A 121,896-nucleotide genomic window follows, 5' to 3' on the forward strand; every position below is an offset into this window, starting at 1 on the left:
GTATGTTTTCAAGTAGATAAAATTGGTCCCAGAGTTGTTTTTATATTGTTTTAGAACGAGTGGCAAGTATTTGTGGAACATATCAGAGAATATATATGTACGTATATATTCTCATTGCCCATGTTTTATTAGGTCTTTAGTTTTTAACTTTCCATGCAAATATCTAATTAACTAGTCCCATGTCAGCAGCTCAGTACACTTAAGCATATAGACATGGTCAAGACAACCAGCTGAAGTTCAAACCGAGCATCAGAATTGATTAAATAATTCTCGAGAATGTTTTCAGTATCTTGTTGAAACTGTACCATGACGAATTGTTGCAGTTCTGAAGGCAAAACGGGGTCAAACCCTGAACAAGCAAGGTATACATATGCAATAAAGTTGTGTGTGTGTGTGTGTGTGTGTGTGTGTGTGTGTGTGTGTGTGTGTGTAGTAACATGGTGGATGCTCATGTGATAAATGAAACCCTGAAGTCATCGTATGTACAAATAATCACTGTAAGCACAATAGGTAAATTTTATCTAAAAGATACAGTAGACTGTGGTTTTAGTCACCTCTAGACTTTCTATGAATTTCACCAAGACCATAATCTGCCTTTCTTCTGAGTGTTCTGAGTAGTTAACCAAACTAGAAAAAAGTTTGCTCATGCTCAAGCTGCAACGATCAGATACGGCACTGCATAAGTACTCGTATAAAAACATTTCCCCTTTATGTTAAATATGACAAAAGTGTCAAAAGATGTGTCAAAATTCACATCAGCAACTCTGTAGATATAACACCTAACTAAGTTAAACTAAATGCTACAACAAGTGTGAAAAAAACTAAACTAGTTTTTTTCTTCTTTTTTTTTCACACTTTTTTCACACTAAGTGAAAGGACAAATCTGAGGAAACAGTTTATTAGGACTGAGGTATGTAAATCACAGTGAATCAAATTTTTGATATTTTGATATCTGTACTAAATATTCTAAATCTTACATCTGGCAAATACCACCAATACAATATGTAGTAAATCATGAAACTACCACTGAAACTAATAAAAAATAGACTTAAGATTAAACTATTTTTAAACAATAAAAACCAAACTGAAAAAAAATAAAAACTGCACTGATTTTAACTTTATTATACTGATTTGCTTTTATTATAATTTTCAGAATCTGATAAATGGATGCATGTGAGTTGATGTACATCAATGTGATGTGAGTTGAATCTGTAGGTCAGGGATTTCTGGTTTGTGTTTGTAGTTCCTGTATATTGACCAATTACAGTCTTTGTTTGATCCTAGTAAGGGTAAGGATGTACTTAGCTTTTCACAGCTCTGCATAGAGTCCTGTGAAAAACACCCTTACTGCTTCAATGAGAACTGAGAGCATTAGTAACAAAAAAATCAAATGCACTTGCTTAATTGAGCATCGGCATCAGTAAGTGTGAGCACCTGTAGATGAAGTTTTGGGAATTTGTTGGTCTGGAGAACTCAAGTGTGTGTTGACGCAATTTCTCAAGGTCATACTACGCAATGCTCAAAAAACTGCAAAACAAAAATCAAGAGCTATAACCTAGACTCTTCAGGCCTCAGTTACCATGTTAAATTTAAAATGTTCTTGAACAAGTGTGGCTTGTTGGGGGGAGTTGCTAAGAGAATGCCTCGTCTCTCTAAAAAGATGATGACAGCATGGCTTAGGTTTGCAAAGTTGCAAATGAGCTATTCACAAGACCTCTGGAACAATGTCCTTTGGACAGACATGACCAAAGTGAAGATGTTCTCAACGCCACGCTTGGAGAAAACCACACACAGCATATCGGCGCAAACACCTCGTACCAAATGTCACACTCAGTTCCACGTGACCTGGACACCTTGCAATCAGAGTAAAGCACAAACTCCTCTGTATACTAAAGTATGCTGGAGTCAAATGTGAGGCTAACTGTCCAACAGCTAACGTTTTGCTGAAATCGGGTCATGCAACAGGACAATGATCTTAAGCAACAACAGGATGACTGAAAAAGGAAAGGCTCAAGCTGTTCCAATGGTCAGCTAAAGTCTGAAACTCAACCACATCGAAATGCTGTGGAAACCTCAATGAACTCAAGTAACATCACCAAAGAGGAGTGGACTAACACTCCTTCACAATGGTGTGACTGATAAAGTCATATAAAAAACAATTACTTTATGTTATAGCTGACACTGAATTGGGGGTGTACTTAGTTTATCACAGGTCTGCACAGGGTCGTGTGAAAACTGGATGCTTGAGGTTTTGACTGAAGATGATCAGACATCATCTGACGACAGTGTAGCTTTCGCTTCAAAGTTAATAGGTATGGGGTCATAACTTCATTAAATTAAAATTCAGATTCCATGATGACCCCAAGCAGAAACTCTTTAGGATCACCAAAGCTACTGCAGTTCATCCCATCCAGCGGTTCTTCAGAAATGTCTCTTTAGCTGCGTTTTTGATACTTATGATGTAATTATGCTCTCAAAAAATGTTTCTGTTGCAAAAACCACTTATACAAAAGTTCAATACGACCTCCCACAGTCACTGATAGCATTTAGCCTTCAGGTTTTTGCTTTTACGTCTGTCCAAGTCATTCATTTTCATCATTTCATAGTCATTTTCTATGCTGCTTACAGCATCTGTCTTTTTACATTTACACAGTTAAATCAATATCTCTAATCTCTCAAACCTGTTGTCATAGGAAACTGGCAGCAGGTGGATGCTGCTGCTGCTGCCTCTGCTGCTGATGATGTCAGTGACGCGGTGAGATTTTTTTTTTTCTATTTCGTTTTGAATGCTCAGCAGGACGATAAGCTAATGTGGCAACCATTTTCTCTCTTTTGTGAGATCTTGAACTGGATTATAATAACTGTCTTCCTTTCATAAATGTCACACCATGGAAAACATGACAGCGTGTGGCTTCGTGTATCTGTTGTGAGATAATGTCAAACTTTGATCTCAAACACAGTGAAGTGGTTAGGCCCTTCTTTTTTTTTTTGACACTCAGCATGGAAAATGTGACTGATCGAGGTGCGGTATTCACTGGCCCAGATGAAAGACCCAAACCACTTCCTGTCTTCAGCAAGGTGCAGACTCAGAGACACATTTAGCGCTAAACAGGAAGATCTCAACCTTATGTAACCTTGGAAGACACTTCTCACACATGCATTCATTTAGCAAAGACATGAGAGAGAAGTGTTTAAATTACAAATTAGCCCATTTACTAATTGCTGTTTTTTAGTCTTTAACATGCAAAACACTGGCCTCTCCCTCTAGTATTTCATCCCATCTGGCTATTAACTTTATTCCTCTTTTAATGCTGAGCATTTAATAAATGGAAAAATTTTGCTGCTGATGGTTTCTAACAGGGAATGGCACAGATGGGCTTACTGCAGACTCAACAGCTTGAAAAGCAACATGTCCAGCAATGGCAAGCAGGGACACTGCCAAAGATTCAACAGCCTGTCAACCTATATGCTTCTTCACTTTGTGCATATTTATCAGCTTCTCTTCCATTAGTCTGCAACGCAAACAACACGCAGCCTCAAACATATCTTACCTCTTTAAGCTTAATGGGCCAATTATGACTCTCACCGTCACTGGAAATCTTTTTCATCAGCTTCATTAGACAGTTTAATTGAATGAGCAAGATGTTAACCAAGCACCGACACCGGCTTTCCAAAATCACTCTCTGCTCATCGTTAAGGCTGTGTGACTATCATTGCACGAACTGTCTGAGCTTCGAGGGTCCAACAAAAACAGAAAAATGAAAAAAAGAAAGAAAGAAAAAGAAAACTGTCAGCCCAGGCTGTCGATGCATTATGGTGCCTCCCTCGGAAATACTGTCACGCCGTGACTGCCTTTGTTTACTTTTGGATTTTGCTGGATGGAAATTCAGTTTCCTGTCTAAACTTTTGTACAAACTGACAGTATGTGACAAACAGGAGTTTCACAATTCAGCGTGTATTTTAGTTTAGCAACATCACGCACTGAGAAAATCCTAAAATACTTGTGTGTGATAAGATCAGTGATACAACAGGGTAGCCAACACTGGTAAACACATTTTAGAGCTGAGGTGAACTGTTAGTCGTCACTGCGCCAGCATAAAATCAGATTTCACCCACCAGTTTAAAGCTGATAGGACGTCCGATGATGACACGACAGAAATTAACACATGAACTGAGTGACATTTAAAACGATTTGAGTGCCTGTTATTTAACTCGACAAATACATTCGGGTTTAATGTTTGAATGTTAAAAAAATATATCTTCTAGCTCAAATTCGTTCCAGCCTAAATGACTCCAGCTGCTTTAAGAAGTCAAACTTAAACCAGACACTTTGGCTTCATTCAGTCAAACTGAAACGTCAGGGTTTTTCTCATTTCACACTGTAATTGAGTTTTGACAGCCTCTTTCACTGTTTCACATCAACTACAGCTTCTTTGCCTCTTCTGTAAGATGTTTTGCTCCAACTGCAAATCAGTGCCAACAGTTTAACTAATGTCTTCTTTGAATTTATTGTTAGAAGCTCGTCTGGAGAGGTAATCTAAATGCAGGACACAGGAATCCTCACAAAAAAAAGAGTGAGTACATGACTGTGAAGCATGACTGACAAAGCTAGAGGCAAGCCTGGAGACACAGTGGGTAGATTGAAAGCAATCGAACAAAGGTGCAAATAACCAGGCACGGGTGAGGCAAGGACAAAAACAGGAAGTAAACCCTAAATAAGCAGAGAAAACTCAAGTAAAACAGGAAGTAACCAACTAAGTAATTAACACTAGCACTGTGCATGAAGCTAGAGAGAGGACGGGGGGTGGAGAAAAGTAGAGACACAAAGGGGCACAATAAACCCAGCAGAAAACAAGGACCATGATATTTATACACTTAGCTCGCTCATTTTTAAATACTTATACTACACTCATGAATCAAAATTTTCACTTATGAACTTAAACTTCTGAGAAAATAACTCAAAATGAAGGAAGTGTTTGCTTTTTTCTTTTTTTAAAGACTTGACCTTCAACCATAAAGATGGACACAAACTGGAAACCGACAATGTTCACGTTCAAAAGTAAAAGCCCTGCCACACTGCTGGAAACATTCTCCATTTCTAGTTTGTTTTCAAAGTTTCACTACTGCCTGGCAAATGCCACTCGAACAAACTGTAAAACGTTTTGGGGCTTTCTCCACCCATAAGTAAAGATCTGAGGTGATTATCTGAAAAATTAATCCTACTTACTCACATTACTGAGAAAATAACTTGAAGTAGTTGTTTGCACTTAACATGCTGGAGGATTGCAGCTATTGACTAAATATAAATACTGAGAAACTGGAAACAGGGGACATTTGCTTTCAAAATAAAGGTAGGTCAAAATTTCAGGTTATTGTATAAAATTTTGACTTACTAACTCAAACTTCTGAAAAAAAATGACTAAAAATTTAGAAAGATTACATTAAATTTCAGTTTACCTCTGAAAATCAGGAAAAAAAAATTCTTATTCAGTGGCAGAAACGAGCTTCCGCATATTTGAGAATGTTTGCAGACAAGTTTTTGTCTTCTGAAACCCTCTTTCAGCATTTGCGCCATTTCAAATATATCCACTGTGTGCTATTTTCATCAGAATGAGCAGCTTTTTTTGTTTTATTAAAATGTATTCAACTTTAATTAAAAAGAAACACTTAAATGAGATAATATCCCAGAGTGATGTGTTGGTTTAGTTAAAGATGACAGAAATTAAACACATTAAATCCCCAAAATAACCAAGCTCACTGTGTCAGTGTGTTTAAATTATAATTAGAAATACATTCATAACACATTTCATAAGTCATCTTGTGATGCCCACCTCTGAGGGGAGTTCCAGCTGAAGGCTGAGAACTACTGAATTAGCCGATGACTGCATGCAGTGAAAATAAAAAAAGAAATTTCTCCTGAAAGTGTTGCCTGAGTGAGGAGGGCCGTCACTGTGAAAGATTACCAGAAGAGGTATGGTTTACACTGAACAATAACAGCTCCATCACCAAACTCATAACAGCCCTATTTTCTCTGAGTTGGGCTAGTCTGCTCAGTATTATTCATTCAAGCTGGCATGTCCCTCCGCCTGAGGAAGGGTGACTCATCCTCACGGTCACTTAGCAACTACCAAATATTGTTTAGTTAACAATCAGAAAAATTTAAACATTCGCTCTCACTTGCTCGCATACACACTCATGCTTATAATCTGTATTTTCAAGGAGGGAACCTCACTGTCTCTGATACACTGTAGTTCTTTATGTGCAATATAAAGTATTGGTCATGCTTTCTCAATAATAGCAAATACTGTCATTCTGCCTGCAGTGGGATCCCAATTTAATTGTGACCTTAACCCAGGATGGAAGCATATCATACACATGGATGGATTTACACAGCTGGGGGTTTTGCATAATGTTCCCTGATATTTATACCCATCACCCTCAGTGAGCGTGTGTTTAATAAACGTCCGTGTCCTCTCAGAGGTTATAAACCAAACTTTTCAGCCTTGACCTTCAAGTGGAGAAACTTATCGGATGCACTCGCTGCCCTCGACCTCTGATACAAACAAAAGGATAAGACAATATAAATAACAATGACTCTCTGCGCCCGCTGCTCATCGTGTCTAAATAGCAACTGTTTCCAGGACAGGGGAGGTCACCTGCTGCATGGCTCTGTGGGAGCCAGGCCCTTTTAGCTCTTAAGAGGAGGTTGAGCTTTAGCCTCTCTTGGCAGCTGCCCCCCCCCCCCCCCCCCCCCCCCCCCCCCCCCAGTCTGGACAATTACTGCAACAAACAGAAAGTGATATTCTGTGAGTTTCTAGTATTAATTTCTGTGTCTCTCCAGGCTCACTTGTACATACAGCTCATGTTAACTGCCCATCTTGCCTATTTTATTCTACACAAGCTGTTGCAGCTGTCAGAAATGTAAAACGCTCCACTTCCTGTGTGACTGAGGGTGATTTTGCTGGGAAAAACTTGCCAGATACCAGGTGTATAGAATAGCGTATGTAAAACCTTTCTTGAGTAGGCTAATGAATATTAAATGTTATTCAGTGAGGAGTAAACAAGCGCTGAACTTTGTTTTTGTATTTTCCTCAGGACATTGTTAATTCTCTTGGATGTTTGAGCTTCACTATGCAGAATGATGCACTGACAGTTAAAGTGAGGAAGCTTTCATAAACATGCCACGGATTGTTTTTTATTCACCAATTACGTTCATACAGAGCGCAGCGAAATGATGTCACCACTGATTTTGTGCTGTTTAAGGTAGTTAGCAGGTAGCCAAAAACAAATGGAAGTTTGTGTTTTAAATTAATTTTAGATTTAAATCAAAACTGTAATATATACAGTTGTGATCAGAAGTTAGATCCACTCATCGTGGGCATGTCATGGTAGTTTGGGGCTTTTATGATGTTCTTTTTGCAGTGTGGAATTGTTGTTCAGCATATTTAATCGCTTTAAAAAGGAGAACTGGGTGCACAAGTGTGAATTTATTTTGGATTTTCTCTAATGCCCACAGGGTCAAAGACATACATACAGGATCAAATATATGATATTTGGTTAAATGTCCCTTAGATAGTTGCACCTCAACCAGATGCTTTTAGTAGCTATCGACAAGCATTTAAATTGAATTGAATTGTTGCCAAAGACCTGGCTTTTAAGCTTAGCCCACAAATTTTCATGTAGGGTTGAGGTCAACCATTTTGGAAGTTTAATGGCCCATTTGGGATGGCTGTAGCTCAGAAGGTCATCTACTAATTGGAAGGTTGGTGATTCGATTCCTGGCTGTTCCAGTCTGCATGACAGTGTATCCTTGGGCAAACCCAAGTTGCTCTCTGATGCATCACTATCAGATAGAAAGCACTTAGCTAGAAAAAAGCATAGAAAAAAGTGGTGGTGTGAGTAGATAAATGAAACATGTTGGCTTGAGTGGTAAAGCGCTATATAAGAACCAATCCCTTACCATTTTTAAAGAACTGCAGATTCCAGGATCATCAATTTAATCAAGTGTACACATTAGTGGCGGTGTATTGTTAATTGTATGGTTATTTCTGACCTTGTGTGGATTAGAGGAAATCCAAAATAAATTCAGACCTCTGCACCCAATTGTTTTTTAAAGCCATGAACTTCAACAGCAAACAAAAAATCGGATCTACTGAGAAATATATATCATGGCATGAAACTTGACATGACACATCATCTTGTGTCTGAAGAGGTTTCGTTATGAGTGTGACTCTATGTGTTGTTTTCAGGTTAAGGAGAGAATTTTAAATCAATCAGATGCCTTCTAGTATTCTTGGTAAGATAAGAATCAAATCATCTAAAAGGCCTAAAATTTAAAAACAGCACAGTTCTTTATGTGTTAGAAGTATGACACTGAAAAACTATTATGAAGGCAGAAAGCTTCTCAGAGCTTACCTAAAATTTGAGTTTAAGGCAAACACCTATGGGCAAATGCAAAACAATCCTAGTTCAGAGAAAAATTACACAAGTGTGAAGTAAAAACCCGTAGAATAGATACTCGTGTATTCATGAATTCTGGATTTTCAATGAATTTGGGGGATCCTCTAACCAGGTAAATGACTTTCTTGTGAGACTAAGACTTTTAAAAAAATAAAAGAGGATTAAACTTTGCGTTTTCAGTCATAATGTGACCGTCAGACTCTTGGTAAATACAAGAAAGGTTACATACACTGTATCCCAAAGCGGTCCTGTAGGAAAGAATTGGGATGCGTTATCCTTCAGCCAGGTAGGAAAATTTATTTGCATGTGATGAAGTTTCCTCTTTTATCAAGACGGTGTAAATTAGGTCATGACACTGACATCATCACAAATGCTTTGCATACACTGAACCAGTACAGCAAGTAGTTCCAGTAGTAAAGATTCTGGTGTCAGGTATCTTCTGTTATGAAAACATGCAGTGACCTGGGCGTTACTGACTTTTAAAGAGTGAAAGATGGGGAAAAACTCACGCACTGGCTAAGTTGCTGAAAATAATGCATGTAATTTGTTAATTTGAGACAGCTATTGTCTTTATTTTTGTGTTAGCCTTGTTAGCCAAAGACCCTTTTAAAGAAATTATTCTGGGTTCCCTGACCACATCTGATCAATGGATGACTTTTACCTTTGAGCATGATATCTCCATTAAAAGCTATCTTTAAAGATGGGTTTCCCCATATGACCCCATGACCATGTAAGCATGGTGTAAGCATCATATGATGGCTACTGAGTAATCTCAGTCCACTGATAAAGAAGCTGTCTGTGCCTGGTTATTGAACTTTGAGCCTTGGTGACTCTTTCTTGTTTTAGCTCCTTTACCACAGAGGAGGTGCTTTCAGTGACACATTTGTCTGCCTGTCTCGATATCAATAAGATTACAAAGAACCTGTGTAACAGAATTTCATGAAACTTGGTGGAGAGGTAAAAACTGAACCAAGGATGAATCTTGTAAATTTTGTTGCAGATAAATGTTTTTCGAATTATGAGACACAGCATTGGCCTTCTTGGTATACACTCTCTGAGCTGGTTGTCTAAAGTGACCATTCCTCGTCATTTCCAATTAAGCATTACAATAATATGTGACTCAAGTTTTTTTTTTTGACAAGGCCATTTCTGTATGTTCTTCCCAAGAATGCTCTCTGCCATGGTCGCACTCCCATCTTAAAAAAAACAAGCTTGGTTAATCCAGCTTATCTTGGTCCTTGACACTTTAGACATTCTTCATCCCAAGAATTTAAATTCCTGGTTAAATAATGTTGAAAATAATTAGGCTAGCGCTCACCTGTTGCTATGTAGTCTGTTTGAAATATACAGACTAGGAGCTTTCTTAGGCACACCTTGGTATTATTGGGTTAGACCTTCTTTTTGCTTTAAAACTATCTTAATTCATCACATCATAGATTCAAGAATTAGGTACTGGAAACATTTCTCAGAGATTTTGGTCCATATCGACACCAACAACCCCAACAGCCGCAGTCAAGTCACTTAAACCGCCTTTCTTCCCAATTCTGATGCTCGGTTTGAATTTCAACAGGTCATATTGACCATTTTTACATGTTTCAATGAATTGAGTTGCTGCCATGTGATTGGCTGATTACTGATTTGATTTTACCATTTTTCTGTCTATCAGCATATGTAGGATTAGTCAAAAACTAAGCCAAACTTCATATAACTTGGTAGCAAAGAGGAACATCGTTAAAGGAGAGTATTGTGAAATGGTGTATTTGTCTTGGTATGAATACCCTTCTAGTCCACCGCATGTGGGATTTAAGGCAATGAACTCAAACATTTACCGTAACTTATTTACTGTTCCCTTTGTGAAATATCAAATTGTAATAATGACTTTATTTCTGCAACCTGCAGCCTCCTTCGGTAAGCACTTTTAAAAGATCATGTATTTGATTTTTTTAAAAATATCCTCCTGGGAGCACATCAGAAGCCGCTGCTATCTTTGTTCTTGTGTTTTCTCTGCCTTTATCCGAGTCTCCTTGGGAAACTAATGATGTCCTTTCTTGCTCTCCCTTTGTTCACAGTCTGACAAAGTGGAAGCCTACAATGCAGGAAAGCTGATGAGTATGCAAATGACTGGAGACAGAGAGACAAAGGGAGAGAAATGAAAGCAGAGAGGCAGTAGTGGAGAGTGATATGTGTCATTTGGTGATGTCATGCATCCAAGCGTCCAGGGTGACAGCGGCGGTGGTAACAGCCTGAGTCAGAGGATGACATCAACGCTACAAGCTGTCAGACAGGTTGTGAAAGGGCTTAGTCTCACGCTCCCATTGTCCCTTGGTTAATGCTGTTATTCAGGCTGCCACCGGCCTTACCATTTGTTAATCTGACCTAACACACACTTAAACACAGGACAAAGACACACAAACAGCAAATTTAAAGGCCAGCGTAGAGAAAGGCTAGCGGTGAAATGTCAGCCTATAACACACCATCAGAGCTTTTTGAATACAAAAGAAGGAGCACACAGTTTTGAGTGAGGTCAGGCAATGAAAATTTACTAGCAGACAGATTCAGTGGAGTTTACAAAGCTTGAATTGATTGCCTTACCGTGAACAAACATAAAGGCAGAATTTTACTTTTACTTTTTTTTACTATTGAACACAGTGAAAGACCACAACTAACATTAAATTGGCAATTTTAAAGCATGTCTTATTTATATCTCTGTGTCACAGAGCTCCAAAGACACATGAATCAGAAACACTATTAGACTGGGTTAGTTCTTCCTTCATTATCACGCACATAGGCAGTTTATCTGCAGCCTACATGTGGTACACTCTCTTTGTGTTCTGAGAATGTATTTAACTAGAACACGGAGTATTTACTCCCATTTGAGGAGAACTTGTGAGTTCTGCGAACAGCTTTTTAAATTAATTTTCAGGAGGAACAAATGGACTGTGGGGCTGCGCGCCACAATCATGATGTGTTAACAGATGGACAAACCTGTTGTTTGTTTTGCTCTTGTTCTGCTATTCTTGGAATTTGCTGACAAGAAACATACAAAACAACACCAAGATATCCATTAAGACAAAAGGACATGGGTAAGAATAAAAAAAAAAGATCTGACATACTAAACGTTTTATTGAAGATGCAAAATAAGAAATATCTTTCCTCACTCTGTACTTAGACTTCGGCTTTGTGTTGTAATGATATTTTTAAAGCGATCATATTATGCTAAATATTTTCAGTCCAACATCTACTCTTATAAAAGTGGATGCTCATACCGAATAGTTTTTAAATAATTGGGTCAGTGTATGTACAAGCAATCCCTGTGAGACAAAAGTTCTGGCTACAGTTTACTGCTGTAAACACTCAGATTCAGACAGGTTTGTTACACTTCAGTAAGAGAGGCTATCTTTAACATGACCATCACAGGTACAATGCACAGTAGGCCACCATTTGATGTTCATCAAAAAATAAAACCAAGAAACAAATGTAAACCTCATGATGGCACAAGATGAAAAGGAGCTTGTTCTAGTAATATTTGAGAAAAAAAATACTACTGGAAGTGGTATTAGAGTGTTCAAATTAATGTGTGTGTAGAAAATCTCTTTGCAAGTCATTAAGCTGGGAAGAAATAAACGTAAACATCATGATGGTACAAGTCAAATTCTATCTCTTGGTTGTAAAATAAATAAAAAAGCCAATAGCTGGTCATTTTCACCCCTGCAGTCGTGTTAAATATTGTGAAAATGGGCATCCGTCTTGTCCTGCTGATCATGTCACTGCAACCACAATCTGCACAGCAATGACCGTGGGTGGAGACATGCTATTGAGACACCGCTTCCTTCCTGTCCCTTGTTAAGTAAGCTAAAAGAGCACATAATCTATAAATTGAAAGTAGCTCATTGGTATTGACAGATAACCAGTCAGCAATCGTTTTTATCTAGAAAATGACTCATACACAGCAAACACCCACCACAGACAGTCAAAAATGTGGTGGGTGAGTTACATTTTAGGATTATGGTTGTTCCTAATTTGCTAGTCTTTTAAACAACAGAGAGAAAAAATTAGACTAGTCTAAAAGAGAGAAAACCTGAAGAAAATTGCCAAAACATATATTTTGTTCATAGTTTAGGACAAATATAAAACCATATATCACATTTATTGTTAATCAAACCATGTTTTAGATGTTGCTGAAATGCGTAGCAGTTTGCACCATGCATGAAATTGCAAACACCCACAGTGCCAGATCAGTTTAGGTAACCTTAGCAGTGGGAGTCGCAGTTGCCTTGGTTTCTTGGTTATATTCCAGTTTATTGTGATAAAACTGACATACAACTGTTCTTTTGTTTACATTTTTTTAAAGAGCGAGAGAGACATCAAAGTACTGCAGAACATCGCAATAGAGAAAAGGCCCTTTGATATAGATATATATTTTGTTCTAGAGCTTGCATCGCGCAATAACAGCTTCCCACTGCACCAAGTAAGATGTAGTAAGCACACCAGCCATATTTATTTCATAGACTACAGCTTGTTCATGTAAATATGTCTTTTTCACACATTAAGGTTATTTGTGGAGTTCCACAGGGTTCTGTCCTGGGACCAATTCTGTTTACATTCTACATGTTTCCTTCAGGCAGTATTATTAGAAACATGTAGAATAGATTTTCATTTCTATGCAGGTGATACCCAGCTTTATATATCCACAAAGTCAGATGACACACACCAATTGGCCAATTAGAAACATAGCGTCTAACCCGATATCTACTCTGGATGGGATTACCACTTCAACACTGTGAGAAATCTTTCATGGTGATTTATGACCGGGACATGTGCTTCAATATGCATTTTAGACAAATATGTAAGACCGCTTTCTCAAACTCTAAAATCAGAAAAATGCTGTGTCAGAACAATGCTGAAAAACTAGTATGGACTAGTATTCCTGGTGGTGGACTAGCAAAGGCAGCAACGTTTAAGTTTAATTGACTTGTTGCAGCCATCTGTACTCTGGATTTTTCAAGCTTCAATGTCAACACTTGGTTCATCTACATGTCTTTCTTTTTTTTTACTCGGAGCTAGAAGAGACTGTATTGAGGTACAGTCCGTATAACGGTGGAAGTTAACATTACAGACCAAATCTATAAACATGTTATAAACAATTTCAGTGTCAGAGTCTATAGCTTGGTTTTGAAGACAGTCACAAGAGGTCATTAGAGGAACTGCGTGAACTCCATTTTTCAGATCTGGAGTTTTCCTACTTTGTCCCCACTGACTTACTAAAAATAATGTCACCAGCATTTTAGTATTATACTGTTCAAGAGCAGGATATGATGACATGTTGTCCACACAAATTATATAATTTATGGTTCAAATGAGAAAGCCCTGAACAGCTTTAATGGATGTATTTCCACAGTTTTCATATATCTGCTTATAGTTGTTTTTTTTTGTTTTTTTTACTAATGCATTTAATAACTCATCACCCTTGACGCAATAAATATCTAAATGACAAATTTTAACTGATGTAACTGTTGCATAATCTGGAAAAAAATCAACCACATTATCTCCATTAACAGCCATCCAGATGTGTGTATGTGTGTGTGTGTGGGGGGGGGGGGGGGGGGGGGGGGGCAACGGAAGTGTTATTTCAAACAATGATGAGTAAAGGAGGAAATGCAAAGAGACAGACAGGCCACACGCTCTGTCTCCCACATTCACTCGAAACGCAGCAGGCTTTGTTGTATTTCCAACCACACAAAGACCATCTATGCAGTATGGGTACACTAACAAACAAGGCTTCTTTGGGTCAGGTTGAGCTTGTTGTTTGTTCATTGCTCATTGTACTTACACAGAATTATAGATGAGTGGGCAGAACATGAGTCAGTGGGCACATATACACCTACATGAGTCAGTGTGGCGTACGCAGCTGACAGGTTAGTTTCTGGAAAATTATCTCAAAGAACTATTCAGCCTACCTTGAGTTTGCACCTGTAGAGTTTTGGGGGAATGCACTGTGTGGGAAGCATGCCCCAGCTGCAAGCTGCAGGCTTGATAAGTTTGTGTTTGGCTGTGTTGGTGGATGATATCACCTTGATGACATCACCACTGAAGTAATATAAATATCTATTATGTTTTCTTTATACTTGAGAAAAAAAGAAACATAATGGGTGGTAAAAATCGAAGATTACATGTTTACTGAAATCCAGAGTCATTATCCTTTTCAGTTTAGCCACAACACTCATCAGAAGGACAAGAAAGGGGCATAAATTAAAAGATTGTCGTTTAAAGACTCACAAAAGATGGCCACATATGGAAAAGATCTTATTTGATCTTCCAGCTGCTTTACTCACAAATTCTTCCATTTGAGTCCTCTCAAATAAAAAATTTTGAAACTAAACCTTGAAACAGCAGTTAAAAGGTTCAAACAGTGTGCTACAAGTACATGGAGCGACCTAATGCAGGACTGAATTTATGTCTCTCAAGCAAGAAAGTATGATTTGGAGTATACTGGACGTTTCTAAAATTAAATGGGTCACAAATTCATTTGGTTACAATAACAGTAATACCATAAAAATCAAGAAAGGAAAACATGAAACAAAAAAAAAACATAGGCACAGGTTTTATAATGTGTTGACATTATAAAACCTGTGCCTATGTTCGCATGAACAATACCAGGATCTTAAAACTGTGGCTGCTAAATGAATATTATTCATTTTAATGTGTGTTTCTCCTACTGTGATGGGTTCATATGCTGCTGCCAGAATGCTGTATTATAAGGTAAGGTTTTGTCTCCTCATAATAAGTAATAGTATTTGGAGTATTCAGAGAAAACACAGTTACACAAAGTCATCTGTGGCTCTGGAAAGACCTTATAGGTTGTTACAGCATATGTGGGACTGCATTTTTAGGCACAGCACCAGCAGACCTGCTGTAGGCTGAAACTTAACTTACTCACAGCAAACACTCGATAGGGTTTGATCACAAACCCATCAGGTAGAACGCAACATCTCTTAACATATTTAGATATGGTGTGAAACCTACAATCTACAGGTAGAACAATCTGTATGATGTTATTTAAGTCTGGCACTTGATGTCATCCGTTGGAATGTATATCAACCAGAAAAACTGATTATTTAATCTAAACCAGGGGCCTCAATTATTATCAGCATTTTTGATATGGCCTGCCATAGCAAAGCAAAGTAAGAAAGGTTAATCCAAGGACCCACTCTGACACATTTCCTTAAGTTATGATGGTAGACTTTGAACTGGGAAAAACGAAGACGAAATTGGTGAATTTTTTCTAAAGACATCTTACGCTGTTTCTCATCAGCTTTGCCGATTGATGGTGCATTAAATTCAAAGGTTTTCAGACTATACTTTTATTCCTTAAAAAGAACGGGCATGATTGGGAGTTTATTTTTTTGTAGGTCATCGTGTAATAGTTTTTCTAGTTCATTCTACTTGAGATCAAATTGAGTTGTATATGGCCCATAAACTAAAACAGGTTTGACACACTGGTTTAGATTTATAGTAGATTCATAGTTGTGTGTGGTTTGTTAAAATATTCCCTTCTTTCTAGATGCAATAAAGATATATTGTCACAGCTGTCTTCCATGGCTTAATAATTGATGCCCGCCTGGAATTCAGTTGTGCTCTCTTTTTCACATTTCTGATCACTCAGGAGTTTTTTTTTTCCCCCACCCGCTTGTGCTCCAGTTGGCCAGCCTCTGCAGAGCTTGAAGGAAAGTCACAACATTTGGACTACCACTTATCACACTGAGGCACACAAGAAATTAAACCTTCATAGCCTCAGGTGAATGCTCTGCTGGTCAAGGCACTTTGCATTTTGGAGTCATTACATTGCTGTTCTGCTCAGATGGGAAAACAGCAGTTGTCCACATAACTCTATGCACACACAAAATTTCAGAAAGAAGCTCTGACGATTTATCCCATTTGAGCAATTGTTCGGTGAGATCAGACGTTAATATATGTATAGGAATAAGCTGTTTATTCCAAGGCCAAGATTTTATTCCCAGCTGGATAAGTAGAGCAATCTTAGAAGTCAAGAGGATCAGTTTGTGTTCACCAGCCTGATCTTTTCTCACAGTCTGTGCACAGCAGAGAAAGCTCTTGGTCTTGGCACATACACAGAGCTGAGCGCCTTCTCCCCAGAAATCAGCTCACAGTTTTTATTCTCCTAATACATTATTGAAAGCTATTTTTGCAGCTGCACTCAGAGAACAAAGGTATTGCAGTTGTCACTTTCAACTTCACAGACAGAACAGGGAGGATATTTTGGGAATCTTTTTTTTTTTTTTTTGCCTTTTTCCTCTCCACAAGTTCCACAAGACTTGCCTCCCCTCAAGCAATTTTTGCCTAAATATCTGAATGTATGGCGAGTGTGTCGAAACACTCTTGTTATCATGCTGTTCAAACGGGCCATCTTAAGTCTGGAATACACCGGCTATTCTGCTACAGAGCAGTTCGTCATGAGAGGATTTAAAGTCAGCACAGCACCGACTCTGTAGAAGAGTAGCATAGATTGCATAGACTGCATGGGTACAAATGCTGCTAAGATAAAGATAAAAGTATTGTGCAACCAGTTGCTGGTGGTTGCTCATGTGAAATTGGTCACAAGAATCTATACACCACTACACAGCACTGATATCCTCATTGTGATTGCTTTGGCCACTAGCAGGATCCCACGGTCACCAGTAGTTTGCATGCATGAGGCCAACTTGTTTCCAAAAATGGCGGTAGTGAAGCGGTGGTGAAGCTTAAAAAAGTGCAACGCAAACCGGAAATGAAGATCGTTAGATGCAAAGTAAAAGTTCCCCCAGCTGTAGGGCACAGCTTTTCAACAGGTTAGAGAATACTCCTTTTTGCAAGTGACTGCAGGGTGCCAGCAAGTTGTAGACCAGTCTCTAGACCTGTGTGACCAAGGTCTTACCAAGGTGCATCCAAAGATCCTACAGGTGCATCACACAGACACCTGTTAATTAGTGCTAAGCATCACTAACCAAAATTGGAGCACAGACTTTGTGAATGGGGTGTCAGTACAATTAACCAAACAACAGGTCGTACAATCAAATTATCTGTGGCGAAGCCACACAAACACCTAGGACTGTATCCACCTCTTTCTGCAAGAGTCACTCAGCACTCACATCTAATAATCATAAATTGAAACATTAATATGGAAGATAGCTACAGAAAACAAAACTATGTTTTGTACCACCATTACAGATGGTCTCCAGGCCTTTACAAAAAGGTCACTGTGCCTCCTCAGCTGAATTCGTGTGACATTACTTATAGTTGTAACAGTAAGTCATTCAGTTTTTGCAGTAACGACCATGATCATATGAATTATTCAGTTAAGAATAGCTTTAGTGTATCAACAGCGACCGTGGTAGCATGACTGACTTTGGAATGGATGAGTGCAAGTCAGTCTTTGGGAAGTACCTATCATGTGTTACTTTGGAACTAAAAGGAGATCATTCATCAGCTTGTGATGCTAGCTTTAAAGCATGAGCTCACTTGAAAATTGCAAAACAAATGTAAATGTGTTGGGAGATATTCTGTGCTCACAGTCAGTGATCCAAACTGTCCGAGTATGTGATAGTTCATTAATCCTTTTCTGTACCCTGATGAAGTATTGCTCCTCTTTTGTATACTACGCAGTCTAAAACAGATATTTCTGTACTTTCATAGCTGTTCCCCCATTTCTCTATAAGTGTAATATGCATGTATGACTGTTACCAGATTTATCATGTGGTTTAAAATAGTTAAGTAGGTTGTTCATGCTCAAATTGCTCATGTACCCTATAGAGGTGGCTCAGTGTTTAGGTTTTAATTATAGACTATGGGACTGCCTCTTGCAGTATATTTAATGAGTTATTTTTACTGTAGATTTTAGTTTATATCTTCTGTTTTGTTACCTGTATGATCTGTCACCAAACCCTTCTACCAGATTATAAACATTTCTGGTGCAAAGTTGAGTATTTAACCATGGTGCTTTACAGGCCATTTGAGGATCTGCAATGCCCGAGGTCATTCTTTTACTTTCCATTTTCTCTTCCTTCGCTGTCACCCTTAAATAAAGGCGTAAAACGCACAAACATAATCTTTAAATCTTTTTATTCGTGAGCTGATTTGTATTCCCCTTTAATTTCTTAGTTTGAACCACGGCGTTTACTTCGTTTTATCTCCTTCCTGCTTGTAGCACGCGGCACTGGTGAACACATCAGTATGTTAAGTCCAAATTGCATGGCTGAATTATCGAGCTTTCTCCCTCCATCTCCCTCTTTTGCTCCACTTCCAAGCCCTTTCCATACTTGAAATGTTTTGCAGAGTTACTGAGATGTTACACTGTCACTGTGCAAGTCTGGATTTTAAGTTACAAATCCTCAGAGCCCTGAAGACCAACCAAGCGAGACTCTGAGTCACCCAATGCAGTGTGTGCGTATGTGCAATTGTGTGTGTAGCTTTTGTAGAGCAGGGAGTGAGGCTGCACGAGATGGGAAAACTCAATGTCAGCCACACACAACAAAGAACCATCCAAGGCCTTTAGATGTCAAGCACAAAATTAAAACATCTCTCTGAGCGCCGTTTGTGTGTATTTGTCCCAGAAGCAAATAGATTCATCCTGCAACCTGCGTGGATGATTAATTACACAAACAGTTATTATGCTTGTCAGTTCACAGTGGGGTTAGGCCAAAGACGTCAGTAAATTTCTCTCAGGGCTAAACGAGGTTTTAATGGGTCTGTTAGAGTCATCAGAAGAACCTATGGAGACAGGATTTTTTTAAATTTTATTTTACCTGATAGATTTTACAGTACCGTTTGTCGCAGCAGCCTTGGGGTGCACTCCCAGATGAACATATATCATTGCTTCATGTAGGCTGAGAACTAGTGGAGATGGTAGAACCGGTGGAGCTGCTCAGAGGCCAGTAGCTCTATACTTACTACCTCCACCTACCATTATTCTTCAAATGTGATTTCTTTTACATCAACGGCCGCTAAGCCAACGTGTAGTGGAATGATTGTGTTTACATCAGTGTTAACTTTGATAGCAAATTTTTGATTTAGTTGCAGTCATAGTCTTTTGACTAGAACATCATTTAGTTTTCTTTTAGTTTCAGTTGACTAAATATCATAAGATTATAGTAGACTAAATCTAAAGTTGATTCAGTTAAATAAAATATAGTGTTAAAGTTTGTTGTGATTTTACCAGTGTGAGTTGCTCCATATGATTTAGAAAGTGTTTCACTTTCCTTGATATCAAATGTGAAATGTGTCCATGTGTCTGCTCTTGCCTTCTTCCCAAGCACTGACATTTTGTTGTATTTTTCATGAGAAACAGGGAGCAAGCGTGTTAGCAGAACCCTCCCACCCAGATCAAACTGTGCGTGTCTAACCTTACCGCAGACAGATTGCTTCTAACTGGAGGACTTCCGAGCTTGTCCCGCCTTTCTACCTACCTAACCAACCTAATTGGTTCTGATTGGATCGTCTCTCCAGAATGTTTTCATTTAATTTTTATTAGTTGACGAAAGTGTCAGTACCTTTCATCATAGTTTTTGTACTCATGCATTCGTTTTTATTTAGTTATCATCTTGTTTTCACTGGAAAAAAAGAAAATGCAATTGATGAAAAATATGACAAAAATTATTAGTCAACGAAATTAACACTGGTTTACATGATGTTATTTGGCTTAAATAAAGCTGAAGTCTACATTAACACCAGTATTGGAAAATTAAAGTATCTTACCTATAAAAAACTTTGTTACTTTTCTATTGCTGCTTGTAAGTTCAAGTCCTCGTCCGCTTGCCTATGGTGTTCCACAAGGTTCTGTTCTTGGTCCTCTACTTTTTCTGCTGTTTATATCTGCTCCCTCTTCAGGACATTTTTGACATTTTTAAGAACTGCTATGCACTGCTATGCTGGGGACATTCAGTTTGAACATATTCCGTTTAGTTTTAAGATATTTCTAAGCAGCCACCCTATGATAGCTGGGATAGGCACCAGCTCCCCCACGACCCTGAGAATATGTGGAAGACAGTGGATGGATATTTCTGAGCTTCGGATCTTGCGATGGTGCTTGGACACTTTTAAAAGTTTGATGGATAACTATTTTTTACAACTTCAGAAAAAAATAGATATCCTTGTTTGTGCCTCTCACAGATTTGTGCCTAAGGTATTGGAAACTCCAGGTTCCCTTGCCACTTTTGCTATATCTTCTATCAGGAACCTACAGGTAACTTTTAACTCAGTTTTCACTTAGGATACTCACATTAAAACCTCTGGTTTGCTCTTATTTTTATCATTTAATGAATATTGCCATTGCCATGCTCTGATCTAGAAATTGTTTTTCATGCTTTTATTTCATCACATTGGGGTTACTGTAATTCATTGTTAACAAAGCTTCCTTGGAACCTCTGCAAGTTAGTCAGAGCACTGCTGAGAGGGTTCTAAGTACTCACATGTCACATTGTTGCTAATCCAGTTGCATTACTTCCCTATTAGTTATCATTTTTGAAATTCCCCACAAAAAATCATCATACATTACTTGATTAGGGAGCAATTCATACTATAAGCTTTTCTCTTTCACAAGCTAGGTGGAATTAATGTTTAAGTTGCATTTCGTACACAGCTGAGTGTCTGTACCATTTAGATGTCTGTTAGGCCTCCAATCAACAGAACATTGCTCAGTGGATGAAGGTGAATTGGTGATTGCTTGAAATTAGGCTAAATTCAAATCTATACAGAGCTAGAAACAAATACTGTTCAACAAAATTCTGAAGTAATTTTTTTTTAAAGCTACGACTGACCGAACGGATTTATACCAGAAAATGTCCAAATATCTAGTGATCAGCGGGCATAATTCTGTGATATTTCAGACTGTTTAACATTAATGTATCTACTGTTGCTTGAAGGATCATTCAAATTTCGTTGAAATGACTGGGAAAAGAAGTTGGAAAAGAACATGAACTCCCCTCCAGCGTTTCAAAGAATAATAATCAGTGTGTTTGTTTTCAGGCCTGATTACAAGTAAAGACAGAAATCAGCCACCTGGTACAACCACTTCACTGTATTAGAAATCTCAGTCTAGAGCTACTTGGCGCCTTGACCTCATCACCCTGCATATTCATCACACTGGATAATGAGGACTGCATTCTTGGAAATATGTGATGTTTTGCAAGAACTACAGATTTATGGGTATAGCATCTGAACATCGATATCAGCTTTATTTATGATGGTAAAAATGTTGCAAAATGTACAAGCTTCTAGAATAAAATGTGAGAATGTGTAAAAAAAAACAAACTTGTGTTTAAGTTACTGTAAAATAAGTAAATATCAGTAAATATGCCATTTACTGAAGGTGGTGGAAATGTTGTGGTTACATAAATTGTTTTTGGTAAATGTTAAAAAAAGAATAGGGCATGGAGAGTTTTACATTCAGTTATTATTATAATAAACATTGACTTTTTTTCCAGGGGGAAGAGGAATACATACTATAAGAAAATAAAATAAATTGCATTGGATCAGCCAAATTATTATTTTGTATATCAGTACTGGGCCAGTGCATCCTTATTAAGCACCTCAAAGCACCAGGTGTGGGATTTAAGTGGTTGATTTAGCCTTAAACAGGAATTTCCTCTTGGATACTTCATCCATAAAATAATCATCCACACTGTTTATATGCTGGTGTAACACATCACAATAAAATGACAATATTTTGATGATGGTTTTATCTGTACTGAGCTTCCTGTCTTGGCAAAGCACACAGAGACAGTGCAGGGAGCAAAGCTGCAGGTTTTAACAACAGTGTTTTGAACAGTCGGGACAACCTGCCTCAGACTCTCGCAGCTGCTTATGAATTGGTCATAAGGATGCTTTCTGTTTCTTACTCTAGATGATCCCTAAGTTGGGACTGCTCCAGCTGCTAAGATTTAAGGAGAAATTAAAGTCAGAAGAGACCAGGTGCATGAGAACAGATGAGAAAAATGATTTGTTGGGGAACAATTCAATCCCTGGACAAAAAAAAAGAAAACTGCCCTTTTAACCTTCAACCAAAGTCCCTACAGAGCATCTCCAAGGCAGAAAAATGACTGCTTCAGCTGTGAACATCTGCGTAGATTAAAAAAAATTTAAAAAACACTGGGGGGGAAAAAAGCTTTAAAGAGGTCACAAACAGGACAGAGACCAAATAAGTGACCATTTGCTGACTTGATTCTCCTTGCTACAGCCCGAGTTTTGAATTTTCGAACAACATGTCTTACGTATTCCCAGATCCGTTCTGCAGCTGCTCCTGTGGTTAGGCAAGTGCTTTGGGCTCTGGTTTATGTAATGACTGCAAAGCAACACACATATACAGTACGGCTGACTGAGCTGCTGCATGGCCAACACTGTGGCAAGCCGAAACAGAATCATTACAAACACTTTCACTTATTAAATTGGCATGCTGCTGAATGCAAGAGTTTATTTCATGGTTCAGTGCAAAGGAGTCAAGAGCAACGCCAGTATTTGAAGGCCAGAAACATGCCCTGATACTAGATTCATAGGAACAGAAGTATTTATCTTTATAGACAGAGAATAGAAAAAATGAAGCACTAGGAGTTTAAGTGGAGTCTTTTGATATGAAAAGGTTGACGTGGATGAATTCGTTGTATGGGTGTAAATATAAACACAAGTCAATTATAAGCAAACTCAAGGCACTTTTGCATTAAACGACTAAAAAACGGAAGCTTGTAGCAGCAACCACCTGCCAGCGAGTCTGTCTTCCTTAAACGTCCTCACAACACGCTGCTCAAAGGTTTGTGATGATGGGTCTTCTGACACGTCAACAAAGCTGTCAGAGAGAAACTCCTTCGAGCTCTGTGCAACATACATACACTACTAATGCTTATGAATTTAACACTCAAAGATTCGCTGAGGTCAGAATAAGAAAATGTTCATAGAAAACATAAATCGGACATGAACACTAACAGTCAGAGGTACACTTTTCAAAATTAGGTGATCATACCCTCCAGATACCCACTGCAAAAATGCAGAACGAGAGCTCCACACAGTGGAGAAAGTAAATCTAGGCACAATTTGCTCACGATTTTGGGAACGTCAGCCTGCTGGAGGACCTTTAGTTAACATTTAACAAAATTGAGCCTTAATATCTTCCTTTTCTTTTCTTTGTCTCAGCTTTGCCCTTCACCTGTGAGCCATTCACACTGTACTTCAGTGGCCGGTCTGTGAAAAGAAAATACACAAAATACAAGAAGACAGAGAGTAAATGTACAGCTTTTACTGTGAGCTTTTAGGGGCAATGGGAGACTTTTTGCAGTAAAACATGACAAAGTTGCTGCTGTTCTACATAAAACATAGGGGGGGGGGGGGGGGGCTAGCAGAGTGATAGTACACTGACTTTGTCCTATTGCAACATCTATAGCAGATTATTGTGACAGTGTTGGCATGCTTGACAATCTCATTTTGCACCAAAACATTTTGTCATTTTTTGTTACTATTATACTCAACATTTGCCAGTAATTATTCGCACAACTACCTGGCAATCCAAAACTCTAAACTATTTAAGTCACTATCGCAGTAAACTAACAAAAGCAGAAAATATTAACGTTTTAGAAAACTGAGCAAGATTGCTTTTTTCATTTTTCCTTTAAAAATTGCAATTAAATTATAAAAATGACTAATTAGTCATGAGATCCTTTCTATGTCAAGATATCATTTTCAGAATTAATTCCACTAAAATGAACAGAAACCAACCTGGGCAAAGGATTTTTGTCAGCGAAGCTTTCACTTCAAAAAGCTCGGGGTTCTCCTTTGAGTCTTTCGTGGCATGGAAGCTCGTGAAGTGCAGCGCAAGCCACCAGTCTTTTCTTTCAGCCATCTTTTCACAGACAATGTTCTCCCAGTCTACTCTGTTAACATTACATAACAGTAAGAAACAATAATAAAGTATGATCTGTTTCAAGCTGAATTAAAAATATAACTTAAAAAAACCACACATACTGATTTTGAAGCTTTTGGATCACTGCCTTTAAACGGATCCACACTTCCAGGTTGCTCCCCCAGCAATTGAAGGCCAGCATTTCCAGGACAACTCCCAAAGCTTTCGTGGTGTCACTTTGTTTCTCTTAAAGAGCAAAAATCATATATTTTTTTATTACATGAGAGAAAGCATGATTTAGAGACACGGCTCTAACCTTGGAGAAATCAAACAAAGGAATTAACATTACCTATTTAGTACTGTCAAAACAGAGAACAGCTAGCAGTAAATAACTTTTCTATACATTTACTTTGACAGATTTTAATTCTGCTTATCATCAATTTTGCAGCAAGACTGAACTTTATTTGGCCAATGGTAGACATTTAAATCCATATTTAATTCCCTTTTACCTGACTGAAGCAGGAGAGAGCTATACTCCAGCATCAACTCGTGGCTGGGGACCAATGCATGGAGGACCTACAGCAAAACAACCCTGTTAAACTTCACACTGAATAAGGTTTTAAATTGGCTGTTATTAGATTTAAAGCTATGTGGACAAAAATGAGAAGACACACTGTATCCAATTTAGTTTTAAAAGCGTACAATGTCCCCTCTTTCAACCTCCAAATACACAAACTATAAAATATTAATCATTAATACCATTTGAACACCTAGATTCTACTTTAAAATTTCATTTTTTGAGACATCTTTAAAGCACTGACTGAAACAGTAAATTGTTCAGTGAGTTTCATATGCAGCTTTACCTTCAACACTTTCATCAGTCTCTTCTCCGAAGCACCTTGGCACTTTAAATACTGGTAGAGGTAGACATGCGCATTGGGATTGGGTGGGAAATTGCTGTCATACGCATAGTCATTCAGGACTTGCAGAGCCTCCTTGTGACGCTCATAAAACTCGAGCATCTGCCAAAAAAATGAAACAACAGTCATGTGATCAGTACTAGTATTTTCCTTCCACTAAACAACAACAAACCTATAAACAGGGCAACATGTGACAAACAGAAAGAGGCTATGTCTTACTGCATTAATCTGATCTCTTTATAAACTGCTACTGATAAAAGCAGATGATAGAATTAGGTCGTGAAAAAACACCAACGTTTTATTAACGTTTAAGCAACATTACTAAAAAAAACAGCTGTAAACAAAATGCGCATTTCTATGCAACATTTCAAAGACTTTCAACTTTATACAAGGTGCCATTGATGTTGTGTTTGTTGTTTAATTACTCATCTGCAATTTTTCAGTTCTTTTTTCTCTTTCAGTGAGAGAAATCTAGTCTGTTATGACTTTGAACAAGTGAATTAAAGGCAAGTTCAGTGTATGAGGTTAAAATGCAAAGTAAAGTCACGTCAACAGCAAATGTTAGATCTGCCGTCCATTTGTATCTGAGAGCTCTGTAAAGTCCTTTCTTTTCTTTTTACAAAACTCTTTAATTTCTCCTGAACTCTTTAGCACTTTGCCCAGGCTGAGCCACCTGACAACCAAGTGGTAGTCTCAGTCACCACAGTCTACTGTTCCTCCAAATATGCAACAAACGGTCTCTGGTTCACTGCTCTTCCCTGAGTACGTTTTAACTATTTTAGTTACAACATGGTTAATTTTTAGCACTGAATTATAAAATACTTCCTGCTGTATAACACACTGGAAAAGTACCAATTCCACTCACAGGTGTAATTCAAACACTTTATCTTGTATCCACTTCAGAATACCAACATTTTTTCTCTCAGGTTTGGAGACCTATCCATTGTCTATCCAACCATGTGGTTACGTCAGTGAACAAATCTCTCCCTGGTTTCACTGAGTGCAGTGCTGCCAGCTCCTCCGTAATCTTAAACTCTTTTTTTATCCCATGTAAAGAGGAGTAACTGGCCTATGTCACTGATATCAAAGCTCTGGTCCAGAGCCAAGGAGAAAAAGTCAAAATTGTCTGCTTTGTTTTTCAACTGTAGCTCCAGATTTCCCCACAATGTCCTTGATCCGTCTTGTTATGGATGTTATGTTAGCATGTCAGAGTCCACCTAACGTCCACCAAAGAATGCCTTACAGCTTATTTTGTAAGAAAACGCAAAGCTGGTCAACCATTGATGCTAGTAGCATCCATAAACGCTCATATTTCACCGTGTGTTTAGTAAGTAAGTATGTCTGTGGAGGTTCTCAGTCATCCAGGTATTCGTAGTCTAAGGAGCTTGGGGAAAAAAGCGTCTGGACTTCTTTAAGTTGCTTGAAGACGTTTCACCTCTCATCCGAGAAGCTTCTTCAGTAAGTAAGAAAGTAAAAGTTTATATATATAGCACTTTTCACAGACAGATGTCACAAAGTGTTTCACAAGAGAGGTAACGAAAACAAATCATAAATACATCATAAAAACCCTGGTCTAATTAAAATAAAAAGGTCTTTAGCTGCTCTTTGAAGGTCTCCACCGAGTCCAGACACTATAAAAATAGAGGAAGTGCATTCCACAGTCTGGGTGGAGCTTGGAAATACCAGTCCCATAATGAGTGTCTCATAATGATGATCCAAACTTTAAAATTTAAACACAGCAATCTGCTTTTTTTAAATATATATACGTGAGCTGTTGTAGTTTGGAGCTGGTTTCGAATGTGTGGAATTTCTGGGGGGGGTTTCCCGATGCCTGTGTGAATTCAATTCAGGTAATCAAGCTTCCTCTCACATTAGGTTCATTGGTGTTTCTAAATTAGCCATAGATGTGAACGTTATTGTTTGTCTGTTTCTCTGTGTTAGGGTGGCGGTCTGTCCAGGGTGTAGCACACTCTTGTCCTATGACACCTGTGATAGGCTTCAGCGCCCCTGTGATCCTGAATTGGATAAGCAGGAAAAAAAATGAACGGATGAAGGGAAGGAAGGAATGAGTGTTTACCTCAACATATCTCAGTATAAAACAATCCCAGACGCCTGGATTTTTCAAAATCTCCTCAAGATTCACTGACGCTTGCCTGAAGTAGTTTTGCATGGTTTGATTGGAATCAGATTCATAATAATCTGAAAAAAAGAGCGCCAAACTTTAAAGATGTGAGCCCAGATAGACAGGTTTTCACACACAAACACATTTTTCCCCAACATAATGAATTTGAATTGCTCTGTCAAACATGCAGTTCCCATGTCTGACCTGTAGGTGGCAGTGTGACTTCACACGAGCCTAAAATACGCCCGTTACTGAGAAACCTAAATAATGCATGTTCTGGGCTGTTATGCTGCGTTGCCTTACCGCTGCTGGAGCGTGTCGACTTTTTGTCACACCAGATGATATAATCCAGCAGGCCCCTGTAGGCCTGGATCAGTTTAATATTCTGAATCTGAGCTGCTGTCTCTTTCCCGTGCCTCCAACTCTCAGCACTAGCAAGATGCCGCTTTGCATCTTCAATCTGGTGGTGGAGGAGGAGGTGGAAGGAATGTTCCAGAGAAATCTAGAAACACAAAATGACAACACCTCATAAGAAAAAAAATATGCAGATTCACATGAAAACTGCACTGCAGGCACTTTTATTAGTTGAAGTACCATAAGGTAATGTCTAAATCCCGAATGCTTCATTCGCTCATAGATGATGTTGTAATCTTCCATTGTTGAGTTGGGATGATGGTGAAAGATTTCAGTGACAGTTCTCCAAATAAACTGAAATTTCAAAGAGAGCATTAATGTCAAGGATGAAAATGAATGCAGTGTTCATTCAGTCTTCATTAATTCTACATCTTGTACTCCTGCACTTTAACTAAACAACTGTAAAACTATTAAGTTTAGGGCCTTTATGGAAGTAATTCCTCTTTTACAGCCTGGGAGGGAAACCAAATATTTCATTCATGCTGTGGTGTACAACTGTGTGCAATTATGTGGCTTATACGTCCATATGAATGGATATATGACCAAAGGAATTATAAAATCTACCTCCTTAGATGGCTGCGCTGTGAAAAGATTTCTGTCTTCTAAAATTTGGGGGTAGTACACCATATATTCTGCTGCCTCCTCCCATCTGTGGTGCAGCATGGCTTCTCTGATGCGCTCCCGACACATGCTGGTGGTCCGGCGAAACCCATTCTGTTGAGTCTGATCTGAAGATGAAAGGTATGAGTTCCAAACCTCAGACAACATTGGATTTGTGAGGCTGATAGAAAAATTTTTGATACCTTTTAAATTTGTTTTAATAAAGAAATAAAACATTTTTATTTCACATTAAAGTGAAGAAATGATTTCTTAATTACCTCTGACAAAACTTTTCTATAATGTAAAATCCAGGACTGTGCAGAAGCCAGCAAACAGTGTACCATACATTGATCAGTGAGCAATAAGTCTTGCATCTAATATGTCCTCTGCTGTCTAACAGAAAAATTTATTTATGGAAATTCTGTACAACCCACCTCCATAAATGGGTTTAACCAGAGGGAACTTTGATTTCTTCTCTCCTTTTGAAGAGTTGTCCTCTGAGGAATCAGAGTCATTCTCTAAGTCAATGTGAGGCTCCAGCTCTCTTTCTAAGTCATCCATAATCAGCACAGCAGTTAGACTCAGTCAGGATACTTTAACCGGCTCATCTGCAAGAAGAAAATTAGTAACAAATACATAAATGTATTTTTCTTCCTTTTTAAAAGGTACGTATTATTATATAAGACAAAGCAATCAAAAACAGGCACCATTAGTGTCACTGTTTCATGAAAACTTATTTAAAGATATGCACTGCACTAAAAATTGTCTATCAAAATGGTAAATGGTAAATGAACTGGTTCTTACATAGCACTACTACTCTATCTGAGCACTCAAAATGCTTTACACAACTTGCCTCATTCACACATTCACACAAGCACTTTTTCTATGGTCTTTCCCTGTAAGTGCTTTCTATCTAAACTTCACACGCATTCATACTCTGATGGATGCATCGGAGAGCAACTTGGGGTTAGTATTTTGCCCCCACAACACTAAACCAAACCATATTATGCAAAAATCTTAGATACTTTGGATTCTCATCCACATACAAGAAGGTATCTGATGGCTCCCAAATTTATTGTGCAGCATGATAATTACTCCAAACATGCAGTGCTTAATTAATTTATGTCATAAAAAATGAGAAAAAAATGTTAGAAATTATCAAAAACTTGTTTAAACTAAAAAGTACCTTTGTTATTTATTAGTCAAATAACAACAAAGTTGAGCTGAGCTATTTTCTTCTGGTTAGGAAGTAAACAAAAGTAGTAAATAACTGTAATTTGACATCTTAATCAGAAAATAAATATCATTTAGGGTGGCTGTGGCATAAACCCTAATAAATTTGTTGAGCACTGTATATTGCCAGAGTCATTTTTGAAAGAAAAAAAAAACAGTCAATCTGGGCTTGCATACAGACACAAGATCAAATCAGGCAGCTTGAATCCACTGTAGAAATGTTTGGAACAACCTACCCAGTAGCTTAAAAACGTTGGGTATGAGCACATAGAAGCATTACTGCTGTTTTAAAGACAAAAACACTCACTTTAAGACTTTACTTGTGTCTGTGTACTACACTTCCTGAGAAGGTAAATGACAAAATAAAAGTATTCAATACTTAGTAGAGGCTCAAATATTTACACAGTACTGCATTTAAACAGGTGTGCTTGCCAATAGTTCAATGATGTGTATTAGAGCAAGACCGCTCCAAAAACTTTCATAATATAATTGCTCACTTTATACTAGAGTTGGCAATGTGCAATTGATAAAACTTTGGACATCTACACATGGGATATACCAGTGTTATTACAGTCTTCGAGCTATTCTTTGCAGCTGTATTTGATGCTAACTCACTAGCTTTCTTCACAACGGCTTATTTAGAGGCCACCGACAAACTACAACTTTACTTTTTAAGATATCAAGAAATGAACATTTTTTCCACAAAAAAACAAAGAAACGGTCTGTTTTCTTCTGACTTACCCACCAGTTTTAAGTTTTCTCAGACTGTTCTGGAGAAAATTGTTTATCCGCCGTACCGATGTTAACAGCTACCTGCATCAGAGAGCTAACGTCCTATCCAACGAGCATTGCTGTTGTTACTCTTGAACATTAATATAATGCAACGGATTGCTATGCTGTTGATTACTGTGACTTCCACACGTTGTTTTTGACCGCCATGCTTTAGCAGCTAAGGAAGTACAGTAGGAAGCTACGCTGCCATTGGCTGCTGTACCCGGAAAGGGCGGGGAAAATACTTTTCTCCTTCCTCCTCTGAACTGAAGCGAAGAAAAATGACTCCTGTTTACAGATATTTCCGCTTTTGTGTTTCTATAAAAAAGGAAAAAAGAGGAAAAACAAGGATAAGAAACCCTAGACACAAATCAGCATTGTTTACCCTCTCCACTTTACTTTCTCTACGCGTTTATTTATATTCAACATGGGCAGTGTATAAAATACATTATTTTGTAACTTTTTACATAGCTCATGTTATTCACGTTTTTTTGTTTATTTGTTTGTTTGTTTTTTACCATTACTCCAAAAATATTTAGGTATGACATACTGAACTTTTTACTCCACACCATTTATTTTAAAGATTTAGTTCCTTATTATCTTTCACTCAGAAGGATAGCAGCAAGAGTAAAACGGCAGGTTTAGAATATGTTAGTGAGATCTGCTATGATGTATGGTTAGGAGATGTTGGTCCTGACAAAAAGACAGGAGGCAGAGCTGAAGGTTGCAGAGTTGAAGATGCTCATATTTCATTGGGAGACTCTAGACAAAGTTAAAGGGACAAGGTTGAGATGGTTTGGACTTGTGCAGAGGAGGGGCAGATATGCTGGACAAGTGATGTAGTGAGTGACAAGTGAATGTAGTGAGGGAGGACATGCAAAGGGTGACAGAGGACAGAGGAGGGACAGGATTAGATGGAGCCAGATGATCCGCTATGGCAACCCATAAGGGTAGGATTATAACTATATTATACGGGGTCTAAATTTTTCTTTTACCTCTTTTCAGAATAGTTACTTAGTAGAAAACAATTATCAGGAGTTTGTGTAGTGCCACTTTTCATCAGCACAGAGGCTCAGTGGTTAGTGCTACTGAAAACCTGGCAGGGCTCTTTTGTGTGGTGTTTACATCTTCTCCCTGTCCTTGCACAGGTTTGCTGTTAATCTCATTAATTACCATCATCGGTTAAATAAATGCTAGTGATAAAAATATAATAAGATGACATTTTTATGAGGGCAGAGGGATTCACATGAGCCTGAAAATCATGCCCAGTGTTCTCTCCACTTTTTTCATTTATTTCTTTTCAAATAATAGATTTCCAATGGGCGACACCGTCTTTGTTTTTGACCCTCTCTGTGCCAGCCTATTTAAAAGATCTTGGAAACATCCCTGCCATAGGCAAACAATGGAATCTATTAAGATAGTAAGATCGGGACAAGTTATCAACACACCAATATGAAGGAGCAACCCACAGCAGATATATTTGTATATATGTAGATATCTCTGGATATCTACAGAGATATCCAGCATACAGAAAGCAGTGATGTACATGATTTTCCCAGCCGGTAATAAAGTGTAAAGCACAACTGCAATGCAGGATCATCCTCATTAATCACAGCACAGATACTGCTCCTAAGCGCACATATGCAAAGTTAACTGAGGCACAGAATAGGCATCAGTTAACTTTATATGACGGTCATTTCGTGCTAAACGATAAATCAAAAGCATTTATGCATTAGTTATTCATATACCATTTTTGGTTATCTTTCCACTGTATCAGTTTGCAGAGAGTTTGCGCAGAAAACCGAATAGTCAAGTATGCATGATAAGGAAACCCTTTTTTTAAATTAGGAGGAAAATATGCACATGCACTATACTAAATGATAAGCCTCCTTTATGACTGCATCTGCTTCACTTTTTCTTTTTCTTTCTTGTTGTTGTTTTTTTCCCCCCACCACGGCCACATGAAGCAGACACATCCAACCATGCATCCTGTGAAAAGCGATCCTGAGCCTACACCCAGCCGGATCTGCTGTGCTGACGTGTCGGCTCCTGCTGCCCAGTGCTCATGCTCCAGCAGCAGCAGCGGAGTCAATCCAGTCAACAGAAACTGCCAGCATGGCAGCAAAACACGTTTACCGACAGGGCTTTTTATTACTTTTATTTAACTTTATGTCAGCCGCAGCCCTGGAGAGAAGGTTCTCCGACTTTAAGAGATGCGCCGATCAGGAGTGCAGCAGTAAGTCCGCTGGCTTTCCAACTATTATCTCAGGGGGGCTTCTCTGATGCGTCTTCGCACCATCCCGATACTACAGCCATAAACTGCCTTTATCTCTTGACCTGTTGCCGGTCGATATTTGCGACCTTGATCTCCTCTTGCAGTTGTAGTGATGCTGTTTACCTGTGTGATGCCCAGTGACAACAGGACAAGCTAACATTAACATTAATCATTTGGCTGGGTAGGATTACTGGTTTCGATGCAGCCCATGTTGGCTGGGTGCCTGTCAGCTTCGGCCTGCCTCGCTCCCGGATAGTGGAAGCTAATGTTAGCAGCTAATTAGCCACCGGCCGGCTCGCTCTGCTAATGTTCGGGGTAAAGGTGATAGGTGAAGTTAAAGCCACGGTGTTTATAGTATTCAGCCACATTTGCCTCACTCTCATCTGGATTTGTGGGATTGGGCTGCTTTGCCACAAATCAATATGCTTCTGTAACGCTTCTAGCTAGCAAAGTTTACATTTTTACCCTGCCTCCTGACTCTTAACCTTTACATTCAGTGCAAGACTTAAAAAATGACACGCAGCAGTTTTACTTACAATAGAGAATATTCATTTAACAATTGTTAACCACAACCACAAAGTCATCTATAGGTGATAAGAACGTATTTTTATTGTTGACTTATCATCAGGGGGAGCTAATTTTGACTCATAAAACAGTAAATATCACACACTGTAACTCATAAAACACAAGTCAGAGCTGAAACTCAGCCGCTCAGGAAGAAGTCTGAGTGAAATACAAAATTTAAGACAGTGGTTAGTAGCTAATACTTGAATCATTGTTAAAGCTTCACCTTTTCTGTTTTTTGTGCATCAGTTCTGGGCGTATTTTTCTAATGCATGTGTTGTTAAAGTGGCAACATACATTTCTGTTATTTAGCTTTACATCAGTTTAGTATGTTGTAGTTAAAATGTAGTTGTCCAGTGAGATGTGTGGAATAAATGCCTAACAACATAACAGGAGAAAATTGCCGACAGATAAGTACAAGAATTACTGACCCTGTATGCTATCATCCCTCTTGTTGACTGATATGCACATTCAGTCGTAAGTATTAGTTATTGTTTATGTTCAGATGTCTTTGTTTCTCTGACACAACAGGCTGTAGTAAATGACAACAAACCAAAATTACTGGTTTCAGCTAAGGGTCGAATGCTTAGTATAAACATCAGCTTTAGCCCGGTGTTTCACATCTGGTGCATCCAAGAACCCATCCATCCAGTTTCTTCTGCATATCCAATTCAGGGCCATATTTGGGGTGCAGTCCATTCCAGATGGAGGCCTGACAAACCATTCACACTTATGGCCAGTATAGAATCACCAAGTGATTCTATACTGTTGGCTCGTCAAGCAAAAGATTGCTGGTTTGATTCTAGCCTGAGACACAAATAAAACCTGGGGGTTTCTGTCATCAGGAAGTAGTTTCTAGAAAACTCACCGGACAATATGAAAGCACCACACAGCGGCCTTAGCCTGCAGTGGATTCAAACTCAGCTTCTTGGTGTGGGGTGACTTGAACTAAGCCCAAAACAAATAAAATCTTTGAATAAGTCATTCTTACCCTTTGTTTTTTGTTTGTTTTTTTTCAGTGCTGCTGTGTCGGGGGAAAGCTGTGAATGATTTCTCAGGACCTGATTGTCGGTTCTTGTCTTTCAAGAAATCTGAAACTGTCTATGTATACTACAAGCTGTCAGGAAGAAGGCCTGACATATGGGCCGGAAGTGTAAGTATACTATAGCACATATTTATTGAGCTCTGGATTTAATTTGTGTAGTTAAAATCCTGAACATGTTCTCTCGTCAATAGGTTGGAAGCCAGTTTGGCTATTTCCCAAAAGACCTTCTGGCAGTTAACCACATTTATACTGATAAAGAATATGAAGTTCCAGCTGAGGTATGGAAATATATAAGAAGATAATGCATGTGTGACTACCAAAGATAGTAAGATGTAATTTTTAATTTTTTTTTTTTTTTTATCTCTTCTCAGGAAACAGATTTTGTCTGTTTTGACACTGGATTTGACAAGTTTGATAATTATGATGTAGATTTGCTCCTTGGCTTGTCAGCAGAGGAGAATGATAGCGAAAACAACAAAACATCTTACCAAGTCCAAGCAGCAGAGGCAATAGAAACAGGAGAAGAAGTAGCTCAGAGTGAAAAACAAACTGAGCATCATGATAACTTTGAGAAGCTTCATAAAGCCCCTGATGATCAAAGTGCCTCTTCAGCCATTCTTGATCAGTCAACTGAACCACCTTTAAAAAACATAATGGAGTCCAATGCAGAAGTTGCACGTGATGCTACAGAAGCTGAAGAGGTTAAGGAAAAACATGTACCAGAGTCTGTCCCTGAAAACTTGTCAGAAAAGAGTGAAACCAAAGATACACCTGCAAAATCTGAAGTGGAGTCTGTGCCCAAAGATGATTTTGTTTCAGAAAGCGAGCCAGTCTCGTCTTCTGAAGGAGTTCAAATCCCTGAGTTGAAAACGATCATTGGTTCAACTTTTGATGCCATCGTCACCGATGAAGAAATCACCAAGAAAATTACCCCATATGAAGAAGAGGAGGAGAGTGTAGATGTGGAAAACCATCCAGAAAGTGGCACTGATGTTAAAGAAGAAACTCCACTGCTCTCTTTTTCAGAAGACTCCATCAACACTCAACCATCTGTGGAAATCTCTAAGTTAAAAACGACCCTTGGGACAACTTTCGATGCTGTGATCACAGATGAAGACACCACCAAGAAAGTTACCCCATATACAGAGGAGGACAGTGAAGATGTGGAAGATCATCCCGAAAATAATACTGATACTAAAGAGGAAACTCCACTGCTGTCTTTTTCAGGAGAATCCTCTAACACTCCAACAACTGACTCTCCTAAAAATCCTGAAAGTCTGCCATTGACACCTGAGGATAAACCAAAGACAGCAGAGGAGAAGAATATGTGGACATCACTCGGAGACGCTGTGTTTTCAGCTGTCACTGGAGTAGACATGACCACACAAGAAGTGAATTCAGAAGAAGAGGAAGATGATGATGAGCGAGTGCCAATCCCTAAGTTAAAAACTACCCTTGGGACAACTTTTGATGCTGTCGTAACAGATGAAGAAAGCACCAAGAAAGTTACCCCAAATCCAGAAGACGACAGTGAGGATGTGGAAGATCAGCCCAAAAATAATAGTGATACTAAAGAGGAAACTCCACTGCTGTCTTTTTCAGGAGAATCCTCTAACACTCCAACACCTGACTCTCCTAAAAATCCTGAAAGTCTGCCATTGACACCTGAGGATAAACCAAAGACAGCAGAGGAGAAGAATATGTGGACATCACTCGGAGACGCTGTGTTTTCAGCTGTCACTGGAGTAGACATGACAGCAAAAAAAGTGAAGGAAGAGGAAGATGAGGATGAGGAAGACGAGGAGGAAGAGGATGTAAAAACCCATGATGAATCACTCTCGGTAAAATCCCCAAAGGACCCAGAGAACATGGAGCCAGTTCTTCAAGATTCTTCGAATTCTACATCTGATAATTCTGATGTGATTGAAAGCACCAGTGACTCAGAGAAACTTTTGTCTGATAAGAATGAGAATGATATAGAAGTGACTGGACATAAGGAAGCTCTGGATGAAACCAAAAAATCAGCAGAGGATCAAATAGAGCATCTAACAGAGGAGATGATAATATCCATGGAGCCAATGCCACAAGATAATAATTTAGACAACCATGAGGCTGAAGTAACACATATAAAAACCACACATGAGGCCACTGAAGACAAAGACGAGCAGGAGGTGCCCAAGGATTCAGAGATCGCTGAAGACAAAGACGAGCAGGAGGAGCCCAAGGATTCAGAGATCACTGAAGACAAAGAAGAGCAGGAGGAGCCCAAGGATTCAGAGGCCACTGAAGACAAAGACGAGCAGGAGGAGCCCAAGGACTCAGAGATCACTGAAGACAAAGACGAGCAGGAGGAGCCCAAGGATTCAGAGATCGCTGAAGACAAAGTTGAGCAGGAGGTGCACAAGGATTCAGAGATCGCTGAAGACAAAGATGAGCAGGAGGTGCACAAGGATTCAGAGATCGCTGAAGACAAAGATGAGCAGGAGGTGCACAAAGATCCAGATGTCACTGAGGATAAGGCAGCAATACCAGACAGTATTACTGCTGTAGAGCAGGAATTAGACAGTGCAGTGGATGAAAAAGAAAACATGACCGAAAGTGAAAAACACCTCAACTTGTCCGCTAATGAGAGGTCCAGTGACTCAGACCTCAGAGATGATGATAATGTAGTAAATGACAGCCTGCCTAATCAGATACCTGATGATTCAATGACAGATTTAGGAAGTAATATCAGTCAAGCAGAATTACCTGTTGATGAGCCAGAGATTCAGGATGCACTACATACAAGGGAGATGATGGAAGAAGATGAGACTCCAGATGTGGAGGAGGAGAACGATGAAGAGAGAGAAGAATTACTTGAAGATGAAAACGCGCTTTTGTTCTCGCAGTCAGACAAAACCTTGCCTGAAACAAGTCCACCTACCGTGTCACCTCCAGAGCCAGAATACAGTGAAAGCGTAATGAGACTGACTCTGCTGAGGGATCATTTCACCGAGGAGAAGATGGAGCAGGTCCAAAAGCTTCTGGGTCTAAAAAATCTCTTCAAACTGGAGGCCATGTTCATGGATCTGGACACAGAGTTTCAGGCTACCCGTCAGTCACAGACGGGTACTACAGAGGACGTTGAAAATGCACTCGAAGGCATCTTGGAAGCCTCTGAGAACACTATCTTGGACGAGATTGAGAAGATGCTTGATAGCCGGGACACTAAACACGACTATGATCACCATATGGACACAAGTAATTTGGACGAAGAAACAGAAATACTGGAAGACTTTCAGGAGCTGGCTTTCAGCCTGCGGCAAAAATATTCAACAGCCAGTGACAGCACGCCTTTAGCACTAGAACTGTCATCAGACACTGAGAAAGGTGGGTTTGATCTGTATTATTTGAAGTATCTTGAGTACATAAAGGCTTACACGTCTCTGTGGTTGCTTTTTCTGCTTTAAACATTGACAGTTGTGCTATTAAATATGTTCATTGCATCAGTTTATAATCAAAGTGAATGCAGAATTTGATACTGTGACGAAGCAGATATCCAGCATCTTGTTTCCAGATAAATAGATAGTGTCGTCATCACGCTAAAAGGGAGTTCAGTTCACACCCAACAGTAATGGAGCCGTTGAGATAGAATTTCCTGCCTTTCATACCATCCTAACAACAATTAATTGTGGTCACAAAGGGAAAGAAAAACATGTTTTCTTCTCATTCTCTTTGACATCAGAAACTTTCCCTAGGTTTTTTCAGTGTAGCCAGCTTTGACTAGCAGGCTACAACTTTTTTAGGTGAAATTTTAGATAAGTTGACTATCAGTGAACACAGTGCCATAATACTCTGACATAAATTAAAAGGAAATGTTCATAATTTCATTACAGAAAATTAAAAAAAATACTTTTTAAAAGGTAAAAAAAATAGCAAAAAGGCCCAAGAGTTTAGTGAACTTACCTCAAATTGCTTATTTTATTCAAACTCCAATCCAGAAAAAACACTCTTAAAGCTATTTTACAACAATAACAGAGGAGAAAATATTCCAAACTTTCCATCTTTTCTCTCACTTTGTTTGCTGTTTTGTCTTCTGAACCAATGGTTTCATTTTCACTCAATATACCAATTTAGGTATAGCTTAAGCATTAAGCAGATGGTCACTGTAGTGGATTTTCTGGGGTTATCCCTATCTATTTGTTGATGTACTTCTATTTGAGGAGGTCTGAAAACACATTAGTCTAAGTCAATCTTTTAGGAGACTGATAACGTGACTGTCCAGTGATGGCGCTGGGTATTTTGGCTCTTCAGTGGGCCACAAGGACAGCTCAGCTGCATGCTGATAGTGAAGAGACATAATGTGTTTCCTTATCTTGAGAGTTGACATAGGAAAGGGTTTATGAAAATCCATAAGAGATTAGAATTTCAGAATAACTCTAACCCTTTCTTGTAATGTTAAAAATAACTATATTTCATATTACTAATGCATTTCTCTTGAATAATTCTTTTTTCACAAAGCCAAAACTGATTTTCATGATAACCATGTATTAATTTATTTATTTCAAGTGTCATTTCCCAGAGAATTTGTCTTTACTCTGCAGATGTCATGCAATCTAGAGGCTAGTTCTAGATTTAAAATGTTTAATCTTAAAGTTAAGCTTTAGTTAAGGGTTTTCCCCTATGTTTCCATCTCAGATGAACAGGAATTGAATGTTAAAGAAGATGTGCCACACATTGCTGAGGAAGAATTGGACAAAATACCGAAGGCCGAGAGCGATGACAACCTGACAATAACGGATCCTGAAGAAAAGCCAGCTGAGGTTGAAGAGGAACAGCTGGTTAGACCGGATGTTAGCGTGGAGGAAGATGGTGGACACTTTAATAAAAACGAAGACAATCCGCTGAGCTTCAGCACATCTGATGAGATGCAAAAGGTGCCTCAAGCCACCGTGGAAAATGCCTTCGACATGGGGCTTGGTGTTGAGGTTGAACACTCACCCTCAGGTTGGTAATGTCTTTAGAGCAATGGTGTAGTGGAAATAAATTGCAGGTTTCCACCAACAGTTATAATATGTAAGATTACATAGAGACTGTGTGGTGTAAATAGTAATACAGGTTCCACATTGAAATTGTGCCTTGAACTTTAGTGTGCCATGGTCACAAAAAGGAGCATAAATGTTTGATTCCTAATAAAATATCATTGCTTTTGTGAAATATTTAGAACATGTAAACGCATTCTGAGAATTTTGGACTTTGGCTACAATAAAATGTGATAATCTTGAGGTCACCAAATCAGTCACATTAAGCTTCCTCTGGTTTTATCATATTAAAGTTACTCTATATTAGTTGCATTTGGTTTTGCCTTTATGTTGATATTTAACTATATTCTGTAATAGAAGAGCTTTATATAATCCAGCAATAACAAACGGACTTACTAACTGTTAAATTTTGTTTGATAAGGGTCTATGGACTCCGTGGAACCAGTGTCCGAAGTGCACGAAGAAGAAGTGGGGTTATTCTCAACAGGGCTTGTTTACACGGGCTGCATCCTTGCAATGATCACGAATAAAACTGCAGAGTGGACCACTGTGGTAAGTGTACCATCATTGTATACACCACATCCTGTATACATTAGAGTCACCACTGATCTAATTCACTACTCTAATTTGTGAAATATTTCAGCAACATCCAAATGAATCTAAATCGGCAATCAGTCTCGATGATCTGACAATAAAAACGGCAAAATAATGTCAGATTTTTCTGATCTCTCTTTGTTATGTGCAGGGAAGAAGCACAAACATGCAGATTTTTAAGGAACAAGTTAAACTTGGAAATTAGTTCTCTATCATCTCCTCTGTCTGCGTACGCTGAATATCTGTTGCTGGTTTGAGTGGCGCACAGAAAAATGAATAAACAAATGTTCCCTCAAGGGCTTCTTTAAAGGAAGTAGGAAAGAAAAAACTTATTATATACTTTTTAACCCTATCCCAGGACATCCTAACATCACTCACAGTTCATAGGGACATACTAAAAATACTAGGAAATTCAAAATTGACTGTTATTGAACGATATTATAGGACTTCTTTACCTGTTTGACTTTGCAGAGTTTCTTATTTTCATATTGCAAATCAAGGCCAATTATGCTATCACATATATCGTTCCTTCTCTGTCTAGAGTAAACATTTTGGGACAGAGTAAACTTGGCACAAAAAGTAATGAAATTTGTGTTTTGGTTAATAATTTCTTTGTTGTAACAGTGTTCTTGGGACTGTTGGAGTGCTTTTTTATTTACCCTTAAATGCTGCAAATTTATAAGGAAAATCACATTTTGGGGGGAGCCGCAGAGTTATTGACTCTTTTTGGTGTGGTTTATTGGATTGGATGATTGAAGTCTGAAGAAACAATTTATTCATTTAACAAACAGAGGCCCCGTTATCATGTGGAAGAACAACAGCCATGACAGCTTGGCACCTCCAGCAAAACCCAAAACATTTGAACCACGCTTCAGAGCAGATTTTCAAAACATCTCGGCTTTGGAAGCTTGAGACAGTGTCGAAACGTCTGTTTCGAGCTACCCATCCCTACCAAAAGTTTCTATTTCATTTGAACTTAGAGTGGCTTAGAAATATTACTCGTAAATGAACAGTACACAGTCCAGAAAAGTGCTGGCCTCTCTGATATCGTTCCGTAACATATTTCATGTTGCTAGGGTAACCAGATCCGAGCAAACTAAATGTGATGAAAGGGGTTTGTTTGCAAAGACTCTGTGGGACACATTGCTAATGCTGAGAGGGATTTTGATCTGACTTAAAACATGAATACACAGATACTGTGCAGGTTAAGGGTTTGGCATTGATTAGGTCAATCACAAATAAACTTTGATTTACTGTAATTTAGTTAAACTCAATGTCTATAGAATAGAAGTTTGTTTTTATGGTCCTATGTGGCAGTCTTTGTGCAGTCTTGCATTTCCTGTTTGCATCACTGTAACTGTTAAAATTTCCACCTCTTATCTCTGTGGTAATAATTTGGGGTTTTAGTAGGGAGGCATTCAAAGAGCGAATGGTTCATAAGATCACTGGTTCAAGACTGGGAGGAGACACAAAGCCAGCCTCAGGGGTCACAAGCTAGTGGGAAGGGCATCCGGTGTAGTATCTGTAACAAATCAACATGTGGTTCCCTCCTGTGTGGCAACCTCTTGGGAAATAAGGGAACAGCTGAAAGCATGAAAGTACTTTCAGCAAGGAAGCATTCATAGTTCAGCCCATCAATTTTTAAACCAAATTGTTTCTTGTGAGACTAGTGTCATCAGGAGTGTGAGACTGTACAGCATTTTTATATCGAGACAGTGTCCCACATTTTAAATGACTCTAATTTACAAAAATTGACTTGTGTCAGAACAAAACAACTCAAAGAGAACTTGGATGCATCCCTGCTAAAACCCAAAGATGATTAGCAGACAGAAAAGCTGAAAAGACAGCAACTGCAATGACAGCTGTTGGAAGCATGTACAGAAAACTGTTCCATACGACCAATTATAAACTTTAGTTTCCATTTATGCTCATCACTAATAAAAAAACAAAACAAAAAAAAACAGGAGCCTCAGCTGGAGATGACAGAGTTAAAGATGCTCAGATTTTATTGGAAGTGACCAAGATGGTCAGCAGGATATCAGAAGGTTGGTGTGACAGAGGAGAATCCAAGGAATAGGGTGAAATGGAGGCAGATGATCCACTGTTTTGTTTATAAGTTGGAAGAATTACTTTCAAGTAAAACACAGTATAGTTACTGCATCATTTGTTTAAGTGAAAAGGTGTGGTAATAGGCTTTAGTACTTTATCCCACATTGTACTACACCAGCAAAATATTTGCCTCACATGTGTTTTGTTGGGCTGTGATTGCCCTATATGAGAATCACTGGCGAGGACTTTTGTAGAGCCAGCCAAAATGTAGGGCATTGTCGCAATATTTGGGGCAGACAAGGTCACAGACTTTTGTCTTGCTGCTCTGAAAATAGGAGGGGATGGATCGATCTAAATATTGATTATATAGATACCGGCGTTGGTACTGGTATCTGATCAATACTTGTGTGATAGGACTGATCCTTTAGTTTATCTCCTCTGAGTAAACTGGTTCTCATGTCACTCAATTTAACACTTACTTCAGTGTTAAATTTTACTGAAACTGAAAAAATGTATCCTGAACATGAAAATATTTAAGTAATTTAAGTATAGTATAAGAACCCTTTTTGGTTCACTATCAAGTCATTTTTATTTATTAAGCACATTTAAAATAACAGGGGTTGACATAAAGTGGATGCCAGGAGGGCACATTTAAATTCCAGCGCTTCAAAAAAAAAAAAAAAAAACATAGTAAAAAAAAAAACTCTCAAAGGTGCGCTTGTGATTTGTTAACAAATTAATGCAAAAATCACATAATTTAGTTGTCATAAAAACGTTTCAGATTAAGCATCAGATATTGATGATGCATTCACCTCATAAATCATTATATGCGGCTCTTAAAAGTACTGACACAGGGAAAGCTGAGTCTGTACATACTTTATATAATAGTATACTTTATACTGTATATAATTTTGAATAGATACCAAAAATTGCAATGTTGCATTCCACTACCCCACATTTTTCCGCATGAACAAACTCTTTTCCCCACATATAGTTTTTGGGGAGCTGGAGACTCGGGAGACTTGCATGACTTTAGAGACTTTTGTTGAGCCAGACAAAATGTGGGACAGAGGATTAAAGTGGGTACATCTCTGGTCGCCCTACATGTAAAAGACGTCGGTCTTACTGCTCTGAAATGGTGATGAATTATGTGAGAACTCAAATTTCCAGTTTTCCCTGAACGCCCCCTCCGGCCCTCCCCCTGCCTTGTTGACTGTCGCGGTACAGGCTGAAGTTCAACACAGCCGGTGCTGAGCTGGCTGCTGGGGCTAACGGCCTTATTGTGGCATGTACAGGCAGATAATGTGTTGTTGAGTTAGTAGAGCCTTTTTTGGTCGCTACAGTCGTTATCCATAATCAGAACCACCAGCTCTGCTAACGACCGTTGCTTCACGATAACGGCTGTGAATGGGATTTGACGGGTGATCTGTAATTACCGTTAGCAAGTCGTTGTTACCAACTCTTATCTCCACTATTTTACGTTGTCCATTTGTCTAACGACTGCTTATTTGTCTTTCGTACGCGGGAGACATTAACGCTCCTGGATACCGAGCGTCTGTTTAACGATACAGTTACTTTGTGGATAGCTAACGTGCTAGGCAGCTAGCTGATACCTGTCAAACTAGCATCTGGCTAGTTCCGTTCTTGTTTTTAAACACGAGAATGGAGAGGGAGACATTATCCCTGCCTGTCATGGAACCGGAGCACACATATGTGGTTTTTGTGAAGGAACTGCAACATGTAAGTATTCATTACAGTATTTAAAAAAAAAATAAAAAAAAAAGCCAGACTGACACCTATATGAATATTATTATTTACGCTGTCACGGCCTGTGGGGTTAACCATGACGTGTTAATTAGCAGGTGGCTGATGGATAATGACTAAAGTGTACCTAAGTGTACTCACCAAACTTGCCTTTAGCATTAGCAGCAGTCGACCGGGTCTTGTATATTTAATTGAAGACCTTTTACTGTCCTGTGCCCTTTTCATTGCTATCTAACTGTTCTTACAGCCCAGCCTTTGTTAAATGCGTATTGAACATTTAGAATTGAAAAGTAGTAAATTGGAGAGAGGCTTTTAATATTTGCCATCAGTATTAAGGCAGCTGTAATCCCTGTATTTTATTAGAGCCACGCAGTGAGAGCATGTATGTGTTTGCTACTGTTGTCTCATGGGGAGTTCAAAGGTTTCTTTGTGATTGGACTAATATGCTCGGTTTGGTATGACTGGGCATAAATGAAGCTAGTTTAACTATAAAGTGAAACCCACCTAGCTTGTGAAAGAGAAAAGCTTATAGTATGAATTGCTCCCTAATCAAGTAATGTATGAAATGCTACATCACTTCAAAATGTATGTATAGAACAATGTAGAAAAACATGTTATTTTTATGTTAATAAATAACCAACAGAATTATTTTGGTGACTAAACTGAAAGTGTAGACTAATCTTTTTGTGTTTTTATATCGATCCTGTGTCCTTTACCACATACACTCAGCTGCCACTTTATTAGATGAATACTTGGGGGCTTGGCAATGTTTTCCAGTTTTCTGTTGTCCAATCCTGCTGAGCCCATGTCAGTCATATCCTTAGTTTCCTGTTCTAGCTTACAAGAGTGGCACTTCTGCTGCTGCAGTAGCCTTTCTGCCTTAAGATTCGTTGTGGGACAGAGATGCTCTTCTTGTTAATCTTGGTTGTAATGAGTGCTTATTTGAGTTACAGATGACTCTTTACTGAAGTGTCATAGTTTGGTAAATGTATGCACAGTGTCTTAGTCTAAAAATAGATTTAATTTGATGTTTAATTAGAGCTTCTGCAGTTTTTTTTATTGTATAGTTTGTTTTTCCATTGGGCTTTTTTGTTTATTTATTTTACAGCCAGATTTATAGTCATAATTATTTTTGATACATTTTGAAACATGGTGACTCTCTTGTCTCTTTTTAATTAAGTGTCTTTGAGCTAAATAAAAAAAAAAACATTTTTGTAAACCAAAGTATTCATGCCATAGCCTGAACTTAGGCTTTTACTGAGAGGAAAAAGTGATGTTGCGATAGGCAAAATGAGAAAATGATTGTATAGGAGAGCATGACACTGTTGTTTTATGACACTACTGTTTTTTCTGTGATTAACTGTTCAGCTCTTCCTTCCTTGTTGACAAAAATCTCTTTTTATCATCTTGGCTAGAGCTGAAGTAAATCTACCGCAGGCTGTTCGAATTTTTAGAGATAAGGAAAAGTGCAATCAAGTTATAAGACAAAATAAGAGCATCACTATGAAAATAATTTTCAATCAATTTCTTTTTCTTCTTTTCACCACTGTTGAAAGCTGTGTTTGTAACTAGAAATTGATATAATTGAATTGCATAGTGCTAGTTTAACCATCTGTTTCCAGTTTAATTTTGTTCTCCAGAGTTAAAGCTGTGGTTGTGGGGGTTTTTTTGTCTCTTCAGATGATTTCATTGCTGCCTGAAGAGTGGAAGCCAGGAGAAACTTTGTTTGGCTGTCCTTGGCAAGCTGTTGTCATCACTGCTTTGGTTGGAGTATTGACCTTCACCCTCTTCTTCTGGAGGACTGTGCTGGCAGTAAGTGTTGTGATATTGCTGCTCTGTTTATTTGGCGCCAGTAAAATGCCAATATTATTTGTATGAGCTTTGATTTAATAAGGCTTTGTATCCCCCTGGGTTATACTCCCATTGGATTGAGTTATACACAGTATAAAATCTTCCACATGTAGGTCATTGTTGGATGATATTATACACTGTAAGATTTAAAATTGATTTTTTTAATTTTATTTTTAAAGATAAAGAAGAAAGAGTACCTCGGTAAGTTTTCAGTTATAATTTTTGCACAACATGACAAAATGCATATGTGTACGGCCTCATTGATTGTGTGCTTTGTGTTATGGGAAAAGTGGATGAAAAAAGACTCAGAGAGCAAATCCAGGTGCACAAAAAGGAAAAGGATGAAGCTCTTGCCAAAATGGCTGAACTCCAGAAACAGGTGAGCCCCAGAAAGAGAAATGTTGTTGAGTTTCTCCTGGACAAAAACAAACATAACACATCTGATTCATGTTTTCTTCTTTTTGTAAAAGACTGAACAACTGAAAGAAAATCGAAAACAGTCAAAGGAAACTGTTAGTTGTGCAGTGAAAAAGATGCAAGAGCTAGAGGTAAGCAGTAAGACTCTTTCTCATATGTATTTAGTCTTACGTAACTGGGTTGAATCTTTGTTGACACTCAGTTATTTGTTGAAGGGTTGTCGTTAATTTTTTTTGTTACTGTTTGCAGAGTAAAGTCTTACAGGCTGAAACATTGAATAAACAGATGGCAGAGGAAAAGGACAAATACGCACAGCTACTGGAGGAAGAGCAGGCAAACACTCTCCAAAATGAAACAAGAGTAAGTGTTTCATTTGCTTTCTGCTCGTTGTTATTTGCGTTCTTTTCGCTGATTCATGCTGCAATTATTTATTTATTTATTTTTAACAGATTGAGAAATTAGAGAAGTTAAACGAGAAGCTACAAGCTAACAGGAAAAAGATTCAGGAAGCGCTCTCTAAGGTACAAATCCTTTTGGGATATTTTTTTTGCAAACTCTGTAGTGTTACTGTGACCTTTTAGCTTTAATTTATCTTATAAACTGTTTTCTTTCATCCATAGACTACTGTTCTCCTGGATGAAGCCAAGATTCGGGAAGATGCCCGAAACGTTCAACAAAAATGTCTTGAGAAAGAGTTTGCTGCGTTAAAGGACGAGAACAAAACAGTAAGACAGATATGGATATTTCTCTTTTATATTGTCATTAATCTGAATATTTAATCAGATTTAATTTATGCTTTTTACCCTGTCTCTTCTAACAGCTGAAGGTCACCATTAAAAGCTGGGAGGAAAAACACACAGAGCTTAATGAGAAGATTAAAGTCTATCAGAAGTCCCAGAAAGAACTGGAGGACTCTGTGGTGCTCAAAGATCACAACGTGGAGGTTTTTTCACTAACTACTGTCATAACTCTTCCTGATTTTTGTTATCATTTATTTATTTATTTAGTAAATCGTCTCACTCTTGCGCAATATGTCCACTTCAGGTGCTGTCTGAACTTCTGTCTGACCTGGAAGCTTGTGATTTACAAAAAGGTGACACCAAAGTTTTGGCCAATGGTGAAGTAGCACCTGGTAAGTTTGTAGTTTATCAGAATATTAAGGGATATCATAAATGTGTGGATGAAATATGGCGAGTAGTTTCATTAACCGCTGTTTAATAATATAGTGTTTTGTTGTTCTTTCAGTCTCTCTTACAGACAAGAAGACAGCCATAAAGAACAGAATCAAACAGATGATGGATGTTTCTAGGGTGAGATATCAACAGATGTTGTAAAGCTTATTATATTTTAGTTTATAGAGGATTGTTCGGTTTCAAAATGTTATTGCATTTTCTTGTATTTTTCCCTACAGGTTCAGACCACTCTTGCTGTAGTTGAAGAAGAGCGGGATCGCTTCATGACAAAACTACTGAATGAAGAGAAGTCCAGGAAGGCAATGGAAGGTACATTGTGAATTTGTTTAATGTCCTCGGGATTCCCATACACTTGTTTGCCATACACCTAGGGGTCATTTTTGACCTGAGGACAACACAGGGGTTAAGAAGTTGTGTAATTCAGTTGGGTATCTGCATCCCACTAAACTCCTATTTGTTTTATTTTAAAACAGAGCAACACCAGGAGCTTGAACATGCAATCTCAACCCTGAAAAGTGAGAAGAGCCACATTGAAAACCAGTTCAAGATCCTCCAGCAGAAAAACGAAATCATGGTCGAAATGTATCAGCAGAAGGAAAATGCCCTGCAGCAGTAAGTGAAGTCTTCAGCAAATTCGAAATTGTTACTTTCTTGTCGTGAATGTCTGAAAGTCTTCTGTATTTTTGTAGTTGTAAATTTTACTTGCTGTCTTTACACCATGAATGATGATGATGAGTAAGTGAAACCTCTCATCAGTCGTGATTTGTAGGAGGACTGGGAGTTACTGTGTTTCTCTGCGCACACAGGAAATTAACGAAGGAGGAGCTGGAGCGGCGCAGCAAAGAGAATCTGCTGTCGGAGGTTGGAGGGAAAGCTGTTGAAGCTGAGGAGCAGGTTAAAATTTTAAGGCAGCGCATTAATGAGATGGAGGACCAGATGAAGAAGACTGAGGAAGTCTACAAAGAGCAGGTAGACTGTGTGTTTGTTTTTTTTATCTTAACGTTTTCAGATTAGCCAACAAAAAAAAAAAACATTACTCCAATCTGAATCTCGGCTGAATGTGATTTTCTTTCTTTAGATCAAAGAGCAGGAGAACAAAACTCACTCAAACTGGGTATGTTTCCACACCGTTTATTTACAGATTCTATAAATAATTTATTCAGTCTGTGTAAGATTAATATTGAGCTAAAGCGTTACTCTGCTTCTTTGCGCTTCCTGCAGGTGAACGCTCGTAATGCAGAGCGAGCTCTAAACCAAGAGAAGCTCGAATCATCGAAGCTTCGTGAAAAGTGAGTTTTGGCAGTTGTTAAAGCTTCCTTGTTGTTCTGGAATATCAGAAATTTTGTTTACTCATAATGAGGCCGTTTCTATACAGGAAGTTGCGAAAGCCTGAAAATGTTTAGTGGTTACCGCACATCATAGCTGTTCCTATTACTGCTTAATGTGACTTCAGGCTGAATAGCTTGGAGGCTATTGATTGTTTTGTTGTTGTTGTTTTTTGGACAAACTGTGAAATAATTTAATGATGTCACCACTGGCTCTGTTACATTTTCATCAGATAATTAAAATTACCGTTAGTCACAGCCCAGTTTAACTGCATCTGAGCTGTTTTTCTTCCTATTCACAGATTGGCTGTACTCACCTCTCAGCTCAATGAGCGCCGCGCTCCTCTCTTCAGACCAAACTCTGGTCAGCCTGCAGGCCCTCGCCAAGGTAAGCAGGCACATTTCACCCTCTATTTTATTTCCATCAGCTCAGCTGTCATCCTGAAGAACCACTGAAGATGATACTGTTTTCTGTTACGGGGGGGCTCCAGTTTTGCCTCATATGTGTTGTGATTGTGTATTTTTCCTGTTCATGTGCTTGATTTTTCTTGGAGACCCTGAAGTGAGGACCTCTTTATTGCATGACTTGTTGTTTTGTCAGCTGCAGTTCTTTTCTTTTGGTAAATTGACGGTTCAATTGTAACAGGTGACTCATACGGGCCCTCTCCTGTGAGTGGGGGTGCACCATCCCCACCTATAATGATTGAGGGTCCCAGGCGTCCTCCTTCTGCCCCAGTTGCACGGAGAATTGACCCGTTTGGTGAGTCCAAGTGGATTGCTTCCCCCACTTCCTTTTTACCCAAGTGGAACATCACTCTCCGTTACAACCTCATCTCTCTCCTCTTTCCCTCCTGACTTTATTTGTCTTTTCAGCTCTCTCACCTCAAGTTTTCCTTTTATATTTTTTCCTAGTGTGTATTGCATCCTGATTCCTTCGGGTACCAGCTCTTATTTTCCCCCTCCCTCCCTTTTCAGTTGGATCATTTGCTTGTTTCTGTTGAAATGTGCTTTTGCTTTTGTTTCATTAAAAACAAGAAGATTAGATTGTGGAAGAAGATTTGCTGAATTTGTATGTGTATGTGTGAAAAAGTTAGACATCAAAGATGATTTCATTTAAATGCAAGGGTTTGGGGGGATGTTTTTGTACCTCTGATTTATTAATTTATTTTCCTAGGGTGTACAGTCTCTTTGTTTCCTCTTTCTTTGTGTGTTCCCTGCAAAGGTGCTCCATGGAGTTGTGGTTATTCATAGTTTTGTCTTTTTCTACCCTCAGGTCCTCGACCTCCATCAGATCCCCATGGTCGTTACCCTGAAAAACACATCTCTGGGATGGGTATGTCCTCTGTAGTTTGTGCGTTTCCAAGGGTTTGCCTTTATTTTGAACCTGTTATTAATGCAGTGCTGTTTCCCCTCTTTCAGACATGATGGGCCCACGTAGCTCATCTCCAGCCAACTTGGATGCATCTGTAAGTTTCTTTTTAATCATATCAAACCCATTTTTATGTGATGCCATCTCTCCTTTCATGTGTAGACTTAGAGCTCCTGCTGCATTTCCACTGTGTTTGTCCTACTCTGAAACAGACACAAGCAGTAGATCCACAGATAAAAACAGAGACTAAGGCTGAGGTCACCACAGAGAATCCAGAGGCAGTGAGTACAGATGCTGTCAGTCCAGGTGTTGGTGTGAAGGTGTTTGGATGCACTCCACATCCTCTTCCCTAAAGCTGGATTTGGATTTGGAAGGGGATCAAAGGCTTTTTTTTTTCTTCTTCTTTGGGGCTGACTAAACATTTTTTTAGGCTTAGTGTGTTTTTCATCTCACTGCACTGAAAGAAACAGCAACTCAAAAATGTGTCTTGGAAATACTGGGGTTATGAAAAATTGCAGAGTATGTGTGTCATATATCAAGATGCTATGAAAGTGGCTTGTTTTTAATCCAAATAACCATGGTGTGTGGTTAGTGGTCATGTGATTAAACCCTGGCTAAATGCACTGTGTGGTTTCTGGATCACTTCACTGCATGACAAAGTGTTAGCCCATCTATACTCTCATGAAAGTTGTCACTTCAAATTTTCATGTTTGTTTGTTTTGTTTGTTTTCCAGGGTCCAGGATCCTTCATAGCATCACCAATCAGGGACTCACCTGGACCCATGGTCCATGGACCTCCACCTGGTCCTGCACCCTATGACCCAATGCTCCCTCCTGGCCGTCTGCCACCACCCATAGCTTACAGACCATTGCGACCTGGCCCATATCACCTCCCACCTTCTCTTCAAGGTCCTCCCCTACCAGCTAATGGACACCCAGGTATGCCCCTGCCTGGACCAATGGGAGGAGAGTTTGGACCCCCCAATGGACTTGCAATTCCCCCCAGGCAAGGCCCTGGCCTAGGCATTGATCCCCGGGGTCCACTCCCACCGCAATTCCGTCCCCCTCCACCTCATCACTTTGGACCGATGCCTCCTCCACAGGGTACGTTCAACTTTTTGTTTTATTTATAACACTTTATATTTTTAGGTCCATATAAACCTGATGTGGACCTCTTTATATGCCAGACTTTCTCATTTTAGTTTTAGCCAAAATGGGAAAAGTTCATTAAAATGTTATAGTTGTACTGAGTAGGGCTGTAACTAACGTTTATTTATGTAGTCAACTAAGCTGCCAATTTTTCTTTGATTAGTCAACAATTATTTCCATAACTCGTATCTCCACTTCCTGTGTGCAAACCTCAGGCTCTAGGCTCACCATGTTGTCTTGTCCCTCAACAAATTAAAATGACCCAGGAAACATGAATTTGAAAATAATCAAATATATTTTCAACATTACTCAACAGGACCGTCAGAATAAAAATGAAATAAATAGAAATATCAAGTAACACAAATTAAATTGCTAGTAGTATTTAAACCAAAAATAACGTGCAAATAGGAAACTAAAAATGGCTTTTGTCCATAAGGTCAAATAAAGATTAAATCAAAAAGATTTATTTTCTAGTCCAAAATAACACATTTCAAGATGTTTCAGTTCATGAATTCATGATTGCAGTGGACATATCTTTGAGATGATGTTCCCAGCTGTTGAAAACCACGCTAAAGATGCTCTCTGTCATGACTTCAGCCATTTGAGAGGTGGATGAGTCTCTTTACAGGACAAACTCATCTATACTACTTTGCTTAATACTAGTAAAACAGAATTGGAAAAGACTATTACTGTCATTTATAGTAAAACACAAACTCTGGGACATACTTAGATCAGTTGAACTGCCGACAGACAGTCTGTTGTCATCATCTTCAGTATTCTTCGGATTCAGATTCCAATTCAGCATGCAGAAGAAGAGCAGCAAGCTATTAGACATGATTCACAGTGGAGTTGAGTGAGGCCAGATAGCTTGAAGTAGAGGCAGTGTTATAGTAAAGCCCGGAAATGGACTCCATTTGTAGCCGCTTGCAATGCTTAAAATTTGATGAAGAGCAGCCATTCATAAACAAAGAGGATAATAGCATGATGGTAAATGAGCAGAAAGTAGTGCAGTGTACCACATGATGAGAGGAGTTACGGCTTTAACAAAAAAATTATTGGTTTTTTTTTTTTTAATGTTTATACATGACATTTTCTCACATTAGCCACCATTAATTTCTAGTCATACCAAGCCAATCTTACTTGGACTTAAAAAAATATGTAATAAACTGATCAGGGAAGCCATTCATATAGTTCGCCTTATCAACTCTTCAGTTTTAACTAGTTTAAGGTGGCATTCTGGCTTTCTAATAGCTCAGCTTTTGGCAGATTTAGATTCTGTTTGTAGCAGCTGAGGGGTTCCTTGGACTTACGAGATGAACATACACAATGCTTATCTCTTATTAAATAATGCCAACTTTATGCTTCCCGTCTAAAAATGGCAAATAACATAATCTGCTGCAGTGGTTTTCATCCTGGCTGACTAACATGAAACAGGAAGGGCCGGGGCGAGCTGGTCAGCAGTAAGTGAACTTTCAGAATAGGAGGGAGGGGATTGTCCACAAGTAAATGAAATGCAGATGCTAATGTGGTGCTGATTTAAAAATGAAAAGAAAAAAAAATGAGTTGCAGAATATATTCTGGTCCCTGTTCATCTACTTGGGCTACTAAAGTCTATGTGTAGGAAGACCCTGAGGCAGAAGAAGGCAAAGGCTTCTTTATTTCCTGAAAGAAGTACAGACCTGGTCTTTGGTCTTTGGTCTTTTTGTCTTTGTGACCATCATTTCCCTGCGATTTTCCTGTTTAGGCGTCCGTGGGCCCATGGGACCTCGTCCACCCTTCCCTCCTGACATGCGCTTCCCATCACCACGTGACCACCCTGGCCAACCTGTGGACCTGCCTCTAGGTGCCCCGCCTCATCCAGCACATCCTGGTGATGCTTATGGCCTGCCTGCACCCGATGCCCTCCAGAACTCTGTAGGCGCTCACAGCGTCCCCAGACAGGACCTGCACATGAAGCAGGAGGCCCCTCAGGACTCAGCCAGGCCAGAAATGGTCAAGCCTTAAATATGCCACCAGCTATGGCAGAGGACTCAAACACCCCCGTTAACTAAACCTGTCACAATAACAACCCAGATCCAGTACAAACAAAGATCATGATTATTTTCATAGTCCAGATGCAAATGTTCTTACAGCGAGGCCCACAGATTAAAGAATGATCAGTTATGTCTGAAATGTGAGCTGAAAGGGTTGCCACTTTTCTAAACAGCCTGTGCAATAACACTTCATTTTATGCCAGATTTTCATTTGTGTTGATCTTTAAGAAAATTATATAGCTATGATTTTTAAAGGGGCAGATTTTTTTTTTTTTAAATGTCATTTCCTGTGGAAATTGTTTTTTAAAATGGAGAAACAGGAGGGAGGTTTAGCTTCTAGCATTTCAGGAATACCATGATTTTTCCCAAAGCTCTTGCTTTACGTACAAATTTCAAAGCAAATGTGTAATTTGACGGCCAGATGTATAACTTATTTTACTATGTTGGTAGAACTTTTATTAATAAAGAATATAAAAGCTGTGTGTGGTATGTTAATACTGAGGATGTTTTTGTAGGGTGTGTGATGAAGAATATATGTGAAGAAATAAGGCGTACATCTGTGCTGTTATACAAACATGTTGGTCCGAAAGCTGCTGTTTCGTATTTACTGTCTACTGCTCAGTGATTGTGCTGTTGGTGGGACAAGGACAAAAAAGCTGCTCAGATAATCTGATTTGCTGAGCTGGGAAGTCGTTCCACCAACATGTTCATGTGCTTTTAAGTCAGAATGTGAAAACGTACAGAGACAATGTGTTTGCATTTTTATTGCTCAGAGTGATGATGACAGTTTTTTGTTATTTAATTAACTGGGGTTTCTTTTTCTGGTTTACAGCTAAAATGTAACTTTGTAACTAATCCAGGTCTCTCTATGTGGAGGGAAAGTGTTACAACAGAATGCCATAATTCAAATTAAAAATGAGGGGAAAAAAATTATTTGAAATACGTGAATTTGCTCAATTAATCAAAAACGTCTCTTAGTTAACCAAATATTTACTTTGACCCGCCGTGTGTCTGAGTATGACGTCAATAAGTTGGCCACCTGTGCAACAAAAGTTTCTCAGACTTTCCAAGACGTTTTTTATGCTTGAGTGGGAGTTCATGTGAGTTTTCAGTCTTTTTCCGCTTACTCCACTACCAAAAGAATGTAAGGAGTAAATACACTGCTTCTCACTGTCCTAGAAGACACTCATTCATGCTTCATCTCTGATTCAGCACTGGCTTTGGGCCACTTCTGCCTTTGTGCTCTGAGGATTGTCTGCTATGTGATAGAAACTAGGGTGTCTTGTGGGCTGGATCTGGCAATCGGTGGTAGATTTCTCCAAGTAGCCCCTCCTAAAGCCACTGATGTCAGTGGTAGTAACATTGTGGTGTTGGCTTTTTGGTGGAAATTCTTGGATATGGTGTTACTGACCACCTCCTTCTTACAAACCACATTTACCTGAATATTCAGGAAGCTGGAATACCCAGAGGTAACCTGCACAGAAAGGACCCTGGCCAAAGCAGAGGATTTGAACCAGGAACCTTCCTGTTTCCTTTTTTGGTTTGTAAATCTGACAAAATGTTAAAGAAGCAAAACATGATGCCTCAGCTACATATAGTAGTCATACATCCGTGCTGATTTGTGCTAATTATAACTCAATTTTCTGTCTTTACATCATCTTCACATTAAACATTTTTATTCGTAGAGTTTGAAATATTTAATAGCAACACGTCACTCCTTGATATTAACTTTTCAATTTCAGTATATTAATGTATAAACTTTTGCTTATCAACTAAAGCTGACTGCAGAATAAAACAAAGAAAAGAAACAGATTAAAACCATAAACTATGTCCCTAATATTCAACATTTACAAGATAACAGAACTCTGTTCATTTATATCTGTTTTAGTGCAGTCAGCCTTGGTCAGGATAGTTTTATAGTCAAAAAAAAGAAAGCGCTTGTAGGTCAGTGAACTGGCGAAAATTCTGGGACACAAAACTATTTTGCATGTTTCTCATAAATTTTGTGTTTTAAGGGTAAAAAGCCTACCTGCTAATGGAAAGTAGTTCTGGGAACCCAGTGTATTAAAGGTTAGCAATGGGGTCTGGTTTGGGATCTCCAGCAAAGATCTAGGGAGGCTCCAGTATGTCCAGAACTCAGCTGTCAGCCTTCTAACACACACCAAGTTCTAGCAACATAACACCCCTAACCTCATAAAACTCCACTTGCTCCCAGTCAAGTCATGGATCACCTACAAGATTTGCCTTCTGACTTATAAATCCTTCAACACCCTGGCCTCAGTACCTGTCTGACATCCTTTACCCACCCGCACACAGTCTTGGATGCTGCGATTCTCAGCTATGGGTTTGCTTTCTGCACCAACCGACCTATCATTTCACACCTCTGGGGACAGAGCCTGCACTGTAGCAGCCTCCACCCTCTGGAGCTCTCTTCCATCTGAGCTCAGCAATGCTCTCAATTTTTGGTAAAGCACCCTTTCATTTCTTGAAAGCTGCAAAACTTGATAATGTAAGCTCGCTTTATCCGTTCCAAAACCAGTTTTGATATGTTTGGGACCCTTGTCCTGTTAAAAAACCCAGTTGTGTTCAAATTTAAACCGTGTAGCTGTTGATTTGAGGTGAAGTTGAAGAATTTGGAGGCAGTCCTTCATCATTCCATCCACTGTACCAATACCACTGACAGCAAATGCTACCACCACCATGCTTTGCTGCTGGTACAGTGTTCTTTGGTTTCAAAGCCTCACCTTTACTCCCCCAAACATACCTCTTGTCATTGTAGCTCAAAGAAATTGCTAAGAGAAAAATAAATTCAAACTTGTGCACCGAAGCTGCATGCTGTAAAACCTTTCCTCACTTGAAAAATATCAGTTCAAATAAATCAACACACTGCCTCATTTGTAGTTTATTAGAAATTAAACACGCCGTAAATGTTTGATACAATTTCCTTCATTCTGCCAAAAAGAAAACACTCCATGGTTCTCACTCCTGCCACATCAGAGCACTTCATACATACACACAGTTACTGTATATTCATCAGTTAGTGTATCTTACAGTTAATTTACAGTCCAGATTTTTTTTTGTGACATTACAAAAATAAAATCTAAAAATCAAAAATTACAAGACGTTTTAGTGAAGAACATCTATAGAGTCAAAATGGAAAGAAAGATGTGAAAAGCTAGAGAAAAGAAAGAGCTCTCTTAAGAATAAAAAGAAGAGCACAAGCGCATGAGAACAGTTCTGAACGTAATCCCATTCACACAGAACCAACACGAAATCTGCAACGTAACAGTGGATTAAAACCCTCTGTGTGGTTACGACAGCATGTGATCCAACACTGCATATCTGCTCGATAAAACACAAAAACCGGTGCTAAACATCCGCTTCATGGCGAGACACTTCCACAGTATGCAGACCGTGCTGCATCCCTTTTCCTCTACGTTTCTAAATCCACACTGACACGTGGCCACTGTCAGATTTATAGGGACATTAAACGTCTCCCTTTGTGAATTTTTCTGAAAAACCCAACCATTTTTTTTTTAAAACCAGTATCACTTTACATGTTCTACAAGTTTAAAAAGAAAAAACATTAAATTGTAGATGTTACCTATGATGGCCCCACTTGAATCATTATAAACCTGAATGTGACTACTCACTAAACCAGTATGAAGTGCAGACTGAGTTTGCTTAGTGTTTAATTACAAATGAAAATTAAAAATGTACTTTTCAAATGATATGCACGTTTACTTCCGATGGCACAATTCTTGCATGACTTGCACTTCGTTGGGTACACTGGTTCAAATGCTGGTGAATGGAATGGCATGCTTTGGGCCCCTTGGTACCAACTGAGCATTGTTTAAACACCACAGCCTACCTGAGTATTGTTGCTGACCACGTCTATCCCTTTATGACCAGTGTTCCCATCTACTAATGGCTGCTTCCAGCAGGATACCACACCAGATCGCAAAACTTAAACCATCTCAAACTGCTTTCTCGAACATGACAACAGGTTTACTGCACTCAAATGGCCTCTGCAGTCCTTAGACCTCAATCCAGCAGAGCACCTTTAGGATGTGGTGGAACAACTCACAGGCATTTGCATCATGGATGTGCAGTTGAAAAAAAAAAAGATCTAGCCTAATAAAGTGTCCAGTGAGTGTAAGTTTAAACAGATACAGTTTGACATTTTGAGCGGGGAAACTTACAACATGTTACTTAGTGAGCTGGCGACAGCTGAATCTGTGCAAAATAAGCCACCTTTAATTCAAAGCTGCTAAATGTCAGGAACTGTAAATGTTAAAGCAGGAAACAAAACTGTGAGACAGAGTCTGCGACAGGCAGTAAACAGATTCTTTGTCAGGTTAGTGCCCCTTTAAATTTCTGTTAATTCACTAGTTTTAAGACAAAATGAGGAAACGTCAGGACTCGTCACTCTTGTGTCTGTTATACCTGTTTTAGATGTGTGATTATGAACCGTTCATAACTAAAAATGATAAAAGTTTATTATTGTAGTGCACTCCGGACTTCATAAATACACCCGGATTACAAAAAGCACTTCTTTTGTGGCTCAATGGAACAAGCTGTCGCTGTTTTGTCTTTAATTTATTTCATGTCTTCCTTGGTTTGCTGAACTTAAAAGTCTAAATTGAACATTGAAGGATTCAGATGCAGATGCTCACGGCCTCTTCCTGACCCCCCGAAAAAAGAAAAAAGAAAAAACTCAGTGAGCTACGGAAGACTGAAATGAGGTGGTTTGAACATGCTACTTCTGGATTCTGGAAAACTTGGTATTTCCTGCACTTCACAACAAAATCAAAGACTTTAAAATCTGAGTGTGAGCTGATGCGACAGGAATCCAGCTCCGTTCACTTTACTTTCTTCAAATACTCATGGAAAAAATAAAAAAACAAATACCACAGGGTTTTTTTTGTTGGTTTTTTTTAGTATTGCTAGATGCGATGAGGGGGAACACCACATTTTGCTGGATGTGGATGTGAGAGAGGCCTTCGAAGGTTCGAAGCGTGGTCCGACTTAGCTGTCTTTGTGTAACGTCTGATGAAGATGGAGATAAAGTGGTTTCTTTGTGAGAAGCTGCAGTTTCTTCCTCTTAAAGTCCGTGGGCTTCTTGTACCTGAAATTAAACACAGGAGCAGTTTTCACTCCACAATCGAGAGAAGACTTTTCTCCAGTTAACGCTGGAAAACGCTCATTGGACGGTGAGACTCACAGCTCAATTACGATCGGCCCCGGTTTGATCTCGTCCATTTCCATAAAGGCAAAACACTTTGTGCTGGTGAACCTCTTTTTGGGTTTGTAGTGCTTGAATTCAAAGAAGATAGCTGCTCCTGGAAAAAATGTAAACGTACCTCAAATGTTAAAGGAGGATATGAGAGAATATGTTTAGACAGACAATTCCAGTCACATTAAATCAAGAAAAATACTGGTGCTGGCCAGAGGGACTCCTCGGCCTCCTGAGAGATACACCTATTGTATCAATTTCAAATTCCCCTTGTTCCCAAGTTATCGCATTCACAAGATTTTCAGAAAACATAACCTCTGACCTTGAGATCGAGTTAACTGAGATAAGAACTTGCATAAGATTTTTTAAGCGATACACCAATGGTATCAATTTCAAAATCCTAGGTGATTTCCTTCTTAAGTTATTGCATTTACAAACTGGGGTGTCCATGTGACTCGTCTCTGGGCAGTTTGCAGTAATTTCATTAGACGATAACATTTAGGAATATGCATCAGATAAGAAGAACCTATATTACCCTAATCTGCAAGCTTAAACACCCCTATTATGATTCCCCCCTTTTTCTATATACTAGTTTCAGTTTGTTTCCAGGATGGGTTTGCTTATTTGAATTTAGAAAGTTTGTTTAAAAATATTTAAACAATGTTTCTAAATTTGCAGCAGATTGCTGTCCGTTCCTGGGCTTGGTTGTGTGTGAGGTTTCTTCCTGTTAAAAGTGAGTTTTTTCTTCCCACTGTCGCCAAGTGCCTGTTCAAAGGGGGGCGTTTGAGTGTTGGGATTTACTCTGTGTTGCTGTAGGGTCTCTAATATAAAGTGCTCTTAGGCACCATTGTGATTTGGCGTTATATAAATAGAACTGAAATTAATTGAATTGAATTAACTTAGGTGCCACATAGGTGGCACCTATGTGACCTATGCAGTAATAATTAACCATTAACTAATAGTAAAGTGTGGAGAATTCATAGCCAGCAAGCGGTCTTCTTTCCTGGCTCCTGCACAAGCTACACAGTCAGCTATTTATTCTGGGGTCAACATGACTGACAGAGACATCTCTTTATATCTGCTACATGTGAGAAGGACTGCCTGGAGTTTGTGTTTATGTGTAAAAACAGCTTTATTTTCACTGCAGGTTTATTTTCTAGTCGTCCGCTCCTCCCTGCAGGAGCTCTGTTGCCTCTACTTGGAGAACGCTGAGCAAAAAAAAAAAAAAAAAAAAAAAAAAATCACACAAATTACTTGCCATGCTGTGAACCCAGTGTGTGTCGGGGACTACCTTTTGGTAATTTCTCCACATGCTTCTGGATCTCCACGTCCACACTGAAGTGAATGTACGTGTCTTCCTTTCTGGTGGCCACGGGGGTATCCTGCACCGGGTTCAGATCGACGCCGTTTACATCTGCAGCCACAGGAAAAGGCGGAGAGGTTTTCATGTACAGGGGACAGAGAGCGTGGGAGTACAGCTGAAAAGAGGGTGTGTCCAATCTGAAAGCAGCAGCTGTGAAGGTTATAAAAGCACCTCCAGGCCAGCCTGCTGAAGGCGTGCACTGTGGGATCTGTACCTTTGACACTGATGGTCATGTAAGGATCAATGCACTGTCCGGCGTCCTTTAACCCAATTTTTTCAATCCTTATTGTAAGTAGCGTCATCCCAGGCTCTGAGGGTAACCGTGGCAACAAGGTACCTATAAAAGGACAAAGGTCAGAAGATATTAGCAGTTAGAACTGTTTTTAAAAACTGGTTTCAAGTTGGGCATTTTGGCAAACCAGTTTTACACATTTTGATCAATCCATAGGAATGATGTGTTTAATCCATTCTCCTTTTAGCTGTGTTTTTAGTCCCTATCACTTCCTGATGAATATCTGTCTTTGGGGCTTTGTCTACAGGCAGTTTGCCAGTGAGAAGTTTACAGAGGTTTAAATCTCTTTAGCTAAATAAAGTTTGAACTACAGCAGGAAACAAAGCTGGCGAGAAGAAATAAAGCGAACCAAAAAAATATCAAAGCTGTAGCTGTGAACCAAAAACCATCAGCTGAAAGAAGATAAAGACACATTAAAACAGAAGGGAATACAACACAGCCAACGAGCCAATCAACAGTGGAAATAGGCAACACATGACCAAATTATGTTGTCGTTTTGAACCTAATTTGGGGGCAAAGTTTCCCACCGTACACTGTGGAGTTTAATGGATCTGACTGGCAGTCCTGCACATGTGTTTTAAACCCTTGTGACTACTTAAATCAAAGTTAAGGCTCATTTAAAATTGGGGCTACAAGTAATTGCTGGGATTTGAGCCAAGAAGTCTGCTGCTCCTTGTACATTACTCACATTTATATATAGTTTGAGCTATTGTAAGCACAAAAATATGGGTTCCTCTATTTGCCACTACCCCGAGAAATCCCACGTACTTTTGGTTTCATTATGATTAAATTGGACACAGAATTTATTGTGCTTCTTTTCTGTTGGATCAAATTTCGCAGCATTCTATGTGAACACTTTTAGAAAAGGTCATCAGTGACTCTGACTTCTTATAAAGGATGTCGTCAGAAGTTTACAGACACTCATCATGGGCATGAATGCGGTGGTAGTTTTTTGGCTTTTTAATGGTTTCTGTGAACTGTTTTTTCCAGGATGGAATAATAGTGCAGCATACAGCTTTAATAACACAAGATTTAAAATATTTTGAATTTTTTTCTCATCTACATAGGGTCAAAGGTATACAAACAGGCTCAAATCTATACATACATTCACATACAATCAACAATGTCTTTTAACTTAGCAAGGCTGAAGCCTTTTAACTTCTCGTTAGCAGTCGATAGTGACTACAACTAGCAGAAAATCTTTGCCGGCATAAAACAAAGATTTGTTTGACGGGACTCATTAGATTGATCAAGTTAAGAAGATCTCTTGGAGAAATTTCTAAACAACTGCAGATTCCTGGATCAAACAACTTAAAACCAGGAACCAATGAGGCGCAAACTTCACATGAACTGGAAACGTCTGAAACACCAGCATCTCTGTGTACAGTGACACAATCATCATAGACTGAGACGATGCTGACCAAGAAAGAAGCTCCTGCTCCAAAACCCACACCTTCAGGTTCAACTGAAATTTGCACCTGCCCACATGAACAAGCCAAATGCCTTCTGGAGAAAAGTGTTATGGTCAGACGAGACAGAGATTGAGTTATTTGGCCACAATGACAAGAGGTATGTTTGGGGTCGTAAAGGTGAGGCTTTCAAACCAAAGAAAACTGTACCAACTGTCAAGCATCACGCTCTAGGGCCTCCAAATTCTTCCATCTAACCTCAAATCAGCAGCTAGACGGTTGAAACTTTGTCACAGTTGGGTGTTCCAACAGGACAATGTTCCCAAATGCAAATCAAAACTGGGAAAATGGGAAGCAGGCTAACATTAAGCCCTTAAAATAAACTTCCCAAAGCCCCGACCTATTTTTGGTCTACGCTTAAAAGCCAGCTCTCCTCCAGGAAATCAAGCAATTTAAATAAACTCTACTAATTCTGCTGAGAAGAGTGTTCAAATATCCAATTAGAATTATGCCAGAAGCTTCTTGGTGGTTACCAAAAGCGTCAGCTTGAGGTCCAAATTGCTAAGGGACATTTAACAAAATGTCATTGTAGGTGCATGGACCCTGTGTGGATTTGACAAAATACCAAATAAATAAAAATTTGTGCAAGCAATTCTTGCTTTTTTAACCCTGGAGAACCCATGGGGTCAAATTTGACCCCATGGTTTCCCTAGAAAACCAATGGGGTCGGCTCTGACCCCATGGGTTCTCCAGGGTTAAAGTCACTAAAGCTGTATGCTGTACAATCCATCCACCCTGGAAAAATAACAGGTCAAAGAAATTATTAAAAGCCCAAAATTACCATGACATTCATGCCATGATGACTATGTATAAACTTCTGACCACAACTGTATATTTTGAGTTTTCAAAACCTCACTTTGGAATGATGATGGAACAAGGAGATGTTAGGTTGGGTATAACACATCCTCTGAGGACAGAAATTATCTCAGAGCCAAATCATCACATTTACCATAAAGTACTTTACTCTAATAAAGGAAATATTTCTGATTTTAATAAATGAGCTCTGGAAAAAACTATTTGGCCAAAGCTGATGGAATCAGGCTACCTTGATCAGTGGAAAAGCTTTCTGTTGGTGAAAGAGTAAATCATTAACTTCACCTTCCAGTCACATATACGCATCTAGTTCCAAAATTAACTCTGAATGAGGCAGGATTATTCACAGTCATGCAATAGAGGACAGATTCAGACGCCTTTCATTCATAAGCTGTACCTTGCAAAGCTGCTAATGAAGCAGGCAGGAATGAGCGGTGAAGCCATGCACGGTACCAACAGAAAAGACAAAAAAAAAAAAAAAAAAAACACACGGTCAAGCAACCCTCCAAAACATGACAACATGTAACAATGACATGTGAACTCAAGCAGGTGATAAACAGATGTAACACACCAGGAGCTCGTGGTGGAAAAGCTTCTGTTGAACCTGCTCCTGCTGTGGCATCCTCCTCCTCTTCCAGCTCGAGGTTCTCCTCTTCACCTGGAGCAAAGATTTTCCTGATGGCAAGGAACACAAACGCCCCCCCCCCCCCCCAACACCTGATTCATTGGACTGATAAAGTTTACATATCCCTGTAAGGAAAATATTTAAAGCTTCACAGACACACTTTTTTTTTTAGAGACCTGAAGATAAAATTATCAACGCTTGTGTGTGATCACATGACTCATGTTGATCTATTAGTTATTCTTTTATTGTATTAATTCACAAAAATCTGTAAATCCAGTAATGTTAAGTAACACAATGACACATGAAGCATGAGCCCAAAGCAGTAATAACAACAGTGATGGATTTTTACCTCAACGGCACCGGCTGAACATCGAATGGAAACTCTTTGTTGTAGGTGAGTAGATTTTTAATTACTGTTGAAGAAAAAGGAGTTGAGTTGATTACATCACTATTAAAACATGTCAGAATATCCAGTAAATTGTCCATCAGGGTTTTTCCTTCATAGAGAAATTGTTTCCACAGGCCAGAGCAAAAGGAAAAAAAAAAAATCACCAGATCAACATTTTAAATTCATCTTTCATTTACTAAAGTGTAATAAACATTTGTTTGCAACATGCCCAGAAATGCATGTAGAGTTCTGTCAAATAAGGCCACACAGTTTCAACACCTTTACTGTACACACACCAATCATGTTTTTCTGCAGAGTCGCCCTTTAGAGGCCCATTTCGAGCCAGGAAAAACTCCAGTCATACACTTACTGGTTTCCAGTTTCTTCAGGTCTTCTAAGTTGAACTCTTCCTTTGACTGAGTGCACTGAAGAAACCCAGACAAAGGATATGTTCAGTATTTGTTTTTCCTCAGGAAATAATGTAATTTTTTTAATCGCGCTGTGCAAAAGTCTTGAACCATCCCTAATTTATTCATAATGGGAAATAGAAAAGTGTGTAAACATACAGCATACAAGGCAAAAACAACTCTAACGAGCTTGAAAGTCAAGATTTATGATCACTTTTATTCATCATGAACTGAAGTCTCTTAGTCAAGCTTTCTTATGGTTTCTTTGGGTAGTCTTCAGAAATAGCTCTCCAGGCTTCTTGAATGACATTTACAGCTCTTTCTTGGAAGTTGGTCGTCTTCTGTTCAATGTGAGACGATCTCACACTTATCTCACATTAATGTTGAGGTTCAGGCTCAGGGGAGGTCAATCCATGACTGACAGTGACTCTTTGTGCGTTTCTCTATTCAGGAATACTTTTCCTGCATTGGCAGTGTGTTTGGGCTGAAAAATAAAGCCATTATCAAACACTTTCTGGACGGACCAGAATCTGATTGTTCTGTGTTCTTATTCCATCGATTTTAACAAGATCCCTAACACACACTGGCAGAAACACAGCCCCAAATCATTACAAGGTTTTACAGATGGGTGTAGACACCCACCGCTACACCTCTCTCCTGACCCCTTCTATACTTACCGATGATGATTTGAACCAAAAATGTCAAACTTGGATTCATCACTCCATAAAACCTTTTGGCACTGATTTCGAGTCCAGTTCTTGTTTAATTTGGCATCCCTCAGCCTTTTCTCCCCGTTTCCTTTCCTTAAGAACGCCTTCCTGACAGCCACCCTTCCACTGAGACCATTTCTGATGAGGCTTTGTTGAACAGTACATGGCTCAGCTGAAGGGTCAGATGGATCTCTCAGATCTGTGTGTCGGGTTTTTGCTGGATTTTTTTCCTGTTTCTTAAGGCTTTGAAGTACTGTTTTGTATTTTAGGCCTGCCACTTCTTTTCTTCTATACTTGACACTTTTCCTTATTTTATTTTTAAGGACACCTTTTCAGTTAATAGCTCTTTGGGAATCACTTAGTCCAACAAACACAATTTTACGCCTTTTAAAACTCAAAATGTCTAAAGATAACATTTTAAATCGTTTCTTTGCTAAGTTGCCTGTTATGTGTAGATACAAGACCGTTTTATCCCTTGAATTAGGTGCCTTTTTATGCTTGAATGAGTCACAGGTTAGTGTTAAGTGACTTAACAAGGAAAAACTTCCCTTTGGAAATGGTCAGGTACAAGGAGTGGACCTGACCATTGGCCAATGTCCAAAGACAAACTTTGAAAGACCTTCAGAAAGCCTGGAGAACTATTGCTCAAGACCACTTTCAAAATTGTTATATGCATAAGTAAAACTGCTGATGCTCAAATTTTACTTTTATATAATAACGATGACCTCAGCATCTCTGAAAACCTGGACATGGCCTCCTTTTTGTAGCTACTAATCATGCAGACTCCTATACAAACCTGCAAACTGGCACTTCTCATCTCCAGACATGTTGCAATCTTTGCCAGAGTTTTCTTTAAAAGAAAAAAAAAAAACACTCGTTAGTTTAAGTAAAGTGACAGACACTCCGGTGCAGAAGCTGCAGACGGATGTAATGATTACCTTCTGCTCTTCGGTGAAGTCTGATGAATTTGTTGACTGGACTTCTTTTTGCAGTTGTCTTGCCAAACTAAACGAACCCACATGAAACACAGTTAGACGCGTTAATGATTCACTGCAAGACCCTGCAAGACTCCTATAAGGTAAGGTGTGTGTCTGTGCGCCCCCCTGCGGACAGTAGAAGCCGCTGCAGGGATCTAGATTTTTGCATTGTTAGTGCAGTTTTAAATAAACTATTAACTGGGAGAGAAGCTGGGCGCATTTTAAGGAAATTGCAAAGACAAAGATCTGGTCTGAGAAGCAGAAACCATTCCTCACTCAGCAGATGAAACCCACCCATAACAATGAGAGGGTGTGGCTGACTGTTTCCCAACACTCTGAGGAATACTGGCCCGTTTCTGCATTGCATGACACATAATGAAACAGACTGCTCGCAGCTCCGACCGATTTTCCATGACAGGCTACATGGACGGACTCTCCCTTAAACTCTAAAGTGCTGCTGTGGACGGAGCTAGGATGCATCAGGCAACAACATCTGCTCCCCACTGCAACAACTGCCACATCACGTCATGGATGGTAGGGTTTATTTACTGCTCCGAGAGCTGACTGACAGCACACGGGCTAACTTCTTGCACCTACTGTCTCCTACATGTTTCCCTGCAGATTTTAGGGACAGGCGACCCAGAGAAGGGAAAAATAATAATAAAAAAAAGAAGAAGAAGCACAGCGCCCGGACTGCGTTCGGGTTAAACCAGCGCTGTGGACACACAGGACACACATGTTGAATGCAACTTACATTTGGTACTCATCTATAGCCTCCACTAATTGTCCCCACGAGTCAAAGTCTGTGCCTTTCTTAAAACTGGCGTGCCATTTCTGAATAGTCTTGTTGACATCAGACATGTTGGCGGGGCGGATACTCCCGGCGCTCTCAGGGCAGCATAGCCGAGGAGGAGATTCATCTACGGGGCTTCAGCGGCAGCGGAGTCGTCGGCCAGGTCATCTGCTGTCCAGAGGCGCGCGGATAGACCGGTGACACTCCGACCAAGCCCTTTCTGCCTGCTCACCCTAATATCAGCGCATCCGCAGGAGAAAGGAAGTCCCGCCTGGAGCTCGGGGTGCGCGCGTTTCGGGACTCGGGGTCGCCCGAATGGACGAAGAGCACCGCGGCGCGTTTGAGGTTTAGGTCCTGCGGGGAGAAAGAAGAGCTATTTTATTTAAAGGTGCAGGGATTTTTAACAACTCTATACACCAGCAACAGCTATGAAGCAGTACTACAGTTAAAATACTGCAAAGTAACAGTGTTCATGTTTGGCTGTTTGGTTTTTTTTTGTTGTATTCTCCACTTTTTTTTTTTTTTTTAGGTATAAGCATCTTTCACTACACTGTTTTTAATGTTAAAAAACAGTAAACACAAGCTCCAACGAAAAACAAAAACAAATAATATTTATAATAAAATACAATATCACTGTGACTGTGTAATATCAGTGTCAGTGTCACTTTTATTTATATAGCACCATTCCTTACACTTATACTCAATGTGCTTACCAAAAGAGATCAAAACAGAAGAAATTATAGACGTCTACAGTGTCTTAAGGCAATACAAAATGCAAGCTAACGAACACAAACTTATTATATGTAGGACTGTAGCAACTCTATAAACAGTATATTCGCATAATGCATTATGTGAATACACTGTTTAGAATGAAACCTGCAGTCAGCTAAGACTGAAGTTACTTGAATGAGTGACGAAACGTTTCCCGCACGTAAAACTCTACGTCTTGTTTTGTCCCTACTGTAATATGTTCATGGACACCGTAATATTTCTACTTTGGGTTTGCAAAAGCTGAATAAATTTTGAATTAATAAAAAAACTAAATGATTTTAGAGGGATCAAAGTGATTCATGGGCTGTCCAAAGATAAGCGTTGAAGCGCATCTGTGGCCTTTATTTTGAAAGAAAATGAAATGTCTTCCGGTTTCTCCCAGTCGGGATGTGGCGGAGGAGCTGAAGCAGCGCAGCTAGTGGTGTCCTTTCGGACTACTTGGCCGCTGACATAATGAGATAAGATGGATAAAGAGACGGCGGCGGATTGCTGTGCGGTTGAAGACGATGAATATCCGGACTCGGAGGTTTTTTGTCTGATGAGAGTCGGGAGAAACTCAGACTGGCTTCGCTTGTTCGAAAACACAGAGGTGCAGCTTGCTAATGTTAGCTAACGTGCTATATTTATACTAACATGAAGCTTGCTCAAGTTCACGGCAGATTCCAGTTAACATATAGGGGGAACATTACCCCCAATTTATGGTTAATAATTTAGAATTGTTTTAAGCTGAAGAGTGTCCCTGTCCGTTTTTATAGAACTGGAGAGATGCAGAGTGGAGCTAACTAACGTGTTTATTTTTGGCTGTGCAGATCACCATTGGACGTGGTGTGGATGTAACCTACCAACTACTGTCTCCAACCTGTCCCCTGATGGTCTCCAGACTGCACTGCACTTTCAAGCAAAGTGAAGACGGCCACTGGACAGTGACAGACAAGAAGGTGATAACGAGCTTTATTGTGAAATATATTTAAAGGCTGTGCTAGAGGTCTTTAGTACAAGTCCTGTGCAGGGATGGGCAGCACTTTCTCTAAGGGAGGCATGCTGACGTGGATAAAGTAAATAGAGCCACACGAAATTAAAACATGATGCGTATATTACTAAATTATGCCAAATCCCATTAGTTTGGGAAGATCTAAAAGCTAAGAATGGGTCCATATTTTAAAACCCACAAATATTATGTTGGAATTTGGTGAAGTTTTGAGTCAGTCTGGTTTACTGTGACATAAAGCTATAAATACACTTGAGCATCAGCATTGTCAACTTTTTTATGTATTTATGTGTTCATCACCAAAAAAGGATGTCGGGGAATGTCAAGTTTGCCCATTTGTGTTATAGGAAGTTTATGTTATTCTGTATATCATTTCATGGTATATATTTGTCACGCACATCTTTATATAATGGCGACAAAATAAGTATTGCAACAAGTCAAACTGTGCAACAGATACTACAAATTATACATAGACAAATAGCAAAAGTGTCAAACCCTTATAACTCTAGAAACATAAGATGAAAGGTGGACATCAATACCATACTAATCATATACTGTTTTATGTTCTGAGGTACACTAAAATGCAGTAGGCCAAAGGTTCAGGACCTTCAACAGCAACATCAAATCACATTAGATTTTAGGCAATGAAAATGTGAAATAGATTAAGTTAAAGCGCCAATATTTTATCATTACTATTTAATGAACATTTCCCCAAAGATTGTTAAGACAGTGTGCATCCTTATGCAAAATTTCCATGCTATGGTATTTTACTTGTAGTTTAAATTACTTCATCTGCAGTTTTGCCTTTTTCTTCCTTGCTCAGTGAATGAAATCTAGTCTGTTTTGGCCTTTAACAAGTGTGTTAAAGTCCGGTTCACTGTCAGCACTAAGGTGGGATTTGATAAACTTCATTAATGAGAATGTCTGTTTACGTATGAATTTAGACTCAAAGAGGACCAACATCTTCTGTGCATGCCTCCTTATGTGTTGAAAGTTCTCCTTTTTGAGAAAAGAATTCAAATCCAGCGGTGATACTGACTTGAAGTTCTCTGCAGTAGGGAATCAAAAGTGCAACAAGCATCAGTAATGTGTTCATTTTTAGCACTGACTTATGCAACACATCCTGGTGTACAATACAATGGAAAAATACCAGTTCCAGTTATGGGTTCATTTCAGTGTCTTTATCTGGGATCTGCTTAAAAAGTCCAAAATTTCTCTCTGTCAGGTTTGGACAGCTCTCGGTTGTAACACCTGTCGGTTTGTTCCATTTCAGCCTCAGCCTATCCGAGCATGCAGTTCATGAATAAATCACTCTCTGTCATACTTGCTTTCATTTTGCTTTCTGAACTCAACTATGTAGTCTTTGGTAATCTCATGTACAAAAATTAGTAACTGCTCTGTGCCCCCCCCCCCCCCCCCCCTCCCCCCCCCCCCCCTCCACAGTTCCCTGAACCCATCTTGTTGTGGTTAATCTGAAAGGGGCGCATTTTCAAATGTTTCATTTTTCTCACAGCATATTAGCACAGCAGAGAATGGCTTACTGTTTACTTTTTGTGGGAAATCACAAAGCTGGTCTTGATTGCGCTATCCCTGCATGAAGCTTGATTAAAAAAAATAAATAAGTCCTTGTTGCTTTTGCAGCTTTGCTAGCAGACGTTCATACATCCGTTCTTGTGCTACATCAGTCAAGTTCTTGAATTTTTCTGTGTGTTTAGTCTCGTAATAGTGATGCAACCTGAACCTAAACACAGCAATCTGCTCTCCACAAACCAAGCACCGACTTTACCACTGACTTCAGTAAATAAAAACTTAGAAGCCAACATCTCGTTAAAAACTTTACATGTATCTTTCAGCACTAGCAAGCTCAAATCTGTCATAGACGTGGGTTGAAACACATTTTACAGTGATGCTGCATTTGCATACTCTCACGTAAGTACATAGATTTAAAAAAAAGAAAGAAGAAGAAGCAGTCACCTAAATAAAAGCAACAACGATGTATTGTGATTTCCCCAAAATGCCAAGCCTTTATCTGATGGGGAGTTTATCAAACAGTGAAAGGTGGCTGAAGTGGGCCAAACTGCATGAAGTATATTTATTTGCATTTTAAATTTTCCATTGATCTTATTCAGGCTGGTAAGGGACAACCAAACCAGATTTGGCCCAGGAGCTATACCTGGATGGAAAGATACAGGCCAAGCATACCGTTCCATAATAACGGCTTCCCGTTATTTGCTTTGCCATTACTATTTCACACCAGCTACAGACTGAAATGTCTATTAAATACCTCCCTCATCACATTGAGTTTATTATGGGTCACATTAATGGGGCTTATCGGTAACAGCTTTAATCTGGGTTTGAAAGAAGTTTGACGGAAGCTGAAGCCGGATTGTTGCCTCCAGCCGTGTCTTTTCCTTTGTGTCTATTACGTTCCTTCAGCATCAAACCGCTACAGGATCTACCTATGAGCCTCTCGGAGGAGAGCTGAAAACATTAACTCATGTGGCACAAGACAGACTGGATCAATCAGCCTCTAACACAGAATGATACTGTGTACCTGTGTTTACACAGCATCTCAGTTTTATATTTTTAGCAGCAGCTAAGCAGCTGTCAAAATATAACTGGTACTGCAAGTTGCAGAAATCTTCATTGTATTAATCTGGGACATGTTGTGAAAATCACATGCTTACCATGGCTCTGTGCCCATCCCTTTTGTATGTGTCTCTGAATGAAGCTGTGGTGGGGAACGTTAACCTGGACATGACCTGCAGTCTGAACGGCAGAATGACATCATTGTAAAATGTTGCATGTTTGAAAAGAGTTTCAGTGTCCTGGACACGAAGGAGAGGAATCACCTGCTGAGACGGCTCCTGAAATTGTTTCGGTGTGAGGAAATATCCTTAAACCGTTTACTCTCCACCATGTGTAAATGTCTTGGAGACAGGATGTTTAAGTAGTGTAGGCTTGTTGTGTGAACATCCTGTACAAGACACATGGACTACAAACAATCCACAGTACCTTCGTGACATCTGTCGACCACCTCTGTCATGCCACCACATGGAAATGACTTCTGTCTCCCAGCTGGGATACGGCTCTGGGTCACACCAGATGCTACAAAGTCCATGAAGTCCATGAAATTTAGTGGGTCACTTAATATTTGCATGTGTGGCCGTGTGATGAGTTTGTATTTATCCATAAATGCCTTTTTACAGTCCTGTTATTTCCAGCAAATGGCAATATGTCTGAGCTTAAGTTTGGGCATTTGTGATTTTAAAGTACATTTAAATTCTCAAGTTAATTCAGTTTTAAGTATGTTTCTGTACCAATGTATTATATTGGTTCTGTTTTTGTTTTTTTTTTCCTCAGAGTCTCAATGGTGTGTGGGTGAATGGAACTCGTCTGCCTTCCGATGAAGCCCATCAGCTCAGGCTCGGAGACTCCATACAGCTTGGAGTTCCTGTAATTGGAAACAAAGCAGAGTTTGACTATGTCCTCGTCCAGGAGCCCCTCAGAGACATTAAACGCTTCCTGGCAAAGAAGCTGGTAGAGCGAGTAACTTCAAAATCTGCCCACATATCCAAGAAGCCCAAGAGGAAATTGACCATGGAAGAAGTGGAGCCATCTACCTCGAAGCCCAAACTCTACCGCTGCTCTTCTGCAGACAAGTCCTTGGCAGTGCCCTGCCCTTTATCTCCGCTAAAAGGTCAGCAGCGACTCAGTCACACAAAGCCAGAGGGAACCAGACCTGGCAGAGATGACCGTCGAGCAGAACGACCTTCAGATGGCTCCAGCGCTACCCGTGACTTGGACAACTTGCAAATGTAAGCCAGAGTAACAGCAAGATAAGAAACAAATGTACCCAGTAATAAAAGAGTGAGTGAAAAATACTTCTCTGAAGTTTTGTTTTCCTTGTTTATTGTCTGCAGGTACAGTCAGAACATTCTGCTCTTAAGGGAGCAGGTGGATGACACCCAGAGGCAGGTCGCCTCCCTGGAGGGGAAGCCCCAACAGGCTGACCCGCTGAGAGAGGAGCAGGTCAGGGAGCTGCGGGGTCAGCTAGATACACTCAGAGCTAAAATGCACAGGATGGAGACATTAGAGAAGTCTTTTAGTGAGACTAAAAGGCTGCTAGAGGTGAGTTGTTTTTTGTTTTGTTTTGTTGTAGTGTCTTTTATGTACAGGATTTCCTTCATTAGCACCCATTTTAAAAATAGCCTCTGTTTGTTGTCTTGTTGTTACTTTCTTTTTAAAAGCTCCTACAAGTGACAGTTCATGCTTGATTGGCACTGGTTTGTAAGCTGCTATTTTAAATCACGTCTGTTATTAAATTTTAGTTATTTGACAGCCAGCAGGCCTCTGGTGTGAATGTCTCTGACCAAACAGTCAGAAACAGACTCATAAGGGTGGCCTGAGGGGCTGACGTCCTCCGCTGGGGCCTGTGCTCACTGCCCTGCACTGCGGTGCCCGAATGGGATTAGCTATAGAATACCAGAATTGGCAGGTCTCTCCTTTTCACGGATGAGAGCAGTTCACCCAAAGCACGAATGATAGACACTGGAAAATGTTGTGCTACCTGTAACATTGTTACATGCCTCTGTGTGAAAGTAGATGCACAGATATTGGGATGTTATGCTGATACGCTTTCAGCATGTTTCATGGTGATCAGCAGTTCTACAGCAGATGGACAAAAACTAGTCTTGGATGTTTTTTCCACTGTTATTAGTGTTATTATATTTTATCATGATTGTATGTGAGTATGTATTCATATGGGGGGGTTATGTGTCTTTCTATTCCTCTGCAAAATGCTCTGAATTTCCTCGTGTCTGAATGGTGCTGTACAAAGAAATCCAACTTGACTTGTTGCAATGGTGCCGTTCTATTACAGCACCACGCTCAAATTCAGTGAGCTCTCTTGAAAGGTCCATTCTTTCACAAATACCAAAGATTAAGCAGTGTAGACCCAATACTTTTGCACCTATAATCCAAAGAATACAATTTTTGCATAAATAATTGCAAGACTCAAAATATTGTCTTTCACCTTTTTATGCTTGTAGGAGCAGAAAACACAGCAACAAGAGGAGCTTTTAAAAAAGCAGCTTGAAGAGGCCCTGCAAGAAGTATGTAGGATCAAACTAATTTGTGTGCAGTAGCTGTTTTAATTTAGAGTTCTTGCATTTTGGTAAAGCAGAATATGTTTTAATATGTGAATTTGTTTTCCACAAACCCTTAGCAAAAGAAAGTGATAGGTGAACTTGCGCTCTCCCGACAAGGCTTTGAAGAGATTCTCTTGGCCAAAAACAAGGAGTTGGAGGTGACAAAGGTATATTTAATTAATGTATTTATTTTTTCCCTTCACATATTTCCACCTGCTTTTGCTTTCGCGGCTTCACTCCATTTCATCTGTTACAGGAGGAAAAGGAAAAGGCAAGAGCCCAAAAAGAGGAAGTAGTTACACAAGTGACCGAAGTGCTGGAGAACGAGCTTCAGTGCATCATCTGCTCAGAGCTCTTCATTGAGGTAGCGCTGATTACAGTTTAAAAGCAATTATTATGAAACTTATTATACGTTGTTTTGTCTTTGAGCTGATTTGTATACTAGACGCCTCTAAATGTCATCAACCTTGGTTGATCCCCCGCAGGCCGTCATTCTGAACTGCGCTCATAGCTTCTGCTGTTACTGCATCAATCAGTGGCGCAAAAAGAAAGATGAGTGTCCCATCTGCCGGCAGGCCATCCAGTCTCAGACCCGCTGTCTGGCGCTGGACAACTGCATCGACCGTATGGTGGAAAACCTGAGCCTGGACATGAAGGCGAGGCGGCAGACCCTCATCTCTGAGAGGAAAGGTGAGAGGTGCGTTAACAGTGGTGTCCTACATCAAATACAGTCAGAGATGCATGCGTGGCATTACGACGTCTGCTTTCACTTACAAACACAAACCACTCAGAGTAAGTTTTCCTTGTTTCAGATAAGCGAGCTGTTGACCATGAAGTCATCAGATCAGGTCAGTGGAAAGCAGTGAAATGTTTCCTTGATGCTGTTGAGTCCAGTAACAGAGTCAGTCGGCTTATTCAACGGGGAGGAGTTCAGTAGTGTGTCATCTGTGGGTGTCTGTGGATTTATACGCTGATGTCACTTTTTAGGTCATAGTGAAAAATAAAACTTTGTTCAGTCCTATGAAAAACTAAGTGTACCCCATGATTCAGTAGCTTATAGCTTGTAGTCATTTAGCAGCAATAACTTAAAGTAGCCATTTTCTGTAAGACTTTCAGTCTCTCACATTGTGGAGGAATTTTGGCCCACTCTTCTTTACAGTGTTGCTTAAGTTTATTGAGGTTCGTGGGTATTTGTTTATCCAAAACTCTCTTAATGCCCCACTGCAACATTTCAGTTGTTTAGGTTTGGACTTTGGGCAATTGCACCTTAACTGTTCTTTTTCACATACACTTTGTTGTAGTTTGCTGCTGTGCTTGTGATCATTGCTTGTTGCATGACTCAGTTTCAGCCAAGCATTAGCTGTCAAAAAATGGCTTCACATTTCACTCTCGATTGCCTTGGTACACGGAGGATTCATGGTCGACTCAAAGACTGCAGGGTGCCCAGGTCCCGTAGCTCTAAAACAACCCCAAATCATCACCCTATAGCACCAGGTGGGGTTGTGATGAGGAGAGGTGGATTTTTCAAACACAAGATGGCAGCACAATGAAGCATTTTCTCTGTATTAAAATTGCAAAAAAATTAAGCTTTCCTACAGAAGGAGCTACAACATTATGTATAGTTGAGTTAGTCTATTAATGTGCGATATAGTGGTGGTGAAAATGAGCATCTTCTGGTCCTGATGTTGGTGGTTTTAGTTTTCATCAGGTTTGTTTCCAATTTGAAAGACAGTGCAACGCTGATCTCATCTTTTTAAAGTCTGATAAAGAGCTTGAGAGTCCCCCTTGAAATGTTTGCAAAAAGCAACTTTTTGCCTTTTTGTGTTTCATAGCAGCTGAATCTGCAGAGGTGATGGTGATCCCTGATGATGACAGTAGCAGCGACAGCAACAGCGACAGCAACAGCGATAGCAGCATGGTGTCCATAGATAGCAGCCTCAGCTCCGTGTTGTCTGTGGATACGGACAGTAGCATCCATTTGGAGTCCAGCTCTCCGTACAGCGGATACTCTGATGACAGTTCTGATGAAGATGAGGATTAGCCCCTTTTTCTCCTCTGGGCTGTAATATGGAATTAGACTTTTCTGCTGTTGAGTTTTGCCTTTCTGTGGAATGTTCCCAGGACATTTAGGATAGAGGATGCAAAGTTTGGTCCAGTGAGGTTTATGTTTAGTTGGTTTTTTTTTGTAAAATAATAATTTGTGTTGTCTTTATTTTCAATTAAATGAATAAAGTTTATTCATATGCATTTCAAGTTCAATTTCTGATTCCTTATATTTCAAGTAAACCTGGGAATTCAAACTTTTGTCACTGCCACAGAAATCCTACTAGAATGTTTTCTGGGACTCAGTACTAGCCATGCTTAATACTTTAACTATAGTGATTTGTCTTTTTATATGGTGCCACCAGCACTAAGGGTAATCCTCTAATTTTTCCTTAAGTATTTTGATTCGTCCATTATTGACCAAAAACTTGCAAATTTAGAGCTCAACCAATAGCTACAGGTGTACTGCGTGTGTTTAGTGATACATGTTTTACTTCTTTAACATTCACTGGCCCAGGTAACTAAAAATTCTGCTGTGTTTTGAAAGTCGTCACCTTGGTGTTGAGTTACATTCGCAAACAGCCTCACAGTTCAAACAATGTGTTTAAACAACAAATGTTTAAAGCTGGTACCACAGCAACATCAGTCCCTTATGACCAGACAACTATTGTGTTATCAAAAGCAGATACAGGCAGAAAAAGGGGATCTAGTGGCTCTTTTATGCTTTGGAAAAGGGATGTTTAATTAGATTAGAATAGAATAGAAATATCCCTTATTGTCCCTCATTGGGGAAATTCAGGTGGTCCAGCAGCAAAGTGATAGGCAGATGGAGCATTCACATTCAAAAAAAACTATTCACAACATAATGACAAAAAAAATACTGTGGTGTTATTAAGTTATTTAGAAAAAAATTAATTATTAAAAACAGAAAAAGAAAAAACTGCAGTTAGGAGACCAACATCACAGCAAGAAGATCCCGGGTCCAAATCCATCTTGTATGATCCCCCTGTGCCTGCCTGGCTTCTTTATGGGTACTCCGGCTTCCTCCCCCTGTCCAAAGAAATGCATGTTATCTTAATTGGCTGACTGTGAATGATTGTCTGTCTCTCTATCTTAGCCTTGGGATTGGCTGACAACCTATCAGGACCCTGCCTTTCAAGTGGGATAGAGTCCAGCCCCCTGTGACCCTGAATTGGATAAGGGGAAGAGAATGGATATATAGGATGGATATAAATCTCCTATGATGAAATATTTCTATGCTGATGGGCTGCAGCACAGTTTATAATGTGGTAATGCTGTAATAGTAACACTTTCCAGAGCTACTCTCATTTATTATAGCCTGCCATGGTTTCTGGCTGTGAGTCAGGGATTAGAAATCAGGAGAAGATCTGCTAACTGAACCCCAGTAACCTGAATCTTATATAGAAGTGTTGAGATCAAACATAATCTCCTTCGTCAGCTTTGTTGGTTCAGTTTGTTTTTCCATTAAAAGAAAAAGAGGTAAAAGCACATTAATGCTGGTTAACTAGCATAAATCCATTAAGCCTTTTGTTCTTCAGTTGGAAACCATCCTCCTGCATTTAATAGGTTAACAAAACTAACAAGTCTCGGTGTGTTAGAAAAAATAAAGGCAAACATGTTTTTAAAACAACATACTGTCATTTGTTTTCTGTGGCTCCCTGCCTTCAATTCATGCCCTGAGTCACCTGGGAGTCGCCCTGCCTTGCAGACAGGCTGTGGAGCTGAGAGGCTTACAGAAAACTCTGGCAGCACGCCGCAGTTTACCTCAGCTCTCACTGCTTCAGCCTCATATAAACAAACAACTGAATGACTTCAAGTCTTAACATAGTGTGGGAATTTTCAGTAGCTTCGCATGATTCATAGTTGCTGAGATTATGTTTCTTTTTTTAAAAACTAGGATGTTTACTTGGGCTGTTGAAGTGCACAGGGCGATATTTAAAGGGCACCACTTCCAAAAGGCTTTATTGTCATCATGCCCCTTGACTATTAGAGTTGTCATCTGAAAAAGATCATGAGATCATGAGTTACTTCACAATGTTACACTTCTAAATCTACCAGCGGTGGGCGTCACATTTAAAAATAGATTTCCATCTTGGAAAGAAGCACTTTATTTTGCTAAATCCTTCTATCTTTTAGTAATTAGACACACGCTCTGTTGCCTGGCAACTAATGCAACAGCTCCTTGGGATCTGAAAGAAAATGAAAGAGAGATGGCACCGGCTGCTCCGGTGCTAATGCACACAGTCCTCAGACTGCAGACAGGCAGCTTTGATCCTGTGTTAACTCCATGGCCTGGCTTTGGTTGAGGTCTTAATTGCACTATAATCACTGCATCTATCTAATGCTCCTGAACTAAATCACTTATTATCCCTGAGAAACAGCAATTATTCAGGAAGATGTATAAGCAAATATCCTGCCGCGCTGCACTATTTGTTAGGGGAAATAGGTCGATTCCGATGTAAATATTCACACATTCTTAAATTATTATTATTATATCTTAAAAATACAATACTTACATTGCCCAATGCTTGGATGGTCAATACATTACCAGAAAGTAGAAATAAAAGTACCCACGCATGTTATTCTTTCTTTTCCTTCTTCTGATTCGATACCTCTGGCAAACAGTAGGGTTGAATAGCTGGTGGGTGGGGCTTCTATGCTCATAGCCAGAACTGTGTCCATAAGATAAACATTAGGGACGCCACTCTTCACTGTCATCACAGAGCTAAGAGTTAAAAGTAATAATAAAAAACGTACTTACAAAAGCCTAACTTGCTCATACACTCTTTACTTTTAATTTTGGCCTTGTTTATTACAATTTTAATAAATTATTGGAAATGTTTTTTGTTTTTCTCATTTCTCTTGTTTGCTTCATGCCAAAACATCAGAGATGCCACTCTGATCAGTAAACATGTGCACCTCTTATGTGGTGCAGTAACAACCCCTCCCTTCGAACACTGTGATTCACTCCACAGAGAGCACTGGGACAGCAGCCTACAGAGTGAGTTTGCCTTCTGTGCTGTGGATGCCTGATGTCATGCCAGTCCATTAAAGCCGGAGTACGAGGGACGCGTGTGTCTGTCAGACCGCGTTACACGAGGACGACAGTGATGGACTGCCTCGGGGCTACAGTTGGAGCTTCTCGTTCCTCCATCCGAGCCGCCATCCGACTCCTGGAAGCAACCTCACGATGCCAGTAACAGCTATCTAACTGTTACTCAGTCACGCTCTCTCTGCCCAAGCATATGGGGAGCAGAGTCAGGATTGCAGCATCATGTACCTGCTTTCATCCATGCTTGAATGTTACACAACTGATGAAAGCTGATAAAGTCCACAACTGATTAATTCAAGGAACAAATTTATCCTGCATCTACTTGGTATTTGATTCGGGCACTTTAAAGCAAAGATTCACACAAATGTATGAAATTAAGTGTTACATCTTTCCACTGCATCAATGCAGCAAGGCTACACACTCTCGTTCCGTCTTTACAATGCTACAATGCTTTTCAGACTATGAAAAAATGCTCTAAGTGTAATTTGTGGCTTATGTGATAACAGTGGTGTCAAATTCCAACATCTCATTCTCTCAGTGCAATTAGCTCCTACAGCCGACTCTAAAGTTTCTGACTCCATCTCTATCCATGCAAAATAACTTGGCTTTAAATGATGTTTTGCTTAATAACAACCATGAGTCTCTTAAGGTGATATTTACAGATTTCTCACCTCCTACACAGTAGCCGTGCACCTGTTTTGTGTTGCTTGTGAGACAGATGGATCCACTCCAGTGTGCTCTTTTCCAAAAGGCCCATGGTCCAGACCCAAGGTCCATCTGGCAGTTTGGTGGCATCTGAGTGTTTCACAGCATGATCACTGCTTCCTCAGATGCAAACCTAAACACAAAGCACTCGTTTCTCTGTGAAAATAAAGCTGTGGTTGTATAAATACTGGATGTTATTTAAACATGCGATCTGTTCCAGGTAGCTTTGATTCCCAAATTAAGCAACTTATGATTGTACTCTTCTTCTCTTTCTACAGCTTATTGTTATTATTATTAATATTAGTAGTAGTAGTGATAGTAGCGGTAGAAGTAGTCGTGGCAGTAGTAATACTATAGCTTGTCATTGTCTGTGTTGTGTATTTGAGAAAAACTGTTTCATTCCATGAAACTCGGAATTTTTTTTTTTGCCGAACATATACTGGTGACTCACAAAAATGAAAATGATTTCCATGTGAAATGTGTACTTCCATGTGTCTTAATAAATTTTGTATTTATTTTTTGTCCCCTAAACACAGCAGTAAACAGTATAAACATTACGTTTATACGTGCATAGAGGTATCGGTCAACATTCAGAGTAAAAACTCAAATTTCCCAGAGACGTTAAAGTAAACTCACTGCGTTCCGTTCCCATGGGAACAGATGAACCCTAAACCAGTACTGCAGGTATGTTAGCATGTATACGACAAGGATTAGGCTGTGTATATCTAAGTAAATGACATAAAACAAATATTAAATAGCTCCGTGAAGAAGTTTTTATTCGATAGCTATAACAGTGGTGGGACTACATGCTCTTAAGCTAACTATGTAAGATACCGTATTGGCCAGAAGCTAGCAACTTCTGCCCAACTTCAAAAGCAACTCAATAGCCCAATAGCTGAGCTAGTTAGACTCACCATATAACCACAGTTGAAAATATAATATCTGTCTATGAAGGAAACTTTAAATGTGTGATTTATTTATTGAGGTATTCATTTTTATTATTCATTATTTATTTATTTAGTCCACTTCTGGCACTTATTTTGTAAAATTACTGTAATAACTTTATTCGAACATTGTTAGGAAATAAAAACTGCACGTAATCGCAAAATGTAATCAAAGTAAGTGAGTTAGTTAACTGAATTTAAACTTAGCTGATGCAGTTTATAAATTATTATTTTATTTATTAAGGGGAAAAAGCTATTTGAACCTACCTGCCCTGCCTGCCACCCCGTTTGTTAAATTATTCATTTAACCACATTTTCAGAAAGCTGAGTTCAATTTTCTATCCACACCCAGGACTGATCACTGCAGTGATCAGTGTAGTAGACTAAAAGACCACAAAAAGTAACACACCATGCCACGATTGAAAAAAGCAGTTGAGAAACAAAGTCATTGAGATCTATCAGTCAATGACAAAGCAGTTTCTAAGGCTTTGGGACTCCAACAAACCACGATGAGAGCCATTATCCACAAATAGACAAAACTCGGAATGGCAATGAACCTTCCCAGGAGTTGCCGGCATAGCAAAGTTACTCCAAGAGGACAGTGACGACTCATTCTGGGCAAAATGGCACCCATGGGAGAGTTCCAAGGAGAAAACCCCCGCTAACAAAAATGACACAAAGGCTCAAAGGCTTTGCCAAAAAATACCTTGATGATCCCCAAGACTTTTGGGAAAATATTCATCCAAAATTAAATCCCAAATTTATCCACACTAATGTGAAAGACTCGTTGCCAGTTACTGCAAATGCTTCGTAACAGTTCTTGCTTCCAAGGGTTGCATAACCAGGTATTAGATTTAAGGGACAAATACTTTTTCACATCACCAGGCTATTTGTAAGGTGATGGTCCAGATAGATTTAAATAGCTTTTTCCCTTAATAAATGAAATGATCATTTAAAAACTACATTTTGTATTTACTCAGGCTATCTTTGTCTAATGTTAAACTTAGTTTGATGTTCCGAAATATGTAAATGTGACAAATATGCAAAAAAGTTAGAAATAAGGAAGGGGCCAAATACAGCACTGTATTTTCCCCATACATTTCACTTAAGTGCCATAACTCTATATTATAATGCCTCTCTTTAACCTCCAGGGCTAATCTTATCCAAAGTGAAGATTGCAGTAACATGAGGAGGATCATTGCTGAAGATCTAGACTGGTCACTGGCTACAGTGTCTAGTTTGTCGAACCTCTGTCTCCAGTGCATAGTGAACAACTTTGAAGGTGGTTTTTAGTATCGCTATTATCCAGAAGTTTACAATCTCACTTGTAATAAAGCTGGAACTTAATTGCAAAATGTATACCTGTTGCAGAAAGGCCAGTATATGAAGAGCTTACATCCAGTGAGAAGGACTTCATTCAGAACAGAGTGTCCCTTTCCCTGCCTCTGCATTTCGCAGCCAATGTTTTCCCAGATGGCGTTTACTGGAAGCGATGCTGTGAGCAGAAGTGGAAAGTTTGTGACGTCTCTAATTACGGCGAAAGGTGGAAACAAATGTTTTTTGAAAGGCAGCTGGAGAACATCATTGAACTTTTCGTTCCAGGCATAACAGAGCCAAAGACAGTTCTAGACATGGTCACACTTTGTAAAGACCACATCAAGAAGCTAAACATCGCTCAGCTTCTGCCACCTGTCAAGGAGCCGCAGACGGAGGATGAGGAGCAAGCATCAGAGCTGACACTTGCAAATGAGGATGATAAATCTGGTATGGACCACTTTGACTTTAGGATCTTGCTTGACAAGCTTACAAACCTGGAAGAGCTGCACTTGGTGTACAAAGTCAAATCATGTGGTATGAACTTTGAATGGAGCATGTTTGAGATGACCAACCGAGACTGTGAGTCCCTTGCCAAGGCACTTAAGTCCTGTAAGACATTAAAGGTAAGTATTGCATTAAATTACATAGCATCCATTCCAGATATCCTATCTGAAAAAAGCTCCCGCCCGACTTCGTGCAGAAATATATCCCCATTCTATGTACGTTTTTTCCATTTGCACAAGCCCTCAAATAACAGGAGTGGGATTGGGTTGAAATTTGGTACCTTATTTTTTTTCCAGCATTTTGATCCTGCAGGATAGCTGCAGGATATTTTTGGAACAAAAAAGCTCAAAAGCTACAGCAAAATATCAGTTTTAAAACCCAGGACAAGTGTTGCACTCAGGAGTCAAAATCTACTTGTTGCTCAATGCAGTTGTTTTTCTGTGACCAACTTTGAGCATCAACATTAAAGGATATGTCAAAATCTCTGCAGAAAAAAATGCAAAAATGTATTTTGTGTAATATTGTAATATTTTAATACTTGCAATCTATCCATTAATTTTTATCTGGGTTCTGGCTGCGGGGGGTAGAAGTCTTAGCAGAGACGCTCAGAGCTCATCTGGGCGGACACCAAGGCATTCTTAAGCAGGCCAAGAGATGTAATCTCTAATGTGAGTAATGGGTCTGCCCTGGCACCTTCTTTTACTAGTGCACACCCAAATACCTCACCTGCATCCATTAGGTATCCTAATCAGATGCCAGAAGCCCCTGACCTGGACTTTCAATGTGGAAGAGTAGCAGCTCTACTCAGAGCCCCTCCTGAATGACCAAGCTCTATCTATTTCATATTCCAATACTAATGCTCAAAGTTGATTATAGAAGAAATTTTGCTGAACAAAAAAGCTGATAAAAAATTTGATCTTATTATAGTTTTAAACTGTTTTTATGTATGGATGGATGTATGGATAGTCCGTTTTTAAGTGTCTATCCGAACATCTATTCCATCTGTTTTTCTTCTACTTATCCAACAGAAACACAATGGTATGATGGTACATCCCCCCAAAAAATAAATTTTAATCCGATCTAAAAAGTGGCAAATTTCCAGCATCCACTTTGTACTTTGAGAGCCTGTAGCACTAAAAATGAAGGCAAGCATATTCTGAGGGTGTCCTGATTAATTTTTCAATGTTTACCCATAAAACATTACTTATCTGATCGTGTGGTGCTGATGCGTAAGCATGTTATTTTTTGTGTGTTGCTTGGAAAGACCCATCACAGGTTCTTACTGTTTCCTCAGCTCTTTAGGCTCCATCTAAGCCACCTTGAGGATAAAAAGTGCCGTTTGTTGGTGAAGTACCTTTTAGACCACCCCTCCCTGCGTACTCTAGATTTTTCTCACAACGTGATTGGAGACAGCGGAGCCAGAGCCATCGGCAAATTGCTCACAAAGAGCAAGCTGGAGATCCTTAACCTGTATGACAACAATATTGGCGGCCCTGGGGCCAAGGCTATAGCTCATGCCTTGTCCAAGAACACAACTCTTGTGTCCCTCAACCTATGTCTGAACCGTCTGAATGATGAGGGTGGTCAGGCTATTTGTAAGGCCTTGTTGAACAACAAAACCCTACTTCACCTGCAACTGGGAGCCAATGGGGTGACTTGGCTTACTGCGCTTTCCCTGTCTAGTGTGTTAGCACAGAATAACACCCTGAAGAGCATCAATCTCTCCTGCAACGCGCTGGGTGAGGTAAGAGAGCCATAAGTCTACTTTTCGCAGCATGAAAAACTGCTAAAATTAGAAACATGCTGTCTCAGAAAGATGCTGAAAAAGTAGTCTATTGTAATTCCTTATTATGTGGCTGTTTTATTATTGAAAGAAAACTGATTGCATTTCTCCAGACTGCAGAATGCATTTTATCCAAAATGTATAAATTCTGCACCCTAACCATCCTATGAAATTTGCGTTGACAAAGATAAAATCTCCATTAAAACCCTACAACCGTATATTCAAGAAAGCACTAACAGGAATAGAAAGATCATGTTTCTGCCTTTTTAGTTAATTAAATCCAGAAGTGAATTTAAAATCCTTGTCCGCACATACAAAGTACATACAAAGTCCTGAATGACCATGCCCCTTCATATCTTGAAGACCTTTTGGTTTGATTATTATCCCAACAGAGCCCTTTGTGCTCAGAGTTCCTATAATTGGAGACTAAGCCTTGAGCTACACTATAGTGCCAAACGTATTCGCTCATCTGCCTTCTCACGCATATGAACTTAAGTGATGTCCCATTCATAATCCATAGGGTTTAATATGATGTTGGCCCACCCTTTGGTGCTATAGCAGCTTCAACTCTTCTGGGAAGGCTTTCCACAAGATTTAATAGTGTGTTTATGGGAATTTTTGACCATTTTACCAGAAGCACATTTGTGAGGTCAGACACTGATGTTGGACAAGAAGGTCTAGCTAGCAGTCTCCAGTCTATTTCATCCCAAAGCTATCAGATTAAGGTCAGGACTCTGTGCAGGCCACTCAAATTCTGCCACACTGAACTCGCTCATCGAGACCTTTATGGACCTTGCTTTGTACACTGGTGCACAGTCATGTTGGAACAAGAAGGGGCCATCTCCAAACTTTTCCCACAAAGTTGGAAGCATAAAATTGTCCAAAATGTCTTTGGTATTAAGAGTTCCTTTCAGTGGAACTATGAAGCCAAAGCCAGACTCATCCATCTGATTGCCAGATGGAGAAACGTGATTCATCACTCCAGAAACATATCTCCACTGCTCTAGAGTCCAGTGGCGGCTTGCTTTACACCACTGCATTCAACGCTTTGCATTACACTTGGAATTCACTGAGCTCCTGGGAATGACCAAATGTTTGTAGAAACAGTCTGCATGCCCTGGTGCTTGATTTTATACACCAATAAAACTGATAATTGATTTAAAAAAAAAGAAAGAAAAGAATTTGTAGTTGCAAAGATATTATTATTATTATTATTATTAATAATAATAATAATGATAGATAGATAGATAGATAGATAGATAGATAGATAGATAGATAGATAGATAGATAGGTTTGCTGTTATCCCGAAAGCCATGCAGATTAAAAAATGTCAAAAATTAACTGACAGAGAGGAAGAGTGGAACTGTTATTTTAAGTTATGGTTTCACTGTAACCACTTATTACTTCTTCTTGTTAAATTTGTCAGCTTTGGAATGCTGGTTTATTTTGAAAAACTCTCAAACTGTGCTGTGCTGTGCAGACACAGCACAGTGAAGTCAACAGAGCAGCTGTAAAGTACTAGGATTTTCAATTATTCATAGATATGTGTGGGAAAACATGTAATAATGGAAAACTGAGTAAGTGTTGTTTCCCCAAGATAGGTAGATCTGAATTCCCCCTTCTCATGCTCTCTCTTCTTCGGATTTTAACTGCATATTGTATCTCTGACTGGAATACACTGCGGAGGATCAAAAATCACCCACATAGCAGAAATCCAACATGCGGTACCATCAATATTTTTGACCTTGGTTTCAGAAATAGAAATGTCTGTTTTACAAAAAACAGCAGAAGACTGGTAGCACCAGCAAAGGGGAGCTTATAAAGTGTGCTGTATTTCAAACTGCAAGGTTAGCAGTGAGATGTTTTTTCAAGGTTATTGAGGCCATCAGCAGAGCTTTTAGGTGTATGTGTGTGTGTGTGTTTGCATTTGTGCAGGTTGGAGGAAACGCTTTGGAGGAGGCGATGTCTCATAACACCAGTGTGACAGAATGCAATATCCACCTGACAGACATCGAAGAGCGGAGAGTTTCCATCATTAACCAAATGGTTTGGAACAACCAGTTTAGAAAACAAGAAACAAGCCCAAGAGAGAAGAATACTGAGAATGCCAACTGATGGTTTTTATAATATAAACCCATCTTTATCAGCCGTCTGTCTTTGCAATAGATGAACGTATTCATCTAAAACCACAATAAACGAAAATATGCAGCAAAATTCAACCAAATTTGGTCTAAAACACAATAGATGTAAGTGAGCCCTACACTAATTCTAACGTGAGAAAAATGTAGGATATGACATGTCATTAAGATCTTTAAACTATCTCAAATGAGTTGTCTGATATCTACTTAATTCATAATGATTGAAGCCGATGATTGGTTGCTGGCAGACCAGGTCATGTATCAATCATGGGTATCCTGCGCTGTCATTAGTTGTTGTTTCAAACAGTCTCCTGAAAGTTGAGCAAAGTTTATATCGGGATCTACCCACTTTGCGTAGCCAGCAGGGGGAGGGATGACATTTAGAATTTAATTGCCTTTCTGTGTGCTCTGTGGACACATCACAACACCTGAAAACACAATCAATGCACATTTACTCCAGTTCGAGTAACATTTCCAGAAATCTTCCAGCTGAGACTTTTTAGACAGTGAGTAAGTGTGAATAAATATGTCCTGTTTTGATTCATATGAAGCAACAGGAACCAATGAGCTTGGGACCGAGGGGATGGACCAACACACTGTTGCTTCTGTTCTATTTACTACACTTGTTGACAGTATCAAAAGTTTCCTTTGGCTCACAAACATGCAACACTGGTTGCATCAGCTGACCTCAGATCAGTGATCATAGTCTTTCTGGCATGTCTGTTGTGTATTTTTAAACAAATAGACCAGATATTTTAGTGAGCATTTCAGTTTATTGAGTTTTTTGTTCTACTTTGATACACATGTTTGGTATTCAGTCCTTATGTAACATCAAGGCAACGTCGTGATGGTGTTGGAATACATACAGACTTGCATTGTTTTATTTTTACCTATAATCTACTGGTAAATAGTGTAACTCTTGAACTAGGCGGCAACAAAATTATCAGTCAGATGTATTTTACAGTCATAGCCATGAATCAGGTGTATGTCACAGGTGTCACACCTAAAATCACAAATCAGTCTCCAGAGCCATTTGAAGAGAGGTTATTCTGGACTAATTTAGCCAAAAAGCAGAAAAATCTATGACAGAATACTGATTTATTAAATTTAGATCCTTAGTAATCACTAAGCATATGTTTATGCTTAGATATACCTTATCCCAAAGCAGTCAAATCACACCAACAGCATTTGTATTTTTAAAAAAAGTATTCTAAAATGATTAAAAACGTATTTAAAGGGAAACAAAACCATCCCAAAACAGCCTTTTTAGGGGGACTGTTCTGCTTCTCTCCATTTAATAGCAACACATCAAATCTGTCCCTGCTCCAGTTACCATTAAGTGTGTGTTTGTGTGCATGTGTGCACACAATATCCACATCGACTGACATTCTACACTCCTGTCTCTATTTATTTACAGTACAAAGCCATCCTGCTCTACAATGTTAAAAATCCACAGATTTATGGAAGTATAAAAAGATGAGGCCCAAAGCATCATTGAGTGAAAGAGTACAAATCATCGTACGAGCCTAATCTACCTCATAAGACATGATAACGGCTATAGCTGCTTTCTTTGCAGAAATGTTATTCTAACAGTCATCTATAGAGCAAAAGTGTATAGCTTTTAAACTTTCAGTTAGATTGTAATCGGTCAAATAGCTTGTTTCTGTTGCTGCGTAAACATTTCACGGGTAAACACATTTTTCTATTCGTACACGGGACTATGTATGAATATCACAGTGAAGCCACCTGAGAGGCTTGATGATGATGATGAAGGAGAGATTGTGATGATTTCAGAGTGGCACAGTGACTTTAGCATTGACATCCAGTGCATCCTCCTACATTTTGATTAACATAACAAAAAAGATATTTCGGTACATTTAAATGCCCTGTGGAGACTGCATGCTGTTATTTGTGTTGTCCTCTGAGTCATGCAAGTCCACTTGAGTCTCTGACTTCTGACCAGCACGAGCTCGGTTGTGATCCAGTCCTTCACAGCTACAAAATAAGTAAGTAAAGAATCTGAATGGGCTAAAAATTAACTTGTTAGCTCAATTGATTCCCAGCCATTTTAGCTCAGATCACTGACATCTGTTCTGTGAATAGTTTACCATACACACTGGAACCATTGAAAACAGAGATGTATAGAGAGCCTAAAATAATAACTTGCCATTTGTACACTTCAGTTTTTCTGTGATTAAACTAATTAATTTCAAACACTTGTAATAAATGTCCCCCTATCTCAAGATTTCAGGTGAGATTTTGGTGTTAGCATCTTGAATACAGGAGCCTGAAGCTGTTCATAACCCAACGCATTAAGTTGTTAGAGAGGTAATATGAGACGTATTATTCTGAAGAGTTGTTTTGTTTTCTTTGATAATGCAGATGTTTTTTCTAGTGGAAGATTTCTCTGGTAATAACCTCTTTTTCATGCTAAGATACCGCATTTTTCTTGTGTTTCATGGTGGAATCAATTTCAGCAAAAATCGACTTTAAAACGTTGCAGTTTACCAGACCTTTGCACGCAGACTAAGTGATGAATAGCAAGTGCAGAAGTGAAACTCAATGACCGGAGATGTTTGCATCTGCACCTCCGCCTTCTTTATGTGCAGATGAGAACGTGAGTGAAGTATCGGGATGTTGTTGCAAGCAGAATCGTTGACCTGAATACTATCCTGAGTTTGGGGTGAGGTTGCATAGATGACCTTGAGTTGTGAAAACAGGTTAAAATTGTTAGTTAAACGTGACTCAGTCTGTTATGAGGGGGTTGTGTCTCAGTCCACAGCTCCAAACACAACAACACACATGGAATGTAATGAGTATGGCTGATTGGTCACTTTATCGGGAAGGCAAATCTCAACACCAAATGTCTAAACACAGGTGAAGTTCATAGTATTCAGGGATGGCCGTAATGGCAGTATGATCCATGTATATCCGTCGTTATGGACGTCCTCTATGCTTAACCTCCATTCCTTCAAGTGGCTAAAAGACTGTCCAAAAATATTAAGGAGTGCTGGAAGAAATAAACCAAACTTTAAGCGATGGGTTGTGCTGCGGGGAGTTAAAATTAGATGATGTTTGTCTGAAAAGTTGCGGCGCGGCTGGCTTTTGTCACTGTTTGCATTAAACACTGCTTCGGTTCTTGGCTGCAAAAGTAAATTTCCCATCAGATACCGCATGCACTCAGCTGAGAGGAAGTAGGTTTTAGTGTTTTAAAGTAATCCTTTTATATTATTAAATCTGACACTATCAGTAGTGAATCCAGGCCTCTGCCTATTTCGAGTGTTTTCGATGGCCAGCTCTCTAGCTGTCTCTCTGATATGCATCAGCAGCAGCAGCAGCAGCAGCAGCACAGGGCTGGCTGTGTGAGTAATGTGAAAAAGAAATCTGAAAAGCATTTTGTGTCTGATTCTTACCAACTTGTGCATTTTTGCCTATGTTTTCAATAACCTTGGGGTGTTCTTCTGCTTGTTTTAATGGGAGGATAGTGAGAGGAGATGAGAAGTCATTGCAGCTTGTGCTTGTCAGTAATGGTTGATGCTAGGCACTTAAATAAAGAGGTAGGCTCAATGAAAATATTGCCAAACGCTAACCTAAATGGATCTTTAAGATTTTAAACTGGCGGAGTTGACACTGATTTCTCAGCAGTGCAGTGAGGGTTTTTTTTTACTGCTTTACAAAATGTACAGTTTGAACAGTTTAAAGAAGTGTTTATGAATCAGTTTTAAATCCTCGTGTCCTTCAGCCCTCGTCTGCTAAATTATTCAAACTCCTCCTGTGCTATATTTGGCGAGCCACAGAGTTTAATGTCATTGCAGCCAAGCACATATCAGCTGACTGAATGTTTTATCCGCACATTTATTTTCACTTTTTTTTCTCTTTAAATGGATTTCCATGAGCATTAACTTTGAATGGAGACATTAAATCATCCAGGATCAAAATGTGTTAACATGCAGATTTCTGTATTTGTCGACTGTACTGACTTCACTTTGATAAGAGCCATGAGAGGGTTAGGGTGTTTGATTTCAGCAAAACTACTTAGTCTCGTTAGTGTGTTTTGACAAGGTTGCTTATCTTTGCGTTCCATTTCTCGTTTGGCATCCATTTAATTTTTTAATTTGCTGCTGAGTCAAAGCCCATTTCAGGCTTCATATACCGGGAAATGTTACTCATATCTTTGTAAATTGTCTGTGACTAAGATCTGTAAATATGGCATTTACACTAGGATGGGATGGCCCTTGATTTTCATTGGTTATCTGAATCTCAACAGACTCTTTAGGGCTGCACATGACACTTTGGCAGTATCCTTTAAAGCCTCGCTGTATTTTAAACAACAGTCTCATTGGGTCTGTTTTTCCCTGATGTATTGAGTGATAAATTCCACACACATACTTTGTTGTAATTGCTGTTGTGTCAGGTGACAGTATGTTTAGAAATGTTAACAAATCCTTTGTTGTGGTAACTCAGAGAATGCTCTTTTTTTTTCTTTTTTTTTAATCTCTGTGTTAAAGAGACACAAGAGTCCATGTATGAAGAGTTTCCTTGGCTTTAGCTCGTGTCATCAGAGTGAAGTTTCTACACAGGAGCCATTTCTGTGCAGCGAGCGGTGGTCGTGGTTGAGGCAGCCTTCGTTGCGATGCACGATGAGCACTGGGAAGTACAGCGCGTCCTGATAGGCTGGAGGGTTCTCCTCACTGGCCTGCTGGCCTGACAGACAGCGCGTGCTCTCTGTGGGACACGACTGCTCATTCAGGCTCCCGCTGCTCCTCCACAGGCAGCTCCGCCTGGAGCCGTACAGCCGACCCAGCGAGAAGCGGCTGGCGCTGAACGGGATGCGGGGACTCCCAGTGTTGCAGATGCTGAGGGCGCTTCGGGAGAAGATGGAGGAGCTGCTTATGGCACGGTGGCAGCGTTCGCAGTTCTGCCTGTAGCTGCCGTAGCCTCCGGATAAGGAGTAGCTGTTACAGCTCCCTGAGAGCTGGGCCAGGTCCATGAGAACCGCCTCAGAGTAGCTGGGCACTAGCTGCTGGTTGGAGCGGATGTGCCACTCGAGCTCTGTGCTGTCAATTGTGTTGACCCGTGGGATGTGTCTGCAATACACCCGCTCCTCAGATGGCGTTACTGGCACATAGTCAAAGCCAAACAGCTTCTCCACATGGTAGTGCACACAGGCAGTACGATACTCTGTCAGCACCCTCAGAGGCCAGGACAAGGTGAAAGCAGCCGCTACCCAGAAGGTGGAGTTGGAAGCATACCAGGGAAGGTGATTAGGGTCAGAAAAGGCAATCATATACTCCTTAAAGTCGACATTCTTCAGGTGCATCCCCTCACGTGCCTCCATGTAATCATCAAGGCCCTCGTTTTCTGTAAAGAACCTGGCCCGCTGGTTCAGGTAGGAGTTTTCAGACTCCACATTGGCAAAGCTAAAGCACTTGGTGAACCTCAGCTTGGTGATGGGGAAACCATCCAGGCCCAGCAGGTTCTTCGATATGTCCTTAACCCCACAGTTACCGTAGTCAAACTCCGCCTCGGCTACGTGGGTGTTTACTCTCTCATGGTAGACCTGTGTAGTGGTGTAGGCATCTCCATTACGGTAACGTGTCACCTGTCGCGTTCTCCTGACATAGTGATAGCTGATGGCCTTCCACCAGATGCAAGGCGTAGCCTGCTGCATGCGCTGTATGCGCTCCGTCACGCTGTCAACATCAACCTTGTACTGCAGCTCATTCCTGGTGTAGCAGTGCCAGCACTCGACCAGGTAGACCACATAGAGCATGACCAGGAAGGCCAGGGGGATGTAGATGTAGCCATTGGAGCAGGGACTGTCATGGTACATCATAGAGTTTCCCTTGTAGGCGCTATTGAAGGTGAGGCGCGTGACCTCTGTCACCTGGCACCAGGCCATCACCCCGACACAGCCGTACATCAGCAGTGACAGCAGCAGGCATTTCCAGTGAGTTTCCTGACACAAGGACTTAGCCAGAGACTGTTTATGAGGCTGTTGCTGCAAAAGAGAGAGAAAAAAAGAAATGATTACAAACACAGGTATTAACATAATAATATAAGAAGGAGTAACCTATACCTGAAGATTTAAATGAATGGCACATTTTAATGTGGCATTGATGAACACAACCTAAATACCTGTAGGCAAAAAGTTAAGGAGCAGTGGCTCGTGTGTATAAAATATTTAAGGAAATATTCTTCGTTATAAGTGCTTTTGCATAGTTTATGCATGAGCCAAGAGCCAACTGCTCATTTCTTGCTCAGTGCTTGTTATAATCAGATGATTCCTTCATTATTACCATTAAAATGCAAAAGAAATCCTGTTGTCACGTGAGAGTTGAAGACTTGAAAGAACTGATATGATTTTAAAGAGTCAAAAACATTTAGGCAGACAGGCAGAAAAAAACGCTGTAGTCTGACTCGGGCAGCATTTAGATGGTGCCATCCTTTATCTCCTCGGGGCACAGCAAGCCCCAGCGGCTGCATCAAAGAGCTCGAGAGCTGGTTACGCCCTGCAGGAGCACAGCCACACAAAACCTGGCAGAGATTCAAAAGTCCCAGGAAGGGGAAGATTATAACTAAATTCATTCAAAAAAATTTGCATAACAGAGCTTGTGCTGGGGCAGGACATCAAACACTTCAGATTAGACTGTAAATGTCTAGATTTTGATCTATAGGTCAACTCTAAACACCACATTAAAAAAAAAGCATCTGATCTATCACAGCACTGATTTATTGAACTCGACATGTCAGCTCTGTGCTCTTCGAGTGACAGACGAGCATAAATAATCAATGTTCTTGCATCATAATTAACTTCCCGACCTCGGTCACATGGTCCTCAAGTACACTGCCAACCCAAGGCTACACCCCACAGAGCAAAAGGGATAAACAGTGAAATTCCCCACTGAGATAAACCTCCTGCAGGAGGAGTGCTCGCTCACCAGCATTCTGGCCATGTTCGAAAATTACAATCAATACTACGTGGCACATTTTGTGGCTAGTGTTACATTTTACAGGCTCGAGGTTAATGATGAACAGTTGTACAGCAGGAGATATTGTTCTGATTATGTGCCTGCAAAGCAAATGCATCTCTGCATGTTACAATCTGATTAAAAATGTGTTAGAAAAACCTTGCGATGGTCCTAAAATATGAAAGGATAATCCATTTTTTAATTGTACTGAGTTACATTTATATTTAAGGCAGTTATTGTATGAAACAGCTCTAAAAGTCTTCTGTGTACAGTTAGCTGAAGGCTCTTGTATCATTTTTTAACATTTGGTTTCAGTGTTGTTTTGTATTTAGTGAAAATTCCCTTTGCATGAAAGCAACAACTGAGAATCACTTCAGCACACCACCTTACGTGCTTATATCCTAATGTAATTTTACAGTTTGCACTCATAGAAGTCATAGACTTTAATATGAAAGTGGCTATGGTTAAAAGGAAAAACAGTTTCAAGAAGGTTCAAATCTGTACAGTCTTCACATTCAGGAGGCTGCCGTGGTGCCTTTAGTGCCTCTCGCAGTCATGGACACTTTCTCTTGACATAATAAGACCAGCTAGGTTATATAAAAAGACTCTTGTGTAATGGATATGTAACTTGCCCAGCATGTGTGCATATAGGGGAAGACTGGAGAAGAAGGAGAGGAATTGGGTGTTATATTTTAATTCAGGAAAACTGCTGTTGAGTCCTTGTGTTTCCAAATCTGTTTTAGTTTTACCCTTAAGGGAAATTTACAGACTTTTCCCCCCTAATATAACATCTCACTTCTCCCCGCCCTAGTAACGTCAACATGTCTTTTAAATGCTGCGTGACTTTCAATATCTTCTGGAAAGATATGAGCAAAATAAGTTTTTGTTTTAACACTTTCGTGTACCTGATTGGACCGTGATAGATTCTTAAACCTAATTTTGGAAGCCTGCCTGGAGGACACACAAAACAGGAGCGTAATCATGGCGTTCACACGCTCGAGTGCGTATAATAGGCAAATAAAACGCTTTAAGTGCTGTGCAAACACTTAAATCATAATCTAAAAAAAAAAAGCCAAATGATTATTACAGTGAGATTATTACAGTGAGCATGCACAGAGGCAGCCTGTCACTTAAACATGCCACACTACTCAAAAGCCTTAATTTACTGCAAACAATTCTTACCTCTTCCCGGGGGCTTTCCGTCTCCTCCTCGGGGACGGTGGCGGTGGCGCTTTCACTTGCCGTTGCAGCCGATGCTGGGGACATGGTAATAACAACAACACAAAGACCGGTGGTGCATGGATCTCCTGATGGGATGGGGGCTTTCCAAAGCAGAGTGAGACATAAACACGCCGCGAACTCCTCCGCGCATCATCCGCAGGAAACCAGTGCAGCAGGAACCCAAACAGAAGGGCTCAAAGGATGCTGCATCCCCAGCCTGTTTCAGGTGGGCACACTTCGCATGGTGTAGCCTACGGGAACGCGGTCATTGTGCCTCCGAAGAAGACTGAGAGGCTGTGACTCTTCTCGCGATGCGATGGTGATGGTGATGAGGACTGCTGCGGCGAGGGATCCAGTGTGATGAGGGAAGTGACAAAGCTCCTCTCCCTGCAGGCAGTGCCCATGACACCCAGTGAAGCTGTGAAGTAGGACAAAGGAGACGGGCAGCGGCACATGCGAGCAGCCAGCCCGACACCACGATGTAAATAACACGCACGTACGTGTCCACGTAACTCACAACAGCACAGAGGGGCGCTGCTGCCGCTGCTGAGGAGGGGGTGGCTCCCCTCAGCAGAGATCTTTATTCTGATCTGTATTTAAGCAAGTTCTTTGAAAAACAGTAATAGTAAAAGCTCACGTAGGGTTTAAATTCGTTATATATATGAAATTAAATAAGCCATCTGTGATGCTCCTGAGATATTATGATTTTTTGGCTTGTTTGGAAATGGCTTTGTTTCTTTTTGTCAAAGGGTTTAGTTTAGTTTAGTTTATTTACAAATCAATCAAAATACAAATTCCAACATAATAGACAAGATAGCCATTTGTTAAATGGGACTCCCAAAAAGCTAACCACATCTTATGAGTAGGGGCCTAATCATCAGATAATATCATGCAAATATAATTCCCAGGTCATGTTTCCTTTTTTTTGCAGCTGTTTTATTTCTGTGGGTTTTTGTTATGTATTGTTTGTCTATATTGGATATTCCCTGGATCTATCCATTTGGACTTTATATGGGTCAATAAATGTCTCTCTTTCGTTTTAGTCTGCCTATGTGTGCTGCATTTGGGTCCCTCTCGTCCACCCTGGACACCACCGCAGTTTGAAGACATGCTGTACAAGATGAAACATGAGACAGCGTTTGCGATGAAAAGTGTTTTAGTTAGACACTTTGGTCAGACTTTAATAGCTTTTATCCTACAGGAAGGAGCCATTAGAAAATAATTTCACTGTAGTCATAAAGGGATGGACACAATCGGCTACAGGCTGTGATGTTTAAGTGACGCTCAAGTGGCCCAAAGTGGCCCACGCCATTAGCAGCCTGAACTCTATATGCAAGGCAGGATAGATCCATGCTTTCATGTTGTTTATGTCGAGTTCTGACCTTGTCATCCAAGTGTCACAGCAGAAATCGATCAAAGCAGCCAAAATTTTTCCAATCTTCTGTTGTCCGGTTTTGTTCAGCCTGTGTGAATTATACACTCAGTTTCCTGTTCTAAGCTGACAAGAGTGGGCATCCGGTGTGGTCTTGTGCTGCTCCAGACCATCGGCTTCAAGGTTCTATGTCCTGTGGATTCAGAGATGCTCTTCTGCATACTTTGGTTGTAACGATTGATTATTTTTGAGTTACTGTTGCCTTCCTGTCAGCGCAAAGCAGTCTCCCCATTCTCCTCTGACCTTTGACATCAACAAGGCAGTTCCACACAGTGAACTGCTGCTCAAAGCATATTTTCTCATTTTCTTCTCTGTAAATCATAGAGATAGTTGCATGGGAAAATCCCAGCAGTTTCTGAAATACTCACACCAGCGCATCTGGCACCAACGAACATACCATTTTCAAGGTCACTTAATTCCCCTTTCTTCCCCATTCTGATGCCCAGTTTGATTTTCAGCTGGTCATCTTGACAATGTCAGCATGCCTAAATGCACTGAGTTGCTGTCATGTGATTGGATGATTCCACTTTTCATTTCAAATAAACTTCCTAAAGAACATGTGATGATTCTACAATAAAGTTGTATTTTGAATTCTTAGCAAATTAATCTCATCACTCCACCAAATATAGCTTTCAGACAAAAAGAAAAAGAGTACAAAAGTTCAAGTTTAAGCTGTGATATGGTTTACTTAATGCTGTGAATAAGGAGAAGAGGGCAAAAAGACAGAATTGCCCTAAAGCGTTTGTCATAATTTCATTGTTTTTTGTGAAAGAAGAGACCATAAGAAGACCAAGTAGGGAAAACTGAATATTTATCCTTGCTTTTCTTGTGCACAGCCCTATTTAAACAAGAACACTTTCCTGTATGATCCTGGAACACCGACCTGTGTTTATCACAGAGCACAGTATGGACATTGGACTGGACTCCTGGCGTAAAGTGGAAAAAGTAAACACAACAGTAGAGGAAAACAGATGGTAACTCTTAACAGCACTAAATGCTAACAGTCAGCATTGTTTTATGTTGTAGACTGTTTTCATCATGGACCTACCCCCCTCCCCTTAAAGTAGAGAAGCAGCTGTGTAAGTGAGCCCTCTAAAGGCCAAACCACAGGAAGCGTCTCAAAAAAAGTAAAAGTAAAAATACAGATGATAAAAAAGGAAAGCTCTGAATATTTTCTTCTTTTTATTTGACTGCATCAATCACAAAAGCATGCAAAACAACTACAGACTGACACTGTGAGCTGCTGCTGCTACAGACAGGACCCCTCAGCACATATCAGTAGCTGCTCATGTTTAATGTCTCCTCACTTTTAAATACAGCAAAATGAGATTTATATAAACCAAGCTCTGGTTTTGCAGCTTCTTAGAAAAAGGACTAAAGCTCAATGAATAATAATGTGCTTGTGGTTTATTGTTGCTACCAGTGACAAGCCTGAAAACCGAGACTTCCGCTGTGGACTTTAAAAATAAAAGCCAGATGTTTTGAATGGAGTATCACAGTGGGATGCTTGTTGTGTTCTGAATGAGTACATTAATGAGATTTGATACTCCTATGCAAGTCAGACTTAGATCCCATACTTAGATTATCACACTTTACTGTGATTGTGCTCTGAACCACGCTCACCTTTGAACTCCCCCGCTGTTTTGATACCAAATACACATCAATAAGGTTTCATGACTGCACCTTGCACAGTTCTGAGTGATTGTTTTGACGCAGACAGACTCAGACTGATAAGCTCTTCTATCACACCTACTGAATAGGCCAACGGGTTTATTTATAAAAATCATAAATAAACACAAATTGGTATTGTGTTGATTTTGTAAATGCACACCGGATGAAGGTTACTTCATATGGCATCTTTCAAACAAAAATAATAGAACTTCCTTCCTTTCCATGGGTCAGATGACACCCGTGGTCAAACTTTATTTTGATATCTACTGCACACATGTGAAGTTTGAGTGCATCTTGCACACATGCTATTGTGGTGATATAATTAGTCCATGTACAGACAAGCATACCTTCCAAAGTATTTGTAGCCTCTGTGGTAAATTGTATTGCACAGGGTGTAACCAGGATTACAAGTTATGAAGATGTGAGGCCTGCATATGCTCCAAAAGGGCTTAAAGGAACATGTCATTGTGTTAGCAAGTTTTAGTTCTGTGGTCAGATTTTGCATACTTAATTGGTTTTATTGACAGTTGAGTATTTGTTTTGTTAAAGCAGTTCATTTAATGCTGTTTAAGAAAGTGTGCATGGGCTCATGCATCATTCAGAGGCAGTAATAATCACACAACTCAAGCAGGGAATAATCACATAAACAAGTTTTTTGGTATTGTGATTTTAATGTTTCGTTTATTTCGTTATTGTATGTGATGTTGCTGCTTTCAGTATCCCTGCAGCTGTGGTACACAGTGAAGACTAAGGTTCTCAGAACAACTGAGACTTAAACATCAAAAATTGGAAATGCAAACCAACACAGTTAATTTATTTGATTATATATTTACTGTTTTTTTTTTATTAGCACACTAGACAAGGTTGATTTCATAGTGTGGGGGAGGTATTGTTAGCAGGAATTCTCCTGACACTGCCGACAGTCAGAAATGAATGATGAGCTTACTGAAGTCATTTGAGGGAAGGTGGAGTTTAATAGTTCAACTTTGCTTTTAGATAAAGACCGATGGGGAAAAGGAGAGGGTGTGGGAAAAGCTACTGATTGTACTCCTCCTTATCCCCTTGACTGTTGGGGTTTTTCCACTGTGACTGTGCAGCGAGGCATCAAAGTGCACTTAATGGAAAATGAAGATTATACAGAATCGTCCTTTTCAGAATCATTATCATTTTTTAAAATAATAGTTATTAGTCGTTTCCTTATTGATTTATTAATGTCTTTATCACTTTAATCTCCAAATCCCTCCCAAATTACTGAACTTCTTCCACAATCTCATTCTTTCAGCCACTACCCAGACCTCGTGATTGTACGTGTCATGATTACATTAGACAACAGGTCTTATCTATGTTTAGCACTGTAAGATTTTTTTTTTTGGGGGGGGGGGGGCAGATGTCACCCTATGCCCCCCTCTGGACATGCCCCTGAAAATAAATTCCAGTAAAAGTTAGTTAGAAGCCTGCGAACTGTTACCATGTCATCCTAATAGAGCACTTTGCTCTCAGACTGCAGGTTTAATTGTGGTTCCAAGGATATTTAAAAGTAGAATGAGAGGCAGAGCCATCGGGTTTCAGGCTACACTTCTGTGGAACCAGCTCCCAGTTTGGATTCAGGAGACAGACACTCTCTCTACTTTTGGATCAGGTGACCCTGAATCCCCCCTTAGTTATGCTGCAATAGTCCTAGGCTGCTGGGGGCTTCCCATACACTAAATATTTCTTCTTCACTCATCTTTTTCACTCATTATGTACTCACACTCCACTTTGCATTTAATCATTAGTTATTACTAATCTCTGACGCTCTTCCATAGTATGTCTTTTGTCCTGTCTTCTTCCGCTCTCAAAGGATGGTTGCAGATGGCTGTTCCTCCATGAGCCTGGTTTCTTTCTTTTAAAAGGGAGTTTTTTAATTCCCAATGTCATCAAGTGCTTGCCCAAGGGGGTTGTTTTAATTTTGGGGTTTACCCTGTATTATTGCAGGGTCTTTACCTTACTCTATACAACATGAGGAGACTGCTGTTGTGATTTGTGGCTATATTATATTAATAAATTAACTTAACAAAAAAATGAGAAGACACGAAATGGAAAGTCATCAATGGGTGATATATATATCTATATATCTATATATAGATATATATATATAAAGCCTTACATTGTGTGCTTTTATTTTGATAATCGCAAAGTAATTCCGCTCTCACACCCGACTCTCCGGCGTTTCTGCGCGCGCGTGTTCGCGAGGGAACGTACTGTGTGTGTGCGTTCGATCACGCCACTGGGGATTCCCCCGCGTGACAAAAACAGCTTTGCCTTTCACATGTCAGCTCTTCCCCTTCTCGCCTTTCATTGCTCATATGCTCTCCGCCTGGAGCTCACGCATTTACCGGATATTTAGTCGACGGGTAGTCGTTTGTGTGTCGTTTCACTCGTTTTAAACCCGATTCACCGACTCGTGAGTGATCTGCCATGTTTTCGAAACTTTTTAAAACGCGTTAAATCGGTAAAAAGTGAACGCCTCTTCCTACACAGAGGGCACAGTGTTGTCAGTTAATGGCATGATACGCAGCGGCTCGTTCCTCTGGTTTCACGAAGACGGTGCGGCGGTTATCACAGGTGTCACCGGGCTGTCCGGTCACATCACCGAGCACCGAGCGGCTACAGCGCCCGCAGGAAGCCTTTAAATCCTTGGGGAAGGCGGGAGGGGGAAACCCAGCGAGGCCACCATCATCACCACCACCATCACCACAGCAGCACTACCATGGCGAGCCATGACTGTACTAAAGAACACTTGCCGGAGGATAACCGCACAGACTCAGGCATTGAGTCGTACCGCTCCATAGTGAAGTCGGAGGAGCCCCGGGGGCCGAGCAATGACCTCAGCGGGCCGAGGGACAAGTTCTCCGGCGGGGAGGAATGGCTGGACTCAGCCTACGGTTCCTCGTCTCTCACGGTAGAGAGCCTGTCGGATATAGTCGGGGGCTGCACGATTTCCAGCAGCAACCAGCAAGTACAGAGCTCTGAACTCTCTGAGCAGGAGCAGGAGCAGGAGGAGAACTTGCTTACAACTATTACAGAGGATGGAGACACGTAGGTTTTTAATTGTTATTCATTTAATTTCCATCAAAAATTAAAAATTCTTGCACAGCTTGCTAGAATATTTGCTGAAAGGGATGCTGCTGCACACTGGTGGGTGAATACAAACCTTTTTGCATTTTAACTGTTTCTCTCTTAGAGGTTTCACCAGCTTTTTTGACACCCGTGATTTTTATCCTTAGTTGATATGGTTGGCAATATCCTACAATTAGTTTGCACAAGCTCTTTATTATTATCATTTCCATTATCTAGTGATTTGTACATTAATGCCACCACATTAGTTTTAATTGGATCACTGCCTGATATGTAGTGGTGGGGATTTATTAGACAATGTACAATTCAAAGTGATTTAAAACAAGAAAAAAGTATATATATTTTTTTATAATTGGTGACCTGTAATTAGAGATCTTTTTGTGTATTTGCTCTAAATATTGCACAGAATAATTTAAAGGTTACCAGAATAGTTGCTGGTTTAATTTTGAGCAGGGTAGTAGCTTCTCACTTCTTTTTTTTTTTTCTTTTTCTTTTTTTAAGTCTGCTGTAAGCTGTTGAACTTAAAATCCCCATGAATGGCAATTCTACTGCAGCTGGAGTCTGTAAATCACATTAGATTTCAGGCACAGTTTTTCCCATGGCGATACAGGTTTTAAAGGGGATTTCATAAGAGTGTGATACTGCAAACTTTTGTAATGAACTTTGTCCTTGTCGCAAATGTGACCGGTCTCCATTGAGTTGTCGACTCTCAGTCAGAAAACAGAAGTGAAACAGATAGGTTTGGACTTCCCCCATGCAGCACAGACAAAGCACATGCTGTGAGGTAGCTGTGTTGCCCGCTTTTCATCCAAGAAACTTGTTGATCAGGACAGGACAGTGTGTACGCATGTTTTCATTCCCTTCATTCACAGGCTTCTTTCTTTCCCCCTTGCTTCTTTTTTTATTTTATTTTTTTTTACTTTCTTCCCCCTTCCTTCTTCCAGACAGCTAAAAAAATCATTTGTGACTGAGCGGCTTTTCGCTGCTCTTCATTTCTCAATTTGAGTCAGTGAAACTTTTGCACACAATCTAAACACCTCAACCTCCACACACACACACACAACCTTATCAGCCCATGCAGACCTTCTTGTTTCTTATGTGACCCACTCATCTAGAGTTGCAGCGTCATCAACCAGCAGACCGATTTAATGAATCCTGCAGCCACGACCAGCCGGTGTGATCCTGATGTAGTCACATCACACTGCACAAGTGTTGTTGTGTCTCTGACCTCTTTTCATTTCCGCTTGCTGATTGTTGGGGCCACATGGTTTCATTCTCACACCCTAACTATAGATACCTGGTGGAGGGAAAAAAAACACCTGAAACACACCACAGTGCATTGCTTCGACTGACAGAATCATGCAAACACCAATTTTCCCCTGTGGGATTTTTTTTTTTTTTTTTAAAGTTCTTATTCATTCAAGTCTTACTCAAACCAGGAAGTCCCTTTCACACAAAGACATATGCTGACAGGTTTATGTCAGTGCAGCTCCATCAGTCTGCAGACGTAGCTGACATTTAAGCATCACAAAAATGTAATGTGGCTTCTCGTGCAGTATCCTCTCATCTTAACCATTACTGGGGTACTCGAGCGATGGATTAACACTCACAAGCAGCTTTGTATTTTTACATTTATTTTCATTTTCTCTACAGTTTTGGGAATTTTAAATTTCTAGAAATGCACAAGGAACCATGCACTTTGTCACCTGCAACCTTCCTAATTTACTCACAGTGAGAAATGCCCCACGTCTGTTTCCTCATTGCTTTTTCTCAAACAGCCCAAAGATGTTTAAGTCAGTGGAAAAAAAGCCAAATTATATGCTTAATTGGTGTTGATAATAGTAAAGTAGTAATACATCTTATGTATTTGTGGCAGTAACTACAAGAAATGCTTTTTTTCCCCTTGTTTTGTGACAAAAATAAGCATAGCATATTGCCACCTTTTTAAAATAAACCTTATGCAGGTCTTTTTTTTTCTTTGTTTCTCGGTGTCAGTAGCTGCAAACAAAATGTTCAGTTGCATGATTAATCCTTATAGATTTCAATAACTGATCACTTTAAAAAAGCAGCTGTATTATTGCTACCGCTGCACATTAGTTTTTGAAACAGTGATATTTTAAATTTGTGACTAAATAAAACTGAATTCTTTTTCCCTCCCTTTGGTGTGGGTCTTTTGAAAGAAAGGTAACCACATTTACCATTTAACAAATCGATAAATGCCACGTTGTTTACTACTTTGTATAATTAGACATGTGGCACTGTAAGTGTTCAAAGCTGAGTGTACAGCGAGATGTCGTGGGAACTTTTGATCCCACTCTGTCTGCGTCTGAAGCAGCCTGTGGCGTCCAGCGTTGGGTTAAATGACATTTACTCTGAAAGCAGAACGTCTCGCTGCTAAACTAACAGAGAAGTAACTGCTGCGGCGAATCGTGCAGCAGTAAAACATCAACGCTTCAAGCCTGTAAGATAAAACCTGATGTCCACAGAATTTGGACTCAGCAGCGAGTTTAAAGAACTTGAAGCCTCAAACTTTGATTTTAATCTGTTAGGATCCCTTTTCCAGATGGGGCTCTCGCTGTGTTGCTGTTGAGTCTAAATTAAGCACTAATGCTCAGTTCCATTTCCTGCTTTGCGCACACATTTGTTTGCTAGAACTTCCCACTGTGTTTTTTTTTTTTTTTTTTTTTTTGGGTGGCGTGCTTTTTGTTTTGTTTTGTCTTTTGCTGTAAGCGTTTAAACTGAAGCCTGTGCGATTATATCTGCTCACAGATGTTTGATTTTTTTTTTTTTTTTAAACCACCAGCACCTTGCTGTGCTGTCTAGAATTTTTTTGTATTGCTCAATACCCCAACGACTCAGTCTTGCCATTCAACCCACTAAGTGTTACATTTCGAGGTAGTCTCTTGAAATGAATACCGAGGAAAATTGTTAAGCAACATTTGTTGAAATTCACAGCGCTGCTTTTTTTTGGGGGGGGTAAGTTGCTCAATTTGAGATAAAGTAGGGCTGCAGATTTTTCCAGGCATAACGGTTAATGTTCATCTTCTCTTTTTCTTTCTCACTCCCATAGAATCCTGCACTTAGCAATTATCCACGAAATATCACCACTTGCTAAGGAGTTGATACAGATATTCCCAACAGAAGTCCTGGACATCCAAAATAATTTATATCAGGTAGGTGCAACAGGTCCTACAAGTTGCTTCTGCTGGAATTTTTTAATCCACAAATACTTCCTCATCTGCACCTTGATTGTGGAAGCGGTGGCTTTATTTATATCTCTGTACTTCCAGAGAACTCTTGTTCCTCTTTATTTGCAGTCCGTCCTCACTCGGGGACGTCACTGTGGGTGGTTCCAGTGTTAACTCATAAGGGACTTTGAATGGAAACTCCCCTCCTCTACTTCATGTAGAAATAGAACCACAGGGAGCTGTGGAGTGTATCCTTGTGTGGATGTGGGTGGAGGAGTTGTTCCAGTCCTTCAAGAAGTCCGACCAGAGACTTAACTTGAACTTGCAGAACTGTCAAAAGGAAACATGTGAAGTTGAGACTCAGCACTTCATGTAGTGACTCAGTTAGCTCTGTGCTGGGCTCTTTTGGTTTCCTAATTTCCTCTTAGTAGTCATTCTAAGATTTCAGATTTGGACACATTACCAAGAAGAAATTTGTTTGCAACCCAGGGGGTTTAAAATAAAAATGCATCTTTATTTCTGAAGGAAAAGGAAAACAAATGGATTAGGGATTTTTGCCATATTTTAACATGTGGTCCTGTGAGTACAGTCTCACAGCACAATTCTGATAACAAAAAAAAATGCAAAACACATTAAAAAAAAGAGAGAGACAGCACTATCATACTCTACACCTACAGCAGTCTTAGTAAACCACAGTGCAGAGTAACCGCATCACTTGTTGTGGATTAAAGATAAAACTCAATTTCTCAGAAAGGGTTTTCTCTTTTCCTCACTTGTACCTGAATGCAGCAGGTACAGGCCTGCGCTCTGGGGATTTTCAAAGGGAACTATTAGACTTTTACCTATTTCCTCTCATATTTATACCACTTCAGTAGTGGGTGCTCACATTAAACATGTCAAAAGTTTGGTATAATTAGGTCGGTAATCTCAATGAGCCGAAATTTTAGTGAAGCTTTGGATTACTCTAATGCTCAGAATCATCATTCATGCTAAGCTACTCTACTAGAGTCCAAAAATAATAATGAGGAGTTAGAAATGAGGATAAAAGCGTTCTTGGAAATACAGGGAAGCTGCAGCTGTGAAGGAGAAGTGACAGGGTATAAGGACAACAGCTGAAGAAATATATAAGACCACCATCAACCTGTTATTGTCAGTATGTTTGATGAATCAATGGACAGCTAGTAAATGTTTTTGTCTTTGCTTAATCTCAGCTGAACATTTTAGTAGATCATTTAACATCTCAACTTAAATATTTTTGTTTTTGTTCATTTTAACCAGAGACATGCAGCTAAAGTTTTTGTTTTGTTCCTCAGAGCCCTTTGCACCTCGCCACCTACTTAAACCTGAGAGAGGTGGTGCAGAGTCTGATGGAGAAACAGGTCAGCATAGAGCTGCAGGACCAGGACGGGAACACGGCGCTCCACGTGGCCTGCCAGCACGGGCAGTTAGAGTGCGCAACCGAAATGACCAAAGACGTTTCTCCCAGCAAGTTAGCTCCGATCCTCGAGACCCAGAACTGGAGAGGTGAGGGGAAAACAGTCATGGCTGCTACTAAATCTGTTTATGCGAGTTTTTATGCATTAAAGTCAAAAGGGTTTTTTTACATTTTAATGTCAAAGAAATATTTAACTAGCTTGTCTTTCCGTGATGTCCTCCTAAAAGACACATGAAGATTTCCTTGGACAGTAGCAGAAGAGATAGCGCCCACATTTAGCACTGATGTAGAACATGTTTTGTGTTGTATCGATACAGTGTTGGTCTATATTCTGCTTGAAGTTTGTAAAAACTGTTTGACCTAAAAATGAGCTCCAAATTGCAGATTTCAGACAACATTTGTAATTTCAGGTCTTGGCTGTCTTCACTTGGCTGCACTGAACAGGCAACATGAAATTATGAAGCTCCTGATCAAAAATGGTGCAGATCTGAATATACAGGTTAGTCTGTGGATCCCCCCCTAACTCAATGCATCATATGAGCTGTATTTGTGTAATTAAGTTTTGCATAAAGGCGGAATTCACACTAAACAGAAAGCCTTTTTTGCACTCGTGTAATTCAGCCTGAAATGATCACAAACAGTGCAGCTCCACTTGCAGACTTCCACTCATAACACTGAAAAGGAAAAGGTTGAAGGACCGGATGAAGAGTTTGTTTTTGTGGAAGCAAAGCTGCAATCTTTATTTATTTTTTTTCCCCTAAGAGGGCTTTCCGTACTTGTTTAATCCAGTCATATGTCTGCATTTATAATCACATACGTCCTGTTTAAACTGTGTTTACCACATTGGGACCTTATGTTGTGTTCCTATCATAAATCAGCTGCACCTGTGCAATGCTGATAGTGATATGAGCTGAGCTCGGGGCTTCCTGCAGGATTCAGTGAGACATAATTAGATTTGAGATATGATTAGGTCAGACTGGCCGGCCGCTCTTAACTTTCTATTGATGGTAGGGAACGTGGCAGTCCCGAAACCACCCCAGACATTCCTCTTAGTTTAAATCACTGGCCTAACATATCAGTCTGCCTCACATCCGATGTATTGAATTATTCATTATTCTAATTAGAATGTACTTTGACCTTTTTACTCGCTGATTTCAAGAATGTGGAATTGCAAAAAGAAAACTGTGAAACTGTTTAAATTTCATAATGAATTTCTGCCCTTTTTGTGGAATTTCTCATCGCTTTTCTCCGTCCGCTCCCCTCGTAGGAAGGAACCAGCGGCAAAACGCCTCTTCACCTCGCCGTGGAGCTGCATGACATCACATCTGTGAAGCTGCTGCTCGGCAGCCGAGCCAATGTGGACGCTGCAATGTTTAATGGCTGCACACCCCTGCATCTTGCGGTGGGGAGACAGGACGCCACCATCGCCACCATCCTCTGTCAGAATGGCGCCGACAAAATGCTGCGAAACATGGAGGACGAGACGGCGTTGGATTTGGCTGACGGCAATGATGATGTAAGCAAATATTAAGGGTTGAAATGCACTGCTGTACATATTTTAAATAATAAGACTGTCTTTTATTTTTCACCCATTAAATCCTGTTTAAAAACCAAAACAAAACCAGCAATATGTATGTTTTGCAGACTTTCAGTGGTAACTGTGCACTAACTCAACTGCACACTGTTTGGTTTATTAAACCTAATCTGTCAAGCCTCCTCCTACTGCCTGACTGAACTCATTCTTCGTTTACTCTTTAAGTGGTTTAAAAGTCTGGGGCACTCAACGACCCCCCCCCCCCCCAAGTAATGGTGCACATTTTAAAACAAACATTTAGTGGGGCCATCCCATCTGCAACAGATGTTATAGCCCCTACAGAGTCTTGACGTCAACATCATGTCAGGCTGGGTTTACCCTGAACATCACTAAGCTACCAGTTCAGAATAACCTACCAAAGCATACAAGCAGGGGACCTGGTGCTCTTTTAAAAAGCAGAGTAGTCACAGCAGAAGTGGATTTGGTTCATTTGTTTTCATTTATTTTACTCCAGTTTGTATGAAGCTCACAGACAAACACTATTCATGGTTTCAATTTTGACCTCTTGTGCTCTAAGTTCTCTGCTTAGTTCTGGGTTTCCTAGAAAGACATTTAGATAAGGGATAAGTCATCTGTACGGCAGCGCTTGTATAAATGCTGTTCTCTGGTATTTTTTCTAATCATTATTTAAGGATCAGTAAAGTTTGACCTGCTTCTTGTTCTTGTCTTTCAGATTCTGGCTCTGTTTCCTTTTGATGACATCCAGATCTCTGGAAGGTCGTTGGTTGGCGTGAAGTTTTGAGCTGAGTCACGGGCTGAACAACAGTCCTCTAATTGTCTGGAGCCTCACTGCAGCTCATTTAAAAAAAAATTTAAAAACCTATATTTTGAGCTAACATTGTTGATTAGTATACATATGCTTAGACAAGTATGTGCACAGTATAAATCTCACTTCGCTCTGATTAAACAGAGTAGTACCGCTTAATTGAAAGATTTTACAAGCTTGGTTATTTTGCTTCTTTTCGCATGCCTCTGGAGATGGTTGTACTCAGCTGTAAAACCCCACCTCACTGTGAGTACCAGACTGTCTCTAAACCTGTTCAGTGCCCACAAAAAAAATCTACCTCTTTATCATTTTGACCTGGTTTCAGTGGCTACAGATAGAGTATGCAAAATGCATAGTTTCAGTTTCTCAAACTTTATCAGTGACTTTGCATTGAAATTGAAGTAAATTTTAATTTTATTTTTTAATTTTGTTTTTAACTCTGAAAATGTGGCCTTTCACTGTAGTGCATAAAAGAGATTTTTGGAAGAATGCAATCAGAGGTGTGAACAGATATTAAAAAATGTAAATCCTGCAAAAACAAACTATTCTCATCTCTGCTTTTGCTAAAAAAAAAAAAGTGACAAGTGGTTAAAAATGTAGTGTATATAACAGGAAATGCAGCTTGATCTTTTTGATTTGTAGTTTTTGTTTTTTTTGTTTTTTGCTTGAAATAGTGAAACTATTTATCTCAACCTAGCTTTCATCAGCAGAAACTGTTCTTTGTGTAATTACACTGGCCTGTCTAGTTAAGAGTTCATTTATTTTGTAATAAAAAGACAGGAAATTCATGAATGTTGTGTCTTTTTTAATTGCAAAAACAGTCATGGTAAAGGACGTGTTTAATTTTGAAGGTTTTACATATCAGCACATAATAAAAAAGATAATCAGATCTTAAAATTAGCTGAATACAGCTTCAGATAAACTACAAAATGTGGCACGGTTTCATTATTTATGTGTGGAAAACTAAGTACAGTCTGACTTCTTTAGGAACTAAATAGATAAACAGCAGCCAGGTGCCGTTAATCAAGTAAACTTTATTAACTGAGCCAAGCAAGTGTAAGCACCTCTATGAAAATAGAAGCTTTGGTAGTTTGCTGCTCTGAAACTTTAGGGTGTGTGTTAACATGATGACAGAGGAGGACAAATCTGGGAAGGATTATACAGCCATTTCTTCACAAGTGTGCAGACCAACTGTCAAGCACAGTGGTGGAGGAGTCATGATTTGAGTTTGTTTTGCACTCACTGAGTCACCTGTAAAATCCTCTGTTTACCAAAGTATTCTAGAGCCGAACATGACACCATCTGTTCAGCGGTTAAAGCTTATTGAGGACAATGATCTCAAGCGCAGCAGCAAATCTACAACAGAAACGAATCAAGGCATTGGAATGGCTGAGTCAAAGTCCAGACCTGAACCTGCCAAATGCCTAGGCGGGGCCTAAACGAATCCCCACAAACCTCCTGAGGCAACGTTGTAAAAAGGGTGAGGCAAAATTCCTCCATAACGATGTGAGCGGGTGATAGTGAAATAGAAACAAAAATGCTTCTACAAGCTATGGAATCATGGGGAATACCGAATTTTTCACACATTGCCAGTATGCCACATGTTGCTGTTCATCTGAGGCTGTTTACCTAATTTAAAACATGATAAAAACTGGATTTTTTTTTTTTTAAATCTCCTCATATGTAAAACCGTAGAATTGAAAGAGGGTTTCCTATCTTATTCAAGCATGCGTCTCTACCTAATGTGCGCACATGCACAAGCCTGACACGGTTTACCAACGGTCTTACATGTGCAATTCCAAGTTGTTGAAAGCTTCAAAACAAGGTGTTTCAAATATGCAGAGAGACAGGTGATGCAGATATATTTTAGCTTCCACTTAAATGAAAGTAAAGGTGAGATGATTAAATGTTATGTTGTACAGGAATGCTCCTAACAAAAAAGCCCTTTCTTTGCAAAAAATCAGCTGACTGGAAACACGGTTTATTTTTGTTTTCCTGTAAGTGGCTTCTTCCTTGTGGGTCCTACAGTACAATGACCGGTGGAACTGTGGAAATTCCAGTTGGTTGGATTTTCTATTATAAACACATACCCACCGCAGAACAGGTTCACTTCATGTTCATACAGGTATATTGACCTGAATAACTACCTGGCAATTACAAAATTACTTTCCTTTGACCAGGTAAACATGACAGCAGAAGCAGTAGCAGCAGATTTGTCTTTATCTAGTTCCCGGTCAAATTAGCTGTACGGTTGCAAAGCACAACTTAAGTTTTAATTGAATATAACAGTTAATATTATGGGATTTTCTCATCTTTCATTATCACATGTGCACAAACAAAACTTATGGCAACAGCTACCAAACCGACAAACCTCTGTGGTCAGTAGCTAGAACAGAGTTATGAAACTATACTAGTCTACTTCCCCATTCAAGTGTAATCTGGAAAACTGATACTGTTGTGTTATGTACAGTAAAGACCATGCTAGTGCTGCAAAAGTTTTTAAAAATGGTGTGTTCAAGTCATGTATTCCGCTCTGTGCGATCCTTCTCAATCAACATCTATGATGATAGTATGCGTAATACACTCAGCAGGTCAATTATCTCATCAGGTCTGACTAATACTCCTGGAAATAACATTTCTTTCTAATGGAATGCCGGAATTTCCATTCTTGCAGACATCCACCTTCAGGCTGCGGTCAGTGAAAGGCGCAACATAGCCTGCGTGGGATATTATTCAGATAAATATATCAGCCGTTATTATGTGATATCTTGAAATCCGGCTTCGCTGTAATATCTTGGTTTAGTTAATGGTTAGCTGCTCTATTGAATTTTTTTTAATGACGGAATGTCTCTCTTCACTTTTGCAGTCAGAAGGAAACAAAGACGAGACAAACGTTGGAGGAATTACTACTGAGGTGTATTGGAACGAGGGCACACATTCCCCTGCGTGAAAATAAACGGAATTCCTTACTGGTGACCTGTTTTAGAAGTGAGTCAGGGGTACGGCAGGTACTGTGGCGTCGTTGAAGAAGCAGCTCAGATGTGTTTATCAGCAACAATGACAGCAGCCTATTTAGATGCTCACTCACTGGCATGAAGGAAGTGCTTTACTGTGCACGTGTTTATGAAGTAGGATTCATTTGAAATGCCTCATGCATAAGGCTTTCCAGCACAGCTTAACCTTCTTCAGAGATGCATAGAGTGGATGTCTTGGTTGTCTGGGCCTTTTATACTGTCTTTTATACTGGAAATCTTCAAAAACTATATATATCTTTACATTTTAATCTTTTTTTCTTATATATACATATAAAAACAGTATGTCATGTCTTATATGCGATGTTTCTTTTTTCCAAGAAACGGGAGAACTGGGTCATTACATGTAAAGAAGAGAAGATCTGTTTGCTGCTTTTGCATTTATTTGTATTTACTTACATATCAATAAAAATAAGGAATGTCATCCAGACAGTCATCTCTATGAGCAGGGGGAAAAAGCCAAATTAAGAAACACAACAACAGCTTAAAAGTTTAGACTATGAAGATTTTCAGACACTGAGCAGTGGGAAGCACTGGCATCAAAGTAAAGACCCGTATCTTTACATTTTAATCTTTTTTTCCCCCTGTTTGTTTGTTTGATTCGTTTTCCAAGATCTGAATCTTTGGATTGTTATTTTTTTTATGTTATGCGTTTACATTTCCACCACAAGTATGATATGTTTTGGTCTGAATTTAGGTATTTCTTTAACTAGAGCAGATAATTATTTTAGGTATGATTTTTAGGCTCATGTGCCATCTTATAGATTGTACTTGATTTAAAAAAAAAAAAGCAATACAGAAGAGTTTAATCATTGTTTTGTGTTGAATAAATGTTTTGTGAAGTGGTGTACTCAAAGAGATACAGCAGTTTTAGCATCCCTAGACTAGTAGTCTATCTTTGCAGCTGGTGATTGTTTTAATTACTTACTTAAGACTGGGTGGCTTTATCTATAATAACACATAGCGTAGCACAATATAACCCAGTGGTATATTTATACTTTAAAATGTGACAAATAGTATGTATGTCAAGCTTTAAAATGAATAACACGGAGTATAGAGTAGAATACTTCCAAACTATAGCTTCCACCATCTGGTGTAAAATCTTGGCCCAAAGAAGATTTCAATACTAGATTGGTTGAGAAACATGTGCTACTGTTGGCCAAAGAGGAGAGGGGGAAACCATGTTAAGAGGCAGCGAGAGAGAAAGAAAGGCAGGAGTGTGGAAGTGAGTTTAATTACTTATGGAGTTAACCATCCAAAGCAAAGGACAATGCACACGAGAAGTGCAGGAGAGAGTGCAAGCAAGGTGGAGTGAGTGTAAATGAGTGTCAGGGCTGAGGATTGGCTCAGGATAAGTGTCAGCAGCAATAGTATGAAAGTTTACAAGACGATGATGTAGACAGCAGCATTGATAAAAAGAAGGCCGAGCTGGAAGTGGCAGAGCTGAAGATGGGTGTAACCAGGATGGACAGGATTAGAAATGAGTAGATCAGACTGGCACCTTAGGTTGGGCCTTTTGGAGACAAAGAGAGGCGAGGCTCAGATGGTTTGGACATGTCCACAGGAGAGATGGTGGATATACTGGACAAAAGATGACCACGGTGAAAATTCATGGCATTCCAATCGCAATAGTTGATCACAGGGCTATGGTGGGCCCACTCACTGCCCTGCTGTCTGTACACGTCATAGCCCAACAGCTCTTGAATTGCCTTTGTGTATAAACCTATATTTCGCTTTGCAGTTCCTCCTCCACACCGACAGGGGTCAGAGCCGCCGGGAGGGCGCTGTTGTCTCTCGCCAGCATCCTGTGGTGATGCTGCTGAGTAAAGAGGAGGTGGCCTTTCCTGCTGAAGTGAACACATCGGCTATTGAGGAAAAGTCGAAGACCTCTGATCTAAAGGCGACTAGCCTGAAAGAAAACAGCATCTCATTATTTAGTCATTTTTCACCTGGCGGACCCACGGGGCTTCATGGTGTGTCACAGCGGGGACGCTTGAGTCTGTCGGCGTGTGTGCTACGCCGGGTGTCGGCCACGGAGTGCAGGGAAAATGCCTTCTTTCTCACAGAGGTAATATTTTTCAGACACAAGTGGAGCTAACTGGGAAAATGTGTCACGCTGAAGATGAGTTTGAGGTATGGGCTCATTCAGGTAACGGTGAACCTTTCTGTGATGCAGCCTTACGGGGGCAGATTTTTGAAGCTGTAAGTAGCCTACGGAACCGGTATTAGCTTACACTAATTTAGCAACTAAAGGTCCGACCTAAACACCCTTTCGTTTGCCAGCCTTTACCAAAAAATGGGTTAATTTAGTTTTATAGCGAGTGAGAGAGAGAGTCTGCTTTTTCTGTACAGTCTACGGCTGTTTGATAGTGGGCGTGTCTGTCTGCAGGCAAATATGTTGAAATATGTTTCATATCTAAGTCAATTTACTGCAACTAACCCAAGAGTTATCGAACAGTGTGCATTCATTAAAGCTTTAATAAATGGTTCCAACACCTATGGAAAAATACCTAATACTGGTACAAGTATTGGTGTTTTTCCACTCTACACTTTCTACATCTACCCCACCAGCCTTATTTTTTTTAGCAACTTGGGAGAAACAGTTGCGTTATTGTAATGAAGACCTGTTGCTCCAGTTTTAGTGGTACATATATGTGCACACGTCAGTCTAAACAAGTGCTCATTTTCTCTCTTTGTGTGTCTATGGCGTAGCAGCATGTAGGATGGCTTGTCTGGTGTGTGCAGTGCATTCCTTCATGTAATAAGCTTCTTGTTCAGGGCTCCCTGCAGTAGGCTATTGGCTGACCAGGGCGCTGCAGAGTCCCAACACAAAGAGGCTCTGTGTTAGCCGGGCTCACAGGCCCCCACAGGAGGAGGCCCTGCCTCACTCCAAATGGGATACATCTCAGTGCTGTTGTCGGCAAGGAACACACCTTTTCACAGGAAGCTTGAGTTTCACCACAGGTGTCCTTTAGTCATTAGTAACACTTAAGCTGTTTGTGGGAATGGGTGATGAAGCACATCTGATGTCTTCACGGCTCAGTTAGCAAGTTGGTTGTTTTAACTGATTCCATTAGCTCATTTCATCATCCAGTGCTCTCATGCTGTAGCCACAACCAGACTACACTATGGTTGATGCTTTATTATTATGTTATTAGCCTGAAAAACAGTTTTAAGGTGGGCTTTCTGGCTCTGGAGGAGGTTTTCTGAAAAAAATTGCCCTATTTATGTTTTCAAAAAATGTTTTAACATGCTACAAACTACGTTTAAAAGATAGCAAGTTACGTTTATAACTATTTTCAAGACAAAGCTGCTTTTTTTTTTTTTTTTTTTTTTTTTAAAGGATGCTACAGAGTTAAAGGCACAGAGAGTGGTACGTTGCCCCACAGTTTTGGAGCTCAGGTCTGGAAGGAAGGCAGAATCCCCCTTAGTTTTCAGAGGAAGGGAGATACTTGAGGACTTGATAACCCAGTTTGGAGAATGAGGGTGTAGTGGTTCCATCATATAGGTGAATCTGTAAACAGACAGATCCACCTACAGACAGACAGATCAGGGAAAGATAATTAATTAAAGATATTGTGAAGATGCATAATGTGATGGTGTTTTCTACTACAGTATTGGTCAGTTTAATCAAACCTTCACCCAAACTGTGCTCGGGGACAAGGTCACATATGTCATTTTACGGGCATGTTTTCATTTTTGCTAAGCATCGCTACTCCTTGTTGGGGATTGATTAGATTTTAATGAAAGTGCGTGAAAATTGAATAACCATTGCAATGCTCACAAATTAGCTTTAATTTTAGATGCTTAATTTAGCAGACATAAACAACATTTGTGTATTGTTCATTTAATATTTATCATCAGCCTTGTTAAAATATAAAGTAATGTAAACTGTCTTGTTTATGTGTATAAGCTGTAATCACCAGCAGACTCTCATTGATATTGTTTCTGTTATGTAGCCTGATTGGTAGTTTTGTGTCACCCTGTAGGATTTGGCCTGCACTCGTGTTGCTCCTGTTCCCTTCCGCCGTGACTGCAGAAGAGCCTTCGCTGCTGGATGGCTGGCACGATGTCTGGCTCTTCCGCTTTCTCGTCAACATGCTGGGATACTCAACCATTATCATCCCTGGCTACCTCCTCATTAGCTATTTCAAGCGCACCAATTATGCAGAAACAGGTTCGGGATTTGAGAGAATTTTGCTGTCTTATTTTTAAATGCACGAAAGCTGCTGATCTAAAACTCGTTGGGCTTTTGTCTTTCTCACGTTTATTTAGGGAGTGGGTTTTGCTTTCCTCTCATAAAGACCTGCGTGTTTGGAAACGAGGCCAAGACCAGCTTGTTGGATGACACGTCTGCAGCAAGCAGGAATGATGCTGATTCGGGTTCAACACTCAAACAGGCGTTAAAGTTAATCTTTTGCGCTGCCGGACTTCAGGTATCCTCCCCCAAAACCTTCAGTCATTAATTGCATATGCTAATGCTACCACATTATGTCCTATTTCTGAGGACCCAATGTTTGGAAGTTGAAGTATGCCACTGTTTGTCGATACTGTATTTAGAGCAACATCAAGCGCAATGCAGTACAGCAATAAAGGTACTGATCCATGCAGACAAATTAGTTATTTACAAGATTTGTTCGAGGAGTGAAGGTTGTGTAATTCATTTTTTTTTAAAAGGCGGCATGATGGTAACGTCTGTGTTGGTCCTCCAGCTTGCTCCAACAGGCCAAAGACATGCTTGTTAGATTAATTGTTGATTCTAAATTAGCTGTAGATGTACATTTTCAGTGGACATGTTCTTTTTAACACTTATAACGTCATTCGTCTCCGCTGCTGACAGACAGACCAGCAACCGCCTGAGAGTGGCTCACAGACCAGTCGTACTAGATACTTTGTACTCTGCCTTCATTGATAACAGAGCTCACTACAGGCAGACCGGCCATCCTCAGTTTAAAGCAGATCGCAAACACGCCACACCTGCTGGACCATAAATTTCACTTGTGTTGAATTAGACTGGCGACCGGGGATGGCTGCTTAGGGTGTGCCCGCCTCTCACCCAGTGATAGCTCAGATAGGCTCTCCTCTTTGTTTAAAAACAGAGTGACCGTAAGCCCACTCCAGTGTTGTCTGAGTGACTTTAAAACAACACTGGAGTGGCTTTGGGATAACTCTTGAGTGGCAAAGTTGAACCCCCTTCTCAAACAGAAACATACATCGCTGGTGAGATCTCAAATTTCTGACACTCATCTTCCATTGTGATAGAGCTTTAGATACTCTGCAGTCAAGAATGGCAAAACATTTCCAAAAATGAGGTGTACAAAACTTCAAAGCTTCAGCTAAGTACTCAGTAAAGGGCCTGAATACTTCCGCTTTCCTTTCAATATACAGGCAGTGAGTTTATAATAGGGGAAATGATGGATAATTCAGCCATTGACAGTAACGGTTAAATGAGAAAAGAGTAAAGGGTTTGAATAGTAGTAGTGTGATTCCTGCTTAACTGGGGTCAGAATTCACACCACCCGAAATAACTCTTTTAACGCTCTTATTAAGGTGATTTAACTCAGTGTTAAGAATAAACTTTTCTTATCTTAGGTTTCATATCTGACATGGGGAGTCCTCCAGGAGAGGGTGATGACTCGTTCTTACGGAGCCGCAACTACAGATCAGGAGGGAGAGAAATTTAAGGACTCGCAGTTCTTGGTCTTCATGAACCGTATCCTTGCTCTGACTGTGTCGGGCATCTGGTGCGTCATGTTCAAGCAGCCTCGCCATGGAGCACCCATGTACAAGTACTCCTTCGCCTCGCTCTCCAACATCCTGAGCAGTTGGTGCCAGTACGAGGCCCTCAAGTTCATCAGTTTCCCCACTCAAGTCCTGGCCAAGGCCTCCAAAGTCATTCCTGTCATGCTCATGGGGAAGATCGTGTCCCATAAAAGCTATGAATACTGGGAGTACTTCACTGCTGTGCTGATCTCGGTCGGCGTCAGCATGTTTTTGCTCTCAAGCACAACCGACAAACATCCATCCACCGTCACCACTTTCAGCGGGGTCGTCATCCTCATCGGCTACATCATCTTCGACAGCTTTACCTCCAACTGGCAGGACAACCTGTTCAAGTACAAAATGTCATCAGTGCAGATGATGTTTGGAGTCAATCTGTTCTCCTGCCTCTTCACCGTCGGGTCGCTGCTGGAGCAGGGTGCCTTCTTTGAGTCGTTGGGTTTCATGACCCGCCACTCCGAGTTTGCCTTTCATGCCGTGCTGCTGTCCGTGTGCTCGGCATGCGGTCAGCTCTTCATCTTTTACACTATCAACCAGTTTGGTGCTGCCGTCTTCACCATCATTATGACCTTACGGCAGGCTTTCGCCATTCTTCTCTCGTGTTTCCTTTACGGTCACACCGTTACCTTAGTAGGTGGCTTTGGTGTCGTTGTAGTGTTCCTGGCACTTTTTCTACGGGTGTATGCACGTAGCCGTATGAAGTCAGGTCGGCGGGGAGCGCAGCCGCTTGCACAGAAGGTGTAGCGCTCCAAAGTTGCACCAAACTGGGAACTAAGACCACGTTTTCTGTGGTGCTATTTGTCTATTTGTGTGCATCTTTCTCTCTTTTATTAATTTTTTTTACCGTTCAGTTCTTTTAAATGTTATTTTTATTAGCAATGGTACAGAAAGGGATTCTGCAGTTTTTACTCTTACACCAAGGTACCCCCAAGGGGTTCATGTGATTCGTTAGGTCAGAGAAGTTTTGAGTGCCTGCAAACTGCCTCTTCAGCTCTTTATTATCTTTTTTTTTTTTCTTAAACCTCCATACGTTGCCCATGCATCCAGTTTAGGGTTTCTATGACTATGGAAAATGTACGAGTTTAATAGCTAGGCATTATTTCCCAAGCATTACTGATATTGTCCCTTATTTAACTTTATCCAGGCTAATGGCACCATTTGTTGGGTTATCCTTCAGTCGCAGCAGCCAGATGTTTATCTATCAACCTATTGTGTTGGAGAGCAGGGGTCTTTATGTGGCTTAAGATGGTGTCAAAACATGGTCCATACATTTTAGTTTAATTTAAGATATATTAACATGTCACATAGGCTAGCATCAGTTAGGGTTCAGGTAAACAAAATTCTGGGTCATAATGAAAGAATCAGATGCTGCTGTGGGTTGTTTTAGAATTTTTTTTCCACACTGTTTTACTTAATGTTTTGAACTTTGGGCAAAAAAAAATGTATAAATATATATATATCTTAAATCAGTTTTTTTTTCAAGCCAACTTGTCAGTTGTGTACTTTTGTAAAAGGACTGCTTTGATGTGAATGTTTGGGGAACACTGAATGGATGATTCTGATGCCTCATTGCTGTCACAAATGATGTGAAGATACTGTAGACCCAGGGGTCAGTTTGCAGAACGGAGTGCATACAAGGGAAATGCAATGTAACTGGTTCCTTGTTTTTATCATTCTACTATTTCCTCTGGTAACTGGATTAATATTAAAATAACTTAATACTATCAAGTGTTTTGCAGTGATGTTTACATTGTTTTTATTTAACCAGAGGAGACTGAAAAGAAGGTCTAGAACATCTGGAGAAATCGAACTAGCCATGTCGCCAAAGAGTTATTGGACGTCACCTATCATTTTTCCTGTTAGGCCTCAGCCCGACATTCAATGGCATTGACCACAATCTTAGAACCTGGTATTTACAGGGAGTTCATTGCAATGGTTTGAATCATTTTTATCTAATACACTCCATTTTTTGTGTAAATGAGCAATTTCTTTGAAGCTATCATTTTTATCAAATTGAGTAAAACCAGGTGAAAAATACAAAAAGAAACTAAATGGAATTATACCTTTTTCAATCAAATACAATACACGCAAAGAAACACTTTGCGTGCATTGTATTTTTCGGACCATGAGGTGCACTGGATTATAAAGTGCACTGTCGATGGATGGGACTGTTTTCATACATAAGGCGCATTAAGCGAAACAAAACAGTCAGATAAGTCAAACTTTACTTAACTCATTTTTCTTGCTTTCCCCACTTCCGTACCATTGATTAATTAATGTTGAATTCTCTTGCAGCTGCTCTATTCCTGTGTTGTTGCAGTATATTAATGGCTAACCTCGTATTGTGGATGGATTAATTCATTTGTTCTCGTGACTCAAGTTTGGTCCGTTTACAGCATCCTGTGTTGCGATTGCATTTATCCCTAACCATCAGAAACCCTCACGTTAACTTTTTTCGAGTGGAAAAAGTAAGCATTCATCCTCCAGCTTCACTGTGTGTTTATGCAACATAACATAGCTGTGTCGCTAGCGATATCATAGCAAATCATTATATACCAGCTAGTCCAACTTCATTAACCCTACAACAGTCACTGCTGTTTAGTTTTCTGTCTTCATTTATGTTGGAAGTGATAGCAAAGCTGTACGTTTTAATTTTTTCAGAAATCTCTCAGTCAGAACATGCTATATCATGCTTAGGTAACTAGCGAGCTAACTTCCTGCTAACTTCTAACTCAGTTAAATTTAATAAATCCTGTTTTCATGGATGCCTGGATGTTAAACTTAATTGTTACACCTGGTAAAGCAGCAACGCTGATCATTTCATTACAGATGAAAGAATTTAGACCGTTTTTAACTCTCAGTGATCCTGCAGTGTAGGGCAGGGTAATATGGCCAAAAATATTTATCACGATATAAATTTGAAAATTTGCGATAACAATATAACTGACGATATAATTGATATGAGACAAAATACTTAACATCTCCACAACTTTATTAGTGCAAAAAAAAACCATCAATGTATTTTCACTTAAACAAGGAGCTGTTTTTTTTATGTGCATTAAAGCTATATAAAAATTTAACAGTGCAAATGCAAATTCCTTGCTCACAGTTTAACTAAAAGGCATTTCCAGTGGAAATTGGCCAACATATCCTGAGCATAACCATGTATAATTTCCGCAAAACTTAAAAAGAGGTTATACACACACAATGCGGCAATCCATCCTACCTTTGTGAATGTGACCTACAAGCATACTTTAACAGCTAAAATTAAGTGGCAAATCGTCCTACCTTTGTTAATAAGAGCTAGAAACATACTCTGACGGGTAAAATTAAGTGCCAAACCATGCTACCTTTGTGAATGTTACCTACAAGCATACTTTAACAGGTAAGATTAAGTGGCAAACCGTCCTGGCTTTATGAATATGAGCTACAAGCATACTCTGATGGGCAAAGTTAAGTGGCAAACCGTCATACCTACTTAAATTTGTGCTGGAATTACTCTGTGACAGCAGAAATGTGCATAAACTACTTACGGTAGGACATTTTGCCAAAGTAGGATGATTTGTCAGAACACCGTGTACCACATAAAATCAGTTCGGTAATAACGACGGCCCGCTTGCATGCTCTACCAAAAAATGTGCTTTGGTGTGTATCTGACGGAAGAAAGCCAAACCAGTTCCACACCACTGAAGCTGCACCATTTTTACAAACCAATTCTAGTTCAGCTTTAAACAATCCGCTTTCGCCCTTCTCATTCTCCGTCGCCGCCATGCTTTTTCCGCCATGTGCGTATAAAAACAAGGGCACTGCGCATGCACGTTTTACCCATATTCTATCGCGATACTTCATTTTCTTATTATTGCCTAACATTATACCGGTATTACCGTGAACGGTATGATATGGCCCAGCCCTACTGCAGTGTTCATTTGACTTTGGGACCTGAAGCAGGCATAGTTTTGGACCCAGATTACTCTGCGAGGCTCCTGACTAATGATTGGTGCGGCTTCGTACTTTACTAAAGTGGTACTAAAACATTTTTTGACAGATTTGTGAGTGCTGTGTACCACATAAAATTGGTTCGAGGTCAGTAAGCACAACCAGAATTCATACATAAGGCGCACTGTCGATTTTTGAGAAAACCAAAGGATTTTAAGTGCGCCTTATGGTCCTTCTTCTGTGATGTGATTTGTAAATTCCAACAGTGTGCCACATGAATCAAGCCTGTTTTATGTATTTCTGCATGAATACACCTGTGCATCCTTGATTATAGTTAATTTAGCAAATTGCTTCTCGCTTGTAGTTGCATTTCAGGAATGAAGACCTCCTTCATTGTAGTATACTGAGATTTGTTACAGGATCACGAGCAGGAAGAAACTTTACTCTACTTTTCCTATAATCTTGCCCAATGGCCCACTGGCCCAATGGCCCACTGGTGATTGACTGGTGGAAATATTAAGCAGACTGTCTTAAGGTTAGTCTATGATAAAATTGGTGTCACGTTTTGTATGAGTGGTATTTGATTTACCGACTTTTTCTGAACATGTATGAAAAGTTCAATGTGGTTATAAAGCCCACTTGGCAGGTCTGAATCTGGTGATATTATTTCAGTAATCTTATGTTGCTACTAAGTTCAGTCTGAGTCACATACAACACACTTTCAGGAGGTGTGAGGTCCCGAGATGGTAAAATCAAAGTACAGTTTTACTCTCTGCTCTTTCACAACCAATAACTAGAATCTCGGTTTTGTCTTTTGTCCCTTGGAGGTTACTTTGGGCCATCTGTTCATGTCAGAGATACAGATTTCAAAGGAGTAAATTTGGCTTTGGTGAATAGGATTTACATCTGTATAAAGGTGGGTGTCATCTGCAAAAAAAAGCTGATAATCGATTTTCATGAAGCGAATGTATATTTCTGTATTGGCAGTGATAGCAGCAGCAGCAGCACAGTGCTGAGGTTGCTGTGCTTCAAAGCTTTAGGGGCCTGAGTTTTTACCATAACTGCAAGTTTTCCGGTTCAAATCATTTGATTCTCTTTCCGAAATGCCACGGCTCCCGTGCCCCTTCCACCGTCTCCTGTCTCATCGAGCGGCAAGACAGCAAATATAATTTTCGAAATACGTTTGAGGTACTCTTTGCGCTTGTCACTGATTCATTAATCAGTCCACTATTATGATTCACTGAACATCAAAACGAAGACTGGGTTTGACTGTGAAGTGCCAGAAAACATTTCCCCCTGGTTTATCGATCTCAAAGCGGCTCAATCGGGGAATTTCCCTACACCTCTCGTTTTCACAAGTCCTACACCCCATCTGGGTTGTAGAAGTGCGTCACTGCGTCAGTCTTAGCACTCTTCTTTTCAGTGAGAGAGATTTAAAAAGAAAAAAACAAACAAGAGAGGTGGGGTATAATAGGAGCTGCAAACAGATTGACCTTTGGTTTCAGCCCCCACTGGACCAGTCACTGTGAGCTCTCGCTCTGACTGCAGGGATGACACATTCCGAGTGTTTTTTATTCCTTTATTAAAAGAACATTTGACTGTTTCCATTACTTGGGAGCTTCCCGAAACAATATTTGCCTTCCTGGAAGAAGATTCACAGCTTTGACAAGGACAAAGTGAAAGGTATCGAAAACATTAAAGAAAATGGTGGAGGTATTAGGAAATACAGACATTTTCTTTTTAGTTAATCAATATAAGAAGACTTCTCCCCCTCTCCAGCTGGGTTATCATCACTTATAATCTACACAGAAGCTGCACTACTGTGCAAAAGTCTTGAGCCACGATAATTTCTTTCTATTTTGAATATGGACAATGAAACATGCAAGCTTACATATGAATACAATATATAGGATAGAAAACGCTGTTTCTTTTTTAGCGGTAACACTTCAGCACCAGAGAAATGTGAAATGAATAAAGATCAGTTACAAAGCATGCCTCAGAAATCAGCAGTTTTAGAGATAAAATGTGCTATTTCGTCTGGATTTTGATACATGAAATGATAATATGATATTCACAATACAATCATATGGTAATATACACCTAAAGAAAATATATTTACTGATTTTATTTAGAGCCCAGCTTGCGAGGCCAAGGGAAGATTCTGTGGAGATGTTGTCACATGGATAAATGTCAGTTCCATTAATAACCTTGAATATT

General features: G+C 39.8%; 8 protein-coding genes across 15 annotated transcripts; 5 read left to right on the forward strand and 3 right to left on the reverse strand.

The window, feature by feature from the left end:
* Nucleotides 1-21,890: 21,890 nt before the first annotated feature.
* On the reverse strand, nt 21,891-30,569 carry taf1a (TATA box binding protein (TBP)-associated factor, RNA polymerase I, A). 2 transcript variants are annotated; one of them, XM_063495498.1, is made up of 11 exons: nt 30,372-30,569; nt 28,828-29,001; nt 28,358-28,521; nt 27,974-28,087; nt 27,683-27,881; nt 27,335-27,456; nt 25,201-25,359; nt 24,847-24,913; nt 24,460-24,583; nt 24,214-24,368; nt 21,891-23,682 (listed from the first exon to the last, which is right to left on the reverse strand). In XM_063495498.1, exons 2-11 carry the CDS (start codon nt 28,952-28,954, stop codon nt 23,603-23,605), a joined length of 1,311 nt encoding a protein of 436 aa, XP_063351568.1. In that variant the 5' UTR covers nt 28,955-29,001; nt 30,372-30,569; the 3' UTR covers nt 21,891-23,602. The 2 variants fall into 2 exon arrangements, with proteins under 2 accessions (XP_063351568.1, XP_063351569.1); XM_063495499.1 differs by having other exon boundaries at nt 30,368-30,569.
* Nucleotides 30,570-32,481: 1,912 nt separating this feature from the next.
* On the forward strand, nt 32,482-53,972 carry mia3 (MIA SH3 domain ER export factor 3). Of its 2 annotated transcripts, XM_063494942.1 has the most exons (28): nt 32,482-32,633; nt 34,256-34,389; nt 34,473-34,559; nt 34,653-37,650; nt 38,959-39,267; nt 39,724-39,854; nt 45,390-45,521; nt 45,740-45,761; nt 45,851-45,939; nt 46,031-46,108; nt 46,227-46,337; nt 46,427-46,498; nt 46,598-46,702; nt 46,798-46,920; nt 47,022-47,109; nt 47,223-47,287; nt 47,389-47,479; nt 47,644-47,782; nt 47,977-48,139; nt 48,249-48,284; nt 48,392-48,459; nt 48,798-48,883; nt 49,142-49,255; nt 49,769-49,828; nt 49,915-49,961; nt 50,077-50,145; nt 50,599-50,968; nt 52,758-53,972. In XM_063494942.1, the coding sequence occupies exons 1-28, from the start codon at nt 32,513-32,515 to the stop codon at nt 53,015-53,017; spliced, it is 6,168 nt and encodes a 2,055-aa protein (XP_063351012.1). In that variant the 5' UTR covers nt 32,482-32,512; the 3' UTR covers nt 53,018-53,972. The 2 variants fall into 2 exon arrangements, with proteins under 2 accessions (XP_063351012.1, XP_063351013.1); XM_063494943.1 differs by lacking the exon at nt 50,077-50,145.
* Nucleotides 53,973-55,938: 1,966 nt separating this feature from the next.
* Nucleotides 55,939-66,394, reverse strand: aida (axin interactor, dorsalization associated). Of its 3 annotated transcripts, none has more exons than XM_063496147.1 (11): nt 66,081-66,394; nt 65,288-65,354; nt 65,146-65,199; nt 63,603-63,657; nt 63,194-63,257; nt 62,791-62,894; nt 62,617-62,625; nt 59,860-59,982; nt 59,574-59,696; nt 58,271-58,388; nt 55,939-58,174 (listed from the first exon to the last, which is right to left on the reverse strand). In XM_063496147.1, the coding sequence occupies exons 1-11, from the start codon at nt 66,185-66,187 to the stop codon at nt 58,075-58,077; spliced, it is 924 nt and encodes a 307-aa protein (XP_063352217.1). In that variant the 5' UTR covers nt 66,188-66,394; the 3' UTR covers nt 55,939-58,074. The 3 variants fall into 3 exon arrangements, with proteins under 3 accessions (XP_063352217.1, XP_063352216.1, XP_063352218.1); XM_063496146.1 differs by having other exon boundaries at nt 62,617-62,628; XM_063496148.1 differs by lacking the exon at nt 62,617-62,625 and having other exon boundaries at nt 66,081-66,392.
* Nucleotides 66,395-67,267: 873 nt separating this feature from the next.
* rnf8 (ring finger protein 8, E3 ubiquitin protein ligase) lies at nt 67,268-75,281 on the forward strand. 4 transcript variants are annotated; one of them, XM_063495925.1, is made up of 10 exons: nt 67,268-67,479; nt 67,700-67,828; nt 71,242-71,696; nt 71,802-72,009; nt 72,930-72,992; nt 73,106-73,195; nt 73,285-73,392; nt 73,514-73,718; nt 73,841-73,876; nt 74,861-75,281. In XM_063495925.1, exons 1-10 carry the CDS (start codon nt 67,354-67,356, stop codon nt 75,067-75,069), a joined length of 1,629 nt encoding a protein of 542 aa, XP_063351995.1. In that variant the 5' UTR covers nt 67,268-67,353; the 3' UTR covers nt 75,070-75,281. The 4 variants fall into 4 exon arrangements, with proteins under 4 accessions (XP_063351995.1, XP_063351996.1, XP_063351997.1 ...); XM_063495926.1 differs by having other exon boundaries at nt 74,864-75,281; XM_063495927.1 differs by having other exon boundaries at nt 73,514-73,725; nt 74,861-74,933.
* Nucleotides 75,282-80,978: 5,697 nt separating this feature from the next.
* On the forward strand, nt 80,979-85,512 carry tcte1 (t-complex-associated-testis-expressed 1). The gene is made up of 4 exons (XM_063496117.1): nt 80,979-81,075; nt 81,165-81,733; nt 82,909-83,358; nt 85,333-85,512. The coding sequence occupies exons 1-4, from the start codon at nt 80,979-80,981 to the stop codon at nt 85,510-85,512; spliced, it is 1,296 nt and encodes a 431-aa protein (XP_063352187.1).
* Nucleotides 85,513-86,306: 794 nt separating this feature from the next.
* On the reverse strand, nt 86,307-94,183 carry tmem151ba (transmembrane protein 151Ba). The gene is made up of 2 exons (XM_063496265.1): nt 93,689-94,183; nt 86,307-91,536 (listed from the first exon to the last, which is right to left on the reverse strand). The coding sequence occupies exons 1-2, from the start codon at nt 93,770-93,772 to the stop codon at nt 90,094-90,096; spliced, it is 1,527 nt and encodes a 508-aa protein (XP_063352335.1). The 5' UTR covers nt 93,773-94,183; the 3' UTR covers nt 86,307-90,093.
* A 4,883-nt stretch (nt 94,184-99,066) lies between these two features.
* Nucleotides 99,067-106,948, forward strand: nfkbie (nuclear factor of kappa light polypeptide gene enhancer in B-cells inhibitor, epsilon). The gene is made up of 6 exons (XM_063496267.1): nt 99,067-99,908; nt 103,018-103,120; nt 104,449-104,659; nt 104,981-105,069; nt 105,838-106,086; nt 106,838-106,948. The coding sequence occupies exons 1-6, from the start codon at nt 99,580-99,582 to the stop codon at nt 106,904-106,906; spliced, it is 1,050 nt and encodes a 349-aa protein (XP_063352337.1). The 5' UTR covers nt 99,067-99,579; the 3' UTR covers nt 106,907-106,948.
* A 2,861-nt stretch (nt 106,949-109,809) lies between these two features.
* slc35b2 (solute carrier family 35 member B2) lies at nt 109,810-117,467 on the forward strand. Its single transcript, XM_063496266.1, has 5 exons — nt 109,810-109,918; nt 111,704-112,030; nt 113,952-114,139; nt 114,238-114,398; nt 115,555-117,467. The coding sequence occupies exons 2-5, from the start codon at nt 112,011-112,013 to the stop codon at nt 116,485-116,487; spliced, it is 1,302 nt and encodes a 433-aa protein (XP_063352336.1). The 5' UTR covers nt 109,810-109,918; nt 111,704-112,010; the 3' UTR covers nt 116,488-117,467.
* The last annotated feature ends 4,429 nt before the right edge of the window (nt 117,468-121,896 follow it).

The sequence above is a fragment of the Pelmatolapia mariae genome, linkage group LG15 (assembly GCF_036321145.2).
Source record: "Pelmatolapia mariae isolate MD_Pm_ZW linkage group LG15, Pm_UMD_F_2, whole genome shotgun sequence".
Lineage (NCBI taxonomy): Eukaryota > Metazoa > Chordata > Actinopteri > Cichliformes > Cichlidae > Pelmatolapia > Pelmatolapia mariae.

What these genes read in the sequence shown, in the direction of transcription:
- aida (XM_063496146.1), bottom strand. Translation starts at nt 66,187, where the DNA reads ATGTCTGATGTCAACAAGACTATTCAGAAATGGCACGCCAGTTTTAAG. An exon ending in GTTCAGCCGGTGCCGTTGAG is followed by an intron (nt 62,895 to 63,193) that starts GTAAAAATCCAT and finishes CCTTGCCATCAG; the next exon opens with GAAAATCTTTGCTCCAGGTG. An exon ending in CATGACCATCAGTGTCAAAG is followed by an intron (nt 59,697 to 59,859) that starts GTACAGATCCCA and finishes CTGTGGCTGCAG; the next exon opens with ATGTAAACGGCGTCGATCTG.
- mia3 (XM_063494942.1), top strand. Translation starts at nt 32,513, where the DNA reads ATGGCAGCAAAACACGTTTACCGACAGGGCTTTTTATTACTTTTATTT. An exon ending in TTCAGGAAGCGCTCTCTAAG is followed by an intron (nt 46,499 to 46,597) that starts GTACAAATCCTT and finishes TTTCATCCATAG; the next exon opens with ACTACTGTTCTCCTGGATGA. An exon ending in CAGCCAACTTGGATGCATCT is followed by an intron (nt 49,962 to 50,076) that starts GTAAGTTTCTTT and finishes ACTCTGAAACAG; the next exon opens with ACACAAGCAGTAGATCCACA.
- taf1a (XM_063495498.1), bottom strand. Translation starts at nt 28,954, where the DNA reads ATGGATGACTTAGAAAGAGAGCTGGAGCCTCACATTGACTTAGAGAAT. An exon ending in TTATACTGAGATATGTTGAG is followed by an intron (nt 25,360 to 27,334) that starts GTAAACACTCAT and finishes TTTTTTTGGCAG; the next exon opens with ATGCTCGAGTTTTATGAGCG. An exon ending in CTCTCTCCTGCTTCAGTCAG is followed by an intron (nt 24,584 to 24,846) that starts GTAAAAGGGAAT and finishes TTGCTCTTTAAG; the next exon opens with AGAAACAAAGTGACACCACG.
- rnf8 (XM_063495925.1), top strand. Translation starts at nt 67,354, where the DNA reads ATGGATAAAGAGACGGCGGCGGATTGCTGTGCGGTTGAAGACGATGAA. An exon ending in GACTTGGACAACTTGCAAAT is followed by an intron (nt 71,697 to 71,801) that starts GTAAGCCAGAGT and finishes TATTGTCTGCAG; the next exon opens with GTACAGTCAGAACATTCTGC. An exon ending in TTGAAGAGGCCCTGCAAGAA is followed by an intron (nt 72,993 to 73,105) that starts GTATGTAGGATC and finishes ACAAACCCTTAG; the next exon opens with CAAAAGAAAGTGATAGGTGA.
- nfkbie (XM_063496267.1), top strand. Translation starts at nt 99,580, where the DNA reads ATGGCGAGCCATGACTGTACTAAAGAACACTTGCCGGAGGATAACCGC. An exon ending in ATTACAGAGGATGGAGACAC is followed by an intron (nt 99,909 to 103,017) that starts GTAGGTTTTTAA and finishes TCACTCCCATAG; the next exon opens with AATCCTGCACTTAGCAATTA. An exon ending in CGAGACCCAGAACTGGAGAG is followed by an intron (nt 104,660 to 104,980) that starts GTGAGGGGAAAA and finishes TTGTAATTTCAG; the next exon opens with GTCTTGGCTGTCTTCACTTG.
- tcte1 (XM_063496117.1), top strand. Translation starts at nt 80,979, where the DNA reads ATGAGGAGGATCATTGCTGAAGATCTAGACTGGTCACTGGCTACAGTG. An exon ending in CATAGTGAACAACTTTGAAG is followed by an intron (nt 81,076 to 81,164) that starts GTGGTTTTTAGT and finishes TACCTGTTGCAG; the next exon opens with AAAGGCCAGTATATGAAGAG. An exon ending in CCTGCAACGCGCTGGGTGAG is followed by an intron (nt 83,359 to 85,332) that starts GTAAGAGAGCCA and finishes GCATTTGTGCAG; the next exon opens with GTTGGAGGAAACGCTTTGGA.
- slc35b2 (XM_063496266.1), top strand. Translation starts at nt 112,011, where the DNA reads ATGCCTTCTTTCTCACAGAG. An exon ending in ATGCCTTCTTTCTCACAGAG is followed by an intron (nt 112,031 to 113,951) that starts GTAATATTTTTC and finishes GTCACCCTGTAG; the next exon opens with GATTTGGCCTGCACTCGTGT. An exon ending in TTTGCGCTGCCGGACTTCAG is followed by an intron (nt 114,399 to 115,554) that starts GTATCCTCCCCC and finishes TTCTTATCTTAG; the next exon opens with GTTTCATATCTGACATGGGG.
- tmem151ba (XM_063496265.1), bottom strand. Translation starts at nt 93,772, where the DNA reads ATGTCCCCAGCATCGGCTGCAACGGCAAGTGAAAGCGCCACCGCCACC. An exon ending in CGGAAAGCCCCCGGGAAGAG is followed by an intron (nt 91,537 to 93,688) that starts GTAAGAATTGTT and finishes TCTCTTTTGCAG; the next exon opens with CAACAGCCTCATAAACAGTC.